General features: G+C 34.7%; 15 protein-coding genes across 16 annotated transcripts; 10 read left to right on the top strand and 5 right to left on the bottom strand.

Annotated features, from left to right (window-relative positions):
* Positions 1–222: 222 nt before the first annotated feature.
* Positions 223–863, top strand: LOC146537233 (chorion class A protein Ld5-like). The gene is made up of 2 exons (XM_085187755.1): positions 223–384; positions 459–863. Exons 1-2 carry the CDS (start codon positions 334–336, stop codon positions 810–812), a joined length of 405 nt encoding a protein of 134 aa, XP_085043881.1. The 5' UTR covers positions 223–333; the 3' UTR covers positions 813–863.
* Positions 864–5,146: 4,283 nt separating this feature from the next.
* Positions 5,147–5,998, bottom strand: LOC146537232 (chorion class B protein Ld34-like). Its single transcript, XM_085187750.1, has 2 exons — positions 5,842–5,998; positions 5,147–5,718 (listed from the first exon to the last, which is right to left on the bottom strand). Exons 1-2 carry the CDS (start codon positions 5,890–5,892, stop codon positions 5,203–5,205), a joined length of 567 nt encoding a protein of 188 aa, XP_085043876.1. The 5' UTR covers positions 5,893–5,998; the 3' UTR covers positions 5,147–5,202.
* A 605-nt stretch (positions 5,999–6,603) lies between these two features.
* On the top strand, positions 6,604–7,422 carry LOC146537231 (chorion class A protein Ld19-like). Its single transcript, XM_085187756.1, has 2 exons — positions 6,604–6,761; positions 7,037–7,422. Exons 1-2 carry the CDS (start codon positions 6,711–6,713, stop codon positions 7,358–7,360), a joined length of 375 nt encoding a protein of 124 aa, XP_085043882.1. The 5' UTR covers positions 6,604–6,710; the 3' UTR covers positions 7,361–7,422.
* A 2,289-nt stretch (positions 7,423–9,711) lies between these two features.
* On the top strand, positions 9,712–10,724 carry LOC146537230 (chorion class CB protein PC404-like). Its single transcript, XM_085187754.1, has 2 exons — positions 9,712–9,850; positions 10,256–10,724. Exons 1-2 carry the CDS (start codon positions 9,803–9,805, stop codon positions 10,667–10,669), a joined length of 462 nt encoding a protein of 153 aa, XP_085043880.1. The 5' UTR covers positions 9,712–9,802; the 3' UTR covers positions 10,670–10,724.
* Positions 10,725–13,032: 2,308 nt separating this feature from the next.
* Positions 13,033–14,126, top strand: LOC146537229 (chorion class B protein Ld10-like). Its single transcript, XM_085187753.1, has 2 exons — positions 13,033–13,169; positions 13,656–14,126. Exons 1-2 carry the CDS (start codon positions 13,122–13,124, stop codon positions 14,067–14,069), a joined length of 462 nt encoding a protein of 153 aa, XP_085043879.1. The 5' UTR covers positions 13,033–13,121; the 3' UTR covers positions 14,070–14,126.
* Positions 14,127–14,397: 271 nt separating this feature from the next.
* On the top strand, positions 14,398–15,575 carry LOC146537228 (chorion class CB protein M5H4-like). The gene is made up of 2 exons (XM_085187748.1): positions 14,398–14,525; positions 14,840–15,575. The coding sequence occupies exons 1-2, from the start codon at positions 14,478–14,480 to the stop codon at positions 15,377–15,379; spliced, it is 588 nt and encodes a 195-aa protein (XP_085043874.1). The 5' UTR covers positions 14,398–14,477; the 3' UTR covers positions 15,380–15,575.
* A 448-nt stretch (positions 15,576–16,023) lies between these two features.
* LOC146537227 (uncharacterized) lies at positions 16,024–16,727 on the bottom strand. The gene is made up of 2 exons (XM_085187751.1): positions 16,601–16,727; positions 16,024–16,523 (listed from the first exon to the last, which is right to left on the bottom strand). The coding sequence occupies exons 1-2, from the start codon at positions 16,679–16,681 to the stop codon at positions 16,101–16,103; spliced, it is 504 nt and encodes a 167-aa protein (XP_085043877.1). The 5' UTR covers positions 16,682–16,727; the 3' UTR covers positions 16,024–16,100.
* Positions 16,728–16,857: 130 nt separating this feature from the next.
* On the top strand, positions 16,858–17,683 carry LOC146537226 (chorion class CB protein PC404-like). The gene is made up of 2 exons (XM_085187749.1): positions 16,858–16,957; positions 17,081–17,683. The coding sequence occupies exons 1-2, from the start codon at positions 16,911–16,913 to the stop codon at positions 17,619–17,621; spliced, it is 588 nt and encodes a 195-aa protein (XP_085043875.1). The 5' UTR covers positions 16,858–16,910; the 3' UTR covers positions 17,622–17,683.
* A 3,456-nt stretch (positions 17,684–21,139) lies between these two features.
* On the top strand, positions 21,140–27,697 carry LOC146537225 (uncharacterized). Its single transcript, XM_085188591.1, has 2 exons — positions 21,140–21,220; positions 27,088–27,697. Exons 1-2 carry the CDS (start codon positions 21,176–21,178, stop codon positions 27,652–27,654), a joined length of 612 nt encoding a protein of 203 aa, XP_085044717.1. The 5' UTR covers positions 21,140–21,175; the 3' UTR covers positions 27,655–27,697.
* Positions 27,698–29,182: 1,485 nt separating this feature from the next.
* On the bottom strand, positions 29,183–30,237 carry LOC146537224 (chorion class CB protein M5H4-like). Its single transcript, XM_085188577.1, has 2 exons — positions 30,081–30,237; positions 29,183–29,791 (listed from the first exon to the last, which is right to left on the bottom strand). The coding sequence occupies exons 1-2, from the start codon at positions 30,123–30,125 to the stop codon at positions 29,291–29,293; spliced, it is 546 nt and encodes a 181-aa protein (XP_085044703.1). The 5' UTR covers positions 30,126–30,237; the 3' UTR covers positions 29,183–29,290.
* A 3,668-nt stretch (positions 30,238–33,905) lies between these two features.
* LOC146537223 (uncharacterized) lies at positions 33,906–34,939 on the top strand. The gene is made up of 2 exons (XM_085188573.1): positions 33,906–34,044; positions 34,282–34,939. The coding sequence occupies exons 1-2, from the start codon at positions 34,000–34,002 to the stop codon at positions 34,876–34,878; spliced, it is 642 nt and encodes a 213-aa protein (XP_085044699.1). The 5' UTR covers positions 33,906–33,999; the 3' UTR covers positions 34,879–34,939.
* Positions 34,940–36,377: 1,438 nt separating this feature from the next.
* On the bottom strand, positions 36,378–38,581 carry LOC146537222 (uncharacterized). Its single transcript, XM_085188585.1, has 2 exons — positions 38,429–38,581; positions 36,378–38,177 (listed from the first exon to the last, which is right to left on the bottom strand). Exons 1-2 carry the CDS (start codon positions 38,474–38,476, stop codon positions 37,935–37,937), a joined length of 291 nt encoding a protein of 96 aa, XP_085044711.1. The 5' UTR covers positions 38,477–38,581; the 3' UTR covers positions 36,378–37,934.
* Positions 38,582–41,543: 2,962 nt separating this feature from the next.
* Positions 41,544–54,380, top strand: Oda (Ornithine decarboxylase antizyme). The gene is given in 8 exon segments (XM_085188571.1): positions 41,544–41,789; positions 50,401–50,502; positions 50,837–50,843; positions 50,845–50,941; positions 51,390–51,508; positions 51,907–52,002; positions 52,402–52,514; positions 53,170–54,380. Coding segments are annotated over 8 exon segments (786 nt in total). The 5' UTR covers positions 41,544–41,688; the 3' UTR covers positions 53,321–54,380.
* Positions 54,381–54,929: 549 nt separating this feature from the next.
* On the bottom strand, positions 54,930–57,879 carry Dhfr (dihydrofolate reductase). Of its 2 annotated transcripts, none has more exons than XM_085188575.1 (4): positions 57,582–57,879; positions 57,092–57,263; positions 56,220–56,330; positions 54,930–55,739 (listed from the first exon to the last, which is right to left on the bottom strand). In XM_085188575.1, the coding sequence occupies exons 1-4, from the start codon at positions 57,665–57,667 to the stop codon at positions 55,551–55,553; spliced, it is 558 nt and encodes a 185-aa protein (XP_085044701.1). In that variant the 5' UTR covers positions 57,668–57,879; the 3' UTR covers positions 54,930–55,550. The 2 variants fall into 2 exon arrangements, with proteins under 2 accessions (XP_085044701.1, XP_085044702.1); XM_085188576.1 differs by having other exon boundaries at positions 57,137–57,263; positions 57,582–57,862.
* A 6,118-nt stretch (positions 57,880–63,997) lies between these two features.
* On the top strand, positions 63,998–135,137 carry Dgk (diacyl glycerol kinase 1). Its single transcript, XM_085188544.1, has 24 exons — positions 63,998–64,209; positions 102,844–102,928; positions 107,672–107,739; positions 121,064–121,137; positions 121,382–121,493; positions 122,170–122,284; positions 122,759–122,923; positions 123,945–124,067; positions 124,303–124,427; positions 125,310–125,386; positions 125,908–126,068; positions 126,460–126,573; positions 126,857–126,948; positions 127,239–127,379; positions 127,858–128,116; positions 128,243–128,329; positions 128,680–128,770; positions 129,119–129,221; positions 129,340–129,426; positions 129,823–129,978; positions 130,072–130,216; positions 130,567–130,635; positions 131,081–131,193; positions 131,612–135,137. The coding sequence occupies exons 2-24, from the start codon at positions 102,847–102,849 to the stop codon at positions 131,702–131,704; spliced, it is 2,652 nt and encodes an 883-aa protein (XP_085044670.1). The 5' UTR covers positions 63,998–64,209; positions 102,844–102,846; the 3' UTR covers positions 131,705–135,137.
* The last annotated feature ends 9,042 nt before the right edge of the window (positions 135,138–144,179 follow it).

Raw genomic sequence — 144,179 nt, 5'->3', positions numbered from 1 at the left:
CATTTTCTCCCGAATTCTGACATTGCATTGAGTGATGGAAATTAACGACGCATTTTGCCTTGTTACGTGCCAACGAGAAAATGAAAATATTAAATGTTTCATTACCCTGAGTGGGAATTGAACCCACAATCGTCGCGTTTATAGTTACATATACATTTTATACTTACTTATGAGAAAATATATAGATTATATACGTGTATTTTTTTTGTTACTATTATTAAAAAAAATAAGAATTTCGTAACCCTAATCTAAATATGGGACAAATGAGTATAAAAGCGTCGCGGTTCATATAACTACATTGTGTACTCGCCTTCGTTGAACACTAACAACAACATGTCTACCTTCGCCTTTTTCTTACTCTGCGTACAAGCGTGCTTAGTTCAGGTAAATATTGTAAATTAATTATTTATTTGTTCTAATATTTTCAACTATTCTATACAATAGATTTTTTTTCACAGAATGTATACAGCCAATGTTGGGCAGGAGCTGCTCCAGCTCTAGCTCCAGCTGCAATGGCTGCACCATTCGGATATGCTGCGGGTTTCGCCGCTCCTGGACCTTTAGCTGCGGGTCCATATGGTCTGGCTGCGCCCGGATACGCTCCTGCACCCCTGGCTGCTGGTGCTTACGGTGGTGCTGGTATCGGTGATGTAGCAGTCGCTGGTGAGCTGCCAGTTGCTGGTATCACCGATATTGCTGGACAGGTCCCTATCCTCGGTGCTGTTGAATTTGGAGGTGTTGTGCCAGCTGCTGGAGCGGTCTCTATCGCTGGTAGCTGCGGATGTGGTGCTAACAGAGCCTACTACTACTAAATTTTAAAACAATCATATTCCAGCTTATATAATAAAGGATTAATACAAATATATTGTAGTTTTATAAGCACAGCATTCTTTATTTTACTTCAATAATAATCTACAGCTGTAAGTTTGAAAAGTTATCTTTAGCCGTATTTGAGAACAAATACACACAAGTTATTATTGTTTATTATCCCATATATGCGGCAATCAATTTTATTTTTATTTAAAAATTTATTGCCGAAATACTCAAAATGTTACGAGCTTTTATTAAAATGTTAAATATAATACACCTATAAGTTTCCACCACCTATAATTTTCGATTTACACGGTTTTCTCAGGAACGTATCTACCGTGTAAATCGAAAATTAAATATTTTCAAGTCAAAACCGCGTAAATCCAAAAGCTTGCAGAAAATGCATAATTTTGCTATTTAACAGTTGTGATTTTTTTTCAATATTTTTAGGTGTACACAGAAATAAAAATAAAATGCATTGACAGGTTAAAATATGTAATATATTACTGAAACACTGTTTTTTTATTTAATTACAATACATTAAACAGAAGAAAAAAAATAAAATCAAAGGTTGGTCTGATTGTCATTCATCACTGTCAGAAATTACTCTCATTCGAAGGTTCGAATTCACTTTCATCACTCGAAGATATTTGTGCCGATTCGATGTTTGAACCAGAAATATTTACATTATGAGAGATGGTAATAAAATCGGTTATTAACAATTGCTTCGAATTTTTTGTAAGATCTTTGTAAACTTCTTCATATTGAGCCAAGCAGCGATTTATGTTTTATTAATGTTATTTATTAGTATATGCACCGACTGAAGCAGCAAGCGAGGACGAGATAAACTCTTTCTACTCAAATGTCCACAAAGCTATTACCCAAGCCTATAAAAATTATTTTATACTAGGGGATTTTAATGCAAAAATAGGTCAACCTAGGAAAGACGAACGTTTGATAATGAAGCCCTACGGCTACGGCAAAAGAAACGACAGAGGCCAGAGGCTTATCGAACTTGTCCTCGAACACAAACTAGCAATCCTAAATACCTTCTTTCCCAAAAAGCCCAACCAAAGATGGACCTGGCGCTCACCAAATGGAGAATACAAAAACGAAATAGACTATATATTATCAACTACACCCAACTTATGCCAAAATATTGAAGTCCTAAACCTAAACTACCCGTCGGATCACAGACCAATCAGAGCAACCATGATCATCACAAAACAAAAAAGAAACGCACAGGATATAAAAACAAGGGAAATTTATCACTGAAAACAGAGTTAGAAATATCTAACTACAAACAAGGCCTTTTGTCCCAGCTACAAGATATAACTATTTGCCAAGGAAAAACATCAGTACAAGAACATTATAACAAACTAACAAATGCTATAACTCAGAGCTTACGCGACGCACAAACGCCCAAAGAAATATCAAAAGGTACCCATAGAGTCTTAACAAAACGTACGCTGGCACTCATCAGAAGTAGACAGGAGCTTCAGCATGTTAAGATAAAAACTCGAGCCCAAAAAAATAAACTATCAGCACTATACAAACTAACAAGTAAGTACATAAAACACGACTATAAAACTTACAGATCGATGACTTACGAAAAACACCTGAAACGAGCGGGAAGCTCAAAAAAGGCTCTTAAAGAATTAAAAACATACAAGCTCTGGATAGACAGCTTAAATCGTAAAGACAGGATAGTAAATAATCGCAAGGACATTATAGAGGTAGCTACAGATTTCTACAAAGCTCTATATAGCGACAAAGACAAAGGGAGCACTGACCACAACTATGCTAACTTTACAAATATTAAAGAGAGCGGAAATATAACACCAATATCGGAAAACGAGGTTTTACAAGAGATAAAAAGATTAAAGTCAGAAAAAAGCACAGGACCCGACAGAATTTCCAATGAAGTCATTAAAGCCGCGAACGCGATACTCATTCCACCCTTAACATATTTATTCAATCAAATCTTAGAAACTGCTGAAATACCATCACAATGGCTAGAATCGGAAATTATTCTTATCTATAAAAAAGGAGACCCGAAAGATATCACTAACTACAGACCAATAAGTTTACTTTCATGTATCTACAAATTGTTCTCTTCCATCATAAACAAAAGAATAAGCGTCACATTAGAATCAAAACAACCAATCGAGCAGGCAGGCTTTCGCAAGAGATTTTCAACCATCGATCATATACACGCACTAGAATTAATAATAGAGAAATACAAGGAAAAGCAAAGAGCACTCTACATCGCGTACGTAGATTATAAAAAAGCTTTCGACACCGTGTCCCACTCCAGTATTTGGATCGCTCTACAAGCTCAAGACGTGGAACCAGAATACATAGAAGTAATAAAAAATATTTACAAAAGAAGCACAGCCAAAATAAAACTAGAAGACACAGGCCCGTCATTTCCAATCAAAAGAGGAGTGAAACAAGGAGACCCGCTGTCCCCAAAAATATTTATATCAATCCTAGAGTCAATAGTTAACAAACTTAACTGGGACAAAATAGGTCTTAACATAAACGGCAAATACTTAAGTCATCTGCGCTTCGCAGATGACATAGTACTACTTTCAGAATCTCACCTACAATTACAAACCATGCTTGATTCACTAAACGCAGCCAGCAAAGAGGTAGGACTGGAGATGAACCTCTCAAAAACAATGGTCATGACAAACAGCACAAATATAAAAATATCAATAGACAATGAAATTCTGAAATACACAAATAAATACATCTACCTTGGGAAACAAATCGGATTCGATAATAAACAAAATGAACAAGAGGTTGAACGAAGAGTGCAAAATACCTGGAATAAGTACTGGTCCTTAAGGGAAATATTTAAAAGTAACATGCCAATAAGTATCAAAACAAAAGTATGGATATCATGCCTCCTACCAAGCCTTACCTACGCTTGTCAAACGTGGAAATATACTACGAAAGTAAAAAACAAAATAACCACTTGCCAACGCGGAATAGAACGAAGCATGCTAAAAATCAAAAAGCTCCAAAAAATTCGCCACACTAAAATTAGACAAATCACCAAAGCTAAAGATGCTTTAAGCTTTGCGAAGAAACTAAAGTGGAAGTGGGCAGGGCACGTAGCGAGGCAAATGGACGAGAGGTGGACCGGCAGGGTAACCAAATGGAAGGGCCCACAGGGCAGGCGCCTCAGAGGCAGACCTTATACGAGATGGGAAGACGAAGTAGTCAAAATCGCTGGCCCCTGCTGGCCGCAAATAGCTCAAGACAGAGAGAAATGGACTTCTTTAGAGGAGGCCTTCACCTTCACCTGAGGAGGGGTTCTTGCATTTAGCATATGTATTTTCTTAATATTAATCCTTATGAAATTGTACAAATATGCAAGAAATAAAAGGCTTTTTATTTTATTTTATTTTATTTTATAATGTTATTTATCTTTTATGTATTTTTTTTGTTGTTTTTTTTGTGTTATGTATGTATGGTTAAATTATAAGGGTTGGTATAGTAGTTTAAATTAATGTAGTAAAGTAAAGAGCACTTCTTGCCTACAAACTCACGAGTTTGGCAAGAGATTTTTTTATATATTAAGATTGTAAAATAAATAAATAAATAAATAATAAATAAATAATAAATAAATAATAAAAATAAATAAATAAATAAATCATAAAAATAAATAAATAAATAAAATAATAATGTCACGGGTGGCCTAATAATAAAAAAAACTTATTTGGAACACCGTGTAAAAGCGAAAACGTGTAAAAAAGTACCGTGTAAATCGGGGGATAGGTGTATTTAGTTAGATTCCTTTTATCTGAAATAGCGACACACCAAATTTTTGTCTCTAACCCTTACAATAATGGAGTTATGGAGGAAACAATCCTTAGCGTTAATGTTTATTTTCTCAGTATCTATTGAAAATATCTTCATGAAATTTAAATTCAAAGTAGTTATCTATAAGGCTGTTGTTATATATATTTTTTAGAATTTTTAAGAAATTTCAAATTTAGAAAAATATGAAGATTATTTTTTGAGAGCGTGTTTATATAACACTTGAATTGACACCTACCAAAATTATATATATTATGCACATATTAGTTAGCTATTTATGCTATAGGTAAGTTACAAAATTGACTAATTATTTTTATTTTTAGTTGTAGTTAAAATGAAAAAGAAGTTTAGTTATTTTACTTTGTATAATTTGCAAACATCTTATATTAATTTACAAATTAATAGAATGGAAATAAGATGCATACTCGTAGGTTTATTTTAAAATGATTTGTCGATTAAACCAATGTCTACAACACAGTATTAGACACTCAAATAATACAAGAAATTGTTGCTTGGAATGTATATTATGATTTTTATGCAAAATAAATTTATACAACGTTTTTAAAAGAGGGCTCCACAACCACAACCAGCACGGGCAGGTCCAGCTAAGGCTCCAAGACCATAGGCGGGAGCAGCAGCGCGGTAACCCAATGCATCAGCGGCGTACGCACCAGCAGCACCAATATCTTCGGTCAACATAGCAACTTCACCGTTGCCACAGCCGTAAGCGATAGCTCCAGCACCAGCAGTGGGTAAAGTACCTCCAAGTGCCACGGTTCCCAAGAAAGGTAGAGCTCCAGATACTGCCAGGGGACCTTCGTAGGCATTTTCGGAAATAAGAGAAACTCCACTTGCGGGAATAGCGGATGCACTAGATGTTGGAAGAGCACCTCCGTTGGAAGCAGCTGCAGCAGCGGGTCCATATCCAGCAGCAAAGGGGCTAGCTAATGGGCCAGCAGCTGCCCAAGGAGCGGCAGCAGCACAAGGGGCAGCAGCCAATGGTGCAGCTGCTGCAAAAGGAGCAGCAGCTAATTGTGCAGCAGCCAGAGTTGAGCCAAGGCACTGTCCAGCGATTTGCTAAATTGACAAAGTTATATCTTTAGTTTTTTTAATTGAAAAGATAATATCGATAAAGAGATCATTTGATTTTTTTTATTGAGTTAATGAAAACTCTTTAAGAAAATTCTCGGCTTAACTTACTTGGATCATGAGCGCCTGAGCGCAAACCATGAGAATAGTCTTTACCATCATGTTTACTTTGAAGTTTACTTCAGAATGCTTCTCTATGTGAATACATTGTTTTTATATTGTTCTTGAAGGCGGACGGTTATCAGGTGCAGAATTTCAAAACAATATTACTTCATCAACCATTATTTCATATACGTGAGGTTTCATAGCGTTGATAATAGGTCATACACTAAAATTAGGAATGTAATTATCTATAATAAATTTAGGTACCTAATCATTAATTATGTTTAAAATATGATGCCAGAAAATGATGAGGAAAAAAGGAATCCAAATTTGATTGGGGCCACTACTATACACCCGTCGCTACACGGTTCTCAGTTAACGCAGTGACACTGAATTCAATGTCTTGCTACCAGAGCGATTAACTAAAAATTATTAATTTCTCGAAGTGGAAATGGAATCCACACCTACAGGTTTATAGTAAAATACTGTATGTTTTTAGTTTTGGGAAACTAAGACATTTCATCTCCATTGAGACACATCCGTTTCTCACTTTCCGCTAAATTTTCGAATCTCGAGGTATTGCATGTTAAATGGCGGCACTTAACGCCGCGCTTTACCTCGTTACCATAGCGAGGATATTCAAATATGAAATATTTCGTGCTTTGCGCCAGGAATGGCCTTACTACAGCACTATAAATACATAAAGATAAAATAATAAATTGACTGATAAATAGCGACTACCTTAATATTTATTTTTAACTTTATAAGCACGTATAATATTGCGAAAGAGTAAACTAAGTAAAGAGACAATATAATATATAAACATTGGAATTCACGTCAAACACATTGTACAATAATAGTTGCAATACAACATCAACATGTCCACTTTTGCTTTCTTAGTACTCTGCGTTCAAGCTTGCTTGATTCAAGTAAGTATTAACTTTATATAGGCAAATTAAGTCTTTCCGCGACTAGATTTCAAAATTGACTATAAAATTTAAAAAAATATCTTAGTTAAAATACTCTTTTACATTAATTTTTAAGCAGAACTTAACGCCGCGAAAAAACAGAAAATAGCTAGGAGAAGAATTAAACCCACAGCCAGCACAGTTTACAATCATATTCTGTAGCGTTACGCCATGATATCTTAATATTTTAACTACCGTTTTTAACAATTATATAAAATGTTTTTGTTTGTTTTCAGAACGTATACAGCCAATGTTGGCGTGGAGCTGCACCAGCCTTAGCTCCGGCTGCACTGGCTGGACCTTTTGCTGCAGGTCCATTAGGACTGACAGCTCCCGGATATGCCCCAGCTCCCATGGCTGCCGGTGCCTATGGTGGTGCTGGCATCGGTGATGTGGCAGTCGCTGGTGAGCTGCCAGTTGCTGGTATCACTGATATCGCTGGACAGGTGCCTATCCTCGGGGCTGTACAATTTGGCGGTGCAGTGCCTGCCGCTGGAGCCGTCTCTATTGCTGGTAGCTGCGGATGCGGATGCGGTGCCAACAGAGCTTACTACTACTAAATAAATATACAACTTGAAAAAAATAAACATCTCAATCTGCCCAAATAAACCTGTGACAATAATATGTTGTGTTATTTACTTCTTAAACATAATATTAATAGTACTTTTTAAAAATAATATTACTGACTTGTATGTGAATAACCTGCTGTACGCAGATGATGCAGTGCTCATTCATTATCAGAATGCGAGTTGCAGGTGTTAGTCACCACTCTGAAAGAAGGGTGTGAAAATAATGGTCTAAGCCTGAATGCGAATAAGACAAAGGTTCTGGTTTTTGAAAGAGAAGACGTAAGGAATAAAGAACCCAATGCAAGATCAGTGTAAGATTTTAAAGACATTTATATTTTCGTTAACAAAAAAGAACAAATATTTTAGAATTGATAATATTTAGGCAAGAGTATAAGTACCCCCCAGAAGGTATGTATAAAGAGCTTGATGGAGTTGAAAGAGATGTGTAGAAACCGTAACGTTTGGCGCTCTGTTCTCTGTTACTTCTCCCCTAGGAAAACAGCGTAAAGCTAAGTTTATATTTTGTTTAATATTACTTCTGTTCCTATTCGTAATAAGCGCTATCTATCGTAGACTATACAAAAATAAGAACTAATCTTACGTCTCAATCACACAGATGTCAGCACTCTATTTGAAGATTAACTTTTTGGCACTGTATGAATTGAATAGGGATTTCGCTGCGTGACCGAACTGAAAAAAATGTGATAGTAAAACCGGAAAAAAAATGCGTGGAATAAAACCGTTAAATGAGACGTGCGCAGGCGCGACAGTCGCATACACAGACGAGTAGTGTATAATACCTTTCCCTTTCTCCCTCTTTCTTTTGGGGTGGAGTGGTAATAGAAAGAGAAGGGATAAGAATTAAAATTATTTTAATTTCTATTTTTCTATTCTATTTCTATGTAATTTTATGTTGTCAAACAAAAATAAAGAGACATATTTTGTTACTTTAGTTGATAATTTGAATTACGATGTTTTTTTATTTTAAGTAATTTATTATTTCCTAAAATACTGAATTTCCTAAATGCTTTCTTGTACTTAAATAAAAACTAATCAGCAAAATTTAAGAGAAAAATCAAGAAAACCTACATAAAATTGAGCACGACTTTTTTTGCAATTTGTGTCGATTCTACATTAGCCGAAGGAACTTCGTTCCTACCTGGTGTCCCACGACACCACATTTTTATTATTTTATCAAATTGATAATACTAAAATAAGTTTATGCGCATTATTACTGTTACCAACGCCACGATAGGTCGTGTCCTCAGAGCTAGGAACTAAAAAAGCTTATTCCCCGAGAGGTACTCGTACCCTCAACCACCGCTTTTTCATCTAGACGCTATGCCGCTGCTCCATGGCAGCCTCAGCGATCATCGCAATTTTATTATTAAAATTTGCTATGAAATATTAAAAGTTATTCATCATAGGCAATGTGTTTACGTAAATTTGTTTTTTTTTTTATTTTTTATGTCATAATGGTCATATGAAGCACAGAAAAAATTACGCTTCTAAGTCAACGCAATAAAAAGATACAAGTATTTATGTTCCGATTTCACTGCATAAAATACTCTGCATAATCATAACTTGTACTTCTCGTGAATCTATAGTTATGAAATTTGGCGCGAAGTGAGAACTTACATTAAAAATAAATAAAAATAAATAAATGGAATGGAGAAATAAAAATAAATAGGTTTTTTATAGAAAACAAAATCAGGTGTACTGCCCAATCTGCAAATATTACTTGTTTCAGCGGCCCGCTCAGGTAAACAAAATGCGACGTTAAGTTTAGTCACTCATTACAAAATTCTCGAAAATTCATGCAAAGTGGCTTGCCTAATACTATGTTCTCCGTTCCAACCCTGGTATGAAAAAGAACCGTGAAACTAGTTTTTATTTCCTCTCTGGTAACAGCGATAGGACAAGCGTTCTGTTTCGCCAATTCATTTGTCTATTTAAATAACAAATTTGTTATTTTGAATATGTATATATTTTTTTCATTTATTGCAATTAATTAAAATTAAATACTTTTTAATAAGCTTACACGCATTACGGGACACCCGCCACGTATCTACTTCCATTTTCTTGAACTTGGTTCGACACGTTGCCGTGCATCTAAATGCATGAATAGTATAACAAACATAAAAAAACATTGATAACCTCCTTTTGTTACAGAAGTCGGTGAAAAATATTAAATTCTTTTGGATAACTTAATTTAGAATTCTCAGAAATAAATAGGCCTACAGGTCATTAAGGAAGGAAATTGTGTTATCAATGACATTTATTGAAATCCATCACGTTTTCTTTCGTAATTCATGAAAAGTACCACTTATTGTCATTGACTGATAAAATATAGAAAATTAAGTATATAAAGTGTTTGTATAGCAATTCATATTATATTCAACTTCAAATTTCGAGTGTTGACAAACACACAAAATGATTAAGGTTCTACTTTTCGTCGCCGCGCAGGCCTTATTCATTCAGGTAATATTTATTAAGTATTTAATAACTCTGTGCTGTAATAAATAGGAGATATAGTAAATAATAAATGAATCAAATAAATCACTTTCTCTCTGTATCCCGCACACAGCAGGCTAGGCAGAGGGAAACCTAGTATTAAAACACTCCGTTCCCCACTTTCCGCCGAATTCTGGAGGCATTGTGTGTTGAGTGGTGGAACTTGACACCGCACTTTGCAGAAGCTATAATAATTTTAATATATTATAAGGAATGAATGTTAAAAACTAACAGGTGTACTTCCTCTCCTCTAGTGTCAAGACACTCTGGTCTGGCTTTCCACCCGCTTCAACTAACGTTATCACATACTCTAGTCTAACATTCAAACTTATATTTTCTCGGATAATTAAATCAATTTTTTGTTACTTTCAGACTATCTCGAGTCTACCAATGGATGCTGCTAGGCGACTAGCAGCTTCACCATTTGGTTTAGCTTACGTTCCTAATGGGTTCTTCCGTACTCCCGCAACCTTGGCCGCGTCTAATGGGAATGGGCTTATTGTTACAAGCGCATCTCCAATAGATCCTTCAGGCGTGTCTATTATATCAGAAAACGTCATGGAGGGAATCGTTGCAGTCGCCGGGGAAGTACCTTTCTTAGGAACCGTAGCCTTGGAAGGAGCTCTACCAACGGCTGGTTCTGGTGCCATTGCATTTGGTTGCGGGGATGGATCGGTTGCAATGGTTGAGGAAGACTATCCGGCTGTTTACGACAGTTATGCCGCACCATTTGGTTATGGTGTCTACGGTTATGACGGTTACCCAACATACGGATTAATGTATTGATAGCTTAATAATAACTTCGATCGATCGACCTATAAATAAAAGTATATTTAATAAGCATTATTTTCTTTTATTTTATACTGAATCTTTTAATTTAGTTTTAGATATCTGACAAAACATTACAGTTTCTTTTTGTTGGAATATTCATACTTGTAACAGTAATGTCAATTTAAAAAAAAAAAGGTTGGCTTAAAAGGTTAATATAACTGTTTATCATTTATCTAGTACCTTCTGATTATTATTACTATTCTTATAAGATCAAATACACTGATTCTCAGTAACATATAAATATAGAGAAAATGCATGCAATAAATATTCATTATTATACAGGTGATGACTGTAAACCCGTCGGTCGATTCCCCGTCGGCCAATGAAATAATTAATTGTTCCCTTGATCTGGTAACAAGGCTACGCGCGGCGTTGGATGCTTCGAGAATTCGGCGGAAAGTATAAAACGCAGTGTCTCACTCTCAACACTGGATTCTTCCCTCTGTCTACCCTACTAAGAGCAGGATATAGTTTCACAAAGAATATTTATTTCAAAATGTTACTGCTTAGAAAAATGATATGTTGGCGCAGAGGAACAGCAGGTATTGGGAGTGCGGTGTTAGTGGGTTCGATTCCCAATTATAAAACAGTTATTTGGAATCCGCACTGGTTTGGAACCAAAATCCGCTTTGTTTAATTTGGGTGAAAAAAGAAGTAAGGGAGTGAGTAAGTTAAATTGTCTTTGCTTAATCTATCATATGCACTTATGCGGCCTGGCTTGCTCCAACAACAAGACAACACGCGTTCCGCGCGTCGGCAGGTGGAAAAGTCAAATAAATACCATTTTGTTGTAAAACTCCAGTAAAATATACAAGCGCGCTCGCGAGTGTATAAAAGTAGGGAAATAATTTTTAAAATACTTAATTTGGAGAAATTTAAAGATAGAGTAGAGTAGCAGGCATCCAGCAAAGCACGAAAGACATGAATGAAAGAAAAGATGAGAAAAGTATGAGGAATGAAAGTACGAGAGGCATACAAGTGAGAACTGGTACTAGAACCATATTATTAATAATGGAGGTTGTTAGTATTTAAAAATTATATTTATGTGTCTATTCATATTTATATGTACTCATATTTTTATATTTCTTTAGGTATGCCTCATTTTATTATGTAACACGGCGCCGACTAAAACCTTTAGTTATTTGTTTATTGTGTAAAAAGTTTGAGAAGACCCGAAGTGTTCAACGTGGTATACATGTTCGCACGAAAATGTAAAAAAAATCTCACATGCTGTAATATTAAATTGATTATTTCTGAAATATATATAAATTCCAAAATGTGCAATTATTTGTTTTTAAGATATATCTTATATGCCCTAAAATTATTGAAATTAATACAAACATAAAATAAAATATAATTAAATTACATTGACACAAATTACAATTGCTGCTTTAAATCCATTGTGGCACATCAGGACAGGGTCTGACTACAAATACGATGATTGTGGATTCAAATCCAATTTAATTTCATTTTCTGAACCATTTTCTATTTAGCTTCCTGATAAGACAAGGACTAGCCAGTGTTATAATTTCAACAATTAACACGCACTATCTATCTATACTAATATAATAAAGCGGAAGAGTTTGTTTGTTTGTTTGAACGCTAAGATCTCTGGATCTACTGGTCCAATTTACTTTGTTTTTGTTTTGTATGAAAGCTGCATTCTTCAGAAGTGCTATAGGCTATATAACATTACATTACACATATATATTAATATATTTTAAAGTACTTTCTAATTTGACATGCAATTTATTCTGCCATCTTAATAACAACCGTCGCGTCGCTACGCAACCGTTACCGCGACATTTTGATATTCAGCCTTATGAAAATAAATATAATAGTCACTTTTAGCATTTTATCTAGATTGAAATTATAATTTACTGTATAACATACTAATAAATAATTAAGGAGATGTCACTGATTCGAAATGACCTAGCCTTCGGGCGGCATAGTATGAGAATGACCGACGCGAAAATATTCTTATAGTTCAAGCAGGCGTAGCCGCGTCCGGGTCCACTAGTCTACTTATAAATATAAATCGATTATTTTAAATAATAATGAGGTTATGTACCAATTATATAAAATAATTCGTGTAATAGCTCCATGTGCAATTTCAGTACCTTTTTTTGAACTTGGTGTCGAAATTTCACCATAAATATAGGTAAAATATTGTATTTTTCAACTTCTAAATTCTTGGTATTTTTAAATAGGCCTACAATTTTTTGAGGAAGAAAATTGTGATATCAACGATGCTATTTAAATCCGTCACGTTTTCTTTTGTAATTCATAAAAATACAATTTTTATTTTTAGTGACCGATAAATATATAAAATTCTGTATATAAAGTGCTTGGGTAGCTATTCATATTATATTCGTCTTTGAATTTCGAGTGTTGACAAACACACAAAATGATTAAGGCTCTACTTGTCGTCGCCGCGCAGGCCTTTTTCATTCAGGTACCTAATGTTTTTTATACTTACTATAATATATTGTAACCTATGTATATTATTATGTTTAAATCTATATTTTTAATCATCTATGCTTTTAAAAATGAAATTAAAAATAAACCGTTGGTAGGTATGAGAACCTAGTTCAAGATCGCTTTTTTGCTTACCGCTGGAGATCAAGACAAAGGTTGAAGAGTGTAGGAATTCATTTCAGCAGTTTGTCTTGTCGTTTATTATCACATTCATCATTTTATTATAAGATAAAAATTTAACATATTATTTTATATTATAGCATATTGCTTAAAGACATTTTTTGTCAAATATCGAAATGCAACACCCCATTTTACCTTTCCAGAGCAGGGAAGAAAATGATATAACATAATATTGCAATCCACTTCAACCATCCATGAAACCATCAGCTGGTGTTATCACATACTCTTGACTAACATTAAAATCCATTCTTGCATAATTAAATCAACTTTTTGCTATTTTCAGACTACCTCAAGTCTACCAATGGATGCTGCTAGTCGACTAGCAGCTTCACCATTTGGTTTAGCTTACGTTCCTAATAGATTCTTCCGTTCTCCCGCAACCTTGGCTGCCTCTAATGGAAATGGGCTTATTGTTACGAGCGCATCTCCAATAGACCCATCGGGCGTGACTCTTTTATCAGAAAACGTCATGGAGGGAATCGTTGCAGTCGCCGGGGAAGTACCTTTCTTAGGAACCGTTGCCTTGGAAGGAGCTCTACCAACAGCTGGTTCCGGTGCTATTGCATTTGGTTGCGGTGATGGATCGGTTGCAATGGTTGAGGAAGATTATCCGGCTGTTTACGACAGTTATGCCGCACCATTTGGTTATGGTGTCTACGGTTATGACGGTTACCCAACATACGGATTAATGTATTGATAGCTTAATAATAACTTCGATCGATCGACTTATAAATAAAAGGATATTTCATAAGCACTATTTTCTTTCATTTTATAATGAACCTTTTAAATTAGTTTCTAGAGATATTTGATTATTTTAATTTTCTGCAAAACGTAACCAAAAAAGTTAGCTTGCTAGTAAATTATGCTAAATGAAAATGTAATGTTCAGATAATTTCTTTTTATAAGTACATAATTTTCTATAAATATTTTGCAACGGTAATACATAACATGAACACGAAAAGTTTCATAAATATTATGTGCTAAAATTACAAAATACTTTAGATAAAAAGTAAGTATCTATTATATGCAAATATTTTTTGCGTATAAAAGAGCCTTTTAAGAAGAACAGTTTCATTGTACTGTTACTTCGATCACCAAGTAAGCCATGTCTACAAGAACTCTTATATTCTGTGTGTTGGCAGTTCTTACAGAGGTAATGTCAGAAAAACTTCACACTTTTTAATGCATGGCATTGTAGGCAAAGGAAATCTAGTGTTGGGACACTTCGTGTTTCACTTGCCGCTATACTTTCGAGACATAGCATGCTGAGCGACGGAAGCCGACTCTTCACTTTGTCCACTAAACCAGGGAAATGAAAATACTATAAAAATATCCTTTCCTCCGAGGGGGCATCATTCATTTTTCATTCATAATTCCCATCTATCGCATTTACACCCTGTGAACTATCTCAATAAGCCATAAAAGTAAATATCATATAATAATAAAATGAATCTTTTAAATTTTCAGGATGCCCTCGGCAAATGGATTGGAAATAAAATAGGTTCTTGCATAGAGGGAATTAATACAAATAAAGGGATTGGGCATGGCAGATTCGGAACAGTTATGCCAGCTAGTTCAGCTTCACCTCCAACCTTACAAACTGCTCCAATTAATTGGACAGGACCTTTGGGCTCAACATATGCCGCTCCCGATTTTAGTATTGTTAATGCGAATAAGTGTGGGTCATTTAATGTGCAAAGTTCATCCCCAATCGCTCCGAGTGGTATATCCATTACATCAGAGAACTTAATTGAAGGTCTCTTATCGGTAGAAGGCAGGCTCCCATTTCTAAGTACAATAGGTCTCGAAGGTGGCCTCCCAACATATGGAGCTGGCGGTGTTGCATATCGGTGTGGTGAAGGTGTAGCAATATTGAATGAAAATTATGATAAAAATGTTATTTTAAGCGTAGAGGCTGATGAGAATAGAAAAGTGACAAGTGTTCAATCAAACGGTTTACCAAGATTAAATAAAGATATACCTGAACGGCGATGTGTTAATGCTTGATATTGTTAGTTAAAATAAACTGTGTATAAGTTAATTTGTTTTAAATATAAACAATTTTAAATTGTTATTACACTCTAACAATATAAAAGTTGAATGGTGTGTTTAATTGATATTTAAGTTTCTTTAATTTCATCATGATGAAATTTCACAGAAAGCAAATAATTATTATTAAATGAAGTGAAATACACAATATTACTTTTATTTACTACTACTTGATATTTTTATTAATTATACATTAAAAAATATATAAAGTATACTGATATTAATTGAATTTGATGCAATCGTATGTATATAGTTTTCAAAATTTGTATATGAATCCAATCTTTTGTTGTCCAATAAATGGGATATTTGAAACTAAGTATGTACTTTAAAAGATATTTTATATTATGTACTTTATATTATGTATTATTAGGAACCTAATATTTCAACAGTTGTTTGACTTTGTTGGTCGATCGGCGCTCGAGTGAAATTGTCAGTTATACATAAGATGTCAATTTTTTCGAACACCGATCTTTATTAAACATGGTCGAAGTTGGTCTAAGTCCTAATTAAATTATTAAAAAAATAATGTCAATGTAGTATTGTAATGAGGCTAAGAAAAGAAATGGGAAACATTATAATGACAAAAAATAATAACAATGGGAAACATTATATAATAAATTATTTATTTATTCTTATATTATAATCCTATGTTAAATAAATAGATACGTAGCTAATTATACTAATTTCCACCAAATCCACAGCCACAGGTTGCAGCTACAGAAATAATGCCACCAGCTGGCACATCTCCTGAAAATCTAACAGAGCCAGTCACTGGGACCTGACCCCCGACATTAGTAGTACCCACCACTGGCATTTCTCCAGCAACCGCCACTTCTCCATTACCCGAGCCTCCGTATGCATTGGAATTTTCTATAGCGACAGGTGCAATAGTTTCACTGGCATATGGGCTAATTCCAACCAAACTTGATGCTAAGTTGGATGATATACCTGCTAAATTAGCTTGACTCGTTTCTATATTGGAAGCGAGACCTGGATTAATTGGCCCATATCCAGCTGTAGGGCTATAAGCTTTATTTATAAAAGAGTTACCATAATTACTCGTGTATCCAGATCCATATGTAGAATATTGGCTGAATGTGTTCTGAAATAAACAATATTAATATTTAATATTCTTACATGACTCAAAATTACATTACTTTACTCTAATATAATACATACTTGTAATAAAAATGCTAATAAAGAAACTACTAATAAAATTTGAGGCATTGTTTCTGTCTTATGAATTATAAGTATTAACATATATAAAATGTCGTCTACTTATAAAGAAGATTGTGATTTTTCTTTTGAAATCGATAAATTTTAGATAGTTCGTGTTATGTAATGAAGCGATAAGTAAGTTCTTTTATCAGAATCTCGATAAGCTCTTCTCGTTAGTGTGTAGTAATAAATATGTATAAAAGATAATTTCAGAATTACTGTTTATCACAATTATTAAATAAACGCATCTTACTTTTTATTTAAATACAAAATGTGGTCCAGATCTATTATTGTCTCCATAACGATTCTAATACAGGTATTTATGATATAATATATAAAAATCACAAAATTAGTCTGTAGCCAACAAATTTCTATTAGTTACTAGGTTCATCATTTTTAAAGTTATATTTTATTATTATCCATTTTATTATAGGTCCATTTCATATCCGGACAATATATTGGCAGACCACTCAACTCTGCTATGGCAACTGCTGAAAGTGCTGCAATTGCAAACAACATGGCATACGGTTCTATAGCAAATAATTACGGTCCAATAGCAGCAAATGGTGGTGCCATGGCATTTTCTCCCACAGCACCAACAGCAGCAGCTAATAACTTGGCTTACGAAACCGCATTGGAATCAAACACTGTGTCTTTTGCTGCACCTGGTGGATTAACTAGTGGAGGAGGTTTTAGAGTAAAAAGTTCATCTCCCATCGCTGCCAGCGGCATAACTGTTCAATCTGATAACCTATTAATAGAGGGGCCGTTGGCTGTCTCTGGACAAATGCCGTTTTCAGGGGTCGTGGCTGTAGATGGACCGTTGCCAGCTATTGGTCAGGGTTCAGTGGCGTATGGTTGTGGTAACGGCAATGTTGGCATAGTGAGTGAAGGTTTAGAGCCAGGCTATAATAATGGACTTGGAGATGGGAGTCTTCCTGCGCTCGGTTATGGCAACGGCGGATTATCGGCCCTTTACTAATTGATATTGTGATGTATATTGTAATTTTTATTTGTAATAAATTATTTTGTAGTTACCTATTGGATGTGTATTTTTTTAAATAATGACTTTTTAGCTTAAAGTTACAGTTTACAGTTAGTTTTAAGTTAAAGGTACATAATTTATTACTATATATAGCCTTATAAGGCTATGGTGTCTCCCTGCTCTGGTGACAAGAAAAATTACGGCGTTGAGTGGCGACAACTCAATAATAAAATACGCAAAGTCCTAAAAATGGGGTAAAATAAAAAAAAATTTGAAAGACGTATTTGAAAAAAAAACTTATTACTGGTACTATCCGCATCCAACAAAATTGGAATCACAAATCGATTCGGTAGACTTGCATTCGTCTTAAGTTAAATTCGTATTTTGACTTTCTGTCATAAGCGTTATTAAAAATTTTAAGCTTTTTTCTAGTTTTAACATTTTGTACTTACACTGACACAATAATACTTAAAAAAATCGGTCAAGTGCAAATTGAACTCGCACACCGAGGGTTCCGTAAGAATTTATAAAATTTGGCAAACTTGAGTTTGCGAGCGTAGGACTTATTTATATTTTATTCTATAAACTCCAATTATTCCTCTCCTTTAGCTTCACAATGTATCTCGCATACTGTACTAGGAACCTTTTTTTAATACACAGGTGAAGTCAACGCCGTCCTGTAAAATAAATAGAATTTTTCATTGTAGATAGATGTATGCAAATAAAGTTGACAAACTTAAGATTGCACATTTTTTTTTATATAAAATATTTATAAATTTTCAATCATTTACTAATCTGAGTAACTTTCGTGTTCTAATATCATTATCATTTAAAGACAATATTCGTATATTGAAAACTAAAGTTTCAGTCAATTCAATAAAAAAATATATTTTAGCATTTTTCTCAATTTTGGTGCGAGTTCCAATACAATGATAAATTTCTCCAATATGAAATTTTCTAAGCAATATTATTTATCAAAAATTTATGCATTTCTTGTATTAGGCTGACGATGATGATGATGCTTCTGAGCTCTACATAAAGGCTATATAAATTCATTATACATATACTATTTTTAATTACTAGTTGTTTCCGCATAAACCATAATAAGCAGAGAGAACAATAGTGTTAAAACACTCCCAAGCTCCGATTTCTGGCCGAATTTAACTTGTTTACGACGCTGTCCAACTGTGCCAAGACGACCTCAAAAAATACTTTTAATATGAAACCAGTTTTGAACGAATATTAAAATCATAACTATTAGCAGATTTTTCCCGAATAGCATATGGAACCTGGAGCCTGGCCACTCTGTCCATCACTTTTCGTCCAAGTTTCGAGACATCGTTTGTTGGTGGTGGTTGGTGGAATGGTATACGTAATAAATATAATAATTTATCCGAAAAGTGGTGATCGAACCCACAAACATCGCTCATATTGGCAGAAGCTGTCCAACGGCCTCATATCATAATCTATCAATCAAAATCAAAAAGCAGCTTAACGCTATATCCCGCACACAGACGGATATGCAGACGGAACTACTAACTAATGTTACGACAGCCCGTTGCCCATTTTCCACCGAGTTCATTTCCACGCCGAGCTTTGCTTCGACACCAGCGAAGAAATTAAAATATAAATTTAAATAAATATATGATTTCCTCGAGTAACGATTGAACCCTCAACCATTTAGTTAACAGTCGCACATTTCTACCCCTGCGCCACGACTAGCCTGAACTGGTGATCGACCACAGATATCGCTCGTATCTTCAGAAGCTGTCCAGCATACAGTAATTCTTCAACTGGCCACGATAGCTGCAATCTAAGATAGACTGACGCCATCCATTGAGACATCACTATCAATTATTACATGTAAGTTACAATCTGTTCTTGAAACGTGCTATATTACAATTTTACTTATCGCCTTATGAGGGCAATAATAAAATACAAATATATTCATTCATTGTTTCTAAGAATTAATGCTGCGAAAGTATATTTTTAATGTACGTATCAGGGTAGGCAAAGGAAACCTGGAAACCTAGTGTTAAGCCACTTAACATGAAATGTTAAAAGAATTTGACGGAAACTGGGGAACAGAGTGTATTAACACTAAATTCCTTCTGCCTACGCTTATGTAAGCGGGATAAAGCGTGAAGCTGATTAATTTTTTAAAATAATTTTTTTCGTTATTTTTTTTAGTCCAAGCTAGCTAGTCTAATTATAAATAGATATAGAATTATATACAAAGCTAATCTATATTAGATTGGTACTCATGTGAAATTGCTGTAGAGGCAAATATTGGTAGAGCTAGCCGCAGACATTCCATTATGCTAACCAAAAGCCGCAACGCCAATATGTTGAAATCCTCACATATGTGAAGGTATATGAAGGTTCTAGCATATTGATCCTATATAAATATGTATGTTTAACTACGTGTATACTGTTTTACGAGTATATAGGCCCTAGTGGCGCAGCGGGACAGCCTGACTGTAATCGTGATGTTATAGGTTCGATTCACATTTGAAGCAATGATTTTGTTTTTATTTTCTTGCTCTGGTAACAGGACAACGGAGGGTTCCACCACTCATCACGCAGTGTCTTGATAATTTTAAAAATCTAAAGATAAATTTAAAAAAGGCCAAAGAAAGAATATTTTTAAATTATCTACTCGCTATATATGTTTTTTCCATTATTTTTATTGACTGTTGAGTTTGTTTGGTTAAGCGCATGAATCTCAGGAACTATTGGCTCGAATTCAATTGAATTTTTGTGTTGGATTTAGCGAGGTAGGCTATAAATTGTATACACTATGTTAATTATTTCGATGTAAACAACAATACTTGTGGTCTGAGTCTTCTTAGGTACATAGAATGAGTCATGTGTAGTATATAACTTTAAGCTTTTTACATTTAAATACAAGGGCGAAGTCGCAGTTTCACGCTATTTCTTAAAAAAATAAATCAGCTTCACGCTGTATCACGCATACAGCAGGGTAAGCTGAGGGAACCTAGGGTAAGACATCCCGTTCCCCACTTTCCGCCGAATTTTTCCAGGCATTAAGTACGTGTTGTGTGGAGGAACTTAATGCTTGGCTTCTGCCTTAGCGCCAGAGCGAAAAAATCAAAATATTCATAAATCATAATTCACTCCCTCGAGTGGGGATCGAACCCACAACTACGAGTATAGTCACATCCTTGTACCTCTGCACCACGACAGCCTCTCGGAAGCTAGTACTTAATAGATGATAATTATTATAATTGTATTACCTTCTTGTTGAAGTCTTGATCTTGAGTAACTCAGTAAGGAAGACGACAGAAAGAATATTAATAAATGCTATTATTATTTCGGAGTTATAATAAACAATTGTGTCAAACATTTTTACAACATTAAACGAAAATTTAAATGATAAGAATTGAAATAGTTTTGTTTATGTAATTATTAATTTCCATACATAATTGTTAAGTAACTAAATAAGTATATAAGGTATTGTTTTAGATATGTTTGTATTCAGTTACGTATAATTACTTCATAGAAAAGCCAAAAAACACCATATTAATAAAATGTATTACAAATCTGTTGCTTTGCTATCAGTGATGTTAATTCAGGTGGGTAGAATAACGTATTTATTTAATTTTGTTTGACACATGACACATTTGTCATTTTCGGACTAAAAGTAATCGCTGACGTTTGTTTTGGTTGACACACGTGTTAGTGAAAATATATCTTTTTTAGTGTTGAAACTCTTTATTTACTTAGTGGAAACATTATATAATAATGTAAATAGATCCATACTAATAAGGTAATTGGTAATAGTGAGTAGTTGTGCTGTTTTATAGTTTAGATTAGTGTTAGTTAATAGTTAGGTTATTTTATTTTAAGATGGACCCTGATCCTCCGCCTGACCCCCCTGATCCTGGGGGGGGTAATGTAAATTCTACAGCTCAAGTGTTTAATAGAAAGAGGCAAGTTGAGGAAACATCCTCAAGCCAGGATATTATTAAAAAAACTATTATAGACCCATCCACCGCCACTCCTTCCATCCAGAATGTATGGACCCACCCTGCCTTATCCGATGCCCCAAAATCCTATATTAGTACTGATAAAGGTCCCTTTATTGTGTATGTGTCAAGGGAATCTCCTGATCCATCTGCAGGGACCTCTATAAGAGCCATTAAATTTGGTCAATTTCTCCATACTAATAAAATCACTGATATAGTTAATGATGGAGTTAAAAATGTGGGTCGCAATAAAATCAGTGTCCAATTTACATCTGCTGATGCAGCAAATAGATTTTTGAATAACCCTGTTCTTAGTCTATGTAAATATGTTTGTGTAATCCCGACATTTAATATTACAAGGATGGGAATTGTAAAAGGAATTCCCGTTGAATGGTCTTTGGAAGAGTTTGTTGGCTCACTGATATTCCCTAGTGCATGCGGAGAAGTTATAAAAGCAAGACGAATGAACCGCAAGAATGTAAGTGAGGGTGTAGTTACATGGGTTCCAACTCAAACTGTTGTAATTACTATACGTGGCCAACAATTGCCTGAAAGAGTGTTCTCCTATAAATCTGTCCTTAATATTGAACTTTATAAATATCCTACAATCCAGTGCCTTAATTGCTGTCGTTTTGGTCATGTTAAGTCACAGTGTAGATCAAAGCCAAGGTGTTATAGGTGTTCCCAGTCTCATACTGGTGATGCATGTGACATCCGGCAGGAAAATTCAACCTGCATCCATTGCACAGCTAAACATTTTGCAACTGATAAAGGGTGCCCTGAGTTTGTAAGACAACAGAACATTAAGATGGTTATGTCGCAAGAGTGTATTTCCTATATGGAAGCATCCTCTCGGTTCCCATCTGTCCAACGTTCCTATGCAGATGTTGCTAAGGAAATGTTCTCACCTCCTGTTTTCACAAACCCCCAACCCCAACAAAGCAGACCTGCTACTTCCTCTAAATCCTATTGTAAAACAGTTTTCCAAGCTCCCCGTCCCCACGCTCCTATGGCAAAGGGATACAATAGACAAGCTCACCAGTCCATTATTAGCAATTGTTCCTCGTCCCTTCCTAATGGTTGTGCACTAAATCAAGGTTCTGACAGTCCAGCAGAATCTACAAAGGATCTGTTAATTGCTTTGACTGACACTCTTGTGAGCATAATCTCAACTGCTGATGAACTTCCTTTACCGTCCTACGTTGCCCAAAACCTACTCAAAATCTTTAAAATCCTCAACAATGGCTCCACTATTCTTCCTGCAGTGGAATAGTAAAAGTATTCGTGCTAAAAAGCATGAACTACTTTCTATTATTTCTCTGCATAATCCTGTCATTATTGCCCTCTCAGAAACATGGCTGGTGCCTGACTCCCGATTCAGGGTGCCAGGTTTCGCCTGTTTAAGGGAGGACAGAAATGACGGGTATGGAGGTAGTGCTATCCTCATCCAGCACTCTTCTCCATATTCCCGTATTCCTCTCCCTTCTCATAGTCAACAGTTGAATGCTGTTGCTGTGAGGACCCTTGGTATTTCCTTCCTTTCTGTTTACATCCCTCATCCTTCCCCTTCCATCTTTCTAGAGCTTAAGTCTATTATCTCTTCGCTTCCCAGCCCTGTGGTGGTCCTGGGTGATTTTAACACCCATCACACTTTGTGGGGGTGTTACTACTGTGATGGATTTTCGCCTTCGTTGCTGGACATGATTGATGATGTGGATCTCTGCATTCTCAATGATGGATCACCGACTCGTAGGGTTAATCCAAATCAGAACCCTAGGTCTGCTATTGATCTTTCCTTATCTTCTCCTTCTCTTGCTTCCCAACTATCATGGTCTGTACTTCCATCTACCCATGGTAGTGATCATTTCCCGATTTTGCTGTCCTTAAATAATAGACTTCCTTCCACTCCTAGTCCTTCCCTTCCCCATAGATTTAATTTAAAAAAGGCCAACTGGAACGAGTACGCCGACTCTGTGGATTGCATGTTGTGCAATCTTTCTGAGTCTGGTAATTATGAGAGTATCTTTGTTTACTATGAAGGGTTTGTCTCTGCTATTATGTCTGCTGCTGACCTACATATCCCCAAATACCGCTCCATTCAGAATTGGATGCATTTCAATCCCTGGTGGGATCAGGAATGCTCTGATTCTGTCCTTCGGCGAACATTTGCCGAGGAGTCATACGCAGCCTGTATGACTATGGAAAATTTTATCGACTACAGACGCAAGGATGCGAAGTTTAGAAATTGCATTTGGAAAAAGAAAAAACGTGGTTGGATAAGTTTGTGTGAATCCCTTAGTCCTCGTTCCTCTCCTTCCCTTGTTTGGACAAATGTTAAGAGATTTCGCCGATCTCTTAACAATGTCAGCAGTCCCAATTCCAATAATCCTTCTGTTTGGCTCAACGATTTTGCAAACAAATTGGCTCCTCCTTTTGTCCCATCCCAAGATTTATTTATATCCACGCCGGTTGAATCTTCGGAGGAAATGGATCTTCCTTTTTCCTTTGAAGAACTTAAAAACGTCTTAACGGATTTAAAGGATACCAGTCCAGGTGAGGATGGTATTTCTTACTCCTTTATTACAAGATTAAATGATAAATCTAAACACCATTTTCTAAACATGATAAATAAAATATTTCAATCAGGCAATATACCCAACTCATGGAAGTCCCAAATTGTTATCCCTATCCTCAAACCTGGAAAATGTCCTTCAGATTTTAATTCCTATAGACCCATTGCCCTGGCATCTACTATATCTAAGATTGTTGAACGGCTTTTGAAAAATCGACTGGAATGGATAGTGGAAAGTAGGAATATCTTAGCGCCCTCTCAGTTTGGCTTTAGAAAGGGGCTAAGTACTATTGATAGTCTCAGTATTCTTACTACAGATATTCGACGAGCCTTTGCCAAAGGAGAGTATTTGGTTGGTGTCTTTTTAGATGTCGCATCTGCATATGATAATGTTCTTCTTCCGGTGCTCAGGCAGAAATTGCGTCAGCTGAGTATTCCGCCGAGGATGTCCCATTACATATGTAATCTGCTGACCGGGAGATCGGTATCTGTAAGACATCCGCTTCTTACTATACCTTCCAGACTTGTCTGGAAAGGTCTTCCTCAAGGTTCAGCTCTTAGTCCGCTGTTGTATAACATATACACACATGACCTTGAATTATCTGTTAATAATTTCTGTAACATCCTTCAGTATGCTGATGACATCGTCCTCTATTACAGCTCAAATTCTATGGAGGACATAACTTTTCGCTTAAATACTGCCTTGCACTATCTTAACCAGTGGCTCTCTGAGCATGGCCTGGCATTGTCGGTAGCTAAATGTCAAGCGGTCGTGTTTACAAAAAAGAGAGTAATTCCAAATTTTCAAATTTTGTGTGATAATATTCCCATTCATCTAACAGAAAACGTCAAATTTTTAGGCATAATACTTGATAAGCGATTGAACGGAGTTGCTCATGCTGAATATCTCAGCAGGAAATGTGAAAAAGGCATTAATGCTTTGAGAGCTGTGTCTGGTGTGTGGTGGGGCGCACACCCTTATACTCAAAAACTGCTGTACAATGCTATAATTCGCAGTCATATTGACTATGGATTATTTGTGTTAGACCCCTTTAATAAATTACCTACTGAAAAATTAAACCGAATACAATATAAATGTCTTCGGATTATCCTAGGTGCGATGAAGTCTACTCCTACCAATGCATTGCAGGTGGAGTGTGTAGATCCTCCACTTCCTATCCGCCGACAATTCCTTTCCGATCGATTTGTGAGTAAAATGTTGCAGCTGTCTTCCCATCCTCTACGGTCTAAGCTATCTAAGCTAGCTGATCTCATTCCTCAAGGCAAACCTTTACCATACCTGCTTGATAGCTTCCTTAGACTTACCTCTCTTCCTAATCCTTTGACTTGTTTTCCTTCTAATCCACTATTCCTTACACCGTATAACGCCCTAGTTCATTCTCCTTGTATCGTCACAAATCTTGGCCTAACCAAGGGAGATCCTGGCACCAACACAAAATTTCAATCCATAGTAAATGAAAATTTTTCAAATCACATCCTCATCTTTACAGATGCATCAAAGCTTTCAAAAGAAAGCTGTGTTGGTGCAGCTTGCTGGATACCAAAATTCAAAATTATATTACAATTTAAATGCCCTCCCGAATCATCTGTGTTCACAGGCGAGGCTGTTGCTTTGTTAGAAGCAGTCCTGTTTACACATTCCCACAATTTTAAACAGACGGTTATTTTTACTGACTCACTAAGCTGCTTAATGGCCTTAAAGGGAAGCCCATTTTATAGTAGATTGAGATCTTCAATTGTTTTAAGGATTCGTAAAGAATTGTACTCTTGTCATCTAAAGGGTTTGGATGTTACTTTGGTGTGGATTCCAGGACATTCTGGAATCAGTGGGAATGAATCTGCAGACTCCTGCGCTAAATCAGCTATTCAGTGTGGCACATTAGACCATTTCTCCAATTCCGCCCAAGATCTGATGTCCCTTGCGGATATTCATCTGCATAAGTCCTGGAATAATTCCTGGAGTGAGTCAAAATCCCATAAAGGTAAGTATTACGCCCTTATTCAACCTGATATTCCTAGGCGACCTTGGTTTTATTCTCAAAGGTTTATTGAACGGAGGATTATTACAACAATCTGTCGCTTACGTCTTGGGCATGCTTCTACTCCTGTACATCTAGCTAAGATCAGGGTCAGGGACCACTCTCTGTGTGAATGTGGCCTGGACGACGGCTTCCCTTCCCACATCCTTTTCTCTTGTCCTAAGTTAACTCGTCCCTTATATGATGTCCTCCCTCATAAAGTCCCTCGTCCTTTAAATGTTCAGTGTTTGTTAATGTTTGTGTTTAGTCCTTTATGTAATTTTTTATGTAAATATATTAAACTTAACAAAATAAAACTTTAAATTAACCCCCATGTAAAATATTATTTATTACTAATCTAATGTGTTGTGTATATATTGTAAATTTGTGTTTGTTTTGTTTTAGGTGAAGGCTGTACTAACACAGGATCTCTTTTTTTTACATGTATTCTATAATTGTGTATATTTATCTTTTTTATTACCGGTCAATTTCCTTCGTGTGTTTTCCATACAACGTGACATTGGCGAAATGAATTGTGCTCAACTGGCACGCTCGAAACGCCATATTTCGATTTTAAAAAAAAAAAAAGTAATGGTCGCGGGGACATTAAAAATTTCGGACGAAACGAACGAAACCTGGGAATCTTGGGTTAAGAGACTCCGTTCCCACTAAGACACTTCCGTTTCACACTTTCCGCGATTTCTTTTCGAGGAAATGAAACCATTAAATATTTAATTTCCTCGAAAAAGGTTAGTTATTTAGAAAATTAAAAAAAAAAAATTCTCGACTTTCATATAAATGGTAAAATACTCAAATAAAACAAAAAAATATTGAATACAAAAATTCTGTTTTTATAATTTTAGATGATCACTGGTCAATGCATCAGAAGTGCATACAATACAGCTCCATACACTAATGAAATGATTGCTGCAAATATCGCTGCTGATGCTGCTGCGGCTCCATACCCAGCTATGGCATATCCTGGAATGGCATACGCGCCAGATATAGCCGCCTATGGTGGAACTGGTCTTAACTATGGCTTAACTTTAGCCGACTTAGCTGCATCTCGTGGAGGCGGTCTTAGAATCAAGAGTTCGTCCAACATTGAACCAAGTGGAGTGACGGTCCAAACTGATAGTATGGCAATTGAAGGTCCCCTTGCTGTTAGTGGGCAGATACCGTTCTTAGGCGTGGTGGCTTTAGAAGGTCCGTTAGCAGCTGGTGGTACCGGAGCAGTAGCTTATGGTTGTGGAAATGGGAACGTTGGTATTGTAAGTGAAGGTGTTGAGTCAATTGCTGCTCCATGCCCAAGTATGGCTTCTGCTTACCCTAATGCCCCTGGATACCCTGGTGCCCCTGGATACCCTGGTGCCCCTGGATACCCTGCTGGATTAGTTCCAAATAACGGTTTCATGGGACCTTTATATTAAGTTTTTATTATTTATTGAAATAAAATTGTTGATTCTTGATAAATTGGCCTATTTCTTGTTTCTTCTTCATTTTGATTGCGAAGCTATAAGTTTAATTAATGTCTTTTGTAACTTCATAGATGAAAAAGTATTGAAATATTAACTAGTGTTGTAATGTTCATCATATCTATATTCATTTTCCTTCAAAGTAGTAGCACTTTTTTTTGTCGCTTAGAGTAAAACAGCTGTGGGGGTAAAAAGAGTAAATTAATATGTGATGACAAGGTTATCTCCATAATTCTTAATAGGTTTCATTTTACGGGGTGCCATATTAAGCAGCCCTCAAAAAATATTTATAAACTTTATTTCTACAGTGCAGTGTATGTATCAATTTTAAATCAAATTTAAAAATTTGCAGGATATTTTTTAATTTCTTTTATTCAGTCAGACGCTTGACAACTGCTCCACTGCAGGTCCCAGAATTGAAAACCACAACCATACCAATAAAATACGAATAAAATTACAATTACAACCTTAAAATTACAAACGAAAAATAATATATCAAAAAATAACACGATGCGTGAGGAACTAAACGTTTTAGTACAGTTACTCTATCTACCCTGCCAAATGCGGGATAGAGCGTGTATCTAAAAAATAACAAGTGAAAAAGTCTTGACACACATGATGAAAGTAACTCTCGAAAGCCATGGCTAAAGAACTGAGCTGAATGTTAAACAATGTACTAAGTAACCCATATCTATAGGACTTGACACCTTTAGAACACAAAGCGTGGCAGGTGAGATGTCTCCTCGCCGACGCTGTACAGAAAATTGTGTCAACGTATTTATTTTTGTTTTAAAAGGCATCTTTGCCGTTTAGACTTAAATTTATTTTGTTAGTCCACACAGATAAAATATGAAGATTATAATTTTAAGATTGCCATATAAAAAAACAAAGAATATAATTCTTAAAGGATCACTCGCGTGTTTATCTGTCCGTCACAGTAATCTTCGAGCTACTAGACTATGTACTAAGTTTATATTTATTTTTTCAAATCCTTTTTTGTGAACCAAAAATAAAGGGGTGAAATTAGACAATATATAGTAATGATATTGGGAAGCTCAAAAAGAGTCCTTTCTTTTTGAGATTTCCAATAAATTTCTCTATTTGTATAAATTAATTAGATATTTTTCAATAAAGTTTAAGTTGAACTTAACATTGTCTGTAATAGAAAAGAGTTTTTAACTATTTTTATTATTTATAAATTATACTATTTATATTATATATTCTTTTTTATTTATAAAGTTGTAACCTTAGAGTCTTTCGAAATTGATATGTCCCTTTTCTCCGTTCGATTTACCATGCTTATCAATTTCTATTATTAGTCAAAAAAAAACTACCAATTCATTCATGGTCAGGTTCTGATCACTAAACGGAGTATGTCAAAAACGAATTTAAAGTAAAATACTCATACTACAATCCAATATTTAAATACTTCGTATAGTTCGTAGGTTGACACAATATAAAACAGCAGAAAATAAGACGGAAATTATTCAAAAAAACAACTTTATTAATCAAATAAAATCAATACAAATTACAATGCATAAAAACAATCAATATTTACTAATTAATATTAATTAATTACAAAATATTTACATTAAAGAATGCGACTTAACCCAGCAAGAGCAGGATAACCGAAAGGTGCAGCCATTGCAGGAGTTGGATTACGCATGGGACAGCCCACAGGGGCAACAGAAGGGTATTCCTCGTTCAGAATACCAACGTTGCCATTTCCACATCCGTACATAACAGCTCCATTGCCAAGTGCCGGCAAAGCGCCCTCCAGAGCAATAGTACCCAAAAATGGCAATTGGCCATTGACAGCCAAAGGACCTTCTATAACCAAATTCTCTGATCTCAGGAATACTCCATTAGGAGACATTGGAGATGAACTGGTCACGGCGAATGTTCCTGTATTAGAAGCGGAGAGTGCGCTTAAAGACAGACCCTGAGCGTCATACGCCATGGCATTCGTAGGTGCATAGTTATATGCCATGTTTGGCATTGGCGCATATAAATTGTAGGCGTCGATTGCAGGGTTTACCCTATTGCCGTATAAACCAGCTGTGAACATGCTAATACTTTGGGCTGTGAGCATCTGTAATGGAATTTTTTTTTTTCATAAAATATTATTTTGATTTCCGCCGTCAACATTTGATTTTTCTTGTCAGAGCGAGAGAATAAAAACAATTTAATACCTCGATACATAATTAATACCTCTACCTGGGTTACATCACTCGGGGAAATGAATTATTTTCATCTTCTCGCTCTGGTACCAAGACAAGACAATGACAAGTCTCAAATGTCTTCTATGTCTCAAAAGCACCCTTTTTTCGAGACATTACGAGACCAAGTGAGAAGCTATAAAAAATAATTTAAAATAATACCTCAACAAAAATGGCGACAAGGACAAGAACAGTTTTGGTAGTCATGTTAATTCTTATAGCTGCGTATAAAAACAACAAAACAAAATAAAATTAATGAATAAAACCTAAATATTTGTCGTTTTATACTAAAAAGGCCTGTTTGTTACATAAATATATGACATAATAGTAATTATGATTAAATTTTTAATAAATATCGATTACGGTGTAAAGAGTTTTGCAAGTGCCTACAGCATGTATGACAACGTTATTGTGTATTATTTATTAATATATCTATACATATAACAAAATTGTAACTGATCACTCTCTGTACGTAGGCGATATATGAGAAAGTAAATTAATGGCGGTATTTATCAATGGTTATATGAGAATTCAAATGTATTCTCAAACTTTGAATACATTTCAGTAATACTAGATATAAATTTTACTTTATAGTAAAAAATATATTTTTTTAATTTTCTTCTTCTCAGTCGTTACGCTCTTGACAGAGCGGTCGTGGCCATCAAGTAGTCACGATTTTGGCTTTTGTTATTCTTGCCGCAGTTTCACGCCATTTCCTTCTGTTGGTCGCCATTCTAGTGCACTCATGCAATTTACCGCCCACAGCTGATTTTACTTGGTCAGTCCATCGCATGGGTGATCTACCTCTTGGTCTGGTACCATTTACTCTGCCTTGCACCACGAGCCGCTCTATGGAGTCGTTTCCTTTTCTGGAGATGTGACCGAAAGTGCCAAGTTCTTGGAGTATGGACACATTGGAACATAGCCATGCGTCGTTTTATTTCCTCCATGCATCCGCCTTTGCTTGTGATTAAAGTCCCAAGGTATATGTAGGACTGGACAACTTCACAATTCGCAATATGAGTCTCTTCCGGCGAATTATTGTTAGCGCGATCCACAATCATCATCTTTGTTTTACTGCGATTGACCTTTAATCCAAACTGAAGGCTGACATATTCCATCTTTTGAAGCAGTTCTTCCATATGCTGAATACTGGAGGCGAATAAGGTTGTGTCGTCGGCGTAACGCAAGTTTGCAATATTGTAGCCACCAACCGCTATACCATCTGTCCAGTTCTCAAGGATGATACGCATTATGAGCTCAGTGTAAGCGTTAAAGAGGAGCGGTGATATTATGCACCCTTGACGGACACCCACGCTTGGATGGAAGTTGCTCGATAGTATGCCGTCCGTTCTCACTGAGGCAGTTCCTCCTTCGTATAACTGTCTAAGAAGGTGTACTAAATGCTTTGGTGTACCCATTTGCAGTAAAGTGTTCCATAAAACTGGCCATTTCACAGAATCGAACGCTTTGGAAAAATCTACAAAGCAGATGTAAACGGGTTTGTTGAATTCCCGCGCTTTCTCTACAACTTGGCGTACGATCAGAATTTGTTCCCTCGTACCTTTACCTTTCACAAATCCAGCTTGCTCTGGCGCAATTTCCCTTGACAAGTAGGACTTCAAACGCTCATTCAGGATATGTAGCAATATTTTGCTTGCGTGTGATCTAAGTGCAATAAGACGGTAATTGCCACATTTTTTTGTAGAACCCTTTTTATGTAAAGGAGTAAGAACTGTGTGAGTCCATTCGGTTGGCCATATCTTATTACAAATTGTATGAAAAATTCGAGTACCATATTCACCTAATGCTTTGATAGTTTCGATAGGTATTCCATCTCTTCCTGCAGCCTTTTTATCCTTGAGATGTTTGATGGCAGCCTTTACTTCAGACAAGAGTATATCCGGCTCTAATTCTCCTTTATGAGGTTCTGTTGGTGAAAAATTGCGCGATTGTAGGTCCTGAAATAGAGATTGACAATAGGTTTTCCATAACTCTGAGATCTTATCGAGTTCAGTAACTATTTTGCCATCATTGTCTTCAATAGCCCAAGATTTAGGGGACAATGATTTGGCGATGAAACGAATCTTGCGATATAAATCTTTGGATTCATATTTTACGGCGTGACTTTCAATTTTATTGCATATGCTATTGAGATAGGTGTTATGATCTCGTCTACACTGCGCTTGAATTTGAGATGATAGTCGATTCAAGTCCTTTACGTCGCAACCTGTGGCTTTCTTCTCGCGCCTTACATCTATTAGTGACAGAGTAACATCTGTCATCCAATGTTGCCTTTTGTGCTTCGTCACTGGTGGATTTGAGTCTTCAACAGCGTATGAGATAAGCTGTTTGGCTTGATCCCAAAGTGTGTTAATGGTTTCTTCGCGATGTTCTGCGGTAGTCCATTTGTCCCAGTTGTTTTCAACAGATTTCAGGAACTTTGGGGTATCTAGAACTTCTAGTCGCTTCTGTGCTTTTTTGATTCTGGCGGCTCTTAACTTTACCCGCAGTTTAGACATCAACAGTTGGTGATCTGATCCACAGTCCGCTCCTGGTAAAGTGTGGGTATTTTGAACAGATGTTCTCCATCGCCTCCGTATGAGAATATAATCAATCTGATTACGGTGCTTTCCATCAGGAGAGGTCCATGTGTATAATCTTCGGTGATGGTGTTGGAAACAACTATTTGCAATCGTGAAGTTATTTTCTGAGGCGAATTGGATTAACCGTTCGCCTCGTTCATTACGTTTTCCTTACCCAAAGTTACCCACACAGTCACTAAGATGGCCAGATTTAGCTCCAATCTTAGCGTTGAAATCACCTAAAATTAAAAGTCATTCTCTATTGGGGATTTTGGCGATGGTAGTCTCAATAGCAGTGTAAAAGTCCTCTATGACCTCGTCACTGGATGTGCTGGTAGGGGCGTAAACTTGGATGAGATTCAGGTTTACAGGAGTTGCTCTGAGTTTTAAAGAAATTATACGGTCACTTACAGGTTCGTAACCAATTACACAGTTGTTTTGGTGTTTGGAAATGAGGAACGCTACTCCATTACGACTGGTGCCCTCATTACCAGAAAAATAAATGACATGGCTGTCAGTAAATATGTGTCCGCTATTCTGCCAGTGTGTTTCGCTCAGACCACAGATATTGATCCCATTTCTGGTAATCTCTCGTTCTAAGATAGTCAATTTTCCGGGATCGAGAAGGCCTCGAACATTCCATGTGCCTATCTTCTGGTTAGTTCGGAGTTTCATAGTTATTCCAGTATCTGAGTTTCCACGAAGGGCCTGGTTTCCCACTGCCTCGTGGCCGTTAACCAATTTATCACCGCACGCCCCGGACGCAGTGCGGCGCCGGTTGCTAAGCGGTTCGTATGGCGATCGTGATCTTCTTAAATGTGCTTCCATTTTAATTTTACCTTATAATATAATTGTAACTGTTTATCAATTCCAAGCTACAAATCGAAATATAATAGTTTTAATAACAGCTATTTTTTAAGTATACTTGCATTTTTTTTATTCTTTATCATTTACTTTTTATCATTTTTAGCCTGGAGTGAGGCGTTCAGACAGACAGTACAGCTAGGTGCTATAAAACATTTATGGAAAACCCTTCGATACAAAAATTAAATAGAAATAAAAAATAAAAACATTTGGGAAAATTTATTTTCTTTGTTTATGTTTTGTCTCAAGCCCAAATGAATAGACTATAGTGTTGAGACACTACAGTTTCCATCTAAATTCAAGACATTCCATTATGTACTTATGTATTTTTTATCCTATTGGAGAGGGGATAAGGGGAATATAATTTAATTCCAACAATATCAAATTCATACATGTCAAACTGGTAACCCCCTTTTATGGATTCGGTTAATTATAATAAACAAATTATAATATCTCTTAGTATGTTGATAGTAATAAAAATAGTAACTGCAATATCCTATGTCGATACAGTTCTTGTACTTTTAAGCAATTACTTGATAATTGATCTTACAAATCATCGATAATATTATATAGAAACTATATATACTAAAAAAAAATAAAAAAGTTATCATTTCGACTCGAATCCGAACAAAATGAAGTTTTTTATAGTACTTTGTCTACAGGCTGTTATTTTCAATGTGAGTTTATTTATTTTTTAAGATATAATTTTATTTTACGAGGATTTGAATAATTTGATAAGTTTCTTAGATACATATTTTTAGAAAACGAATTAAATATAAATGTAGCGGTACTCGAAATCGTAAGTCTATAATAATGCGACTCACTTGACCTTTGTATTATATAAGTTAGATTTTATTTAACCCAAATATAATTATTTTAAAAAATGTAATTTAATAATAACTTTTTACTCACAGAGAGCTTGGACTATGCCAGCACTACAGAATGGTCCATTACCATACAGTGCTGGGCAAAATGCAGCAACAGGACCAGCTGGCACATTAAATCCAGGACTGGCAACCACGTCAAATTCATTAGCCAATCTTAACAACTACCCACCAAGTGCATATACGAATAACCGCATAATGACTAACAATAAACCATCTATTAATACGAACTTCGCAGGTGGCAACGTTTTGGCAAATGAAATTACACCAAATATGTTCCCTAATAAGGGTATAGTAAATGAACAGATATTGAACAATGCTCTACCAGCAACAATCACTAGTGCCAACTTCGTGCCAATCGCAAACATGCCAACTGAGGTGCTTAACAATTTACCAATGACGCCAGTTATATCTGAGATTGTTCCATCTCTACAGTATGGTGATATAACAATGTCTGGAGATTTGCCAATAGGTGGCACTATAAAAGTGTGTGGCTGTTTCCCAGTCTACGGCATGATAAATGTTGATGGTAACGTGCCGTCTACTGGCACGGCAGTAGTAGCAGAGTCGTTTGGCAATCATTTATCGGAGGTGGTATCTCAATATGCCAATCAAGTCATTATGTAATTTGGTGATAATTGTTATGTAAATACTTAGTATTATAAAATAAATTATAAATAATTTTGTATTTAATTTTTATTTTTGACTGTAGTCTCTGAAAAAGGCTTTTACCTATGGAGTTGCAATTGTTTAGTGTTCATTGAGTGTTCGACTGTAAACGACTGTGGCTGTGAGTTCGATTTCTCTTGAGGGAATGATCATCAAAAATAAGTAAGTCTTGACACACTCATTCAATTCCTTCATTTATTTCGAAAATCTCACGTGGAATTGAAAAAATAGCAATAAATTACAAGTGTAATGCGAATCCACCGTAGTTGGCATGCGCTCAACTCTAAAACACTTTTGAAGACACACCTTTAGGGTTTTTTTAAGTTGATATACCCACCTCTTATTTTAATATAATAATAAAACATAATAAATGAATAGACAATAATCATGCTTGATTTTTTCTAAAAAGCATTTTGAAATATAAAAAATATGTAAAAAAATACTTGACTGTAAATTTGACGATACTTATGTATTGAATTTAATTATTATTATTAACTCAGTGAGTTATCATTATTTTGTATAAAGTAAAAAGTTAATAGAAAATTGTATTTTTTCCAATAAATTTACATTTATTTTGACACGAATTCAAATATTTTACTTATGTTATGCAGATTAATTACAAGTAATTATGTGATATTTATAATTAAATATACTTAATAGTAACAATAAATGGAAAGATGCGTCACAAGCCGAATTTTTAGGCCAATAGTGTTTTTCTATCGCTCTTTTCACAGGCACGCTGGCTGGGCTCACTCGGCTCGGAACGTGACAATGAGTCAGGCTTCTTCGTGCATGCAGCCGGCGTTCAGCGATTTATAAGATACTAGCGGACACGCGCAACTTCGCCCGCTTATTTGTACTCTTAGGGGGTGAATTTAAAAAATAAGAATTATTTTTAGAGAGTGCTGTATTTTTGAATCATGTAATTTATTTTCATTATAATATCATTAATGTGTTTTTATTAAATTATCATTAGAATAAAATAGGCAGAAGGTTACTAAATAAGTCTAGTTAACGAGCAATAAAAATTATATATATTTTGCTATTTTAAGATATCATTTTAACACGTTTATATTAACTTTACTCGTATCTATCTAGGTATATATGAATCGTGACCGCTCCAGAATAGTTTGGACATCATTTTACTTAAAGCTAAAAATTAAGGATGAAGAATAAATAAAATACTTTTACAGGACAAGATCAGCTTAAAGTCAAAGTCAAGAACTTTTAGAATTGTTTTATTGAAATTTTATTATTTTGAATTAGAAAAATAATTAAATCTGCAAATAAACACACAATTGTACTCTGTACTTACCTATCTACCCTGCCCAGCTAAGAAAAAAACTTAATAAATTACAATTAATGATTCATTAATTGTAATCTATTATGTTTTTTTTCTATGTTGTGACTGCTTGATAATATTAAATTGGTTCTATTCAACAAATGAAACGTAAAAATAAATGTGCAAGTATTTTCTTTATTGTACAAACACACACATAAAAAATGCTTACAGGAAGTTTTCAGCGGCAGTTATACAATTTCAATATATGAAGATTATACTAAACATTTACAAATAATTAAAACAACACATATGAGACACTAGTTCGTATTATAACTTTGTGTTATCAAACAGCATTTTGAAAACAAAAAAGCTTCAAGAGCTTTTCTAGATTACTACTCATCGCCTGCAACTTTGTTTTTGTAGACTTTAAAACGTAAATCTCATTTATTCCAGTTTCCGTAGAAATTTCGAGAAATCCGCTTCAACTTTTTACTTTATAATTATAAAGCTTGCAGTTTTGTCTGTGCGTTGTCTGTTACTCATTCTGTAACGGAACAGTTTTATATTCATAGACTAAGCGATTTTAAAATTATTTTAGAAATATGGCATGTCATGCAATGATGATGTCTTGTATAAAACGAAATTGTGAAAGATTCACTGAAATATTAATAAAACACCTGAAATAAGGATAGAGATTATGAACAATAGAGGCGAAGAATTCTTTGTGGTATAAAATATTGATATAAATCGTTAACCGCTGACATTTATATCGATCTGTGAAATTATTGAATTTTCTTCGAATCAAACCAATATATTTTACGTAAAATCAATTTAAATATACAATAACATATCTAGTCATCGTGCAAGTATGAAGATGATAAAACGGAGAAAAAAAGAAAATAAGCCACCTTTCACAGTTACTGCTTACAACAAAAAATAGAAAGCTTACTAACTTGGAATGATTAATAATATTTAATTTTGGCGGTCATAGAGTTGTCTTTAAAACGTTAAAACTTTTAAAGACAGTTATTAATTGTTGTCTGTATAAAATATCAAACATCTCATATTTCAATTGTGTTGAGTGTTGTAACAAAAATTTTGGGCAAAAAAAATTAAGGGGTAAGTAAATTTTGGGGTGTCCACAAGTCAAGTGAAGTTATATATTATAACTTTTACGCATTGTTCATTCGAAAAGAAAATAATAAAACATAAAAGAAAATGTAAAATCAAATTTGCACAGCCATCTACAGTCGACGGAGGCCAGGACTCCACGAGTCATCGACCATACTTATATACATATATATTAGACTCTTCTGTTGCTTAGTCGCACAGCACAGCCAAAACTGCTAGATTTAGAAAATTTAAATTTATTATGTAGGTAAGTTAGACCATTGTCTCATTTACCTACATAATATCCAGTTAGTATAAATGTAGCACTTCCTCTACATTAAGAGGAGCACTCTTCCGGTGGCTGATCTTTTTATGGTGAAAGCATTTCGCACCCACCTCGAACGCTGGTTCCAAAGGAGCTTTGAGGTTCTTAAATTTAGATTGCTGCAGGAGCTAACGGGGCACGGTTGCTTTGTGATTGTGAATTTTACATATTCAAGTTCACGAATAGTTCTTAGTAAGAATTTAGATGTAGATATAAACTAAAACAAACATAGTTACAAAATGTGGCAAAATTACATGATATATACTGAAAATACTCAGAAAACACAATTGTCTAGTTCTAAAAGATATAGGAACCGTATGGGTAACCACATCCTCCTACTCCTGCAACCGTAGTAACCGGTGCCACTGGGGCTATAGGGCCAAGTATTGGATAACCTAGTGGCAGTGTTTCCGACAGAAGGCTACTAACGGTGAGAAGTGATAGAGTATCCGCCAGGGAACTCGCGACTGCGTTGGATGCGACTAAAGCTGGAGCTGATGCCATTACAGGAGCCGACCGTATGCACTGAGCATAGGTGGTCTGTAAATAAAAAAAAAGTAGTTATTGATTTGTTTCAAAATAAAAGAAATGAATAATTTTTTTTATGGAAAAAGGACAAGGCAAACGAGCGTTCTGGTCACCTGATGGTAATCACCGTCGCCCACGACCCCGTGAGACACCAGAGAAGCGAGGCTACAGGCGCGTTGCCGGCCTTTAAGGTGCATTAGATAGTATATTTTGTGGTTTCTTAGAATATACTTGTAAAAATCTATAAGAAATACAATAATTACCTGCAAAACTATCGCTCCAATAACGAAAATCAGCAACACGGCTTTCATTTTGAAAGATTCTTTAATTATAGTCGAAATATGTACAAAAAAAGGTTTATATAGCCTACGGTGTCATAACCTTTATCATAGATTTGTAAAATGAATGCACCTAAACACGAATATGTGTGCATTTGAATTTCCAACAGTGATAAAAAATTGGGAAATTTTGTGTTGCAATCCCCGTTATGTATGACGAGAAAAGTAAGTTCGATTTAGTGTTCATTAAAAATAACACACTTAAACAAATCAAATTAGTTAAAAGAATATAACGAAAAGTAATAATTGCTTGTATTTTATAAAAGGTATATCTTCATAGCATCATTAGTATATTAGATGGATATATATTTTTGATATGCTAACTTTTTTGATAAGCTAAAGTATAAAAATTTAAATGTTAGTAGCTGCATGTGTATTTATAATATGAAAAATTGCTTATCTGTGGCTAGTATCAACTTTCGAAATCATAGTACTTAGCTAAACGTGACATTTAATTATTAATTGTAACTCAAAAGAAAATAAACGCTCTATAAGATTAATTAAACTCGAACAGTGCTTAAATTAAATTAATTGATAGAAGTTACTAACGCCGCTAGTAACTACACCGCTATTGCTGTTCCTATAGCGCCTTACTGAAACTACGCCCTTTTTACTGTTACAATTTATATGGACCGAATGAAACTTTTTTCCTTTAATGAAAACAATACATTAATGAATTTAACTTCTTAATAAAGTAACATAAAATAAAATGTATTTATTGTTTTTGCTCTAAAAAACTTAAAACTTGCATAGCTAAGTAATGCTATAGGTATCTGTATACCTGCATTAATGTGTTATGATGTTGGTATTGAAAAATGTAACAATGTTATATTTTTATTTTGTTTTACAAAAAGTAACAAATATAAAAGAAACAAAACATTTGTCGAGTCTGGTGTAAACAGAATGTGACGTCACGGCGCCACGGCTGGCGCATGCGCCAGGGGTTGTTGAATCACAGGGGTTGAAATTGAAACTTTATTTAACACCATTTTTTTTTCACTTTTATTTCTAAACTGTTTCCAATCATTCTGAACTGTTCCTTTAGTCTTCATACAAGCACACATTCATCGAACGCTCACTTACTTCGGACATATTTCTCAACAAACAGACTTCTCCCGATAACTCCATATAGGTCAGGGGAGAGCTGAAGGGAGCAGGCCACGCGGCAGATCCGCCATGCGATGGACCGACCAAGTGAAGACTTCCCTCAATTGCACACTCTACGAGTGCACCGGTCAGGCAGCTAACCACGTAGAATTGCGTTGGACCATGTGGCACACCATCAACCTTTAATACGACGACCTAGTACGTAGAGTCTCTGTATGTAGATTCTACTTCTTCTTGGTCGTTTCGCTAGTACGATGAAAATGAAGAAGAGTCTACATATAAATGCCTAATTTTATTGGGTGCTAGCGGACTCGGGTGGCTTCGCCCGCTTCAGCTTTATGAATATTTTAATTTTAGTTATTAACCAAGTAACACGTGTTTTCAAATTTTTATTTCAAATATTATAAAAATTGGTACCGATTTAACGAAATTTCCACACAAACTTTCCAAAGTTTCGTCAAAGAGGTGGACCTCTATTTCGTATTTTTAGAGTAAAAGTTTTCAAAATCCCTTCTTAGTGGTTTCACAATATGAAAATAAAAATCTGTCCAAATTTCACGTTTCTACTATCAGCGGTTACGACTGTGCGTGTGTCTGTACCTCAGTCAGTGGGAACTTCTCCTTTTATATGTAGGCAACAGAAAACTGTCATGATGCATTCAGTGTGTGAAGTCCCCTGTGAAGAACGCCAGCCAGTTTCAGTAACACACTTTAATGGGCTTTATGAAATATCCTATATATTGATATAGTGACGTTGCATATATGTGAGACGCAAACCGCATTCGCCAAAGATTTTATGACTTAGGTAATGATGTTTTATTGATTACAAATACTAATTTCGTATTTAAAACTATTTAACTTTGAATTTCGTTTTTGAGAATAAAAACATTCAATTTAATCAATTTACAAAACCTACCCCTGTGTACCAATCTCGAATGTTCCCTTGAAACGGAGGGGTGAGGTTTAGTCGCACTTATATTTCGTTATATAGCATTTGACTGCGGTATTAGTCGAGAACACGCTTTCAAGCCTGAATGTCGTTATATACACCATTTTTAAGAAAACCTCAAAATAGTGTAAAGTCAGTTAATGTGCGTAATAGTGGCAAAACCAAAAATAAACGAGTTAATCTAGTGTTAATTCCAGTGCAGTGTAATCCAAAGTGAAGTTATGACGTTATATGCCTTGCCGGCAACCAGTTATATGATACAAGAACAAAGGTTTAAAAAAATCGAGTCAGAACAGAGTAGTATGCCATCTTTAGTTTTTCGGAATCGGTGAGTCACTTTTATGTTTTTTGTCGATATTATATCGATCGATATCAACTGCGGTGTAGCTACGCAACACTATCGATTCGTTGACGTTACCCCGTGACGTAATAGCTACGTGTTGTTTTGACTATCGAATTGACAGATTGCAATTTCACTTTCATTTAGTATCACGTATGTTTATGTTTTTGATTCATGTTTGAATTGTTTGATATATGGTTCGAAGGTTATTGAATGGAAAATTAACAATAGAATGTCCTGAAATTTTAAATGAAATGTAATAAATAATTATGTAAATCTCTTATTTTGTCTTTTTTATTGCTAAATTTAATACACACCTGGATATATATTTTAATCTTTTAAAGCTATATAATACTAATTATTATATTAATACTTAATCACGCGATACAGAATTAAATATTATCGTAAATGATATTAATATATTAGAATACTACGATTATTAAAGAAATTATTTACCGTAGAAAAAACTAAACGCATTGCTTAGAAACATTAACAACATCACGTTTCCGGCCGCCATTACGGAAAAATATGATAATGCGGCTAATTTTAAATGTGCCTCATCACGTTGTCAGCATGTACAAACACGTGTACCTCTATATTGTGTAGTGTATAACCACTGACGTTTGTTTTAGAATTCACTGTATAATCTATATACACTATACATTACCGTACTTTCATTTGTCTCGCTATTGTGAAACACGTCTTTGCTGCGTATTTTCTCGAATTCCTACGGCCAGTCCGTGTTTTTGATTTATTCGTTTTGCAAAGGCTTAAATACGATTTACCAAGATGACCAAGTTAATACAACAGTTAAATTTTAGTAGTAGTAATTACTACGACGTTACTGGTGTCGTAGTTGAACCCCAAACCCCGAAGGCGAAGACCTATCGGTGAGTATATTATAATATACAATGTTATAATTATATAACTTTTATTTTGTTGTTGCATTCAATTTTTACGTATTATTGAATTAATTATTAAAGAGGGCGTCCTTGGTCCAATATAATACGTCATCAATTTGCTGATTAATAGTCAACCTACCTTTATTTCCTTAACAAATATTTACGATAAGATTTCATAGTGAAGAAATTTACAATCTACCAAAGATGAACAAAGAAAAAGTAATTGAATATTATTTTTCTTGCAAAACTTACCTTAGGTATTCATTGTTAGTCATAGATTTAAATATAATTGGGTATGGTCATAAAAGAAAGTAATAAAGTATATTACTGCAAGTTGAAGGTAGAATAGGTATTCTATACTGTTATACTTAGATTTCTGCTTAGATTTCATTTCTTTAAAAACAAATATTCTCTAAAAGAGAACAGATACCAAGCATCATCTTTGAAATTAATCTTTTTACCTTCTTTATTTTGTTTAGTATTTATTTATAGGTATCGGGAAAAAGCATGTAAATATGCAGTGTTTCATTTATTCTTTTGTCTTCTTTTCTTATATATGATACTTTGGTAGTATTTGTTTTCTATATTCTTTATGTATAGTTCATTTAACGATGTAGGTATTTATTGAGTAAAGATATGTAATATAACATTAATTATTATATACTTTTTTTAATTTTCATCTTGTCCCCCAGCAGAAGTTATCAACTTTTGAAACCTGGATACTTAATGATAAGACATGACTGACTAATTTAAGACATGACTGACAGACATGAGACTATTGCATGTTAAGTACAGAGGTGAACTCTTTACTAGAGTGAAGAAATGAAAATATTAAGCATTTCCTTGAGAGGGTCACGCTTTTAGTTGCATCTTATCCTCATACATATAGCAAGTTATATATTTGTTACATATAGTTCACAATGTTTAATATTGCACATATGTAATAACATCTTATGGCTAGTACTAAGATTGAATTACACATATGTACAAAAAAATAATGTACAGCTAACTAACTTCGACAGGCAGGTTTTATAGACATAAATTATTTTTATTTCACTACTCTGAAAGGGAAAACAAAATGTTATTTATTTGGAGAATGGAGTGTCATGGCACTTAATTAATTTTGCTATATATTTAAGTAAAATAGTTATTTATAATTTCATACAAAAATAGTTATATGAATCATTTTTTTAAGTTTATCCTTCTTCATACAGGAGAGAGGAAGATAGAGACAACCTAGTGTAAAGACACAAAATAAGTGTCAAAAGAAATAAACAAAAACACATATTTAAAATTTTTCTGACAACCTGGTGTTTAAAACCATTTGATTCATAATTATTACATCAATAATATAAGTCATTAGAGAATGAAAACACTTTACAAGTCATTTATGGTACGCTGTTTAATATTGTACCTTAACTCCATACATTTAGTGTGTTTTCTGCAATATAACATGTAATGATTAGATTCTTTTTCCTCTATTAGCCTTGAATGAGTGATCTAGAATGTTCCTTTGCATAAAAAGTGATATACATTCACATATTCTAAGTTTCTATGTTCAATCTAAATGTTGTCATATAAAATTAAGTGCGGAGTGGGGTTCCACCACACAACACACACTCTTTAGAAAATAGAGAATGTGTTAACACTAGTTAGTGTTAACACTACGGTTTATCTGTGTACTCTGTTATATGCAAGAGATTAGTAAAAAATGTCATGATATTTCAATTAATATATGCCCTGATTTCATATTGAACCTGCTGTCTTTTCTAGTCACAAATCAAGCTTAGCTTACCACTGTATCCCTCATATAGCAAGATAGGCAGAGGTAACCTAGTGTTAAGACACTGCATATTGAGTGGTAGAGCTCAACACATAACTCTAAACAAACCAACCAAGTAACTAATAATATGATATTCCACTGTTTTTTAAAAAAATATCTGTAAAAGAAGCTTACCATATAAGCATGTATCATGTGTCAGTTTCCTAAGGTATTAAATGAAACCTTGCAATATCATTAATGAAATTTCTATAGAAATCCACACAGTGGTCTTGAAACGGATTATTAGCTTAGAATTTAAATTTTGAATTTATGCATTTATTTCATTATGTAAAGACAATGAATGGACAAAGGTTTTTTTTTACTCATGCTTTGATAAGAGTAAATGCGGCGTTATGTTTCTGCAAATGTTTCGAAATTCAGATTGAAAGTGGAGGATGGAGTGTCTACCCAATAGTTTATATGCGTTAGTGGAAAAAAAACTGACTAGGTGTGGGTTTGATTTCTATTTCAAACATTTCACTTTATTTTAATGCTTGGAAAGCAATGGTTGATGCATTGATGATAAGAGCAATCTTTTAATTTGTTTAATAAGCTAATATAGTTTAGATGCAAAGTTAAAAGAAGCCCATCATGCAATATCTGGGAAGCTGGTGTGAAGATTAAAATATTATGTAACTCAATACATATCACTTAACATTCTTTATTCCATTTCATAGCAATGACTGAACACTTGTGACTTAACTCTTAAGAGATTATGTATTAGATAGAGGGGACCAAGTGTTGGAAATATCTCTTCACTCTCCGTTAAATTTTCTAAACTGTATGTTGATCAGCGAAACTTAAAGCCATAAATATAAATTTTAAAATATTCCTCGAGTGGGAAACAAACCAATAAGTGGCGCGTTTTATAGTCAGACGATTAGGCACAATGGTCTCAAATTTTTAATGTCGGTTAAATACTGTAATATACATTTTTACAAGTTTTAATTATGTGCTATCAAAAATTGCTAGATAAAGTCGACCCACTTTCTGAATTTAGCTGAAATTTTGCATTAATCTATATATATAAAATGACTTGTCCTCACTGACTGAGGTAAGACGCACGCACAGCCGTAACCGCTGATGGGAGAAACGGAATTTGAACAGAAGTTTACTTTTGTAATCTGGACATCCACTAAGAGGGGATTTTGAAAAATTTTAACCCTAAAGGGGTGAAATAGGGTTTGAAAGTTTGTATGGAAAAATCCTTACATCGCCACCGATTTTTATAAAATTTGAAATTTAGATTTAAAAATATTTCATTGAACACGTGTTTTATGGTTTATTATAATTCACTCCTAAGGGTACAAATACGCAAGCGAAGCTGCGTGCGTCCGCTAGTCATTTATATATTAAAACAAAATTAATGGCCGACACAACGTGGCGCATAAAATTTTATTTAATTTTAATGAATCAAAATAAAATCACTTTACCGGTTGCGTTGAATGGCGGAACTCAACGCTGCACTTTGCGTCGTTATCAGAGCAAGGAAATGAAAACATTAAATTTTTAATTTCCTCGCGTGGAAATCGAACCCAAAACCTGGCGCTTACAGTCGCACGCTTGTGACCTTGCGCCCAGATTGACCTCAAAATATTTTATGAAGGCTATGTTCTAAATCACTATGATAAATATTAAAAAAAGAAAAAAATACAAAACAAATAGGAAAGCGCTTCGTTTAGTAAACAACACTATCTGTAGTGTTGTTCTGTTTAAATATTTAATGAGTGTATCGCTATTTATAACTTCGTAGTAAACATCGCGATAAACTGTTATACTTTAAGCCTTATAACTCACGTTAATGTCACTTGTTATGTAAATAAATAGTACAATAAAGTGATTATGATAGTAAATTTGAATTTCACGTGCCTTGTAAATGATGATTTTTTTATAATTAATTTAAAAAAATCATAAGACAGCAAATTTGACATTCCAGACATCTGTATAGATAGAGTTTGTTTTTTGTAAAATTTAGATTTATGTATGGAAATAACTACATAAAATCTAGGGAAGATTACACTAAAAATATGACCAAAGTTTTAGGCGTATTTAACAGTGGTTAGAACTCAAAAACTAACAGATACCGAATGTGAATCTCTTAGGAAAAAAATTGTGCAAAAAACTTAATTTTTTGTACATATATTACGGAAAAATTTCCAAATAGAATATTCTTTATACATTTCTTTTTCTAGGTATATTATATACGAAGGGATACAAAATTTCTTTGGCGTTAGAGCATTACACCGCCTTAAAATGTTTCATTTTATTATATTATTCAAATTAGAAGAAAAAACTGAAAACGTTTCATCAACATCGTCTTTTTTAAAAAGGGTATTTAAAAAAAAGTTTGAAAAGATATGCACAATACGTAAAGATAACTGTTTTATTTTATTTTTAAATATACATACCAATGTGGTTTCTTCTATCTCCGGGTGAATAAAGAATTCGATGACCACGCCTCGATCGCAGATTTAAAAATAAAACGTAAACATTTCGCGCGCCAAACTGCGCACATGATTATTGTTTATTTGGGTTATTTTTTTTTTCATTTTAGCACGATTGTGCTAAAAATTTTGTATTCAGATAAAGGTTCAAATTAACAAATAAATTATTGCGACTGTAAACGCGACGATTGTGGGTTCGATTCCCACTCGAGGAGATGAAATATTTAGTATTTTTGTTTCCCTCGCTCTGGAAACGCGGCAAAGTGCGGCGTCTACTCAAAATGCAATGTTTCTAGAATTGGGTGGAAAGTGAGAAACGGTAGTGTCTTAATGGGAACGGAATTTTAAGACACTAGGTTCCCTCTACCTACTGTGTTATGTGCGTGATACAGCGTATCTATAAGCTAATGAAGGAAAAGTACAGATGCTTTTATAAATACAATTCTTATGAAAGTCCTTAATTTGGCGGTTGGTAAATCAGCGTCGAACTTTTTCTTCATTTGTGTTTTATTTATAAAAATCTTAAGCAAGCTGTAAAATGTTAAGTTTGTTTCATTCAAGAAAGTGAGTCATAATTTTGTAATTGTTGATTAATTACGTATTTTCCTCTTTTTTCATTTTGCAATTTATTGTATCATCGACGTTTTCCCTTTTCTTTTTACGCTGTAACTAATGTGGTATAGATTTTATAGTTATAATGCAAGGATATTCCATCTTTGAGGGTTAAACATAAGTTGTTAGCATTCTTGTACATAAATAGAAGAAATTTCATCAAGGCTTAGAAAATACTTGTTAAATGATGGATTGTCTTGATAATATGTAAATATTATCAAGACAGAAGTATAGGTAAAACGCCTATATATATTTTGATGCAACTTTTTACCTGTAGTTTCGTTTTTGAGTCAACCAACGCCCAATGTTAATAATCAATCCTAATCCATAAATTGCAACCATAGATTGAAATAGACAGAGATGGAGGTAGGCATGCAGGTTAGTGATTGGATAGACATGTCGAACAATACAAGATTGACGTTAACTGGAGATAGGAGATACATTATTAATATTGGGCGTAAGTAACATGGTTGTCAAAAGTATCTCTGACCGCCAGTACAGTGGGTTATATAATAGCCTATACATATTGATAAATGTAGTATCAAAAGAAAAAATATTTTCTCAATTCGAACTAGTAGTTCCTGAGATTAGTGCGTTCAACCAACTTATTTTCAGCTTTTTTATATTTTTATAGAAGTATAGATTTGGAAAGAGATAAATATAATTATTATAAACTCGTCAGCTTTATAATATTAGTTTTACTTAGTGCTAGCAGAAATATTAGTTCGAAAATAGAAAATATATCGACGAAACAATTTAACATCTTAGCAACTACATATACTACGAGTACTTTCTATCTATTACGTCACTTCACTTGAAACAGTGCCATAATGCCTTAGTGTGTATGAAGATAAATGGTTATGTATGGATTTTCTTACAGAACTGAAGTGCTATTTTCGTCGTAAGAATATTTGTATGTGTAAATTTGGCAATGCTTATAACTTATGTTAAAAGGTTTTTTTCTGTGTTACAATTGAGGCATATGCCGTTTTTCTAATTTTAGGCATGGAGTTATGCTAGAACACTTGCAAAAGTACCTAGACATTGAAATAAGCAGTTATTGGTTCTAATTATAAAAACTGTCTCTAGTGTTACGACACTCCGTTACTCTTATGCTGCCCAAATCTTTTTTTGAGGTCAAGATGAGGTCTAAATAAATTGATTTACAAAGTTTAATCAATTGGCAGCTTCCGAATGTTATGGTAATGGAATGTAGATTATACAGTAGTACATTATTTACTGTATTTAAAAGAATGTTTAACTTTCATAAATTAAGTTAAAATGAAAGTCCTTGTAACGGTTTCATACATTAATAAATGGATATTAGACGTTGAGCTTCATTTGCAACATCCGCAATGCAGTAATGGTGTTTGAATTTCAAATCTCGTGAGATACGCCAAAGGCATCCCCTTAGCCTTGTAAATGTTGGGTAGTCTTGGTGGTAACATTTATGATTATGTTAATCTAGTTATGATAATTCTATAGGTTAGGTAGGTAGGTATAGGTTAATCACAATTGAAATTGTAGTCAAATAGTTTTACTAAAGTGATGATTTTACTTCAAGGTGATCATTATTGTTAATTCAAAGTTGTTCCTGGCAACTGCAACAGATAGACATACGAGGGGCATTCAAAAAGTAAGTTTCGCTGGTCTGGCATTTTTAATGAGCAACATGTAGCAGGCTCACACTGAACATAGTTTCAGATTTGGGTTGCACCGATATTGATGACCGAAAATAGTTTTTTTAGCAGTCTATCCTTGACAACGATGTAGGTATCATTAGAAAACGTGTCAAATATTGAATTGCGTGCAGGTATTCGATTTTTTACTGCTAAAGGACTAAATAGAAACGACATCCACAATAAATTAGTGCAAGTTTACGGTGACAACTGTATGAGTGTGCAAATGTGCGACAATGGCGTACGATGAACAGCGAGCATGACGGCCAAAAACAGCCATTACGGACGAAGCTATCGATGCTGTTGAAAAAGTCATTCAAGATGACAGACGATTGACTGTTGATGATATTCTTGAATTGATTCCTTCTGATATTGAGATTTGCCGAACTTCAATCTTTACAATCTTGAAAGATAACCCAGTTTACCGCAAAGTGTGTGCAAAACAGGACACGTCTTTTTTAAGGAAGGTTTGCTTAAACTTCAACGCAGACATAAAAAATGTATCCAAGTCGAAGGCGACTATGTAGAAAAATAGTTTATGTTTCAAATAATAAATAAATATGCGTTTTTTAACCTAAAAATTGTTTTTAACATCATTTTAAAAATAGGGAAACTAACATTTTGAATGCCCCTCGTACTTTTTTTAAGTTTAAATTTAATAAGGTTATAAAACTTAACGAAAAACCCATTTTAATACTTAGATATAGTGACGTGAATTGGCAAAGATTTGTAAACATTACTATCTGGCATGTTTATGATAAGTCATTTTAAAGATTATAATAGTGATAAAAGGAGAGCACCTCCTTTACCTTCAATATTGTGTATTTGAACATTTTTACATAGTGCATCTGTGCTTTGCTTGTTTTTTTTTTATATTCTTCTGTGGAAGTTTATGTTTTTGTGATTATATAATTACTTTAGAGTTTTTTTTACGATAACTATTTTTCTTATACACATAATGCTTCATAGCGTTAAGCTCGCCTATTGTACATTTTTTTTTGTGCAATAAAGAATATAAATAAATAATGCTCATAAATATTAGCATCAAAAAATAAAATATAGTTATATTTATAAAAATAAGTAACATCATAGATACTTAATTTTATAAGTAAAACTATGACGCATAACTCTGCGTGTTTAGACCCTCCGTAATAAAAATATGTTATACATATGTGACACACAGATAAAGAAAAAAAATTATATTTACAGTTATATAGTATATATAGTACAAGCTCTAAAAATTCTCCCCAAAAAAGAAGTAGAGTTCCCTTTTTAATCAAGGCTACATCAATTAATCACTAACAAAGATTACCTTTATTTTTGAAATGAGGACTTTCTGGGATAGTTCAAGATCGAAATATTGAGCTTAATGTTTTGTCTTTTACGTTGTTTGGCTATTTTTAAATTTGGCAAACATCTCAGTTTTGATCCAGATGTGATTATAAACAGTACTGCCTTAGATCCCTTCCTATAAAGACGTACAAAAAGACTAGACAGACTCGCCTACCTATAATATGCTGTATATGGAATACAGCATAGAAATAATTTTTAGGAAACTACCCTCGAAAAATCGGTTGAAAATTCTTTGGTATTGTTAAAAACTTAAAAGTTTTTTCTCGAAGAAACATTCCATATTGTGATATTGTGTGTGTTTTGTAAATAGAAACTGTCTGGGTGCTCCTTTAGTTTTATTCTTGTAAATAGACGTTTACTTTATCCTTCACAATGGTTGTTAAACTAATCATCAGGTAAGGGGTTTGGATTCTTGTCATTGAGTTACTTTGTTTATTGACTTCAACGGTGGAAGTGTTTAAACCTTTTTATTTTGACAAATCATCAGACGCTTATACTTGCCCGGAAGTCAAATTCACTGACTATTCTTTGCCTGCCAAACATTTTATAGCCTATGCTAATAAAATTCGTGCTGCCAAAAGGCATTTTAAAAAAATTAAGAAATTGTTGTACTTTTTAATATGAAGAAGAAAAATAGTATTTTTCGCTAAATTATTATATTAATAATAGTTGCCCTATTTTGTTTTCAGTGGTGATGGCGCGTCCTTGAACGCGGCCGGCAGCAAGCGCACCGCTTTGTCGGCGTCCGACGCCGAGTGTTTCTCGCTGTGCCTGGGCGCCGGGCCTCTGTGGTAAGAAAATCAGATTTAATTACAAGGTTTTTGAGGTCGTCGTGATGCAGTAGCACAGCGTAAAGTAGCGACAGTAAACTCCACCGTTGTGAGTTCGATTCCCTTTCGGAGGAATAAATTATTTAATATTTTCATTTCCTCGCTTGTAACAAGACAAAGCAAAGCGTTGAGTTCTGGCACCCAACACGCAATGTCTCGAAAATTCGGTTTTCTCTGCTTACCCTACTCGTATATGTGGGTTACAGTGTGAAGCGAAAAATACATAACATCTGAAATATTGAAAATAATACGAAACACCATAAAAATATTTTATCTTGGTTTCTATTATAACCAGGTGGTCCTGATGTCCCTGCTCTCGACTCCGCACCGCCCGGAGGGGTGAACAGCGGGGCCTCGAGCCCCGCAACCCCGTCCACCCCTGTACACGACGACAACAGCCGTGAGTGACCTTATCATTTTATTAGAATTATTATACTATACCCAATTTATAGAAAATCTTTATTATTAGAAATGTTTTATGAATTTTTAAAATAACCATTATTATGTTTTGTTTGAGGATATATTGTCACAGCTTAACGCAGTGGTATATATTGTCACAGCTTAATTCCTCGTGCTCGTGGAAATGGTTGTATTCAAAATTTTCATTTCCCAATTTAACACGCAATATCTCGAAAATTAGTTGTTAAGTGAGGAATGTAGTGTACTAGGAAACGAAGCTTTTGCTTTTGTAGAAAGGATTTAAGTTTCATATAGAAACATTTATGAATGGCAGACTGGTTGGTGGGTTCGAATACCGCCCTAGTGTCTTTACACTGGGCTAGGCTGGGAAATTTTTACTGGAAAAAAATAAGGTTTGGTATATTGAAAAGAATTCTTACATTCTCCAGGTGACTTGTTGAGCGCCCTACTATGGGCAAGCGCGAGTTCTCTGAGCACCAGCGCGGAGAGTCTCACCCCCGAGCCTGTGAACACACACCCCACACTCAACCTTGCTGAGAGGCAAACGGTGAGTCACTAGATCATTGGGTTTTTAATCTGGCAGTACTGTTGACAAGTTGTGGCCACCCTGAAGTTAACTGTGAATGGCTACGCAGATTTAATCTTAAATGTTTTTTATACTTTTTGTTGTTTTCTTTCTGTGTGTACAGTGCACAAAAATTCTGAAGTATTAACTTTAGGGCGACCACAACTCCCTAACCCTATCAACCGTTCTATACTTTACTGTTAAGTATTATACCTATTAAAACTATCACCCACGTAATAAAGGATTGCTTATGTGGGTGGGTGTGATATATATATAAAAATTATACAAAAAAAATGTATTGGTCTCTCTCTCCTTGAATACTTCTTATGCTGATGTGTTTAAAAAATATTCTATTTTTTAAATTATTTTTTTAATTCCAGGTCATCAATAAGATCTTGGAACTCAAGGACAAGCAACCGGTTAAGATCGACTTTAAAATCTTCCTTACCGAAAACACTGTTGTGCGTTGGGAGGCCGTAAGTAGATTTATTTATAGTTAAATTAGTGGAGGTAAATATTTTATTGTTAGTTAAAGTTGATTAACATCTTTGAGTGATACATCCATAAATTACGTCAAATTTCAAGGAAAACAGAGGGAATACACGGAAATGAAATTTCAAATTTGGGTAAAATATGTTGTTTTGAATAGTTTGTTTATGGACAGAGCCTATAGGCTATATTACATTCAAATTGTGTCGATTTTTTTTGTTCAATTTAACCTGTCAACACTACCTGATCTCAGAGTTACCTCTCGCACTTAGCCTGCTATTTGTGGGATACAGCATGAAACAAAATAAAGTGTATATATTTTTTTCTATTTACATTGTAGAGTTTGAATAGGGATTAATAATAGAGTTTTATTTTTATTTTTACAGGTAATCAAGGGTAATACAATGTACCTACGCGTCCCCGGCGTACTGCAAGCTGGTAGCAAGGAAAGTTTTATGCTGTTGCTTGACTTTGCCGAAGCGAACCTTGGGTGTGCTAAGTATGTATTTTATAGGAGTATTAGGACTTATTGAAGTATAAATTGTATAAAGCTTTTAGTAGTTGAATTATTTTATTTTGTTTTATAATAATAATAATGATAAAGCCTTTATTCCGCACTTACAAATAATGACAAAATAACACAAATGTGTGACTGTCAACGCGACTGGTTGTGGGTTATACCCCACTAGAGAAAATAAAATATTTATTTAAAGTGATATTTTCATTTCTTCGTTCTGGTGTCGAGGCAAAGCGCGGCGTTGAGTTCCACCACTCAAAATGGAATACCTCCGGAATTCAACGGAAAATGGAGGATGGAGTGTTTTAACACTAGTTTCCCTCTGCTGCCCGGTTGTGTGCAGAATACAGTGTGAAGTGATCTTTATTTAACATATATGTAATTAGTATTTACGATGGTTGCTGATTTGAATCCCACTCGGGGGCATGAAATATTCAATATTTACATTTTTTCGCTAACTAACTTTTCGCTAAAAACCTAATGATCTCGAGGAGGCACAGTGCGGTGCTGAGTTCCACCACTCCAACACGTAATGCCGCAAAAAGTGGGGAACTAAATTCTACCCTGCTATATGCGGAATAGGGTGGAGATAAAAAAAGTTTAAAAAATAATTTAATGATGCGTTTTTCTGTTTCAGTTGCATAATTTGCATATTAAAAACACGCACCGACCGCGCAACACTCTTACGCACCTTCATGTTCATGGGATTCCACATGTTGCCACCTAATTCGCCATTAATGCAAGATATCAACAATCCTGAGTATATATTTCTCAATTACAACATGTAGGCCGCCTTCTTAGTAGATTTTCCCTTTGACACATGTCATTTGACATTGACAGTATTAAAAGCTACCATTTTCTTCTCAGTATTTAGTAGTTTTTGGTAGGTTTTTGATTTTACAGTATTCTTTTCGATAATTGTGTCATTCATTCATAATTAATAAAAAACTTGGTAATATTAAATAAAACTACCATTTTTCAGCTCGGGGTTTATACAAAAGTTAGAAGTAGATTTTTTGAAACTTATTTAGGCGCCGACAAGTTAGCGTTTTAGTATATTAATTATAATTATATGTAGTGTATACTTTAATTTTGTTTTTTCTGTAGGTTATTATTATTATTCGAATAAAAATTGTAGCTACGATTTTTTTAAATAATTTCTGATAGTGTAGATGATTTTTTTTCTTTTTATTATTATGGCTGTTTGTCGTCGTGTTAATCCTCCGGACGTAGAAAAAAAATACAAAAATTAAAAAAAAATAATAAAGATATTAAAAAATAACAAAAAAATGTTTGTATTATAAATTTTCCCCTTTTAAATAGTTTTTGTGCACTGACAAAATAACATCGTAAAAAATGTAATTTTTACCGCCGTGTGCATTTTACCCTTAATTCACTTTACTACGGCTGATTTCACATGAAAAAAATAAAAGAATAGTATTTAATCGTGTGAAAGAAGCCTAATCTAACACTAATTATTAGTATGTAAGAGGTTTTGCGTTTTTCAATTTCTTTATTATTATCTTATATCTATTAATATTAACTTAAATTTCATATATTTTAAGTAAAACAAAACTTGACAAAAAAATAACTAAAATGTCATCCTAGTTTTTTAAAACAATTGACGCAAAGGAATTTAAATGAACAGTATTTTTCAATTTACATAAAATATATGAAATTATATATAATGATATAATATTATAATAATTATCTATATTATAAGCAGTTATTCTTCCACAGAGTATCGCTTCATTTTACGCGCCCCTAGTATTTGTTAGTATTTACTTTGGGCGTCAATAGTTTAGTTTTTAAGGTAATTATTGGACGAATAAAATAATTATTATCTTATATTGTTTGTTTCATTTATATACATAATGTTAATAACCCTTAGATAGACTAATATACTGTTCCTAGCATAATGAGGCGGTCGTGTGGCAGTGGCACAAAGTACGACGGTAAAGACAGGGAGTGCAATTGCCACTCGTGGGGGGGGGGGAATGTTAATATTGAAATCATTTACTTTTGTTCGTTACGAATAGGGGCACAACGCATAAATGTTGTGGGTTTGATCCCTACTAGAGCAAATGAATTATTAATATATATTTATTTCGTTCTGGCAGCAAGGCAAAAGGCGCGGCGTTGAGTTCCGATCAATCAAATACTGAATGATCAATGCCTTGAAAAATTCGGCGGTATGTATGGAACGGAGTGTATTAACACTAGGTTCTAGGTTTCATCTGTATGCTGTGTGCGGGATACAGTGTGAAGTTGATTTATTTATTTTATTTTCACCAGTTAATAATAAACTTCGATGTGTTTTATTCATTCGGTCTCTAATTAGTACATAATTTAACAATTTCATTCATAAATAAAAAAGGGGTCAGAAAAATTAAAAGGTTTTGGTTTTTACATTGTTTTATTAAAAAAAACAATTAGCTTAAGTATATAAAAACTTACTTTTATGCATAACATTTTAAATGAGGAGAATTACATTGTAATATCATTATTTGGTATTAAATTGAGTAATGTTAAAAGCATTAGCATATAATAAACGCTAATTAAACATTAAATGTATTAAAAAAAGGGGTTAATCCATATAGGCACAGTGGAACTGTGTCCGACTGTTAACGCGATGGTCGTAAATGCAATCCCTACTTGATGAATTACACATTAAATACGTATTTTAAGTATTTTAATTTTTTCACAGAATTAAGATGTAGCTCGGCGTTCGGTTGCGCTACTGAATATTAAAAATACGTAGAAAGTAGATTGGATTGTCTTAAGAAACAATCTTATGAAACAACATCAATTTTATTAAACTAACAGCTATTTGAATATCACAAAGGTTTTATAAATACATATATTATGAGTTTAAAAGTATTGACAAATATTGGTATTTAATATATTTTTTCTTGGCATAGGAGAAAAGGAAGAAGCCCCTTGTAAGAAAAAAAGGCATGGTTGACCACAAAAAATCTTACATAATAAAAAGATGAAACCTAACCATTTTTTTTTATATTACAAACGTTTATAAACTCTAAAAAAATAACTAATGTTCCCTTCTACCTGCCGCTCTTCGGGTATTTCATCCTCATCTACTAAGTGGAACTGCTGTTTGTCTATTTGTGGAAAGAAAGTGTCACAGTCAAAGGATTTTTGGATTTCTGTTAAATATATCTTGCCACAGTTTGGATGTTGCATTGCCGCCTGGAAATTATAAAACAAAACTTTGTAGTATATTTTTTTGTATAACATAAAAATAATATAATATAAACTTTTATAGATATCATAAATATTTAAAGTGTAACAAATTTCAAATGGCGCCTCTAAGTTACTCTGTCCTAATTATGTTAGCATATTCTTGGACTCAGTTTGATGTGAATGTATGACTTAGTGATAAGAGCATAAAGTTTATTAGATTTGAACCCACAACCACTAAATATATGACAGCATGTAGCTTATTGTTAAAATTTCAGTCAATTCTAGTATTTATAATAAAATTCTCAATCTGTCTCTAAAAGCTATATAACAAACAATAAATTGATTATTTTTTAAGATAGTCAAGCAACAGAGAAATGTTTTTGTGAAAAAAAATTATAAATATGTACCATTTGGCACTCCACTCTCTCTAACTACCCTGCTAGAGATAAAGTGTGAAGTTAAATTAAGTTAATTATAAATACATACTTTATATATTGATGATCCGCCTATAACCCAAGTTGATTCAATATCTTGTTGTCCTTCTATGTATCTTATAGCTTCGTCAATTCCTGGAACAACTATCACACCATCTGGCACCTGGAAATATAAAAATATGAAGTGTGAAGTTAAGTTAGTTAAATATATCATTTCTTCAGTAGGGAATGAACCCACCACTTCTGTCCCTGCTCTACGACTGGCCACTTTTATTGAAGTTTTAACATTCACCAAATTTATAATTCTATAATAAATAATAGAAATTTAAAATTAACTGATATTTACCACTGAATGCATATCAAGGTTAAAAAAATATGTATTGAGGTCTCCTACTCCTCAAACAAAATAACAGTATTAGACTAGAAATATACTATATATGTTACATATTTAATAATATATAAGTTACATAATAGGTTATCAATATTAGATAATATAATTACGGCATTAATATAGCCACTTGTAAGATTTGTTAGAAAATAAAAAAGGAGAAAGACAGTCTAGTTCACTCTATGATAATCTATTCAACATTTATGACTGTTCTATTAAAATTATAAAAAAATATTCTGCATACGTCTTTCACCTCATCCACTGTTATCAACCTCTTCATACACGCTCTCCAAGGCTCTCCTCATGCTTTTTACATGACATTCATTCAGTATCTTTGATACAGTGTTTTTGAAGGTCAACCGAGGTTACCCCTACCTTTCTTACTGCAATTTTACTTCATTAACATTAATAGTAAATATATAATATTATTTAAATTAAATAGTTTATATAGAGCTGTTATAGCATAGAATTTTTAAATTTTTCATTCTGGTAACAAGAATGCTATATTCCAAATACAGCAAAACTAAAAAATATACCTTATCTTTAACACTATCTACATTGTGAGTCAAAACAACATTCACTCTATTTGACAGAGGACGGTATTTATCTGGTATGCAGTCCCAGGTTCGCCTTCCCATTATAACTGCATTTGTTTTTGATGTATCTGCCACTTTTGTTGTCATTGTAGTAAAATAAGCCATTTCTTTCCTGAAAAAAGTGTTTCAGATGTAAGTTATAATATCAACAGTACATATTATAAAACTGAAGAATTGGTTTGGTTGAACATGCTAATCTTAATAACTACTGGTTTGAATAAAAAAATCCTTTTTGAATATTCCTTATATTGCGGAAGGCTATAAGCTATATCACAACACATTAGTGCAAAATAAACATAAAAGTGATTAAGGTTTTCTTATAAGACAACTTTACTCTTAGTTTTGAAAATATAATACAATTTTCTTTTTTAAATTATTTTTTTAAAATAAATGCTAGTTATGAATGTTTTAACTATAATTTATATCATACTTAAGCCTCCAAGGAAGCGAGCCATTAGATCCGATGCCCATGTTTTCACAAGCAGCAGCGATTAAATTTAATTTAACCTTAGACATTTTAAAAATACAATTAATATAAATTAGAAGTACGAAATTGAAAATAAAAAAAAAACGTATCTGTAACAATTAGAAAAAAGGAGAGAAATAACAATAATAAACTATTTAAAGCTTTTACATATAAAATTATTCGAGATATCGAGAGCACAGAACACATTTACTCATTTTTTTTGATCGAGAGGCGAGACAACTAAGAAAATTTGAAATGTGACCAGTTGCAAGAACTTGTTTTGACATTGACAATCAATGTCAAGTTTAAGATACGTTTAGAAATTAACAAATAAATAAAGATAAATTTTATTTTAATAAATTATAATATTTATTTAGTATTTTTATACTTTGTTATAATTTTATAACAATTTAATTTTATAATTATTAAGAAATTCTTAAGGAATAAAACAAAGCTTCATGTGGTTCTTCAAGCATTTATGTGGTTTAATTTTTATTTTTATCTATATATTTTATTTCATGTATATTTTGAGAAAATCTGGAAATAAATTATTATCTCTTTCAGTAAATATAGAGACGATTAAGGGCAAAATAGAAGGAGTAATAATCATAGCAATATCAATAATAATGAACCAGCGACTTGTTTTACTAGCAATAGTCTTGAAAGTTTGATAATGTAATACATAAATAATTTTAATAAAAGTTTTAAAATAAGAATATATTTAAGCCACAAAATTATTCGACTGCCAAATGCAGAATAATGATAATATATATAGTAACTTTAAAAAAAAAAAACATACAAAAATACGAACGAAATTCTTATATGCTTATTGACATTTTTAGTGTTCAGATCCCTCTACGTTCAATTTTTTATACGTTTTCTAAAGAAGTATTCTTACACGCTTTAAGTATTCTTATATGATTACAATTAATTTATGTCGTTAACATTTACTTTTAATTTTTATACGTTTTCAAAAAAGTATATTTTTTCCCTAAATACTAATAATAATACTTTTTAAATATTTAAAATAGATAATAGTTACATGAAAAAACCCTGTCACTATTATAATTCAGACATTGTACTAAAGACATTAATTCCAAAAGTAATAACGACTTGTTAACTGAACCGACTGTTAATTATCCAGTTCTTCATGAATAGGCTAGAAAATTGTAATTGCTATTTTTCTTTCTATTACTTATTACTTAAACAGTATTTATAATGTTCGTTTGTTGTGTTTTTTGGTTTGTAAAGAATAAATGTATGAAATTTTTAAAGTATCGAGATTTAAGCCCGCGTCCCTTAAAAACTGCCCAAGTGCGTCTAAAAAAGTAAAGAAAGAGAAATGCGCCTCTAAAAGCTATGGGTAAATACCTACAACTCGGCATAACATTTCTAAATTAATCCTGTTTCGTTTATTACGTGCAAACATAAAAAAATATTTTTATGAAACTTTGACTTTTGAGAAAGCTTTAATTGATTAGACTTGCTTGACTGTTGCGCAGAGGGTAGGAACTTACTACAAAAAAAATACTCAATTTAAATATTTTCATTTCGAAAATATTGACGCCTTCGGAACGACGCGCCGCCTATTGGTTCGACCCCCACTTGGAAGAATAACTTATTTTCTTTTTCTCGATATTGTCTCGCAAGAAAGCACGGCGTTGAATGGCTTACCATTCAACACGCATGTCTTGAAAATTAGACGGTGCGAGGGAAACGGAGTGTCTTAACACTGAGTTCCTTCTGCCTACCCTGCTATATGCGGGATACAGCGTGAAGCTAAAAAAAATATTCAGCCTCTAATATATTGAAACCGTGACCAGCGACCTTATAGTCAGTAATTAAAAGATACAAATAATTAAAACATTTAAGCAAATGAAAGTAATTCTAAGCTTAAGTCTAAATAAAATAAAGAACAATTCCAAGTTAACCCCCTAAGCTATGTCCAAGATTCAGTAACATTGAATTATACAGCGCTTTCTCGGATCCTCTTAATCGTTTAGCGTTGAAGTTTTAAATTTTATTAGGAACTTCTCTTTTATCTTTTTGTGTGGTTAGTTGAAATATATCTGGTTTTTGAATTGAAATATACTTATTATTTATTTATTTTTTTATTTATCCTTTATTGCACACATTGTTAAACCATATAAATAAATAATAAATATATATACGAGACCGGTCGTGGCGCAGGGGCCCAAAAACTGGTGACTGTAAACGCAAATCATGTTCAACTAAACTAACTTTTAGATATTTTTTCTCCGCCTGGTGCATTTTTATTTCGTCTCTACTACTTGGACAATGTAAGCATAATAAAGAGAATTTTCTATTTATTATTTCCTCTCTTTGTTGGATATATCTAATCTATGACATTTTGATTGTAACTGACACGTGTTCCGTATCACTTTTGCCTTTTTAAAGTTATTGTGAGAGACGATTGGTATATTTTTAATATTATTAGTTATTGTTTTATTAATGAAAATCTTTCCATTAGTCTCACACGTACTTATAGAGTATAAGAAATTGATATTACAAAACATAGTTTTTTTCTCTAGTGAAACTATTTTCAATATGCTGAGAGTCTACGTACTAAATATAAAATACGCAACTTCGCATGCTTTTAAGAGATTACAACAATTTCCCATAAATACGTTACACTTTCATGTAGAGATGGCCGAATTGATAAAAAAATCGGTTAATTTTGTGGGCAGTTTTTAATATTTTTGAGATATATTTTCTATTCATTTCATTTGTCTAATTAAAATTGAAAATATAGACTCTATTTGAGCACAGGAAATATATACAGGAAATACACACAGGCCACATATAAATTTGATGAAAGAAAAAATTATTCCAATATTTTTTTATATTTTTTTTTGGCTTCACGCTTTATCCTGCACATAGAAGGGAACCTGGGAACCTAGTGCTTAGACGCTCTGTACCCATTGAGACACTTCTTCACTCAACTCAACGCTGCGCTTTGCATCGTAATAAGAGCGATTTGTAATCGAACCTACAAACTGTCGCATTTAGTCGCACTTTTGTGCCCCTGTGCCACCTTCGTGCATGTATAAAAACTAGGTAGGTATGACGGAAAATTGAATAAAATTATGAAAATTTTGCGGGATACAGCGTGAGGCTGATTTAATTTATTTATGAAAATTGTGAGGTAACACGAAGGTATCTAATGTAATATTTGCATATGGATGCGCCTTTCGCTTGGATGCTTAGATATTGGAATATTGGAACTTTAAATATATGACTGTCACGGCATAATCGAAATATGGCTGCTAAAGATTTTCTATGTAGCATGATGAAAACGCATGGCTTAGTGGTCAGAGCGCTTCAAGAGGCGCGGGTTCTAATTCCGAGATATAGGAAAAATGTATAAATGAAGATTAAGAAATTAAAAAATATTTTTAATTAGTAGATCTCATCGAACTAAATGCGATATAAGGTCCCCCAAACACTCCATGTGTCAATTTTGCATTTAACTAGTAGTGACGTACCACTAGATTACATCATACGATTTTTCTGGAGCGTTAAATTAAAAAATAAAATAAAGTAACACTGTGTAAACAAAACCAAATGAAACTATTGTGTAATCAAAGCAAACACTATTAATAGACAACACTAGTCAGGTGTTAACGAATGAAAGTCGAAACTATCGAGTGATATAATTCGATTGTGAACTCGATGATGTCCCAACTCTATTTTCATACATTTTATATGAAGGGTGGGGGAAATATAAAATTTTTATTAAGCCAGCCACCGCCTATAAAACCTGCACAATGCCTCTCGTAAACTCTTAATGATGTACATATCGCCAAACGTCATTAACCCACAAACAATCACCATATGGTTGTAACCGATTGAATAATGCGATTTAGAATGTAAATAACATAGGAACATAATTTAACGCAATTGATAGGTATCTGACAATACATTATTATGATGAAATAAAAAAAATTGACGCCATCGTGGTTTGTGGCGCAACGGCGCAGCGTCCGACTGTTAATACTACGATTGTGGGTTCGATTCCCACTCAGAGTTCTCTCTTTCTCGTTCCTTGTTCTAGTAAAAAGATACACAGTGAGTTTGTAAGAAAAATTCGGCTGAATAACGGAGAAGGGTGTCCCTTACCTACACTGCTACATACGGAATACAGCAGAAAGTATCACATTGGTTGGTATTTAGTTTTAGTAATTTTGTGTTTCATATTTATCAAATGTTATTACTTAATACTGTTAGTAATTAGGTACCTAGAGTTCTACAAATAGCGGCTGGCTAGCGGTGTCATATTTACCTATACAATAGGGGAAAAGTGCGATACACGCCTCACTAAAAATTCTATTTACAAAAATATAAAACTGACATTGTGTAAATACGCTTTTTCGACACACAATCAGTCGTGCAGGGATTTTTTTATCACTCCTATATATGAACGAAAGGCTAAAATCCGCAAAATCTACATATGAAAAGTTAAAAAATGCAAATAATAATTCTACATAAGGGATTAAGAAACATGAATAGAAATTATTATATAAAACGAAAAGGATATTTCATAAACATTTTTATAAAGTATATAACCTATCTTCTAAATACTAAACGACATAAGCTACAATCGTGGACACAAATTCATACTAAGGATTATCTTCATACGAATATGAATAAATAAGATAAACTTTTCTTATTTGGTTAAACAGAATAGATAATAAGTTCTAGTATTATATTCAATAAAATATTTCAATTAGATTTATCATAGCGTGGTTAGAGAAGCAGGGGAGACCTCGGTTGACCTTCGAGAACACAGTATCGATGATGCTGGAGGAAGATCACGTAAAAAGCACGAAGATTCCCCAGACAGTGGACTCCATTCTCTCGGGCTAATCCTCTATTAATAAAGAGTAGAGTTACCACAAAGCTTCAGGGGCGAGCAACCACTAAAATGTATTCTTAAACATAATCCGTTCATTTACAATTACGACATTGTTTTAATTTATTTTTATCGCCGTCTTGATAAAATGCCGCCCTAACGCTACTTTAATAAAATTTTAAAACTCGTTGCGGGACCAGCGCTAAGTAAAGCCAAGGCAAGTCGAGTTATTTACTGCCACAGTTTGTACTGGTTGATACTTGAGAGACGAACAAATTATATTCATTTGCTTTGTAACTAGAGGGTAGAAAATAAAAAAAATATTTTACCTAGAAAAATAGGGCTATGGCGTCGGTGGTCAGAAAAGGATGAAAATTCACTTGCACCAAAGAGAAGACGATCAATATGATCGTCAAATCTAAAATCTCTTTGTAACTTTACAACAATATAGCCTATGTGCTATATTGCTGCAAAGTTTCATCTAAATCCTTTTAGTAGTTTTTCTCAAATTCACACGTTTGTAATATGAGTAGGATAGGATATTACGTTATTATATATTTTATTCAATATTTAATTTTGACAATAATATATTGTTTTATTTTTCTTACCTTCACGCAGCATCCTGCATTTGGCCGGGTAAGCAGAGGGATTTTAGGAACCCAAAATGTACTCGAGCAAAAATGTTTGAACAAATTTTCATTTACTTTAAATAATTTTCATATCATCCCGGTAAATGGCACTGCTTAGCGACTGTTATCAATTTTAGTAAAAACACATATTTTTCCTGTTTGGGCTTGTGAAATCTGAATTCTTCCTTTTAGATATAAATTGATAAAAAAATATTTGTGAAGCTATAAATAAAAACTTAAGATATATTTTTTCGATCAAACTCGGCGTTGAGTTTCACCTTTCTATGGGCAATGTCTAGAAATTGGGCGGTGAGTGGGGAAGATAGTGTGTTAACACTAGTCCCATCTGCGTACCATGCTAAATGCGGGATACAGCGTGAAGCTGAAAAAAATTGGTCGATAGTATATTAAGAGAGTCCCTAGCGGATTTATAATAACTGGTATGTCACTGGCATATTTGACAGTATTGTTTCCCGCCAAATTCTCTCTTCAAAAACTAAAACTAAACAAAAAGATCAATTTGTATTCTGCCGCAATACATTGAAGTTAGATAACATTTTTACAATATTTTTATAATAAAAAAAAATTAATAATAGAAAAAATATATGTAATTTTCTATTTAAGATTTAGCAGTTATAATAATAAATCGAATTAAAGTTTATTTTGAAAAAAACATAGTGTTCCATTCTACGCGTAGTGAGTGAGTAATTCGATATTTTTGTCAGACGTTTTTTGGTTTGTAAGTGGCCAGGATAATGAACTGAGTGAGATGGTAGAACGAAACGTGTACGATTGAAAAGGACAGCTATATGTACTTTCTCTTATAGATCTGCTGTATACAGCTCTCTTCAGTTTCATTTTACAGTACTAGTTCATCCGCTGTTCTGAGCGGTCGTCGATTTTTCCCGGATATTTCACAAATTTTCCGTAAATCCATGTGTTTTTGCTCTCGAGCTTGTGATGTTTGCCTTTAAAAATTTTGGCACGAAAAAAATGAATTGGCTGTCATAATATGTCTTAATTAAATGTATAAACTTATTTCGTGTTGTTGTGATTAAAGTGAATATGTGCGTCTGTCTGTAAAAAGTTGGTAAGTAATATTTTATTATTATTTATTGATATTTATTTAAATTTTTGAGGCCGTCGTAGCGTAGCGCCACTTGTTCAGAATGTAAATCCGATAGTTGTGAGTTCGGTTATAACATGGGGGAATGAATAATTTTTCATTTCCCGATCTGGTAAACAGATAAAGTGCGGCGTTAAGTTCCGCCACTTCACAAGCCATGACTTGAAAATTGGGCGGTGCCGGGGGAACGGAGTGTCTCAACACTATTTTCCCACTGCGTATCTGCATATTTATAGGAGATAAATAAAAAAATATATTATTTTAATGGCGATCTGATAGCGCACCGAGTGTTATTATTTCACTCGAAGGCTACGATAAGGCAAAAGTAAACATATGCTGTTTTACGAAAAACGTATGAACGCTTTTATTTTACAGTTTCTAAATTTATCTTTTTTCTGCTGTCAGTATGAACAATTTTGTTTATTTGCATGTGATTTAGTATATGTTGCTTGATATTGTTATTATATGTGTATATATTATTATATTTAATTTGTGATTTGTTTTTTAGGCCAAGTTGATGAAATTAGTAAAGTAATTAATTATACATAGCCTCAAGCTGTATCCGGAATAATTAAGTAGGCAAAGGGAACCCAGGGTTAAGAAGCTTCGATCCCCTCGTTTCGTCAAATTTGGGAGACATGGTGTGTTGAGCGGCGGAATTCAACGCCGTGATTTGTCTAGGCGAAGTAAAGCGCGGCAGAAAATTGGGAACGGAGTGTCCTAACACTAGCTTCTCTAGCCCTATCCTGCTTTGTGGCGGATATAGCGTGAAGCTGAAAACATATGTTTATTATGTTTAATAATATATGTTTTGTTTTTTCTATGGATTATATGAAGTTATAAAACTAATTACTGTAATGTAGGTTACGTACATATATCATATTATTTACTTACACTAAGATGACTAGTATTATTAGTTTAATTTTGTAGATAATAAAGTATGTTCTTTAATAGATAGATAAATCTGAGGCTGTCATCGCGCAGTGGCACAACTTCTGACTTTCAGTCACGACGTTTGTGAGTTCGATTCCCAATCGAGGGAATGATTGAATTGTATTAATTTCTTTGCGGATGCGGGATAAAGCGTGAGATTTAAAAATATAGTTTTTTAGTCTTGCGATTATAACCAAATCATTACCAATCATCGTTCTAGCACTGACACTAGAGCGAAGAAATGAAAATATAAATTTTAAATAAATATTTAATTTCCCTGAGTGGGGATCGAACCCACAACCAGTCGCGTTTACGGTCACACATTGGTGCCCCTGCGCTACGACTGGCATCTGGCCACATGCAGAAGCTCAAGAGTAGAAATACATATAATAAAAAAACCGGACAAGCGCGGGCTCGCCCACCAAGGGTTCCGTACCAAAATTGAAGGTCTCGTGCTTTTTGTGAAATTAAAGCTTAGCTTAGCCAGTGCCCTTTTCCTCTGATACCTCACTTAAACTAGCGACTTTAATAACAAATTTGTCCCCCTTTTAAGGAATTCACCATAAATGTACAATTCTAGGTCAACAGGAAGCACCGTTTTAATTTTGATACCCTTAATAGTGTCGGAATACGCGTTTTTTGCTATATAAATAGTTAATAATTTTTCAGGATATCATGGGACCGTAGATATGAGCATATGATTTGAATTTCAATTCAATATCCAAGCGTTCCTTAGATAAAGGCTCTTGACAGACAGACAGACATACAGACGGACGGACAACAAATTCATATTATACGTGTTACATTTTTCCTTAAAATGTACGGAACCCTTAAAACTAATAGATATGAGCAAAGAGGTAAGGAATTTTTATTGATTCTCTTGCATCGTTTCGTATCGTAGTGATATCGGGTTCAAATGCAGCTCAAAGTACTTTGACATACGAGATATTCGTTGTGATAAAGAAGTTGAGGCCATCGTGGATTAATGTAACAGGATCTCGAGACATCAAGACATTACATATTGAGTGACGAAATTGAACACGTGCTTTAATCTTGTTATCAAATTCAAATTCAAAATATTCTTTATTCAAATAAACTTATTATAAGCACTTTTGAATCGTCGAATGAACATATAAACAAAAAGCTACCACCTGTTCGGATGGCAGTTCTGCGGAAGACAGTTCTGCTGCTATCAGAGCGAAGAAGAGAAAATGAACCCGCTAGTGAAAACCGAACCGACAACCTTCGCGTTCACAGTCAGTCTGTACCACGACGGTCTCTTCTAAAACGTTAGGGAATATGGACCTAGGTGAAGACGTATTTAAGATTGGCAAACATATGGTGTGCGTCTAATAATTTCTTTCTGATGTTGAAACGAACGCTCACTGACGATAACCAGCACTGTACGCTCGTTCTAATTCTAATTAACATTCTGAATGCTATTCCAATATATATATATAGAAGGTTCCATTCCGACCGCGGTACCGCCAGGACGTCTCAATGTCCGCTTGGCATCGCTTTCGCAATCACCAAAACCAAAAAAACCCAAAAACCAAAAACCAATCCACGCACGCGCGCACTCTCGGCCACGCCATCCTGCAACACCAAGAAGACGAAGAGGACCAATCGGCGTCGTTTTGTTCGGCGAGCGGCGATCTCCGTTGTTTTGTGTAGTGCAGTGTAGTGTGTTAGTGTCCATAGGATTTCACCTGGATTCCATACCCACGTGAGTACTTTTACACAGTGTTAGCTTAAGCTAGGTACTCACCCCGGCCCCACCAGGCCGAGACATTAGGTCAAAGTAGGCACACACCCCTCGCCACGGCGGGGGGTCAATTGTCCCCAAAATGATCCGAGTAGATGCGGTTAACCTGCTAAACTACGTCGCGCAACATTTCCCCGACGCCTTAGAAGGCCTAAAAACGTACGTCGATAATGAGGCGATCGCTCAATCGCCCGAGTTAATAGAGCAGATGGAGGACGAACCTGAGGAGGCCGACGCCGGCTCGGATGAGGACGAGGCTTCCGCAAATGACGCGGAGTCCGAGTCTGAGTCTGAGGCCGCGGAGGCTTCCTCGTCGTCTTCATCATCCTCTGAGGCCTCAGCCGACGAGGAAGAAACTCCCGGTGTGGAGGATAATGACGGTTTCGAGACCGTCAAATCAAAATCGGCCAAACGGAAGGCCCGTAGATCGCTAGGTTCTCCGCCAACAACCCCAGCCAAACGCGCCGCGCGCGCAGAAAAAACCCCCTCCCCGCGGTCCTCACCCCCGCGTAGGTCTAGGGACGACGCGCAGGTAGTTAGAAAGGGTGCACAGGTAGACAAGACTGACAATACATCAAAGACAAAGACAAGCAATGATAATAATAGCTCGATCCCCGCGTCCAACTCTGGCGACGGTTCGGTACCGCTACCGGCCGGCGTTCGTAGGGACAGGTTACCTCCCCCGATAATAGTTCAGGAAAAGAAAGCGTGGGACAATTTACAACTATGGATGTTGTCCGCTAAAGTGCAGTTCAATTCTGCCAGATCCACAGCGCAGGGAGTTAGGATTCAGGTGTTAACACCTAAAGACCACAGGGTCCTTACGACCCACCTTAGGAATTCAAAGATAGGGTTCCATTCATACGCTCTGGAGGACGAGCGTCAATTACGTGTAGTCCTCAAGGGTATCCCATCCGAATTAGAGACAGAGTCAGTTTTCAGGGACTTAAAATCCCAAAATCTTCCAGTTAGGGCAGTCCACCGTATGTACAATCAGTACACTAAAAAAAGCTACGACATGGTCCTAGCTGTCCTAGACCGCAGCCCAGAGGGCAAACAAATCTTTAACATTAAATCCGTCTGCTCACTCACGGGCATTACTATCGATAAGCCATGGTCTCGTGGCATTCCAGGGCAGTGTCACCGCTGCCAGCTCTATGGGCATTCCGCCAAAAACTGTCACGCAAAACCCAGGTGCGTGAAGTGCTTAGAAAGTCACGCTACTGCTGACTGTCCGCGCAAGGTCCCAGACCCGGCCGTACCTCCCAGCTGTGTCCTGTGTGAGACCCAAGGGCACCCCGCAAATTACCGCGGATGCCCTAAGGCCCCACGCAGGTCCGGCGGAAAGGGCGGCAGGACGCATAAGGCTTCGATGCCTTCCCGTCCAGCGCAAAACCCGTCCGGCCCTCAGCCACTACTCCAACCAGCCCCTCTTCCTTCCACCAATGCGTGGAAAAAACCTCTACCAGAGACCCAAGCCGCCAAGGCCTCCAATCCCAAACCCAAGCCCTCCAGGGCCACTTCCTCTGCCCGACAGCCCCGTGGGGAGGTAACAGAACAGGATAGGATCGAAGACGCGATCGACATTGCGACCAGCTTTCTAGATATACTAGATAAAGACGAATTATTGGCCTTCGCGAAAGGCTTAGTAGACTCAAACGGCGATCCTAAAAGTCGACTTCAAGTAATTAAGCTCAACAGAAAGCTTATAGCCAAACTACTACTTGTCAATGCTCAAACTTCCAATGGCGGTCAATAATAATTTTAGAATCAACCCGCCCGATTTAAGACTCGCGCGAGTCAAGCCGCGTTCTCTCAACATAGGTTATTTTAACGCTAACGGTCTCAATACGCAAATGGGGCTAGTCCGCGATTTTGTTACAAACCGACAACTCGACTTATTTCTAGTTCAGGAAACGTTCCTTAGAAATTGCAATAGGGATCCCAAGATAGCCAATTACCGCACTATTCGTAACGACAGAGACGGCGCCAAAGGCGGCACCGTCATATTTTACAAAAAGACGCTTCACGTCATACCGCTCGATCCGCCGCCGACGCTCACTAACATCGAAGTTTCGGTCTGTAAGGTTCACATGACTGGACATCCACCCACTATTATAGCTTCCGCCTATCTCTCTCCATCAAAGAGTTTACTTAGAAGCGACCTACAGACACTACTAGACATGGGGGACTCGGTTATCATAGCCGGGGACCTTAACTGTAAAAGTACCAGGTGGAATTGCAACTCCACAAATAGAGGAGGAATCGAACTCGAAAATATCTATGACCTGACCACCTCTCGCTTTGAGATAATAGCCCCCCTCACTCCCACTAGATTTGGGCCCCGGGGCCGACCTTCAATTCTCGACATAGCCATCCTGCAGGGCGTCTCTCTCAGGCTGCGCTCTATCGAGGTAATACCAGAGTTAGACTCAGACCATAGACCTGTAATAGTTAAATTAGGACCCGATTGTCCTCCAGTTCTTCCTAAAACCACCATCACCGACTGGTCTAAGTTCGCGGAGCGCCTAGGCAATCCCGACACGGAACCGACAGACGACATACCTGACAGATTCGACTCGGTGGAAGTAGTCGAGGCGGAAATCAACCAACTTACTGACAGACTGGGTAGCACTCTCGACGAGTGCTCTAGGGAAATTCCAAGTAATCCAGAAGGACATTTTAAGATCCCGCGAGATCTCAGAAAGCTTATGAGACGTAAAAACATCGCCAATAGGGCGCACGATTCATTTCCGTCGCCAGCAAACCGCGCTAAACTCTGGAGGCTCCAAAGACAGGTTCGAGCCCGGTTCGAGGACCTCAGAGACGAATCTTGGGATCATAGGTTATCAGAGCTTACGCCATCGCACGTAGCGTTCTGGCAATTAACTAAATCATTCAAAAACGACACCGTAGTCGAATTACCGCCGTTAATCCGTCCGGACGGAACACTAGCCTCAGACGATCTCGAAAAGGCCGAATGCCTAGCGGATAACCTAGAAAGTCAATGCTCCCCCTCGGAAAAACCGTGTGATCCAATTCACGTCGCCGCGGTGGACACACAGGTCGAAACGTGGGCACCGTTGCCACCAGCGGGCGAACCTATAAGACCGACCTCTGTCGAAGAGGTACAAGACATTATAAAGCGCCTTAAGCCAAAGAAAGCCCCAGGATCCGATCGCATCTCGAATAAGATCCTTAAAATTCTTCCTATTCACATTCTAACGCTTCTCGTTGCCATTTTCAACACTCTTTTAAAAGAGTGCTCATTCCCAGACCAATGGAAAGAGGCAATAGTCATAGGTATTCACAAGCCTAAGAAACCTCGCACATCCCCGTCCAGTTATCGCCCCATAAGCCTTCTCAGTTCAATGGGCAAAATATACGAACGTATCCTCCTCACTCGTCTCCAAGCCGCAGTCGTGGCCAATGACATAATCCCCCCCGAACAATTCGGCTTCAGAGCCAAACACTCCAGCATACACCAGGTACACCGCCTCACGGAATTCCTGTTATCCCGAGCCAAACAAATGCCATCAGCGGCAATCTTCTTAGACATTGCAAAAGCGTTTGATAAAGTCTGGCACAATGGCTTGATTTACAAGTTACAAAAGACTAACGTACCTGACAGACTCGTGCACATCATTCGAGACTACTTATCAAACCGCTCATTTAGATACAGGGTAGAAGGCACCCTTTCCTCCAGTAGGCCAGTTAGAGCTGGAGTCCCCCAGGGCTCCATACTATCCCCGCTTCTGTACAATCTGTACACTCACGACATCCCCAAAACCCCAGGTACAAACCTAGCCCTTTTCGCAGACGACACCGCCGTCTATACGTCCGGCCGTGTATCAGCCTGCATAGCTAAAAGACTCCAAATGTCCATGGACCGCATAGGTCAGTGGCTATTTCAATGGCGCATAGAGGTCAATCCCGATAAAAGTAACATCATTTACTTCCCCCTCCGTAGGACAGACTACCTGCCACATGTCCGCCTTTTAGGCAAAATAATTCCCGAGGCCAAACAGGCCAAATACTTAGGTGTCATTCTCGACAGTCAACTGTCCTTTAAAGCCCACATTACTTATGTTCGCCGCAAAGCGGCCTATGTCCTAAGTTGTTTGTATCCACTCATTTGTGCTAAAAGCAAACTCTCTCTTAGAAATAAAATCCGACTCTATAAAGCATGCGTCAGACCCATTTTCGCCTACGCCTGTGTTGTGTTCGCACAGACAGACCTTAGCCGTTTACAAGTAATTCAAAACCGTTTCTTGCGTAATACTACCGGTGCCCCGTGGTACATGCGTAATACCGATCTCCATAGAGACGTCAAATTAGATTCAGTAAAAGAGCACTGTCGCAAGCTCTCCAGTAGTTATTTCACTAAAGCCGAATCGCATCCGAATCCGCTGGTGGTAAACTCGTGTAATTACGCCAAACGACGCCCGTGGGATCGCCGTCGACCCCGGGATATCTTAACCGATGATGCTGACCCCATCACTAAAGCGAACGACCCCAAATTTGTAGGTAGGGCCACACACAATCGCACACATACACGCTACGCACACCGTCCCCGCCGGTGGAGACGAGGTCCCAGCTTTACTGTGGCCCAATCGCGCCTCGGCGCGAGAGGAGCCCGCACTCATTAATCCAATAGGGCATCAAGAGCCCTCCCCAGTAGGCTTTGGTCGAACCGATCGAAGCAAAGCCCCCCACTACGAACGGTGTTCGCAAGTCGCGGTCCGAGTCTCAAAGGAGACGCCCTTGCGCCACTGTGTTCTCTTTTGTTGGTACCTTCCACGGTAGCCATGCCAAGGTCAGAGCTCGTCTAGCTCGGCCTCCCCAAGTCCGGTGACGCTGTAGAGGCCGATATGGCCAACAGCATACTGCTCAATCGAAAAACGAAAACGTATTCCAATATACGGTTACAATTCAATTATATGAACAAACAACAAACAATTATTGCAAGGATAGTGTGTTTTTAGAGTATTTTTTAATATAGATAGTTAGGGCAGAGTCGCCAGAGGGAATTTTGTTCTTTTTTTGTAAAAAAGACAGTTAAAGAATGTTTAATTACATCGTCTTTTAATTATATAACCCCTTGGAAACCGTCCAACATTTCCAAGAGGCCCGGGTTCGAGACTCTTTACATTTTAATTTTTATACGTTTTCTAAAAAAGTAGTTTAATTGTATAGATTTGTTAAATGTGGTTTAATTAAAGTTTAAAATTATTAAAAAATCTTCAGTTGGATTGCTCCATAAGTAGCTTCACCCTTGGATATCTCCAACATCCATTTGTACAATCCTAACTCATGCCAAGAAACAAAAAAAATAAGTTGCAGGAGACGCAATCAATGTTTGTATATAGTCTTTCCGCATACATGGAAATATGATTTGCTTGTATGTAATTGTATTTTGATTATTGACAGTATCCAATGCAGGGCCGTGATTGTATCCAAATACAGGTGTTATAACAGTATCACTTTAATTGCACTTCCCACTCAATATAAACTGCATTGTAGGGGATGAAAATGTACAATGGGGATGTGTGTTTGGTTGGTAGAACTCTCTAATCTCAGAAACCACTGAATTTGAATTGAATACACTAGATATCCCTCCGTGCTATACGGGAAAAAACGTGAAGCAAGTTGCAATAAGATGGCGTGCAAACCTTTTGACTTTATGCTAATTTTGTGTAAAGTCCATACTTAATTAAAATAAGATAAAGTTCATAAAATTATGAAGTCTTTATGGGTTCGTAATTTGGGGTGTCGTGGGCAGAATTGGGCGCGTCTTAGTGCGTGCTATGAATTGTTAATGAGTTACTTGTAATTTTAGCTATTCTGATAGTCTTCGAGGGTAAGAGAGAAAGATCGTACTAGAAAATTTGCATGTGTTTTCTTTTCTTTTTAGCTTCCTGTAGCCCGCATATTAGCATATATTCTTTAGAATCTACTTTCTAAATACACCTTTCGCTATCTGCCCAAGTTTTCACGCATACGTAAATGAGTTCCCCCGAGTGCGGGTTGAACCTACAACCATCGCGTTTGCACTCAGATGCTATCTCTCACAGAGGCATAAATCAATCACTTTTGAAGCTAAAAGTGTTATTTACAAACGAGGCTTCTCCAGGAATACCCATTTGAAAAATTGCAAATACGTCATTGTTGCACCATAATCTAAATATTGATAAGGATAGTTGATTAATAGTGGTTGTTATTTAATATACTTCTTACATCATTTATTAGCCTTGAACAGATCTCTCGTATCAGTTTATTTGTTTACATTAGCTCTAAATGTTTTTACTTCTTACTAGGAATTTATGGTCGCGTTTTTTTTCTACCGTATTCTATGTTGTGGATTTTTTTTTCAAATTAATAAAATAAAGAAAATAACTAGTCCATCCAGTCGTGGCGCCTGGTCACCAGCGTGTGACCGTACACGCGACAACTTGTGGATTCGATTCCCACTCGAGGAAATTAAATATTTCATATTTTCATTTTATTCTTTGCTCTTGTGTCAGTGGCGTAGCTAGGGTATTTGCCCGGTGCGGCTTAGGAGATTTGAAGCCCTTTAAAATGGTCTAAGGTCTAAAAAAAACAAAGAAAAACAAAGTAATCGTCGACTTTGATGCCCCTTTTCCTTTTGATGCCCGGTGCGGCTTAGGGGACTTGATGCCCTTTAAAATGGTCTAAAGTCTAAAAAAAACAAAGAAAAACAAAGTAATCGTCGACTTTGATGCCCCTTTTCCTTTTGATGCCCGGTGCGACGGCACCGCTCGCACCCCCCTAGCTACGCCACTGTCTTGTGTGTTGAGGTAAAACGCGATGTAGTCGAGTTGCGCCAAAAATTCGGCGGAAAGTGGGGAACAGAGTATTAATAGGAAACGAAGAGGCTTAACTCTATACAACTGCCTACCCTGCTAAGTGCGGGATACAGCGTGAATTTAAATGTTCTTTTTATCTAGGTAAAAGTAGCTTCACGATTTTTCCCGCTTGTGTAGTGTAGATAGAAGGAACCTAATGTTAAGACACCGTTTCCCTAGCGCCACCCAATTTTCAAAACATTGAGTGTTGAATGACGGCGCCCTTTTTATATCAGCGAAACGAAATGAAAAAAATGTCACTTCTCCCAATGGGAATCGAACTCAAAACCATTAAGCTGTAAACGTTTACAGCTACACGTTGTGTCACTGCGTTACGACTGTGTTAAAACTAAATGAAATTAACACAAAAAATTTAATTATGCAGTTCACTACATTTATAAGCATTTCGGCGTCCATACAGAAGTGGCTGAACTAACTCCGTACTTCGGTTAACCAAAACCACAAAATCTAGTACCTAATAGTCTAATGAAATTCAAACCTATAATCATAACCGTTCCTACATTACATACATTTTTCAGCTACTATTACTCAACTACTGATAAGACTTTTTGTTTTTGTTTTTTGAGATAAGGGACACCAGTTTTACCAGAGGCTTCGCCTGCGTGATCAGCTGGAAATAGCTAAGGGTTCTGACAAAAATTAACGAACATTGGGATATATTGAAAAAAATAACATAGCCTATATCTTTCCTCGAAAAATATACTGTCCAATTATTATGTTTTTTAAGTTTTCATTTCCACGAGTGGAAATCGAACCCATAACTTTTGTTGTAATAGTCACTGTAACAATTATAGTGACTAATTCAAAACTTGTGCCCCAACGCCATGTTAATATATTCCACGCTTTGTAGCTACAAGTATATTATAGAAGTTAAAGTTCGACAATTGTTTTAATTGATTCCAGGATAATGAAACAAACTTCGGCCTAACAATGAAAAGACTAACTTTAACTGTTTCCAGTTGAATACCACACGTTTTACATTCAAAACTTGACAATGTGTGGGTTGGTTTGTGTGGTTGAAGTTTAATTAATGGATAGATGGTATAGAATGCGAGTTTACTGTAAAAAAACATAAAATATTTTTTTGACGTGATAACAATATTCAGAAATACATACAGTGAGAAATACATTCAAGTCAGTCAGTGGAGTCGTCGTCGCCTTGCATCTTTTTTTTTCACGCTTATCCCACGGAACTTGAAAACCTAGTGTTAAAACACTCTGTTCCTCGTTAAGACGATTCCGCGCCAACTCCTGGGGCTTTGCTTGTTGAGTGGCGGAACACAACGCCGTACTTTACCTCGGTACCAGAGCAAGGATATGAAATTATTAAATATATCATTCTCCGAGTGGGAAGCGAATGTAACAACCATAGCGTTTTACAGTCGCACGCTTAAGCCCTTGCGCCACGAAGGCGTTCTTTTATCTTGTTGTATATAAGTTTTTCTTCTATTTTTTTATATAAATCCAATCAGATAAGTAAGATTGCACACAATACTAAAGGGATCAATGGATTTGGAAACGAAGCGCTCTGTGAAATCAACTGAACGTGTTTTATAGTATGGGAATGCTTTCAAAGTTTACGACCCCCAGCCCTTAGCACTCCTGTGGTTCATGTTACGATTTAACCTATTCGTATATTATAGACTAGCGACCCACATGCGGCTTCGCCCGCTCAAACTTATTGTTATATTATAGCCAAATTATACAAAATTTTTATTTAGGTTAAGTTTACTTAAGTTTCATCTATATTCATTCAGTAGTTTTTGGGTTAAAGTGGAACAAAAATTCATCCTCACAAACTTTTACGTCTATAATATCTACTTATTAGAAATAAATAATTAATATTTAAAATTAGTAGGAAGTAGGATGTGTTCACAAAAAAAAAAAAGTTTATTTGAATAAAGAATATTTTGAATTTGAATTTGAATTTGAATTTGAGGCCGTCGTTAGAGCTGCACAGCCAGAAGGCTGTTAGCACGACGGTTGTGGGTTTGAATCTTACTCGTTAGGATGATCGTTTTCGTTTGTAACAAGACCAGGCGCGCTGTTGACTTCCGTTTTCGTTTCACTTGATACGCTATGTCTCGAAAAATTGGGCGGTGAGCGGGAATCTGGATGCTTTAGCACTATGTTCCATCTTCCTATCCTGCTATTTGATACAGCGTGAAGCATTAAAAAAAACATTAATGGTGACAAGTCAACCCTTCTTCTTCTGTTATTGATAAATGAAATAATACAGAACGATTTTACTAAAAACAATTATAATTTGTTGAACCATTTCAAAATTCCCATTTCTCACGAATTGATAGCATTCGTTCATTTTCATGAATACTGTGACCCAGATAAGAAAAACATAATTATTTAAACTACCTTATCTTTATTTAGGATCATAATTAGATATAATACAAAAAAATATTATTTAAAATTTAATTATATTATTTTAATTATTATTTTATAATTTTAATTATATTATTCAAAATTTTACACTTTGACCTATATAAATCCAGTTAGAATAATGAAGACCTGATATATATGTCTATTATATTTTAAAACTGAAGTTGAATTTTTACGTACGAATATAATATCTATGAACAGGAAAGAGAGAGAGAGAGCGAGAACGCATTGGGGGTCGTGTCGTGGCGCAAGGATTCGATTCCCACCCCAAGTAGTGAAATATTTAATATCTTCATTTTCTTGCTCTGGGTTGGATCACTAGGGGAACCTAGTATAGGGGAACCCTGTCGTAGGTCAGGGGGAACCGTATCCTGCTATATGCAGGATAAAGTATTAAGCTAAAAATAATGTAATATCTTGCAAGGTTGTTATTAATATAGGGGTTCTCCATTAGTATGCATTAATTGAGTCACCGCCTGCTACGTACATTTACTATTACGGTTAATCCCTTCGTGACTGGAATAGAGAGCTATATTACTACAGTAAGATGGATTTGATATGGTGAACCTATTACGTGACTAAACGAGCTGAATAACACTTGTTTTTGTTAGGGTCAAACTATTTTTTTTTCACAAAACGCGGCGTTTAGTTCCGCCACTTAACTTGAAGTGGGGAACGAAGTGTTTAAATACTACTTTTCACCCTTACCTACCCTGCTATATACGAGATCAGCGTGAAGCTTAAAAATACATTTAACTAACGTTTTCTTTTCAATATCTTTATAAGTTCAACGAAACGGAAAAGCTCTTCCGCCTTCTCAGAGTAAACCTTTGATGTTGCTAACTGGAGTTAATTCTACAAAAGGAAATAATAACTGTCCTAATGCAGTGACGCGTATTTTCATATTAATTACAAATATTTTTTTAAATAAGAATTAACATTAAAGAAAGAAAAATATATTTTTTAGAACTATGGAACTTGGGAATTAGTTTATTAGCTACAACCTCATGCAGTCATGCCCGTAGCATTACCCCGTAATATTCGGAAAAGCGACGAAAAGTTGAGAATAGTGTTGTCTTTACCCAAGGTTCTCAAGGATTTGTCATTACCCAGGGTTCGGATCGGAGAAGTCCTCTAGGAGCTCTCGTCAGCCATCCAGATGAAACCCGCCGCCTGCGACACAAACTTTCACGACCGAGGGTCGGTAAACATCAATTTTATGATTCAATTAATTAGGTCAACGGGAAGTACAACTTATAAAGGTTGACAAAATTAAGTCTGCGTTTGCACTCATTTTGTATGAAATGAACTAGGAATACCTATAAGTTTGTAATTATTTCTGTTCTCGAGGTACTGTAGACCTAGATATTTAATATTAATTTCAGCTCGATACTTCCACGTGATATTTTTTTACCTTTACTGCTTCTTCTTCTTCGTGTCAATGATTGGAGAATTCATATCATATTTTGCCAGTATTTAGCCACGTCGACTGCGGCGTCTGTTGCCTCCATCAGATCGTCATGTGAGCAGGTGAATGGACATTTCGGGCAGGAGAGTAAGTGTGCCATCGTTTGTGGGTCGGCGCCACAGTCACAGGGTGACTTATCACTCAGTTCGTACCCCCATCTCACGAGAAGCCCCCATCTCATTGCTTCGGCCAACCTGGCTCCGTAAGCGATTAAGTGACTTCCATGTAGGCCACTGCAAGTTGTAACCTGCGGGTAGGCACTCTTTGGGGGGGACAAAGCCTGAAGGTGGTGGGTAGATTGTCTGCCATAACCGTACCCTAGCGCGACTCGGAATGCAATCCAGAGCTTTGGTAGCTTGAATAAAACTGTGGCGACTTTTCAAGCGGGCACGAGGTGCGGTGTAGCCATAGAGTGGGTGCCGAGGGTCTTTTTCCTGACGCATTTTTTCGACAGAACATGCTACCTCACGTCGAACCTTGGGAGGCGCTATTCCGGCCAGAGGGTAGACCTTATTTAGTGGTGTGGGCTTAAGGCAACCAGTAATTATTCGACAAGTCTCATTTAATGCTATGTCCACCTCCTTAGCATGAGCGGAACGGTGCCAAACTGGACACGCATATTCACCTGCAGAGAAAGATAGAGCGAGGCCTGTTGTACGAAGTACGTGCGGAGATGCCCCCCAATGTGTTCTCGTTAGCCGACGGAGCAGATTATTTCTTGCACATACTTTTTGTTTGGTATACAGGCAGTGAGCTTTAAATGTTAGAGACCTGTCCAGTATGACTCCCAGGTATCGTGGTTGTGGACAGTGTTGAATATGAGCACCTCGCCAAGATATTTGAAGAGGCCTGTTTGCTTCACGGTTCCTCAGGTGGAACGCACACGACTGAGTTTTAGACGGGTTGGGTTTAAGGGCGTTATCGTCATAGTAAGAGTAGAGTGCGCTTAGGGCTGTCTTCAGCAAACTTTCCACCTCCTCAAAACATGACGCCTGAGCAGCCAAAGCAAGGTCATCGGCATAGAGGAATTGACGGGTGTTTGGAGTTTTTGGTTGATCATTGGTATAAATGGAAAACAAGGCCGGGGCTAAGACACTCCCCTGTGGGAGGCCATTCTGACTGCGCCACCTGCTTTTGTTACGATTAAGGTGAACCTGGAATCTTCTGTTGTTTAAGATATCTCTTAGTATGCGGACGAAGCCTTGATCGTTAGTTATGTTGTGAACTTTAACTAGGAGTCTACGAATGTTGACGGTATCATATGCAGCTGTTAAATCAACAAAGACAACGCCAGTTATTCTCCTGCTTTCAAATCCGTCCTCAATAGCCTGTACAAGATTCAAAGTTTGCCTAGTGCAGGACTTGCCAGGACGAAAACCAGCTTGCTCTGGGATTAGGTGTTTCTCAAGTAAAGGCGTCAGGCGGTTTAAAAGCATCCTCTCAAAAAGTTTGAATGTATGGCTTAATAGCGATATGGGGCGGAAACTTTTCGGATCATCTGGGCTTTTACCTGGTTTTAACAGAGCTATGATTTTGGCCCGCCTCCAGACCTTTGGGATTGTGTAGAGTTTAAGGCATGAGTTAAACATTGCTAATAGCCATGAGATAGCTACGGGACCCAAGTGTTTAATTTGTTCCGTAGTAAGGTCGTCCAAACCAGCCGCTTTTCCATTTTTTAAGGATTTAATGCATGCTACTATTTCGGCTAGTACAAAGGGTTTGCTGATGGCATCGGTATTGTCAGTCGGTGTGATAAGCGGCTTTGGTTCCCTGGGCAGGCGGTGGGGTGGCTTTCCATTTAAAAGAAGCTGATGGGCAACTTGATTGGCAGTTACTTGACCAGAGTTTGTAGCATTTGGGGGGTCGCCAGTTAGCTTTTTAATGGTGTTCCATGCCTTCTTGCTGTTATGAGTCATGTCAACGGAAGATACAAGCTGAACCCAGCTGTTTTTTCGGCTTTCAGCAATTGTCCGCATAAGTTCCTCTCCAGCCAGAATGGTGTCCTCAGAAAAAGGGTCTTTGGTGTAGAGCGATTCATAAGTAGAAAGCAGCTTAGCAGACTGATCCTCAAGGCCTGGGATGTACAGGCACCGACAGCCGCGAGGTATGTGCTTACGAGCTGATTCCCAGATGATATCCACAAATAAATCGTAGTTCTGCGGGGTTGGTTCTACATCTATCAGCTTAGACTCCACGTACTCAGAAAAGGCCCGCCATTTGGCTTTCCTAAAATTAAACCGTCTTCTAAAGGGAACCACAACAGGAGTTATCGCTGCTTGAATTTGGCAGGAAATAGGTCTATGTTGCGTGTGTGGGATGGGCTCATGAACTCTCTTTTTACATAAGGAACTGATGTTTTGACTTGTAAATATAAGATCTGGATTATATCCCCGGTGCCAAGTTCGACTATTAAATGATGCTGGGAGTTTAGAGTCATGTAGTAGGGTGAAGTTTTTAGCTTCAGCCCAGGCTTCAACCGCCTCACCATCTTTGTTAGTAGAGGAATAGCCCCAGGACGAGCTATGGCTATTAAAATCTCCAATAATAATGTGAGCTGGGTGATCAGTAATTTTTATGTCGATTGGGCCAAAGGGAATGTTTGGGGGTTTATAGATTGATGTGATACTACAGTTTCGGAAATCAGCGGTAATAACTTCTATATCATTTTGGGTGGCTACGGATATAGCATCGATAATTGCAGCTGGGTTAGCAAACATAGCGCTTCCATATTTTTCGTGTGGGATCTCGGCTATAATTATCATGCCTGAGATATAGGGTCTGGAATGGTTTGCATCTCTATGTGTCTCCTGGACGCACAAAATGTCGCAAGCGGTATTTTTACACAGAGTCGCGAGTAATTCGGATTTTATGGAAGAAAAACCTTCGATGTTAATAGATATTACCGTGAGAGCTGCTCGGTAAGGGTTAAGGTTAGAATCGTCACAATCGGCGTGGTCACTTATTTGGCCCTGAGAAGGGCAGTTACTGGCTTTTTGAGCATTCCAATTCATTGTGGGGACAGGATCAGTCAGCCTAGGCCCTGCGTTACCGGACCTAGCTGCTTCCAGGGTGCGCCACGTGGAGGCTCCTATCGTGCACCCTACCTTTACTGCTGTATCACGCACATAGCGGTAGACAGAGGGAACCTGGGAACCAAGTGTTAAGACATTTCGTACCCATTAAGATATTTCCGTTCCCCACTTTCTGCTGATTTCTGGAGCCATACGGAAAGAAACATATAAACATACGACGTGACGCGACAATAAAACGAAATCCTATAGAAATCAAGCTACCGTTTTTATATTTTGATCTACGAAACTTTAAAAAGAATCGAACCCACACCCACCTATTCCCTAACAATCGCTGATCACAAACAAAATATCCTCAGAAATTATTTTCATAGCTCTGTCTGTCTGTATATCAAATATACTTTATAGTCGTTTTATTGGCAACGAGATTGGCCCCCGCTAGTAATTAAACAGCCGTAACGTTTACGATCGAGATACTGATAACATGTAAATCAAATAGTTCAATTAGTTTTATGTATTATTTAACTATCGCTTTGAGATTATTATTGGGGCATTATTTTTTAGGAAAAATTCTTTAATGTCATCTCTATTATTGAGCAGAAACTTGTATAAAATTGTTGGCTTCCCGCTATATCCCGCTTACAGAAGGTTAGGTTCCGAGACATTGTGTGATGAGTGGCGAAATTTAACTCCGCTTTTTGTCTTTCTTACCAGAGCGAAGAAAAGTAAATAATTCATATCTGTTTTCCTCATGTTGTACAATATACTCAGAGGAATTGTAAACACGATTATCGTGTTTTCACGTGAAAAAATGAATTTAGTCCCATTTTCCTACTCTGACAAGAGGCGGTGAATTCCGCCACTCAACACACAAGAAGCATGGATTTCATAGATTTTTTTTGTACTTTCTACTTAGCTTATTAATTAACAGTATTGACAATCCACTGTTAATAGATTAATTAATTAAAGGCCAATCGCAGTGAAGGGGAACAAGCGTGCGAATGTAAACACGAGAGGTTGTGGATTCGATTCCCACTCGATAAGATGAAATATTTAATCTTTTCTTTTCTTCGCTTCGGTAACGAGGCATAGCCAGAATTCGACGTAGAGTGAAGAACGGAAGTGTCATAATGGAAAAGAAGCAACTAAGACTAGGATACCAGGTTACCTCTGCCTACTCTGCTGTGTGGGATACAGCGTCAAGTTACCAGTCAAGCTACCAATTAATTAGTTAATTTGGTCAGATATACCTATACCTATTTAAGTGCAAGATTATTGTTCGAACAGTATTCTTACTGTATACAAACAAAAAGGACAGTAAATAAAGTATTTTCAGTAAATATAAGAGAAATAACAAATAATTCTTTATTATTATAAAGCCACTGTATCACAACTTACTCGTATTGTGTTTATAAATAGTACTAGCTACAGGCTTATTATCCTTAATTCCTTTTGTAGGAGGTATTGTTTTTTCCTTATAACAAGGAAAGAAAAATACAATTAAATTAAATGTAAAATTTATATTTATGGACTATGGAATAAAATATAGATTCACATAGTACCTATTTCTCCACTTTAAAAAACACTTTTTTATAACCAAATATCTTTATTTAATTGTGATTAAGAATAAAAATTCTTCTGGTAGGTTAATCGCAACCCATAGTTATATATATTAAACCACAGAGGCGAAGCTGTGGGGAAAATCAAGTCCAGACAAGCACGAGACAAATATCTAACTAATATTATAAATGTCACTTTGTCAGAATGGATGTTTGTTTCAGTTTGACGCAATAACTACTAAATGGATTTAGATGAAACTTTCTAGTAGGTAATATAGCTTATACACTATTTATTAATATTTTAATTTCTCCCTTCTGACACCAAGGCAACACCCCAGCGTTGAGTTCTGCCATTCAACATGCAATGCTTCGAAAAATTTTGTCTACTCTACAGCGTGAAGCAGATTTAATTTTAATTTTGATTTAAACTTAAGCGGGCGAATCTCTAGTGATTGAAAAGAGCGAAAATTCCGAGCAAAAGACCCATCACGTACGAGCCAGCTGTTTTATTTTTATCGTATCCACACCTACATCTCCAATGTTTACTAACAGTATATACTCGTAGGTAGGTGGGCATAATTTAAAAGCAACATTTTCCTCTGTCGCGATAAATTACTGAAGCAAATGAGGGACTGAATGTATAAAATAATATATTTTATTTTCTGTTTTTGTTGTTATTCGTACTGTTTTATTCAATTGAGCGGAGATTAACGCCAGTCGTTGTTTCGTTCACCTTAGCTATGGTTAGAGGATGGTTATTAAGTTACTTTTTTTTATAGGTTCCCGTTGAATCCCGCATTCTTTATGGCACATTCTCTTGGTAGCAAATATAGAAATGAAATTAAATAAATACGTTTTTAGTTTTATTATAGGTGGATATTTTCATTTTTTCCGTCTGGTAGACAAAATGACTGCTTTGGGTGCAAAGCGAAGCAACCTCTGTTTTAACCCAAGATTTTTTACTGCCTACTCTGCTATGACAAAGCTTGTAGGTAAATACGAAATATGTAGGCTGTCATCTTCTTTATCTTGTCCTAAGTTTAATTAAGACTTAAATGTCTTGAAAACCTAGTGTTGAAGAAGACACTCTGTTTCCCACTTTCTGTCAAGTCTTCGAGACAAAAAAAATATTGCTTATACTTTTAAAAAAGAAGCTTTTTAGTTTCCACGAAATGTTTTATAAACACATACCTACCTTCACTTGTCTTGCAAAATATTCAATTACAAGAATTCATAGCTTAAGATAGCGCATTCCTGATTGTTCGTCCGGTTATAACAGTGGGAGCATTTGATTATGAACGCAATGGTTGTGGATTCGATATCGTCTCGAAGCAACGAATTATTCTAAGCTAAATAAAATCTCAAAAAAGTATCTCGAAAATCGCAGCGGAAAGTCGAGAACGGAGTGTATTAGCACTTGGTTCCCTCTGCGTTCTATATTAAGTTCTATTGAGTACGTCATTATAACAATATATGTAATGGGAACTAAACTTACTGTTTCTGCGTTTTGTATAACAAACACATTGACTATACACGTATTTTAATTCTTATATACATTTCCTTAAAAAACCGTACAATTTGAAATATGAAAATATGGAAATAGCACGCTAATTGACAGGTGTCAATTTTTAACTGAATTGACAGATTAAAAATAAACATGAGATTTTTATCGATGCCACGTTGTATGGAGAATACACAAAGGAGATAGATACGATGAAAAAACATTTTTTATCAAAAAAAAACCGAGTTCAAACAAAAAAGTAAAAGGTAAATATATATAGGACATTTAATTGTCCACGCAAATATATTTTTTATATAGTTTTAACATTCATAAATAATATAGGTCTCTATAAATGAAAACGGCATCTTAAGATCGATCTCAGAATTGAGAGCTATGGGCATTAAAACGTATTTTGTAAGAAATACATACGTTATTTTAATTGATTATCATAAAATATTATAAAGTGCTAGATTCTACAAGAATCGCAGAATCGTCTGATAGACTTGGCTGCGGACCAAATATAAGGTTTGGTTATTCACAGGCGTTATTGATATTTATTACTCAATGCATAATTTAACTGGCTATTGTTTGTAGCTTTATTTGCAATAAAATATTTTATGCATGTTCATTGTACACTTGTATTAGAACTTGCAGATGTTGGAAGATCTGGTTACGAGGAGTTCGTTGAAATCAATATATGAATAAGTGATGCTCATCGCGTAGTTTAATTCTGCCTGCCTCGTCTAATGTTGGAAATGTATAAATTTGAAAGATTACAAGACTCAGGATACAGCCGAAAATTCGGTTTCATTTTTTTTATTAGAGGTTAAGGATTCAATTTCCACCCAGGATAATTAACTGTTTTAATTTTTTCGTTCTGTTAAAATACTAAATGGGACGTTTAGTTTTATACATCCTCGAAAATGGCGCGGAAAGTAGAAACGAAAGTAAGAACGGAATATCTTAACATTAGATTTCCGGGGGTGTCACAGAGGTGTCATGCAAGAAAAAGAAATAAATATAATTAATTCCTCCACGTGATATATCCCACAACTATTGCATTTTCTCATAAATAATATGTTATTATCCATAGACATTGCTGACGCAACTGAACGCCGCCTTTTATCATGATTACGCTATTACCGGCACCTGTATCCAAAGTTATGAAAACTTCGTAGTTTCTTACGAGCTTTGAACAAACATTAGTGTAATCTAGTTTGGTTAGCAATTTTGTTAGGAATACAGCTAAGTTTATATATAATATTTTTTTGCTTCCTAGGAAGCTAGTGTCTTTGCACTAGGTTCCTAGGTTCCTTTTCTTTTAAACACTCCGTTACCATTAAGACACATCTGTTCCCCACTTTTTCCCGAATTCTGGAGACATAACGTGTTCAGTGGCGGAACACAACGCTGCAATTTGCTCCTATTTGAAATCAACACAACACGGTTACTGTAAAAACCACTATAAACGACGACATCGATTTTAATTTTATTTTAACTCTAATTTAATTGGAAAATATTGGTTATTTAAATTTGCATAGGTCAAGTTATTTGTAGAATAACATTACGTCATCAAAATAAAAGTTATTAAACTTTAAATCAAATTAACGTTATTAAAGAAACCCCAACAAATTCTGTTGGTCGCTAAAAAAGTCTCAGATCGTGGACATTTTGAGATATATTACTTTCTGCGAAGACAAGGGTGCGTTGACTCTACTTCTCATCTAAACTCTTCCGTGATTGACAGAATACGCAGAGACAAAACTACTGAAGTCAACATTAAATGTGGCATACTAGTATTGGGAGGTTAGGGTGTAGAGCATTCATAGTCGCAAGCTTGTGCCCCAGCGCCACTAGAGGATTTCTCAAAATTCCCATGAGAACGGAAAACGCCGGGATTTTCCGTTTTACGTATTTATGTTGCGTGCGACGACTAGTTTATAGCATATACATAAAATAACATAATATATATTGGTTAAAATTTGCGAAAATTATAATCTATTTCCCATGTTGTTTCTGATAATAACGTGTTAATAGATTCACGGTTCTATCAAGATGGACGGGTACGGTTGATGGAGTTGGCCGTCGACCAAACATATCATTGTGACGGTTTACACCAACCTTAGAAATTATGGGTTGCTAATAAATGTTGGTATATATTTATTATATACTAGTGGACCCGAACGCGGCTACGCCCGCTTGATCTATACGAATATTTATTAAATATATTTATGAAATTATTTTCAGTTTTCAATAGAGAGATGCGTTAAGCAAGCTCATTTTGAGTGACGTTTTCTAACAATAAACATTGTGGCCCTAATTGCGTAAAATACAGACAGACAGAGTTACTTTCGAATTTATAATATAGGTATGGATTGTGTGAATAAATAGAAATAAAATTATACCTACAAATATTGTAAATGTGTAGTTTGTGGGGATGGGATGTTCATAGTAGGTATATAATAAACCGTAAATTATAACCAGATTAAGACGTTAGTATGCAATTTATTACATGAAATCTAATAAAAATTTCGCTATGAAGTCCCGTATGGAGGACATTTGGCGGATAACCAGATATTTGCGTGATTAATAAATTGGTAGTTACTGACCGGCAAACATTAAAATATAAGGAAAATATACAATCTTATTTTTTTTGTTTTACTACCTCATATGGGAGACAGAGAAAACCAAATTAAAGTTGTCTTTTTAACCGACTTCTGTCAGTTCAGCCACTCAACTCGCAATCTTTTGATAATTGGGCAGAAAGTGAGGGACGAAGCGTCGTAATATTAGGTTCTCTCTACTCACCCTGATATGCAGAAAAAGACGTGAAGATGTTTTTTTTAATTATAAACATAAACAACAAAAACAACAAACAACAAATAACAAATGGACTAAATACTAAAGGACTAATAAAGCTATTGCCGTCTGACCATGCGGACTAAGTCGCAGGTGAATTAAATATGTTTTCATTACTAAATATAACAAAATTTTGGAATAATTCATCATTTTAAAATTAAATTAACCCTTAACAAGAAAAATGAATTTTCGCTTTTACCCATGAATTTTCTATGTAAAATGAGATTATGTTTTGTGCCGCTTTCGCTTTTAAGTCTCGTGATGGATGAACCGTCTATTATGCTCTAATCGGGTTTAGTACAGTTCGTTTGATACAAAAGATGCTACCAGCCTCCCTAAATTTCATCTCTGACTTTGGCTAAATGATTACCTGGATTATGTTAAAATTACATTTTGTTGCGTTCAGTAGTTCAAAATTAAAAGCGAAAACTTTATTGGATCACTTCGTGGTTCATCTGTCTTCATATGTGTTTGTCTGTCAATGCATTTTTATTGTTTCTTAGGAACTCGTTAATAATTCATCTTCCTTAAGAACTCGTAAAGGTATCAAACTGAACTTCAAACGAAGTGTCTTAACACTAAATTCCCTCTGCCTACCCTGCTGTGTTAATTTTCACTAGTTCTAATTTCTAACATTAATCAGTTCTAATACAAATCTTCCATCTTGAAACTACTCGCACTATAACTGGCTTACAATAATAAACTATAACTGCATAGATATTCTAAATATAAGTTTACGATACCGTAGATGTAACTACAACATGTTAAGTAATCCGTAGCTGGCGTTTGTTAAATACATAAATACACATATCTATGTGGAGAGATTAGACTGTCAGTCTGTGCTGGAGTATTTGGTATCTGGGTATGAAGCCAAGCTTAATAGTATAAAGCTCATTGATCTGTTTGGTTGAACGCTATTATCTCAGGAACTAGTAGTTCCTGATTGAAATTTAAAATATATATTTGTATTGTCTCTCAATCGAGTAATTATAAAACACTAGCGGCCCACTCGCGGTTTCACCCGCGTGAACTATGTTATTATTAATTTCTGTCTCCATGACTACGTCCTAGACGTCTATGCAAAATTTGAGACTCCTAGCATTTGTAGTAACGAAGTTTCATACAAACTTTCGACCCCAAAAACAACCCCTTAGAAGTCGAATATTGCAAATTCCCATCTTAGCGAGCACCTACGTCCTATAAGTAACTCCTATGCAAAATTTGAGGTCCCAAGCACATGTAGTTTCTGAGATTTCGTGATGAGTGAGTGACCTTTCGATTTTATATATATAGATAAATAACTTAATAGTTTCTTTGAAGTAACTCATTTGAAATTCTAATGTGTTGCCCGCTACCGCCGTTGCCGCCGTTGTTGATTCGATTCCCATTCGGGTGAATGAATTAATTCCCATGAGCCACTCCACGGGAATTGAACCTGCACCTTTTTGAATCTGTCCAAGTGCTCTGACCACTGAGCTATAAGTTCTTAAACGTACACCGTACAGTTAGTGGTTATTAAGTTCAATTTTTTATATGTTTTATAAAAAAAGTGATCTATATTATTCTTGAAATGTATTATTAACGAGCCAGTAAACAGTTTTAATGCTTATTTGACGTGAATTGTATTTTGTTTCTGAAATACCACTATTTATTAGAACTTCAAAGGCGCGCTCTGTGCATGAATTATAATCATCATAATTTTCAATATGTTTATTTGAACTGCAAACCTTCTTATTTTTTCTTTTTATTTTATTACGTAAAAAATATTTATTGTTACAAGTTATCGTTGGTGCTCTCGTGGCCAAGGGACAGGACAGATGTTAGATTTCAAAATGCTTTAAACATTTTTAAGGAGTTCCTAGTTTGCTTTTAAAACTGTCGGCTTCTTAGAAAAATATTTCTAAGAAAAACAATTTCCTACCGCTACGCGACTTTGACATTATTGGAAGACTATTTCTGGGAAAGTAAGTAAAATAATATATTATATCGAAAAGTTTTCTAGCTTTATAACAGAGGATGTGCTACCGTGGTCAGATGGAAATATCAAAGATTTGGGAATCGTATATATTTATTCTTAGCGACTGAGGTAACTCCTGTAGCTAGTACAGTGGGTTACATTGAAATGATAAAACTAATGTAAATTAGCCTACAGACTTCCTCAATAAATACACTATACAGGACAAAATTCATATTTCAATTCTGGTAACGAGGTAACGCACGATGTTAAGTTCTGCCACTCAACACGCAATACTACAAGAATTCCGTGGAAATTAGGAACGGAAGTGTCTTAATGGGAACGGCGTAGTTACACTAGGTTTACACTGCTAAGTGTCCCGCACTAGAGCGTGAAACTAAAAAATAGATATTTTCGTTAGGGAATGTAAACTGAGCCAGTCTCTATAGCTATATAATATATTGAAGTAACGAATCCAACGAACAAACAAATATAATTAATTAAACACCAATATATTAGGTCACGGGCCACGTCGAACCCAAATCAAAGGAAAACTCTAAATAAAAGTTCTTTACTTAGAAATAAATTTTGAGATTGCGAAGATTGATGAACAACAGTTGGTTTTACAGGTTTAAGCTTCAAGCGCCATAGCAGAAAGAGAGAACCGCACGAATTCGAGACATTGTGTGTTGATTGGCGGAACTTAACGCCGTGATTCATCCTACCAAAACGGTAATAATTCATTCCCTCGAACGGGAATTGAACCCCACAATCATTACCTCTGCTATGCGGGATACAGCGTGAAGCTAAAGAATTCTGTTCACCACGATTCTTCAGCCTCAATCTGTTTTAATTTTAGCACGTATGTAACTTTATACGTAATACGGTTATGAGTTTCAGTAATAATTAAGTAAGGTCAGAGTATAAATTGTGTGTAATACATTTAAAATATTATTTTTTATTTAACTTGCTATTAATTGTGAATTATGAATAGGTATTAGTTTTAGAATTATTTTTTGATCAAGCCGTCTCACAGTCTAATTTTTTTTTTTTAAAATATAAAGTATTTTTATTGACAACATTCACTATACATTTTAAGGGCTACTAGCTCCTAAGTAAGAATAAACTGTGTTTTAGAAGCTGTGTTTTATAAATTTGACTTTTGTGGGTTCGACTGCTTCTCGGGAAATAATTTAAGTGCGACAAGACATGAGCTATGCAATCATATCGAGCTCCGCTGCTTAACGCACAATGGCTCGAAGACGAAAGGTGAGGGTTGGAGTGTCTCAAAACGAGGTTCCCACTGAGTACAATGTTATATTATTGAATATATTTATTAATTTAATAAATAACAGCTATAAATTCTAGCTGGCAGACAGGAGGAACCTTGGGAAAATGGGTCCATTTGCATTTTCCGCTTGCATTGTATAAAAAAACAACACAGTAAGAAAGAAAATTAATGTAAGCCAAATAGGTTTTATCAAGTAGAGTATAGAAAATGCATCAAATAATTTCATATCGAACGAAGTCTGAATAAAATAGTTTCAGGCTTTCAGACAAATTGAATATCTGTATAAAATTTCTTAGTAAACCCATTCAAAGGGATCACTTATATTGAAATAAATGAAGTAGTATTTATATCAATACTGAGAAAATAAATAGTTTTTATACAATCTAGCTTATGATAACCAGTGTTTCGCTCGCGGCTTTGCCTGTTTTTATTTTACTAATATAATATATCTCCGAATGAGACAGACAGACTCCACTACGACTATGGCTGTTGATAAAGATGAAAAAATTTTTTTTTGCTATCCCTACACAAGATCAACGAACGCCAGCTATATTTACCTGACGTATGGATAATGTATTGTAACGAATCGTATTGAGGAGTTCCGTCTGTTTGTTTTACGAGTACAAAAATATAATTTTAAATTCGGTCTCTATGAAATGAATTTTTTTTGCGTAATTTGTGACTTACATTTATTTTTCGTTTCCTCAATGACGCATCATTGCGCTTTATATCTGAAGAATTTTGATCTTGAACTAACCTTGTAATGGAATGTCACATTCTTTTAATTATATGTATTTGATTTGATGTTTTTTTGATATAAAAAAGTTCTATAGTAGAACTATTCAGCATAGGATTATAAACCCGTTGGTCGTGAGTTCGATTCCCATTTGGGGGAATTATTTATATTTATTGCTGTACTCTATGTTCGGATACAGAGTGTAGCAAAGCGAGTGTGGTAATGTGGCAAAGCTCAGCGTTAAGTTCCGCCACTCAACAAGCAATGTCTGAAAGTGTAAAAAGAGTGTCTTAACACTAGGTTGAGTAGGTTCCCTCTGCTTACCCTGCTATGTGCGGGATAAAGCGTCAATCTAATAAAAAAACGAATTTCATCGAGTGATAATCGAACCCACTACCGCTTAAACGCAAACACCGTGCCGCGGACGACAGCTCCAAAAAATAATACTTACAGCAAAATAGATAATTAGGGCATTGAAATAGGTCATCTAACATTGTGCGGGGAACTCTAGGGGTGGGGGGGAGCGCTACCGGAATGATGTCCTTAGCCCACATTCGAGTGGCCGGTTTAATTTATAGGTAACAGCTGCTTAAAAATATATGGAGGTATTTTGTCTATTTGAAGGTATTTTTTAGAATTCGTATGTATGTATTTGTATGTTTGTGGCATCGTAGCTCCCGAATAGATAAACCGATTTTGATTTAGTTTTTTTTACTTATTAATACATGGGAGTGTGAAATTTTATGAGATTTTCGTTTTGATATCCACTTAGGTAAGTAATTTTCATTTCCTTGCTGTGGTATCAAGACCGAAGGTGGCGTGGACTCCTGTCATTTATCACGCAATATCTCGAAAATAGGGCGGTGCGTGAGGACTGGAGTGTATTATCACTAAATCTATTTTTTATGGTTTGTTCCTACCTCAAAAATAAACGATCCGTCTGTCTTCCTATCAGTGTGCTGTTCAATTACGCAATCAACGCCTTTAGTCGCATTTTAAATGTAAGTCGCTTTTACATAGAAAAAAGTCATTTGTACAAATAAAGAAAAACATCCAAAATTAAATTAAATAAATAGGTAAAAAGAAAAAAACTATTACAACCTTACGCCTGCAAACTAAGGATTGTCAACTTTCACATATACAAATACATGACACAGATTTTTTTTTATATTTTTCTCATAACAGTCACGACTTGGTCTATCACCTATTTTCGTTTTATCGTTGACTCCTGGGACATCCTGTATATTTTTTTAATATATAAAATAGCAATATCAACAAGTAGTACACAATCGAAACATTACTACAGAAAGTCTTAATATTTTACAACACTCGCTTCATATCATAAACACGGGCGCTCGTAAATCTCGAATACTTCACAGTTACGATCGTCTAAATTAAAACACTGATGGACTATACAACTTTTAACATATATCTTAATCTTAATGTACATTTCCTTTTTGATTTTGATAACGTTATTAGTGTTTTGAGGCCGTCGAGGCTTAAGCGCTACCGTGCGATTGTAAACGCAACGGTTGCGGGTTCGATTCTCACTCGAAGAAATGATTTTTTTTAATATTTTCATTGCTTCATTTCGGGGCAAAAGCACGGCGTTAAGTTCCATCATTTAACACGCAATGGCTCCAGAATTCGGCGGAAAGTTGCGAGCGGAGTATATTAACATTAGGCTCCCTCTGCCTACTCTGCTACAAGCGGAATACAGCGTAAAGCTGCACATTAAAATACCAATAATTACCAACATCGATCCCACAGGCCTCGTTAAATGTTTACTTTTCAAACTCGACGGTCTAATTTGCATTCGATTTCTGGTAAACATATCCATGGTATTTGAATTAACAATGTTTGATAATTTGGATATACCTATAAACCAATATTCCCGCAAATTTAAACCACCAAGACTAAGTTATACTTGCGGCTTTGTCTGCATGCTCGATTAGACAAAACTAAGAGTTATATATGGCATATTATAAGTACATTCTAAGTGCTGGAGACAACACTGGCCACAGGTGGTGGGTTACATTAAAGTCATTAACTTGCCTTCGTCGATTAATCCTACTAATATAATATATGTGAAAGTTTGTGGGGAAGGATGTTTGTTCCACCTTCACGGAGAAACTACTGAACGGATTTTGATAAAACTTTACAGTAATATAGCCTTGATATCAGAATAACACATGAGCGACAATTAACGTCAAAATTTTGTATAATTTGGGTATTACATGATAATATATAAACTATACAACACAAATGCCAGTTATCTATACTAATATAATAAAGCGGAAGAGTTTGTTTGTTTGTTTGTTTGTTTGTTTGTTTGAACGCTAAGATCTCTGGATCTACTGGTCCGATTTTCATTGTTTTTGTTTTATATGAAAACTGCATTCTTCAGAAGTGCTATAGGCTATATAACATTACATTACACATATAAACTAATATATTTTAAAGTACTTTCTAATTTGACATGCAATTTATTCTGCCATGTTAATAACAACCGTCGCGTCGCTACGCAACCGTTACCGCGACATTTTGATATTCATCCTTATGAAAATAAATATAATAGTCACTATTAACATTTTATCTAGATTGAAATTATAGTTTACTGTATAACATTCTAATAAATAATTAAGGAGATGTCACTGATTCCAAATGACCTAGCCTACGGGCGGCACAGTATGACCGACGCGAACGGGCAGATGACGTTGACGGTTTTATAAATTTTCATACATTTTCAAACTATTGTAAATGTTTATATAATTATTTGCTGTTTATAATTAATTTAAGCTACACTTTGGTTCTCTTCTTATTTTATTTGATATTGCCCGCTAAAATTATCCTGCTTAATAGAGAGAAATGTTTAGTTATTTCGTAGAGTCGATATCTATGTACGCACACAAGGAAAACTTTAGGTACTTTTTCTAAAATTAAGAATATCTATCCTTTAGTTACTTTTAATCCTTTTGTTGGTTAATTTTAATAACTCAGATATTTTTTTCTAATAATGTGTATCTACTTATTATTCTTTTTGATTATTAAACTTATATTTTCTTACTAATTCTATTGAAAATTGAAAATAATTTAATGAATATATTTAATAAATATTCTTATAGTTGAAGCAGGCGTAGCCGCGTCCGGGTCCACTAGTTTCTGATATAAGCGGTTTTAATCATTAGATTTATCATGTTGGTTTGTATAAAAAATTACGTATACTTAACAGAATAGAAACGTAAAGATTTGAGTGGTGCACTCAAGACCGCGAGTAATCTTGGCAAATAGTTAAAAATATTGTAAATATTTTCAACCGAATGAAGTTCATTAAAAAAGTAATAATTACATGCAAGTAAAGACACGAACAAAAGCAAGTATGACACATTAATACTGTGGCAAATCAAAATAACCTCAGCAATTTTCCGTTGCAATAATATAAGTCGTACTCGTAACAAGTATTGGGGGAGCTCTTATCACCAATTGAAACTTTATCCACCAAGTTTTCTAACAAATTGCTCTTCTAAAGTAAATATTATGTTTTACTCTGCAACAATGAAATAAAAATATTTTTATTGTTGTAGATTTTTTTTGTTGAACTAATAAAAAGGGAGCTGTAAAAGTGACGGTCGTGGATTGGATTCCCTTTTGGGGTAATGAAATATTATGATTTCCTCGAGGACATGTCCCGATAATTGGACTTAAAATGGGTATCAGAGTGTCCTAACACTATTTACTCTACCTACCCTGCTGTAAGTGGAATACCGAGTGATGATAAAAAAAAAAGTATTCTGTTCATTTTATATTTAAGTATACCGATTCTGTTAAATGTACTTACCAATTACTAAAATATATTCAGAAAAGTGTGAAAGGATTTTTTTTTTACTTACCCCGCATATTTACCGCTCCAAAAATCTGCCGCCCTAGCCCTCTACTGTATTGTATACAGACTTGTGAAAATAAAATGAAACAGGGAAACTGAAACAATGAAATAAAATAAAATAATGAAACTTTTACTATAATATGGTAAACCTAGGTAGCTTAAAAATTTACAACTTATGCTATCTACCAAAAAACCGGTTAAGTGCGAGTCGGACTCGCCTACCGAGGCTTCCATACCAATTTCACATTGAAAGAAAATATTCGTATTGAAAAAAATGAACCATCTGTCAAATGCAATTTCCCTATAATAACGGCAATTATAAGTTTTGCGTCACCGAAGTACTTCGAAACCTATTATAACTTTTGAGATTTCATTCCATCTGCGTGAATGATTCTAATTATGCACTTGGTACGTATTTGTTATTATGTTTTTACATAAAATGAATTCGATTCCCATTCAGGGGAATGAAATTATTAATATTCTAATTTCTCTTGTTACGAGGAAAAGCTCCGTTGAATTCTGTCACTCAACACGCAATCCCTCGAAAATTCAGTGGAAAGTGACGATCGGAAGTATTTCAAGTAGGTTCCCAAGTTTCCTGTGCTTAACCTGCCATGTGCAGGATAAAGATACAGGTCAAGTTTATATTTAAAAACCACACCATAAAATAATACGATAACAAAAATATATCCCCAGTTGTCTGTTAATAATGGAGGCTCACTTGTGCTTTCCCGGACTTATCTAAGCAATCTCTTTATGGACGCCGATATGAAATTCCTTCGGCGTTGGTCTAAACAATATGGGGCACAGATGAAAAATATTTGTGGATAATTTATATTGTCTATTGATGCTTTCATTTCATTCGTAAATATGGCTGCCTCGCCACGTTTTTGTGGAAAATATTAATTTTTTTGTAAATGCCTCGGCTTATGTATTGAATGTTTTTAATAGATAGATTTTTATATAATATGTATTTGTATATACTATTGAGTTTATAGTGGTGCAGTGGGAGAACGTCTGACTGTGCGGTAATTATTTGTTCCATTCCGTCCGGAGTATGTAAATTTGTATTATTTTTCTCCTCTTGTAGGAACGAAAGCTAGAAAGTGATTTTTTATACTGAACGGGATTAAGAGATTAGAAAAATGGGAAAAAACAGGTTTCGATTTTCCCTTAAAATCATGTTTTTTTTTCGATATTTGATACGTGCATGGCTGCACGCTGTATCTCGCATGTAGCAAAATGGGTAGAGAGAATTAGGGAATCTAGCATAGATACTCTATTTACTGTTAAGACTTCACTTCCCCACTTTCCGCTGAATTCTTGAGGAACTCAACGCTGCGATTTGCCTCGTTGCTAGAGTGAAGGAATGAAAATATTAATCACGCTCGTGCCTCTGACGTGACGCCTCAAATGTTGCCCGATTTATGGTTCCGGAAGAATTTCGAACAGAGTAATCCCACAAAACAAGACGATTAGTCACGATCTCACCTTCAGGTAAATGGAATGAAATGAAAACTCTCTCATTTTCAACTTCAAAACAACTAAAAACCATATTATATTTCTTTACACCACACGTTGAAAGCTTACCATCACGGATGTCGACAGTGACTCGAAGAGATTCATCACAGCTATTAGAGGTCATCTGTCTTCCTGAAACGAGAGTGCACGTTCCATTGATAGTGGTGCCCCAATTCTACCTTTTTAGTAAATCGATTTTATTTGTATTTGGATTTAAGTTAGTATGATGAGACTGTCGTGTCGTGGAGATTTTCGTTTTCTCGCTTCGTTAAACTTACAAAGCGTGACGTTTAATTTTCCAGTTTATACAATTAGCCAGTCTCGAAAAATGGGTGGTGCTTCGGGTACAGAGTGTTTCAACACTAGGTAAAAGGTTTTCTTTGCCTACACTATAAGGCGAAAAAAAACGTAGTAAAGGAAATTTTCGAAAAAAATATATTAGCATTGTCTTACCGATGACAAATAAAACATCATAATATGAATTTGATGCCCTTACTAGGAAAACCAAAGTAGTGAGGAGAATTCCGTCGTTCAATTTTGCCACACGACACAAGGCAGTGCTTGAGGAACGGAGTGTCTCAACACTAAGTTCTCTTTGTCTATCCTCCTATACGCGAGATAAAGCGTAAATATTTACTATAATAAATTGATATTTATCTTACATTCAATAATGAAATTAGTATCTAGAAAGCTACTATCGGCTTCTTTGAGGTAGATCAGAAATTTAGCCAAGAAATCTTATTTCTAACGTAATAAAGTCCAATTTTGTGTAAAACCACTCCGTTTAAAATAAACCTGAGTTATCGGTTATTTGATATTAACTTATATCTGAAGATCAATGGCTTCAAATAAGATCCTATTATACCTCAACGTGATTTATTACAAATATAGTTTACGAGAAAACAGCTTACATTCCCATTATCTTTGTAACTATATACAAATAATACTAAATTATATTGTGAGGCTGTACTGGCTCAGAAGATATCGTCTGGATTAATGCCATTTTCAGATAGAAGAGAATGATCATTTTTTCAACCATTTTTCGCCGAATTCTGAAGGCATTGTGTGTTGAATGGCGGATTTCAATCTCGCGCTTTGCCTTGACAGCAGAGCGAAGAAATAAAAATATTAAATATTTACTTTCCTCGAATGGGAATCGAACCACAAACTGTCACGTTTACAGTCACGCTCCACGACTGGACTCAACGACATTTCTGACCTTCTTGTCCACATCCTGCAACGTATTGCAGTTAAGACTAATAAAAACAGACGTAGCCGAGCGCGACACTAGTCTGTAGGCAACTATTATTTATATTTATAGTTTATTTAATATGAGTCATTTATATATTTCAATATTGTAATTTATTTATTTATCACTTATCATACATACATTTCATAGAATAAGTCGTATTTAGTATGTTTAGTGAGTAGACTTTTATTATCCACCGTCAACACTACAAGTCTATTACAAAAGTCTTACTGTCTTCAAAGCAATTAACATTCAAATTATTTGACTACTACTTAGTAAATTTCTCCAACATAAATAAGCCATTTTCCTTTTTTTCGCACAAAAGAATTTACTTGAAATTAAGTAATTTCAACGGGAAAAATTTGCTTTGGGAGCATTACTTTCTGAAAGCAAGTTAATGTGTCCACAGAAGTGACTACTTGTTGATATTATAAAAAGCTTTTTAGAGGTGACACTTAGAAGTCTAATTTAATTCTGTCTATTCAAATATATTTTTTTTATTTTGTATTGTCAAAAGTTCTCATCTTACAATGCGGTCGAAGAAATTGAACCAGCATTTTTTACTTTACACTGTATCCCACATATAAGTTAGTAGTGTTAAGGCACTTTGTTTCCCAGTTATCGTCTCTTCGTCGAGAATTCTAACTTAGTATACTTGACAGAGCATGAAAATAAATAGTTTCCGCGAGTAACATATGCAATAATGAGTTGAGAAATGACAATAATTTATTCTTCTAAGTGGGAATCGAACTCACATCCGTCGCGTCAACCATATCCTGTGACGCATTTAGGTGAACAGCTTAATTCTAATTAAAAATCGTCAGTCGTCTTGGAGTTTTAAAATTAAAAAAAATCTACAACGGTGTGAGTAACGTCGTCGGGAACTTCAAAAGCTTTTTCATTAAGGGTGTATTAACTAATTAGTATTGCCTCATCGGTGGCAAAATTAAACTTAGTCAGTGAGGTCACTCTGAAACTATAGCTATATCGTTTATAAATGTAGTACGTAAAATGAACATAGACATATAATATCTAGAATTATTTTATTTACTAATCTTAATTACTTTCATTGTTAAGACTATATCTACATTTAAAAAACTAAACTAAGCCAATTCAATAAAAAACTTATTTTTACCAATTTTGTCGAATATTTTTATTTATGAACCAATTTAAATAAAACAAATACTAAATATAAAGGAAAGTTTGCCAAACTACAATAGTGACCACTGAATTCAAATCGGTTAAATCGTTTCTGGGTTTAGCTTGCACAAACGTACAGACAAATCAGAAAAAAACATTATTTTGAGTTCTATTACTCATGTATCTTCCTATGGTTGTCTGATCAGGATCAACAATTAATTAATTACAATTTTATTATATGCTGTGTTGCTCCCGTAGTGAAAGAGAAATAATTAAGAGTTGTGTATTTAACCGCAAATTACTACCTCGTTAATTTAACTATCCAAAACAAAAAAAACATAATTCCTAATAGTTTTACTAATAGTTCCCGAGATTAGGGTGTTTCGCCAAACAATATCTCGCTTGATCGCTTATTCGAAGCTGCGAGCGAAACACTAATATGGATAAACACTGGTGTAGATACTAGTGTTTCGAAAGCTGGTTAAGTGTGAGTCGGGGACACCCACTGAGGGTTCTTGTGAGTCATATTTAAATCCCAACAGTCTTTAATATTAATGAGCAATTGTGTATTTATCGTTTTTTTAAATTACCATACATATTACATTTACATTTAATTGTATGTATATTTAATTTCTCCATGCTTATAAATGACTAACTTTACAAGTCGTCTACGGTTTCGTCAAAGTGGTCAAAGCAGGACGTGTCATGACACATGACACACTGACAGTCGATACAAAAACGATCGACATAATTTATATATATCCTATATATAGCCTTTCTCAAACGAAATGAACTATTTATTTTTCAATTGGAACCAGTAGGTACTTCCAGAGATTAACTCGTTCAAACCAACTCTTTAGCTTTATAGTATACGTATTTTTTAAGGTACCATTTGTACGTTCTAAATCTAAGACCTATTTAACATTAAGATAGAATCATATCCATATTTTAATTATATGAGCTTCACGCGCACATAGTAGGGTAGGCAGAGGGAACCCAGGGAACCTAGTGTTAAGACACTCCATTCTTATTAAGACACGATCCCACTTTCCGTCGAATTCTAGAGGCATCGCGTGATGAGTATCAGAACCCAACGTCACGCTTTGTCTCGTTATATTCAATTTATTTGAGTGGGACTCGAACCCACAAACCGCGTTTACAGGCGCACGACTGCGCTACGACTGGCCTAAATACTTAACTGTAAGTGCTTGTTAAATATAATCCTCTATGTCATTACAAGCAAGGTAAAGCGATTTATTAGTGAGTGGAAGTAGTGTGCTCGAGCAGGAAGTGGATATGATGGCTATGAGCTTTAAAGCTATCTAGTTTCATCTACGACTTCTTGTTAGCTTAAGAACTACTTGGAACCAGTTATTTCTCTATAACCCGCTTAGTCAATTCCATTTTAAGCTAAAAATATATTTTTTGCTTTAAAGCCAATTAAATTAATTCGCCAGACTGAATCAGTATTTAAATTATAGCGGAATTTACAAAATTAAATATTTTATTCGAAATCGCTGATTAAAATATAAATATCCTTCTCCGTCTATTTTGCTTTTTATTAGAATTTATATTTTCCTTTCTTTGTTCTGGTGTTAAGGCAAAGAGCGGCGTTGAGTTCCGCCACTCAACTTCAAGCCTCCATAATTCGGTGGTAAATGGGGAACGGAGTGTCTTAACACTAGTTTCCCTCTGCCTACCCTGCTGTGTGCGGGGGATACAGAGTGCAGCTGATTCTTTTTTGGCTATTCCGCTGTAAAGGAAAAGGAAACAATGAATAATTCTTATTATCCTACTCTGGTACAGGCAAAGTATGGAGTTGAGTTTCCCCACTCAACACGAAATGTGTTGAATTTAAGCGGGAAGTATCTTGAACTAAAGTTTTTTGTGGATTAAAGTTTCGCGATGTATCTCAATTTAGTCAGAGGGAAACTAATTTTAATGGAAATCGCAGAAGAATTATGTATGACACACCTAATGTTAAGACAGTGTCCTGTCTGCCCAATTTCCAAATAAGTCCGTTTTGAGTGGCAGAGAGGGGAAATGAAAATTAACATAGCTCGAGTGGGAATCGAACCTGCAACCGTTGGTTGGTCCGTGTAATGGTGTAACTAATTGAAAAGTAAAGTCGCTGTTTGAGTTAGTCATAAATACAATAGCTTCTCGTACGGGATATTAAAGGATTTACAGTACAGTACAGTACATTACAGTTTTTTTTAAAAAAGTCGTTACTCTTAACTTTATTACGTGGACAAAAGAAAGTTCCACTGTTTCCCGTTCTCGTAGGAATTTCGAAAAGTTATCCCTTTATGCTATAGTACTTAAGGACCCAACGCTATATTTCAGCGGCGTTCTACGCCGCGTAGTTTCGGATATGACTCACATGACAACAGTCACTCGAAACTTAATAGATTTTTGTTTGTTTTGAATGAACTATTTCAGATATTATCTATCTAATTTAAAAAATCAGAAATGCCATTTGAATTCAAAATTTAAATTTTACCGTCTAAGGGCATTACTTTAGTTCTGATCGATTATATAAAAGGAGTATTATTTTCGTTTTACTATTGGTACACCTGTTGGTCTCACATAAATTTCACTTCGCAGAAACGTTCCAAATATTGTCAGGCGAATGATATATAAACGAATTAGTTCCATAAATCTCAAATACGCGTACAATTTCGTATATTGGAATATTTTACCTTTATGATTTATCCCTAATACGCAGGTTAGGCAGTGAGAACGTAGTGTTTCCCGAGACATTGCGTGTTGAGTCATAGAACTCAACTCTGCCCTTTGTCTTGTTACCAGAGTGAAGATTTGAAAATAATCGATTTCACCCAGTGGGAACCTGTGCCTCCTCAATTCCTCATACATTTTTGGTAAGGTTATAATTGTAATAGCCACACTAAGAACCGCCAATTAGCGTTTATCCGACATTGAATGGATAGAAATTGAAATTACTGTCAGACGCCGACATGAATTACCTCCCTAATTCTCTGAATGTAGTTGTTAGTATGGAAATAAAACTAAAATATGTACAATTTTATGCACTAGCCGTTGCTCGTAACTTTGGCCTTTAACAATTAAAATGATTTTTTTTGCGGAACACATACTGTGAAATCATATATTAGTAGGTCCCCGACTAGGGAGTATACTCCCTAGTGTAGAAGAGGGTAGGAGAGTCCTTACTAGAGGCGAGAAGATCTGCCTACCCAAGTCCAGTACTTGAGAGGCCAATTGTGGCGCAGGGGCACAAGCGTGTGCCTGTAACCTGACAGATTGTGGGTTCGATTTCCACTCGAGGAAATAAAAAATTGAATACTTTCATTTTTCCCGTTTCATACCTTCCTACCTTGTTACATACGGGATAAAGCGTGAAGCTGAAAAAAAGTCCAGTAACAAAAGAGTATTTTTTACAAATTTACCTTGCTCAGGAACAAAAGCTGTGACCCTCACTGAAACAACATATTTAATCACTCCGCTACCCCATACAAGTGTTACAATTGATGATTCATATTATTCTCACATAGTGCTAGTATTGAAAAGATACAAAAAGCGTTTATTCCTCAGTCACGTGTTACGTCAACGTCAGAACATGATACCGCCATCCATCAAACGCATTGTATATATATGTATATGTAGAGAAAGAAAGACTTAAACCATATTACTTGGTCTCTATAATGTCTATATATTTTAGATTCCATAGTGGTATAGTATTTAACTGTATACACGGTGGATGTGGGTTCTATTCCGATTCAGAAGAATGATATTAAGACAGAATTGGATGTTGGGTTGCGTCGCATAAGATATTGGGCAGCAATATTATCATTTTTTCTCTTCAGCAATAAAATAAAATTTTAAGATTTTTTTTTATTTATGTAATTAAATTCTGATATACAAGGCCTTGTTTTAACATTGTTTGTTAATTAATATCTTAGTGAGAAGAGTCGAATTTATTTAATACCGGCTATCAGAGATCCGTACAGTATTTTAAGATAATTGTTTTCTTTTACGTCAAAATTATTCTTTTCTGGTATGAACGGGTTTTAAGTTTTCAACTTTGTAAGGTATTGTTCTGTTCAGAAATATTAAGAGAACAAAAGTACATGGAATTAATATCAATAGAATATCTGGCAGGATAGCTGCCAATCTATGAATTTATACAATCCCAATGATTCACGGGAGTCACAATTTTTTTATCAGCTTAGACAAAACCTAATCTTAAGACAATCCTCACCTTCTGTGCAATTTTTTAAGAAATTCCATGTATTGTTACCAGACACAAAAGAATCAATTTCCTCTAGTGGAAGTCGAATCCACAACCGTCGTTATAACAGTCAGATACCACCCCACTGCGCCATGACGTTCTCATTTATAACTTTGGTACTTTATAACTTCTGTATAATAAAACAAGTTTTCACTCCAGGCCATGCCGAACACAGCGGGCAGCGGGTTCCAATGGGACAAGCTTTCGCCCGCTGAATTTCAACAGCTCCAGGAGTTGACATCCTGTAAGTATTTCTTTACATTGGCATATTTTAGAAATAATATCTAAATATTAAAATGTACTGAGCTATATAGTAGTTTGATTGTCTCTATAGGTATGTCAAAGCTATATTAATATGGTTTTTTTTAGCTTCACGCTGTTTCCCGCGTATAGTTACCCGTATAACGTTGAACTTAATGCCACGCATTGTATTCTTACCTGCGCAGGAATTGAACCCACACAATCAGACGCTGTGCACTATGACTGCCAAAAATATAATACATTCTGGAAAATTCCATGAACTACCAAAATAGAGCCAGCCATTCGCTATGAAACTTTTAACCTTAAAGAAAAATCTATACTTTTCGACTGAAAATTTTATCATATCTACATTTTTATGATGATGTTTTGTCGGTCGTGCTAGGATAATAACCAGACTACGGTTATCAGTGATGGTGAAGTACAGGAATATATTCAAGTACCTACAGTAAAAAAACTTGCTAAGCTTGAAAACGGTTAGCACCTAACTATACTCGTAGCTCTTATTTTATTTTAAACTAATGTTATCAAGGTAAGAGTTAAAGTGTTAGCTAAAGTGTTTGTTTGGTTGCATGCGCTTATCTCAAGAACTACTGGTTTTAATTGAAAAAAAAATATTTTTCTTGTCCACTTATTGAGGAAGGCTTAATAAATAAATAAATAATTACACCACTCACCACAATTACACACACACAGTGGTTAAATGGAAATAGCTAAGAGTGACTTTGAGTGTGTCACTCTTAGCCACACTCAAAGATTCCATTCCATTTGACCACTTTCCTTCGAATTGAGGCAATGAGTCTTGAGTCGGCCTCAGTATGCTTGGTTGATTTTATTAAATAATTTGTATTGATATAAAAAAAACAAAATTATAAATATATAAAAAAATATATAAATATACAAATATTTTTTCTTTTATTCAAGAAACTTATAAAAATCTGTTAAGTACACGACGCTTATATTTAAGAAAAAAATATTAATTTAAAAAGTCCCAGCCATACATTTTAGTGTCCAAGTAATCAGTGGAACTGCGCGCGGCGTTCTGTATTTTATTACTCAAGTTATAGAAGTTTGCGAAAAATTTTATGACCCTCACCATTTTATTCGCTCGTTATATTTTAATCAAAGCTATTCTTTCAATTGTTGTTTGACTTTTGTTGGAATGTGTCTAACGCTAGCTATAAACCCAGCTTTATGCATATAGCAAGGTGGACAGAGGGAACCTAGTGTTTAAAAACTGTTGCTAAAACATCGCCAAATTTTTGAGACATTGAGACATTAAGTGGTGGTATACGCCGCGCCTTGTTGTTCTGAGAGCGAAGAAATGGAAATATTAAATTAAATAATTAATTCGGGATGGGAGTTGAACCAACTCCGGATTAATTATTGCCCATTGTTATTAACCCCTTTGTTTTAATTTCACACATTTACCGAATTTAGAAGGGTAGGTGGTGAAAACCTTGTGTGAAGGCACTCCATTATTCTCCATGTCAATTTACGAACATTGAAACAAAAATGAGATGCAAGAGAGGTAGAAGTAGACTTCAATTGACCAAAACAGCAAGAGTTTTTGACAATAGAGGAGATGTGAAAAAATATGCAGATATCGTAGTGTTTGTTACTCTGTTCCCTCTTTCTATCCAAGAATCACTATTGATGTATAGGTATATAACCCTATTCTATTCTATCCATAGACCCAAAATTATTACCCACGTTTTATGAATTTCGAACAAACACTCGAAAAAATGTGCTAATTAAAAAAAATTAATAAACTCCCGCCAGAAACCAATTTACATAGACTGAAGTATGTTCTATATTTAAAACTCTAGAGCGATATTTGAAAACGTTTTGCTAAATTATGTAGGTCTCTCGCGGATCCCAATTATGATATGAGCTACCCTTTAAATAAATTATTCCTCGGAGGGTTGCGTCATGCAATAGGCAATATTGGTAAAATAACTCACCCCTGGTACAGCAGCACAGAGTCTGACTGTAAACACGACGGCTTTGGGTTCGATTCCCACTAGGGTGAATTCAATATTTTTATTTCCTCGCTCTAGGAACAAGGCACAGCACGACATCGTGTTCTGCCATTTAACATTAAATGTATTAAATATTGGGCGAAAAATTGGGGAACGCAATTTCTTAACACTAGGTTCCCTATGGGAAACAACGAGAATATAAAGAAAATAACAATTGGAACTGGACTGGACTGGTGAACTGGCCTACTGAACCTGAAAGTTTTAGCTTCAAAAGTCAATGGAATTTTACCATTTTTATTATACCCTCAAAATATATTAACCAAACCCTCATCCTAATTCTACTCAGGAGTAATATACTATTAGTACTAATATCTAAAATTAAATTAGTACAAAATTGATCAATCCATTAATCCTGTCTGCGCGAACCCTAGACATAATGGTATAGCTTTGACCCACTCTAATAAATTATCTGCCGTCCTTAGGGTATTGTGTGACGGGTAACGTGGAAAAGTTGGACGTCATTGTTTTAGACTTTATAATTAGAACTCCCATTGAGTATTTTAGTTAAATATGTCAAGAGTTGGCTCGTTTTTCGGTAGTAGTTAGTTATATTCCCTTGTAGGGCTTCACGCTTTATCTCTAGCAGGGTAGCCAGAGAGGACGGAACGCCAAAGGCTACAATCTCTGCATATCTCTTTCGCCTCATCTACTCATATATATTATATATGCCTACCGTGGGGTCCTCTTCAAGCTGGTTAAGTCAATTGACGCTTCTTTCTGCTTCTCTTACCAGGTTTTATAAATCTTTTTTCTTTTCCCTACGGGCACAAATTATTATTTCATATTAAATTAGGAGATAAGTTAAATAGGATCCACAAATAATACAAATCAATATTATGCATTGAATTCAATGCTGTGCACACAGTACTTCCATATATGCATAATACAGGTCTAATAGCTCTCATATTGCTATCACAATTACAATTACTGCCAATATCACAATGCTCCAATTCAAAGGATAATTGTTTCAGTGAAATGATCGTACATTTATGAGGCTTTATGATAAAGGCCGTTATGTTGCAGCGGCACAGCATCTGACTGTAAACGCAGTTGTGGGTTCGATTCCCACTCAGGGGAATGAATTGTTTTCATTTTCTCGCTCTAGTGACATGACAGAGCGACGCGCTGAGGTCTGCCACTCAATACGCAATGTCTCGGGAATAGGGCGGTGCGTGGAGAACCAAATGGCATTTGTGAACAAAAATTAAATAGCATGGTGAGACTAAAAACTAAAATAGGACCTCTAAAATATAAATCTATCTGTACAGAGGTATTTATATAAAAACTTTTCCGTTCGGTTAGGAAGTGTAATGTGTTTAGTAGGGAGCTCGAAATTCGTACGAGATAGGGGAAAAACTAAAAAAAAAACTGGATTTTTTATTTTATTTCTCAAAATAAGTAAAAGTTGCGATGATAAATAAAATTGCTTTAGTGTAACGTTTAAAAGGGAAAGAAAGAAAGATAGATAGTGAAGAGATATGATCATTGCGGGAGATATATGGGATTTGATAAAATCCGTAATTAAGATGTCACAGTGCAGTAGAAGTGTATAAATGAGTATGAAAAAGAATACTGAGGTTGTCGTAGCTAAACAGCGTCTGATTGTAAATGTGACAGTTGTGGGCTCGATTTCCACTCGAGGGAATTTATAATTTTCATTTTCTCGCTCTGATAATACTCGCTCACATAATGTTCCTAAAATTTTACATAATACAAATTACAAATGAAAAATATATTTAATCACAAGGTTTCCTCAGCCTACTGTAGGCTCTAAGGGTAAGACAACTGGAGGTGATAGATTGTTTACTCATTTATTTTAATGTATGGTCACGCATACCATCGCATACGATCAACAAAATGAAAAAATGGCAAAGGGCCTACCTGTCCCTTTTCGCCGAATTTTAGTGGCACTGCGTGATGAGTGGGAATCGAACCCACAACCGCGTTTACAGTCACATGCTTCCACGGCTGGCCTCTATAAAAAGTATTGGTGTCGAAAGCCACAAATTCAAACTAGTTTACCGATTATATGCAACTTTATACTCGCCTGTCAAAGGTTGCCCTAATAAATTACATTCCGCCCCAAAGGGATATTGCTTATGACACTTCACAGGAACAGGACATGGAACTAAATAATTAATTGATGTATAGGTATGTATATTATATATAGGTACTGGCTGACTATGATAGGGGGCTTTGTGAATATGAATAATTTCCCTTTTGTAAAGTTAAGAGAAGAGTAATGAACTAATATTCTAGCACTGTTTTCTCAGCTGTATCCCGTATTTATCAGGGTAGGCAATTGGAACACAATGTTAAGACATTCCGCCCTCCAGGCTCCCCCCAATTATTGAGATATTGTGTTATGTGGATTATAGTAAAGGGCTAAGCTGCTAAGACTGGGGGTGAAATTGTTATACGTTTTCTAAAAAAAATGTATTTTTCTCTCCAAAATGTGATAATAATATCTAAAATATACATAAATATATTTTAGGGTCTTCTTCGTTAAAACATATGTGTTGTCTCGATTTACTTGCTTTTTTTTTCTTAATTAGGCTCTAGTTATTACCATGTAATTTTTAATTTCTTCGCTCTGAAAATAAGATTTTTATTATTATACCTATAGACCTATATTGTTTCATTTATATGTATTTTTTATTTAATGTAAAATTTATATTTTATTGCAGATTCGAGTAGGAAACTACAAGATGTTCTTAAAGAGTTCTGCGAAGTTAAAAAGCAAAGTTCAGATGGGGTGAGTACTGTATGTTTTTTGTAGCCTAAGCCGCTGTTGCACATAGCAAAGAAGGCAGAGGGAACTGAGGAATCTATTCTTAAGACACTCCGTTCCCATTAAGACACTTCCGTTCCTCACTGCCCGTCGAGTTTTTTAAAACATTGCATGTTGAGTAGCAGAACTCAATATCGTGCTTTGTCTATCAGAGTGGGAAAATGAAAATTATTTAAATTAGTCGTTCCGTCAAGTTGTGGATCACTTTTTATATTTTTTGCTAGAATGATATGAAATTTTCAATATTTGAAGAAAAATGTTGCCCACTAATATTATAATATCAAAGAAGTTAATTTAAAAAAAAATGTTGATTGTCTCCTTTGAAGTAGCTACTGGACGCCGGCTGAACGCTCTAGGTAGTTAATCAATTAAGGTTCTTATCGCGCTGCAGGTAAATTCTTATACGCTTGTATAAGAATTTACTTGTTTATTACCTTTTTTCTTTGTAATATCCCACACAGTGTGGTAGCCAAAGGGAACCTGGTGTTACGGCAATTCGTGATTCGCTTCATCCAAAATTTCAAGAGATTACGTGTTGAGTAGCGAAACTCATTTACTACCAGAGCGGAGAAATGAAAATAATGCATTTCCTCGAGAGGAAATTGAACCCATGACCGTCGGGCCTGGCGTGCTCTGTAGTAGATAGTTACAAACACTAACATTTTCGAAGTATCTAATAAATAACTTTATTTAACCCTTACTTATTCATGAACAAAATTCATTTCCAACTTAGATTAGCAAAAACAAATATCAAAACTAATTTCTACCTGCTCTAAAACTAAAATGGGAAAAGTTACCTACTAGCCAACTAGTGACATGACATTGAAAAAAAAAGTTATTTTATATGACTGTTATTGCATGTATTGGTACGAATGATTTATTTTATTGGTAGGTAGTTTTTATTGTATACTAGCTATAACTTGCGGGTTTATCTCCAATGGGAATAATTAAGAATTATAAGCGCCACGTGATATATGGCGACGGCATAATTTGCATTTCCTCACTCCGGTAACGAGGTAAAGTGTGGCGATGAGTTTCACCACTCAAGACGCAATGCCTCGTACCTTCATGCTCAAGAACAGAGTGTATTAACGCTAAGTCCACAGATTCCCTCTACCCTGCTACATGCGGGATACAGAATGAAGGAAAAAAAATTACAAATGTAGCTTAATATTAGCGTAAAATAAGAAATTGTTTTAAATTTGGCAAAATAAAACCAATTTTCATAGAATCGATCATCATCTACAAAACTGTTTTTTTTTAATTTGAAACTATAGTTCCTGAGCTTAGGACTTTTAGTGAAACAAACTCTTCAGTTTCATACCACATTGTAAATACAAACTTCTATTAAAATTCAAGGTGTTAAGGGAGGGAAAAGGATGGGCAAAGTTACCCGGATTCAACATTTCTGAAATTCCATTCGACTTTCAGCTATTTTGCATTGTATTGGTTCCTTTCTGCTTTGGGTTGGCATATATTGGATACTTTATACTACATGCTTATAATTTTTTTATAAGGCGCAGTTGAAATTATTTTTAGACAAGATAGTAGAGGGTTTGATACTCTGAGTTGAATAAGACATTGTTTATGAGACCTAGCCTCGTTATCAAAGCGAGGAAAGAAAAATAGTAAATATTTTTTTAGCATGAGTGGCATTTATTTAATTAAGCTATTGATTTTTAATTAAACGGAGAGAATAAAGATATAATTGATCCAAATCTAAGATATATTACCACAAAGTTAATAGTTCAGCTAGTACTATCTATATTCCTCTTGCAAAAGCCCGCCGTCTCTATGAATAAAACACGTACCCTGGTATCATTTACATAATCGTTTCGGAACAGCTTCTGAATGTTCGTGAATTTTGAATGCCAGTGTGGAATGTCAATATGTTGTCACCGTAGGTCCCTTTGTTTGACCTAAGACCTTTTAATGTTCGGGTTTTTGTTAGGAAAGATTTTATTTTTAGCTTTTACTTTTATATGCTGAACTTTTTTTAAAGTTTGACTGTAAATGAGGAAGTTGTTGATTCGTCACTTTGTCAAGATAAAACGTGATGTTGAGTTCTGACACTCATTATGAAGTGAAGTAAGTTCCTAAAATGAAATGAAAAGTGGAGAACGAAGTGCCTTAACACTAAATCTCTGCCTAACGTGTTATATGCTGGATAAAGCAGGAAGCCGAAAGAAAGGAAAAAAGAGAGACATTTTATTAATTTCTTGCAACTGCAATTGCAATGCACTTTCCACTGAACTATACCTATTTATTTTTTCGCTCTGGTAACAAGATAAATCGTGGCGTTGAGTTACGCCACTCAACACGCAATGTATGGTCAGAGAGTGTGGAATAGAATGCCGTAACATTAACCTGTTATATTCAGAATACAGTGCAAAGGTTAAAAAAATAGTAACAATTTCCATCAAGATACACCAAGTAGATATTTTTTCCTACAAACATCTTAAAAAGAGCAAACTTGACGGAGACGCGACGCAAACAAAACTCGAAACCCTTGTTTACTTGGGCTTAGTACTTATATAATACATCATTTAATAACTATTTTCATAATATATAAGTCACTAGCTCTTACCCGCGGGTTCGTCCTTGTTTTGAATGGAAAGTGGAAATAGCTTGAGGCGGCGTGTCGCAGGGCTACAACTGCAAATGCCATGGAACGTTGGTTGTGGGTTCAATTCACACTCGGGGAAATGCAATATTTAATATTTACATTTCCTCGCTCTGATAACGACGCGGCGTTGGGTTCCGCCATTCCACACTCTATAACCCAAAAAATGGACAGTGTATATGTATATCTACACAGAGTTTTCTGTAACTACTCTGCTAAATGCAGGATGGAAACAAAAGGGCAAGTTAAATACGTTTTGCATTGCAAAGTTGTGAATACCACGCACTGCATATGTTATGAACAGGCGTGACGTACGAGCAACAAAGGATGTCCAGTCTTTTGTCACGTTATCTGCATAAAAGGAATACTTTTAATACTTTTCTACGTTACTCTATAATCGGGAATTGTGATAGGATTTGGGGACGAAGTAAAGTTATTATATAAATGTATTGAAATAGTGTAAATCTAGGAAATTTCTAGTAAATTATAAGTTATATTTAAACGCCATTATGCCAACTTTGAATAAGCTTCATATATTTTTAGTGTTATTTTTGTATAGCTTCACGCTGTATTCTGCATATAGCAAAAGGAGTTTGTGTTATAAAAATGAAGCAAAAACTCATTGTATTTGTTAAATTCTATTGGAGTAAACAAACACAGTTGCCTTTATAAGTCATAGCTAAGAACCGTCTCTATCTTGTCAGCTTTTTAACAAAAGAACTGCATTACAATGAGTCTATTCGTTTAGGAGCTACAGTGCCACAGACATACATACTAATACACCGACGTTACGTGTAGCGTTGTGGATTAAATAAAAGATTTTTCCTGTAAAAATATTTATGGGCAAACATAGTTTGTTATTTGTTTCCATCACATTATGAAGTAAGGCTCGGAATTAGGCCTCTCAATTGTATAAACATTTTCCTATCAAACAGAATTATCTCTATTGCGTCATAGATTATATAATTATACAATGTCAATTATAGTACTATAAAAGTTAATACTGTAGCGTTTTTTTTTTATATTTTCTAAAATAGCATATACGAGGCCATTGAGGCGCAGTGTAACAGGGTATGGCAAAAAATGCGATGGTTGGGGGTTTGACTCCTATTGGAATTGGAATTGGTGGTTTTTTATTTCCCCGTTTTAAAAGACAATGCAGTATTTTTCTTTGTTTTTCTTTCGAGATACAAAATCCTAAATAAACGATTAATTTTAGAGCAAGGAAAGTAGTTCCTATTTTCCTCGAGTGAAAATCGAACCCTCAACCGTCGCGTCTATAGTCAGGTTACGACGTACACGGTTAACAATAAAAAAATCCAGAAACCATCGCGTTATTCTAAAGGGATTTAACCTTAATGCTATAAATATTTATTTGGATCAGTTTGCCAGTAAAAGTTCATATTATAAATAGCTTTCCTACCCATAGGTTAGCTTATCTCTGACGTCATAAAGCACACAGCCACGTTCCGTGACGTCATCGTTGATGATGGGAGATTTTGATCCCTATTGATGAATGGATGATTGAGAGGATGTAGAAGGGGCTTATGTGAATTCTTAGTTTCTTTACCAAATCATCTTCTTCAATGGTTTATGCCGTTGAGGGGCGAAACTTAAGGCCGGGTTTTGTCTTGTTACCAGAGCTAGGAAACGAATAATATCTCGAAATTTGGGCGGAAAGTGGGTAACGTCTTTTGGAATCTATTTTAACACTAGGTTCTTCCTGCCTACCTTGCTATTCGGGGTAAGGCTTGAAGCTAAAAAAAAGCAATTGGCATACGTCACTTCTAACCTAGTTTTTACTCTATTATAACCTAGATAAAATCAAAATATGAGTTTGAACTCTATTACCTTATATTAAAATTCAATATTCGGCAATATTATTACTAAAATAAATTTCGTTCAAATATAGACTTTATTAACGAGAAATAAAATTGAATACGTATTTTGACAGCATTTGATAAAATCAATAGGAAGTGATGACGTCATGCCTGAATGTACATGACGTCACGATATCGCAATGTGAAAGGGCAATGGGTGTAATAATGTAGATATATTTAAAGATTTTTGTCCAGCTTCACGCAGCGGGGACCTAGTGGGAAAATATTTCGTTCCTCACTTTCCACAATTTTTTTGACGTTAGTGGCGGAATTCTACACTTTATTTTAATTCATTTCCCCGAATGAGTATCGAACCTTCAACCATCGCGTTTATTAACGGTCTGCCACTGTGCCAACAAGATGTTTTGACTAATAACCCGGTATTATTATATCTGAGCGTGAAGCTATAAAAATACAGTCAAATGCATAACATCCTTTTATTAAAGTCGGTTAAAAAAAAACTACGCCTAACTCCATTTAAGTAACCCTATACATTAGTTGTAACGCATAAAATTTCATTAGAGATCGAATGAAAGAGAACTCGTACATTCTTATAGAGCGGAGATACTTCCAAATAGTTTTATATCCACATTAAGTGGCGACGGGAATTGAACCCCGACCCCCGACCCCTCTTACTATTGAAGTTTATGGGGGCGCTGTTTTCGACAGTTCCCATGAGATTTGGGTGACCATGAACTTCGCAAATCTAAGACGATATTGAAAGTCAAATAATTTTATTCAAAATAAGAAGGTACATACTTAACTTTTTAAAAGTCAAATATTTTACGACCGGTTTCCTAAAGACAAGACCTGAGAAGAATAGGCGTAAGAAACTCAGCGGGACTTTGTTAAAATCAATTATTTTTAACCGACTTTCATTTAATAATACCTTCAATAATACTTTCGTAATAGACCGCCGCGAACTTTTCATTCTCAAGGCTTGTTATCTTTATAGAAAAATGTTAATTAAGAGCCTTATCATACACTTTTTTGAACCCCCGATGCTATAAGTTTGACGCGTCTACATATTTGTGTATCTGTATTAGGCATCGTAGCGTCCAAACGGATGAACCGATTTTGATGTAGTTCTTTTATCTACTACATCAAAATTGGTTCATTCGTGTTCAACGAATTTAAGTCTTAAGTTTTACGACTCGTATAATAATACTATTAATATCAATTGGTCTCAGAATAGGAAACAGAATATGTGCGGGTTGATGACAGAGGACGAGGTGAAAGAGCTAGGAATGACAAAGCGTGTTGCGAAAATAATCAAAATATAAATTAAATATTGTGTATGAAATGGTCACCATACAAGGAAAATTGGCGTAAATCCGCCAACGAGTGCCGTCACAGCGGCGCGGCCGACGACGGTTAGGTCGTTACGCCTTGCCGTATACGTATACGATGTCACGGGACAATGTTATAGTAACTATCCTACATGTATATTTGCTAGATTATTTATTTAATTTTCCTATTTTAGTTTAAAAATTGTATCCCATATATAACAGGGTGGGCTGAGGGAACCTAGTGTTAAGAAACTTATTCCAAGCACCGTCCAATATTAGTCTTGTTACCAGATCGAGGAACTAAAACTAATTCATTCTTGCGAGTGGTGGACGACGATACATGGTTATGATTATATTTTAAATTATTTCTATTTTCCCGCTCTGGGAGACAAAGGGTGGCAGGGTTGAGATCCGCCACTCAGCACGCAATATCTGAAAAAGTAGGGAAAAATATCATTAAAATCAAGAAATAAAAAATAATTTCTTCTTTATTTGCATGACAGCTTCTTACTCTCTCTTCTCAGCTTAAACGTAGTATAAATATTATTTTCTACGAAATTGAAATAATTTTGTATCGAGAAAATGTTTTATCAATTGAAAATGTCCTGTCAAAGTGAAAGCTTTGTGAACAGGAACCATTACCATTGCGTTTGCTTCTTTGAGCGCACTAACCAGAAACTTGGAGGTCTAATTGCCATTTTAACACCTTTCGATTCCGCTTAAAATCTTCTCATTATTAAATACTAGCGACCCACGCCCGTCTTCACCCGAGCAATATATATATGATATATATTTTTTTATTTATAACCCGATTTATATAAAAAAAACACTAAATGTTCACAGAAAACAATCGTTTTTTCTTTCGCTTTACGCTGTATCCTTAGCGGGGTAGCCAGAACGAAAGTAGCGCCCAACGCTATAGCATCTAGTATAGAAGTAATCTGAACCCCAATTAAATGCGATGACGCAAGCTCATAACTCACTGCCTTGTGACAGGAAACTTGCTGGGATACAAGGACTATCTTTTATGTTTACTTTTATTTATTTTTATCTTTTAATCAACATTTAAGAAAGTTTTATTATTCGGTTTAATTACTTCTATTTCTGTTAGGTTATATTTATTTAAAGGTAGCTTGAAATAATAAATACATTATTTTAGGCTTTATCATAATAAATATTGTAGACGGTTAGGCAGTTATTGTGTTAGGCAGAATTCGGCGGAAAGTGGGAAAAGGCAGATACTTAATGGGAAAGGAACATTAGGTTCCGAGGTTCCTACTGCCTATCCCGTTATGTGTGAAGCTTAAAAAAAATTATAAGATGAAGATATAAAATGCCACGCCTCGGTAATTCAACCACTGGACCCTAATAAGAAAGAATGTAACATACATAAAGATTGAACATGAATACAGCCTTTGATGTTTCCTATTCCAATTATTTTTTGTATTTTATTTTTCGTCCCTGTAAAAAAAAATAACTTCGATAAACTTTGTTGCGAATTTTAATTTGTACGTGTCGTGTTTCGTTGTATTGAAACAGATGGAATAAAAACCAGACCCAAAATAAATAATATTGGAACGTTACATTTGTATGAAACGTAGTGTATTTGTTTTGTAAAATATATATGTATATTTGTCATATATTATTTGAGGCCAGTCATGGCGTAGGGGGGTTATAGAGAGAGAGAGAGATATATTTTAATTTTTTCAGTCGGGTAATGAGGTAAAGCGTGGCATTTATTTACGCCATCCAACACGCAATGTTTTCGGAAATCGGCCGAAAGCGCGCAGGAAATATTTTAAAGGGAACGGATTATTTACACAACGTTCGCAGGTTCCCTTTGTCTACTCTGTTAAATGTAGGATTCTGCGTAAAGGTAAACAAAAAAAGAAAAAAAATGTTATTAATAGTAATTAAACGTAGCGGAGCTATTAACGAAACCGTCTTAGTGCTCTGACCAGTCAGCGACACGTTCTTATCATAATTCTATATACACACAACTCTTAGAGGTTTCCATTTAAACAAGCAGAACATTTAAAGAAGCAGAAGCGAAGCCGCGTGTAAAATGTAGTTCTCTATAAAATTTACACTTTAGTATACTAATATATCAATCAGCACCATCCATCTACTACAACGAAGACCGATTTCATTAGGTGTCTGAACAAACATTAAATCTGTCTGGAGGTGGAGAGGTGGAGCCAGTCTTTGTTTATGCAAAATGGCTTTTGATTAAAGACGAAACCAATATTATGAGTTTGTGGGCGGAATTGCAAATAAGCGAGGAACTGCATCGTGTTACATTAGAGCTATGAACTGTGGCACGTCTGTCAACTAAATTATAGTACATCTTTAACCTGCGGTTTCGCTCGCGTGGTCGATTGGGAGTCATGGGAGGCAAGTTTGTTAGTTACACTTTCACGCCAAAATTACTCAATCGTCTACGTCATTAGTTTCTGAGATTAGTGCGTCCAACCAAACAAACTCTTAATTATTTACTATAGATCCTGTGATATTTTATTTACATACTCGTATTACATATATGCGGCAAAGAAAATTTTGAAAATAAGTTACATCCCAATTCTGAGGATAGTACCTACACTATTTCACATAAGAGAAAGTAAGTGAATTACATAAAAATCAGCTACGATTTTTCTCGTATAACAGGGTAGCTTTAGGGAACCTAGTGTTAAGACACTCAATGCCCCACTTCCCTCCGAAGTTTCGAGACACTACTTCGGTGTTGACAGAACTCAACGCAGCATTTCGTATACCAGATGGGGTACAAAAATAAAATAATTCCAAATTTTAATTAAAAAAAGACCTTTAAAAATAACAAAGTTCGAAACCTTTCGCTAATTGAAAAACAAGACTGAACGAATCAAATATTCATATGAGAACTGAAGCAGCTACCCTCGATACTGCGCACGCGTAATATAAAATAATAATCCTCTAGGTCATGCAAATATCACTGGGTCACTATTTTGCTTGGAAATTCGAGCCTTATCTACTAAATAAATAGAGTATATACTTTCTATGTAGCTAGCGTGGATGGTAAATAGGACTTTAAATGACAGGAATAGGGTTGAAATTTAAATGGTTTTTATACTGCAATTTGTAGTTCAACTGCATAGCCTATTATTAAGTAATTTAGGACTTTTGTTTTAGTTATCGATTTTTATAAGGTTTTGTATTTATAAAGGCGTATAGGATGGACTTAAAGGAATATTCAATGTCGATACAACCATCGAGTTTACGATATATAATTTGAATAGCTCCATTAACTTTTTTTTAGCTTCACACACACATACCTTCTCGTAACAAAACTCCTTTTATAATCTCCTTTTTTACTTAAATACCAGAGCGAACAAATGAAAATATTTAATTTTCCTTACTTAAAACCGAACTTCAGATGGTATTTTTGTAAAAAATACGTTACGGAGCGGAAAAAACGAATGGACAATTTTGTCGATTCCATTTTAATCTTACTTAGAACCTTAGCAATGACGTCACGGCCCATAGACATCTCGAAGCCATAAATTTCTATGTTCCCGTTATCCCCATTTATAGACGTGGGAACAGGAAAAAGTTATTACTTATAAGATTTTTTTATTTTTTTTATGAGTTATACTAATAGGTATTTTTTTCTTTAACTGAGTTAAAATAACAAAAATAGAAAATTCCCCATTGCATTGTAACCGAGTGGTGCGGAGTCTGATTTTAAACACAGTTGTTTTGGGTTCCATATCCACTTGAGGAAATGATTAAATTTAAATATTTTGTTATTTTCACGCTATGACCAGGGCGGGAAAATGAAAAAAAAAATTATGCTACTTACCATAGATTTTTTTTGCCAGTCGTGGCGAATGGATACAAGCTTTTGACTGTAAATGCGGCAGGTTGTGAGTTCGATTCCTGCTCGAGGAAATGAAATATTTGCTATTTTCACTTCCTCGGTTTGGGGCAGAGGCAAAAAGCACAGCATTGATTTCCACCACTCAACACGTAATACCTTTGAAATTCGGCGGTAAGTGCCAGAACGGGGCATTTTAACATTAGATTTCCTCTGCCTACCCTGCTATCCGGGTACAGCCTGAAATATATATTTTTTTTTGTAAATATATTGTAGTTATTTAACATAATACAACTTTCTATTAATCTCTTTATAATTATTTAAAGAACGCAACTTACGTGAGTTTCGTCTAATTTTGGAGCTTTACAGCCTTTTCACGGTAAATCCAAATGTCCATTTGTACAATGAGTATTTAGAAATACAAAACGTTTAAGTAAATAACTTAATTAATAATTGGTAGCTTTGGAACTATGTGTCAGTTATATCTAAGGCTTTTTTATTTTAAAATAAAAAATCTTTAATTTAGTAAAAAAAATACTTTCAAGTTTAACAATTCTTTTTGTAATCAACTTCTATATTTTAAAATCTTTTTGTATACAGATTTTTTAAATTGTACAACCTTAATATTTTGTTACTTATATTTTTTAGGTACCACCAGTAGCACCAGGACACCCTGAGGTGGTCATGGCTTACCTGTTACCTTAATTCCATGACCACAAACATCCTAAGTAATTGATAGCCAAAACTTGAGTGTCTCTTATTCTATCATTTAGAGTGTGAAACACAAGAAACATTTTACCTTAAAAGGGCATCTCTATAAATAGTTTCCGCGAAGACATTCAGCTTAATGAGAACAGATGGGCTAACGTGTCTTTATTAGGGTCTAAGGACCTATTCACATGTAGTGTTAAATGCTGATTTAGACTAACAATGTTTGTAAAAATGGTTTCTTTAGGCCGTCGTGGTGTAACGACACAGTGTCTAATTGTAAATAGCCCAAGATCCCAGAGCCGCCAGACCTACGTCATTTTAGCAAAGCTCAAATTTTGAGGACTATTAGTCTAATATGTAGTTAAGACAATATGCCTTCTCACTAACTTGAAAGTCTCCATGCATTTTTTTTAGCTGTTTGCACCTAGCAGCGTCAGCAGATCGGACCTAGAAACCTAGTGTTAAGATACCACGTTACCAATAAGACACTTCCATTGCCCACTTTCCTACGAATTCCGGAGGCATTACGTGTTATGTGGCGGTATAACTGTTGTTCTCGAAATAAAAAAAAAAATATAAATATATATATTTCAAGTACAAAACTTTAAAATAATGTGAAAAGTCATTCATTTTTATAAATACTTCCAAAGTTATAAAAGTTTAGGAGCGAGTTAGTAATTACTCAATTTGATTAATGATTCTGTTAAATAGGTACTTTTTATTTCATTGAAAAGTTTTATGGCAAGACTAAAATATTAAAAAATATTTTCTAATGTGGTTTTAATCATAAAAAAATCCATAATAACTATATTTTTTATATACTAACAATGGTGCCTGCAGACTGCAGTATGTAGTGTTTTGTATCTTTATTTAGCTTCAAACTATTATCCACAATTAGTAGGGAAGGTAGATGGAACCTAGCTTTAAAACTCCGTTCCCCAAACACCACCCAATTTTTGAGACATTGTGACGTGGAGGAGTGGATGTTAACACTTTGAGGAAATGTAAAAAATTAAATGGGAATCGAACCCACAATTATCATATATTTATTTTACATACGTGATATAAACACATATATGTATAATAAATCCACAATATTTAAGCGATGCAGAATAAATAAAAGATATAAAAATAAACATCCCGTCGAAACGGGCAGACGCCCTGAATATTTCTATTCGCTTTAAAAGCCGGTTGCCCAGCAACCGTTGCTAGGCGACACGCCATCTTTGATTCCAAGATTATTGCTCTGTTGACGCCGCCGTCTGAAAAATATACCTTTTAGGTTCTATAATATTATACTTTATTAAAAATATGTTATAAAAAATGTATTCATTAATTTACTTATAAAATATAATAAGTATTATAATTTTTACATCTTAGTGTTTGCAATCGTACGATAATTGGAGATTTTTTTGTAGGAATTTTCACAATTAAAAATTATGTTTTAATTTGCTGGTTTAGGACACACAAATTCGGTGTTAACTCTCTTCGCTCTTCGCTTTTCAAACAACGATTCTAATAATTAGTTAAGATGTAAGTGAAAAAAATAAATAAAATTAACTTTTAATTTGATATATCCTCTTGGATACTAGATATTAGATATCCTATAAAAATAATTGTAACAGAACAACAAATCCGACTTTGTAAAAGACAATAAAACCAATAACTTTTTTCTTTTTTATTTTGTCAAAAGTAATAAGTACAGAACAACTAAGTACATCATTGATATATGTTTAAAAATACTTATTTTTTTATACGCTACATTAAACAGATATACATACATAGACTCATAAACACATTACCCTCCTTTACGTTGAGCAATGATGTAAAAAGGACCAGTAAACATAAAAGTTTCATGTAAATCTTTTTTATATTTTTTGCTTGAAAATGAAAGAAACAATAGATGTTTTTTCATCTTTTCACATTTATAATATTAGTAGGACTTAAATCTTTATTTATAGTTCATTCATTTCTTTATATTGAATTCTTAGATAAAATTTCTTCCCAAAAATCGAAATACTTTAAGCTGAGGAGATCAAACGTACCCTGTCCTTTGAAGATATAGAAATAGATAACCTGAGGTCTTCATCTCTTTGACTGGGGCTTTTCAATGTCATTGTATAGACATCTAAAGAACTAAAAGGTTTAAATTTTATATACACTGTTAAGTAGTTAAAGATGTAAATCACTTATATATATAAAAATGTAAACAACTAAATGTGTTGCGAAGGGGGGTAAATGAAAATAATTTTATCAATCCCCTAACTGGTATTGAACCCACTACTTTATTAAGGTACATATATGAAGCTACACTACACAGCTATTACAATAATCCCGTGTTAAACAAAAGAAGTAGGCGCGTATATAACTTGTAGGAAGGATCTAGTATTACATAGTGATGTTTTATATCCTAACGGATACTAGTACCCGGCTTTATTTGCGTGGTATATAAAACGTAAAATCCCATTTTATACTACCTACCTACTACCCAAAGAGATTTCTTAGTGTTCATTCACACTACTGTGTAGAAGTTAAATTTTTATTAGGCCTGCTAGCTTTTACAGTGACACCGTGTACGAAGGAAAGAGGGTACTCTATCCTTAGAAAATTGCAAGCACTACGTGGCTGTTAGTCATCGACGTCAATCGGGCTGGACACCTTTCTGTAGAGAAACTCTGTACCCACTAAGAAACTCTATTTCCGTTAAGACATTCCTTTCCTCCACTTTCCGCCGAATGCTGTAGGCATTGCGTTTTGAGTGGCAGAACTCAATTTAGTCCACGATTAGTCACGTTACCAGAGCGAGGCAATGAAAATATTAAATATTTCATTTCCTCGAATGGGAATCGAACCCGCAACCCTCTCCTCTGTTATCCAATTTTTCACCTCGGCTTTCGGCCTCTGTTATCTAATTTTTATGTTTCATCCATTTCAGGATATCGACTATGAGGGTTTCCGGTGGTTTCTGGACACTTTCCTCGAAGTTACCACTCCGGATGAGCTTTCTAGGTATGTACTCATACTTATTCAGACTTAATTGGAGAACACGAGTACAGTAGCATTACAGCAGCAGCAGAACGAGGAATTAAGAAAATAATATTTCATTCTACTTGATGGGAATTGGATCCACAACCGACGCGTTTACAGTGGCATGCTTGTGCTCCTGCGCCATGACTGCCTCAATTCTTAATATTAAATATTCAGACCTTCAATCTATGTACCCTAATTTCTATTTCTATTTTTTCTTCCACAGGCATTTATTTCTCTCCTTTGTACGGAGAGACAAGAGGCCCGCTCTGCGTGAGATGGCGGCGGCCAGTTCCACCACAGCCTGTGCCGCTGTAACCGCCCATGCTGATCATCAAGTAAGGTTCAGTCAAAAAATTCATATATACATGTATTAATACATTAAATGTCATTATTAAAATTTATAAATTTTAGGTTAACTTGGCTTTTGCTAAATTTGTTTGGCTAATAATGACTTTAGCCTAATCTCCTGACATTAAATGTTTTGAAGCCATCGGCTGTTGACGGCGCAGCGTCACAGCATCTGACAGACAGCGCGATGGTTGAGAGTTTGTTTCACAATCAGGGGATTGAGTTTATTTATATTTTTATTTCCTCGCGCTGTTAACGTACCAAACTTAAATACCATCCACACCACCTGGATACGTGGCACTCCACTTCTGTGCGGTTTCGTAGAAATTTCCTTCCACGCGCAACCAAACTGTGGAATGGCCTACCCGCGGCAGTGTTTCCAGGTCGGTACGATATGGGTACCTTCAAAAAGCGCGTCTATCTCCACCTCAAAGGCCGGCAACGCACCTGTAGCTCCTCCGGTGCTGCACGGGGTCGTGGGCGGCGGTGATCATCATCAGGTGACCCGAACGCTCATTTGCCTTGTCCTTTTTCCATAAAAAAAAAACGTGGTAAAAGTCTCAAAAATCGGACGTAAAGTGGGGAGAGAAGTATCTTAACACTTATGTTCCTTCTGTTTAAAGCTGTGCCGTGAAACTACGTAACAAAACAAATATTTTTCAGGGCAAACTTAGCTTAGCTTCAAAGATACATGGACTGGCTGAGCGGCTGCAGCAATTGGGCAAGAGCTCTGGTGACTCTGTTGATGGTAGTGACAAAGGATCAAGAAGTAGAACTGGTACTTATATTTATATTTTAACAAAGAGATAGAGATAAAAAAATCTTACTTAATTGTTACCCGACTTTAAAAGAAAGAGATTATCACATTATAGGGACTTAATATAAATTATTGAGATGCATTCATTATTATTTAAATTAGACACAAGTATTTCAACTTACAAGTTTACATTAAACGTATTATTGTTTTGTTTTCAGCTGACAGGTATTTTAATTTATTTTTAAGAAATCTGAAAAAACGCACAAACGCCTGTTTATTTTAACTTAGGTCATACTTAGCTGTATAAATTGAAATATTGAATTTTTTAAATATATCATTTTTAGACTAACTTAGTTATGTTTAATTTTAAGATGTATAGTCTTAGACCTTTTTTTGCACGATGCGTGGAGATTGGAGTGTCTTACCACTAGGTTGCGTTATGAGTCTTTGAGGATCCCGAAGTGATTTGTGTCTACACTAATTATAATATTACAGGTAGTGTCCACCCGATGTTCTCCGTCACCACTCACCCGTCATATTCATCTCACGAACTATGCCTCGGTCGTTTGGAAACCAGCCCGAGCCACAGTCAGATGTCACGCAACTCCAGTAGAAAAAGCAGTAATTCATTACGAGTCAATCAGAGTACGAAAATTGAAGGTAATTTTAAATATAATTATGATTATACTAACGGACGCGCGCAGCTTCGCTTGCGTATTTAAGGGTGAATTCTAATAACCCATGAAACATGTGTTCAATGAAATATTTTTAAGAGTCTAAATTTCAAATTTTATAAAAATCGGTGGCGTTTTAAAGATTTTTCCATACAAACTTTCAACCCCTTATTTGCACCCTTAGGGGGTGAATTCTAGAAAACCATGAAAAATATGGTCAAATAAATATTTTTAAGAGTCTAAATATCAAATTTTATAAAAATCGGTGGCGATTTAAGAATTTTCCCATACAAACTTTCAACCCCTTATTTGCACCCTTAGGGGGTGAATTCTAGAAAACCATGAAATATGCGTTTAATTACATACGTTTAAGAGTCTGAATTTCAAATTTTATAAAAATTGGTGACGATTTAAAAAAAACCTATACAAACTTTCAGCCCCTTATTTGCACCCTTAAGGGGAGAATTCTAGAAAATGATGAAACATATGTTCAATTAAATACTTTTAAAAATCTAAATTTCAAATTTTATAAAAATCGGTGCTGATTTAATTTTTTTTCCGTACAAACTTTGAACCCCTATTTTACCCCTTTAGGGTTAAAATTTTCCAAAATACCTTCTTAGTGGATGTCCAGATTACGAAAGTAAACTTTTGTCCAAATTTCACGTTTCTACGCACAGCGGTTACGGCTGTGCGTGCGTCTTACCTCAGTCAGTGAGGACAAGTCCTTTTATATATATAGATTACTAAATACATTTTTATTTCGGCTTCGCCAGTTGGGTCAAATGAAAATAATTCAAAGTTGTTTATGACATAACTAAGAAATGGCATATTTATGGCACTTTTTAAGCGGTTAAAGTAAGATTCTGTGCAAACATTCTATGTGTGGTTTCATAGAAACAACAGTGGGTTTCAGCTCCTGCGGTCAGTAGTATAGCGTCTATATTTCCTCCATAAATGGACTTTACACGTACGTAATATACTGTAAAAATTATATTTATTTTTAGATTTTAAGCATTTAATGCGGCGTTCATCTACGTTAGAGGTCCATACAGCACGGGTTTCTCTAAAGGACATCGTATGCTACCTGTCTTTATTGGAAGCTGGCAGACCGGAAGATAAGTTAGAATGTATGTAACTTTTTTTTATTAAAAAATAGTTATTGTATTTACATCTCTTTCAAAATGTTAAGAAATATTTTTTAGTGCACTGGTAATATTTCCTAAATTAATAATGGAATCCATCAAATTCAATCAGGCACATACAAGCTACGTTACAAAATGGCATCATACGTTCAACTATTTTCTTCTAAAATTAAAAATGTCCTTCTAAATTTCTCAAGAAATTACATATTTTCGTTAATAGTTATGTTTCGCCTCTACGACACGGACGGCAACGGTGTTTTGGACACCAACGAGATGGACTGCATCGTCAATCAAATGATGACTGTGGCGGAGTACCTCGGGTGGGAGACGTCGGAGCTACGACCGGTTAGTATGTAAATAGTATGTTTTATAGCTTTTGAGTGGAAATAACTACTGTATGATATACATTCTAAGTGTCTAAAGTAAATCTTTTTTCTTCTGTTAACTTTCCTCTATAAATGGAAGATTTGATACAAAAATATTTTTTTCATGCTTTTTACAAAATTTCAATTTGAAGTAGAAATTCCTAAGATTAGCGCGGTCAACCAAACAAATTCTTCAGATTTATAATATTAGTATAGATCAACATTTGATTGTATTGATATTGGAATACACACTGAATTAAGCTCCATTATGTTATTCATTGTACAAACTTTTATTTGCTACTTCTAAAGAAATGAAATTTTAGCTAGTTATAAAATAGATGAAGATAATATTATAATGTTATGAATACACCGTTCAGCTCAACCCCGCTTAAATATAAATATGTATGTGAATATTCATGAATAGTAAAAGTACTAGAGTATATTTTGTATTATGAGAAATACGTATGAGCATAAGATATTAAAAATTCATATTTTTTTTTCCAAGAGAACTCTCACAGGAACTACACACAATTTTCTTTATAAAATAAATGTTTTTCTGTTAATATTTTTAATATAATTTAATATTGATATATTATTTCAGTATTGTGTATACAATTATCGTAGCACTGTGGGACAATGTAAGACACGACGGCAGTAGGTTCCATTCCCACTTAAGGGAATGCATTATTCTAATTTCGCTCGTTCTGGTAATAAGACAGAGTGCGACGTTGAATTTCGCCAATCCGGACGCTATGTCTTGATCATTGGGCGGTGCGTGGGGAATGAAATGTCTCATAACTGGGTACCCTTTGCCTATCCTGATATGCGTGAAGCTTTAAAAAATCTTATGTATCTGTTACAGATTTTACAAGACATGATGGTGGAAATAGATTATGACGCTGATGGTACAGTGTCTCTTGATGAATGGAAGAGAGGAGGGTATGTATACGTTGTTCGCGATAAATAAATATACTTATTTATATTATAGATGCAATAACCATATGAAACTGATACTTTAAAAAATATTGATATTAGCAAATAATATGCGATAAATCGTTCAGAAGAGGTCTCAATTAACATATTTGAATTAATTTAGTAGATATTTCTACTTTTTTTAAAAATTTAATTTAATTAGCCTACTAGCCACAAGGCTTCACCTTTATAATCAAATAAAATAAATTGTGTGTGACACATGACACATTTGTCATGTGTCACACACAACTCTACTCATTCTACTATTGTCCAAGGTACTAGGTCCAGTTTACATTGCAACCATTAACGTGATCTAATATAGCCTATAGCGCTGCTCGATAATTTAATCAATTATTCGTTTAAACCTAATGTCATCTTGGGCACAAGACTTTTCTGGGATGGACACGGACCACTCCACTCTTCCCCCATTCTCTACGTTCATGAAAATAAATAATCTGAAACCTGAAGTTTTAACTTTTAATTTACAGCATGACAACAATTCCTCTCCTGGTGTTATTGGGACTAGACACAAATGTTAAAGAAGATGGCGAACACGCGTGGCGTTTAAAGCACTTTAATAGACCTGCGTATTGCAATCTCTGTTTGAACATGCTCGTCGGTTTGGGGAAGAAGGGACTTTGTTGTATATGTAAGTGATTTGTTTTTTTTTTATTATTTAGCTTCTCGCTGTATCGCACACAGCAGGATAGGCAGAGGGAACCTAGTGTTAAGACACTCCGTTCCCCACTTTCTGCCGAATTCTGGCATTGCGTGTTGAGTAGCAGAACTCAACGCCGCGCTTTGCCTCGACACCAGAGCAAAGAAATGGAAATATAAACGTAAATAAATATTTCACTTCCGCGAGTGGGGATCGAACCCATAACCGTCGCTTCTGTGTAACTAAGCTAAGCTTAAAATCAAAAAAAATGTAAAGTTAGTGTCCAAAAAACTTTAAATTAGATAAAAAGGAGCGAAGAACGTTTTTAATTATTATTAATAATAGTATATACTTTAGTTATATTAATATTAATATTCCCCAGTTTGTAAGTTCACGGTGCATGAACGTTGCGTGCAGCGTGCCCCGGCGTCTTGTATCGCGACGTATTCTAAATCACGGAGAGCCCCCGCCACTTTGGCTCATCATTGGGTGGAGGGTAAGTTCTTTTTGTATAGTTAGTTAAAATAACTATAGTCTACTTAAATATAGTCAAATATACTTATTATTAATTTACTTAAGTATACCTAAGCCGCCTTCCGCCACTCAATGTAAAATGGATAAAAAGTTAATTTATTGTGTAATTTCAACAAAATATCAAAACAATGTTAAAACTGTTATATCTGTAAACACTTGTATAAATATATTTTTTTACATATAAAAATATAAACTTTTATAATTAAAATTATAATTTTTAGAAAATCTATAATTATTTATTTTAGGAAACTGTCACGGTAAGTGTGCGAGATGTCGGAAGAAGATCAAAGGTTATAATGGAATCACCGGCCTGCACTGTCGATGGTGTCATATCACTGTAAGTAACAACGTAATTAATTAATTATATTTATTTTTCCTAATTTGGTAATGTTTAGCGATTATTTAATAATATAGAAATATAATAAGTGTATATAATTGTTACAATTATTATCTAATTTGAAGAAAAACATAAAGGTTGACCATAAAGTAATAATAAATTTGCTTCAAAAATTTATCAGGAGCCTTTTAAGTTTTAAATCTTCCTACAACATTTAAATAAAGCTGTACACTTCTTAAATTAAAAAAAATATTTCTACTAACCCATAACACCAAATTTCCTTTGTCTAGCTTCACAACCGCTGCGTAGGAAGCGCAGGGGGAGCCTGTTCCTTAGGTCGTCACGCGAAACACATACTGCCGCCGACCGCCATCCGCCCGCTAGTCCTGGACAGGCAGAGGTCGCTGCCGCACCGACACTGTAGTGAAGCTGTAAGTGTTGATTGACTAATTTCTTTTTGCGTCACGCTGCATTCCGCATATATCGTGGTAGGCAGAGGGAACCTAATGTTAAAACGCTTGTTTAAGAGACATTGGGTGTTGAGAAGTGGATCTTGATACTGAGCTTTGTGGTCCTACTAGGTGGAAAATGAAGATAATTTATTGCCCCGAGTGAGAATTGAGCCCAAAACCATCGCGCTTACACTCACACCCTGTCCATTGCGCCAAGATGGTGGTCATAATATTTTATAATATTTTTTTATTTAGTACCAATAAATTGGTACTAAACCTACAATTATTTATATTTCGGTCGACGAATAGTAGGAGAAGGATTAGGGTTTCTGAACTTTTGCGCATTGTTGTATTGTATTGTATTATTATTATTATATAGTTATCTTCGACATGGCTAGGACTCGTCGACAGCACTGTAACACTTAATTATTATAGTCTTTACACATTTCTTTTACAGCAAACACTCCCAGTATCTCTCTCCCTACCCATCTCAATAGCAGCTACAACAGAAGAGAAAAGAGAAGAAAGAAAGGAAAAAGAACATCGGGCTCCACCTATTTCCTTTCAAATTACTCCACCAGAAGGAACCTGCCCTTTGCTGGTGTTTATAAATCCTAAATCTGGTGGAAGACAGGGCTCCAGGGTTTTAAGGAAGCTCCAGTATATTTTGAACCCTCGCCAAGTTCATGATATAGCGAAAGGAGGACCTATGCAAGGTTGGTTGTTTACTAATAATAAAACTTATTTCTACAACAATTCGAATATATTTCTTTACATATTTTATTCGCGTATATTATTTATTATTGAAGTTTGAATATTATTTAAAAAATAATAATTTCCAGGTCTACAGATGTTTAAAGATGTGAGAAACTATCGAGTGATATGTTGCGGAGGAGATGGCACAGTCGGATGGGTTTTAGAGACCATGGGTGAGTGTAGAATAAAAAAAATTGCTGAAAAAATACTCATTTTATTTAATTATTTCATATACTTTATGCTCTTATATTGGTATATTATATTTGTCACAGTGCCAATATAGTTGAGAGCGATGGTTATATATTCAAATCCATAGATTTCATAAATAAATCGCAGTGTCGTGTTTTGTTTCGTAAAACAATAGAATAAATATTCTGACAGATGTCAAAAAATATATGTAAAATTTAAACATTTTATTTTCACAAAATAAAAAATATTAAATTTAAAACTGATAAATTTTAACTCTGATTTATAAAATTTTGGTCTTTTTTTTATTTTAACTTTATTTTATTTACATTTATAGATAAAATCCAAATGGAAACTCAACCAGCTGTAGGCGTTATTCCACTTGGCACGGGTAATGATTTAGCCAGATGCCTACGATGGGGTGGCGGGTAAGAATCTTATGACAGCAACTTTCAACTACAAACACAACGGTTATTTCCTAGTTCTGATAAAAAACGCGGCGTTGAGACCCGCTACACAACAAACAGTGATGGAATAGGATGTTTCAATACTAGGTTCCTTCTACCTTCCGTGCTATATGCGGGATAGGTACAGCGTCAAACTAAAAAACGTTAAACTATTCTTTTGCCTTTTCACAAGAGTCCCAGGTTCCCTCTATGTTAAGAGTAAGAGGCTGCCCTCTTATATGTGGGATAAGGATGAAATGAAAAAAAAACAATACTTACATTTGCTGCTAATAATAAGCACTTTTCAATGTAACATTTTGTTTATTCAAGGTACGAAGGAGAATCTATTCATAAGATATTAGACAAGATTGCTCGAGCGAGTACAGTGATGATGGACAGATGGCAGATACACGTTGAAAACTCAACAGATGAGGTAAAATATTATCGGTGGAAGTTATGGGTTCAATTCCTTCTGCCTACCCTACGGGATTACCTTATGTGCGGGATACAGCGTGAAGCTTGTTTATATAAATTGATTCTTTTTATTTCAGTGCGAACACGTACAGATGCCGGACTCAGCGCCGCACCCGACGACCGTCCCCTACAATATCATCAATAATTATTTCTCTATAGGCGTTGTAAGTAAGAATTAATATACTTTTTAGTTAACTATAATCTGTAATATATTCGTTTATTTCGAAACTAAAATAAAAAAATGAGAATGTCTTCCATACATGTAAATGACACTTCTAAAACATTTAGAATGAAAAGAAATTTAAAATGATAACTACTTCTGAAGTGGTAGAACTTAATATTTCCAGACTCAACGTCGCTTTTTATGTTTCTGGAACAGTAAAGTGATATTGCTTTCCTTCTAATGGAAATTGAACCGATAACCATGAGGGTTACAGTTAGACACAGTACCACAGCGCCGCGATGATGCCAACAATTTGAAGTCTCATTTGAATCCCACTCGAGGGACTCTAAAAAAATTGTTTATTTAATCATAATAAAGTTTTCTTATATATTTCCAGGACGCAGCAATATGCGTGAAATTCCACACAGAAAGGGAACGCAATCCCGACAAATTCAGTTCACGAATGAAAAATAAACTGTGGTACTTCGAATTCGCTACGTCCGAACAATTTGCTGCTAGTTGCAAGAATTTGCATGAAAATATTGATATAGAGGTAAGTCTCTCTATGAATGCAGTTGATTCCTTTTTATTTGCAATTTTTATAGTTAACTTTTTGTTTTTTAATAAGTAATTTTCATTTTTCCAGTGTGATGGGTCATCGTTAGAGCTAAATAAAGGTCCGGCGTTACAAGGAGTGGCGTTACTAAACATACCATATGCTCATGGTGGTTCTAATTTGTGGGGGGCGAGTGGGGCACATCGGCGGGGAAGGTTTCCTAATGCACAACAAGGTAGATTTTTTTTATGTGCAGGGTAGGCAGAGTAAACGCTGGGTTAAGAGACTCCATTCTTTATTTTCTCCCCCAATTCCATATATTACATCATCAGTGGCGGAACTTTTCCGCTCAGTTTTCTCGAGCGGAAAAAAATATAATTTAATTACCATCAAAACCCAAGACCACCAATCTGCTTTTTTATAGCACTAAGAACAGTGCTTCCTCTTACACAACATATTTTATTTTACGCTGATATATTAAAATCAGTTATACAAAATCTATTTTTGTAATACTTAACCCTCAGAGAACTTAAACCTCAGAAAAATATTTTTCCTTAATGAAACGTCATAATTTCCTTATTACAGATATTGGAGACAAACTCATAGAAGTTATAGGATTGGAGAACTGCTTGCATATGGGGCAAGTTAGAACTGGTAAATAGATATATATATTTTTTATTATTTTTTAATCTTTTCTTAGTTTCGTTTCTGCATATAGCAGGGTGGGCAGAAGGGCAAGTATCATAAATTCTCGTGGTATTGTGAGTTGAGCAGTTGAACTCAACGTCGCGTCTTGCTTTATTACCAAAGTGAGGAAATAAAAATAAGAAATATTTAATTCCCCCGAGTAGGAATTGAATCCAACTGTCCGTTTACAGGTCACGCCACGTTGGCCTCATTAGATTAGATATCGATGTATTTATTTCTAATTTGCTCCTACTTGGATAAAAATACAAAGCTTTATACTAAGCCTAGACTAAAAAATAAAAATTACAAACTATACGCTATCTGAAACAGTTTATTCCAGATAACGTATATCTTAAAATTTTTCGGTAAATGTAATGTTATTTAAAATATATACTTTTAAATAATAAAACAGGTCTTCGAGCGTCAGGTAGGAGATTAGCACAATGCAGTTCAATAACCATAACTACGAAGCGCACTTTCCCGATGCAAATCGACGGCGAACCATGGATGCAACCACCTAGTAAAGTAAGATTTAGTTAGCTTTACCCTTTTTCCGGATAGGAGGATGAGTAGAGAGATTGTAGTGTCAAAAGTCAAAATATTCAGTTCCCCTCGTTCTTGTTCTGCTATTATTCGAGAAACTCTACGCCACGCTATGTTATCAGAATAAAAAAAAAATCCATATTTATTTTTACTATTTATTATTATTAAAATCATTTAGAGCTGAGAACTGAACTTTTAACAAATACGTGAAATATATTTACTTTTTAGGAGAAAGGCCAAAAACAGTTTTTCATGTTGAAATAACTTTAAATAGCTTAGTACACATATATTATTTTTTCAATAGCAAATATAAATCATATTTAACAATTATATTAATCTTGTTGTTTATAATTATTAAATATATAAAAAACTCTAGGTATTTTTTTTGTACTTTTTCTAGATAACAATAACACACAAGAACCAAGTGCCAATGCTGATGGGTCCAGCGCCGGAAAAGGGGAGGAGCTTCTTCAAGCTCTTCACACATTGTTAGATTGTTCATTCCATACAATTACATACATATTTATTAAACATACAAATGACAGGTGAACGGTTTTTTTGTGTACATATATTTATTTATTTGGTATGAAAATATTGGTTTATATTTCAATTTAAAAAAACGAGGAAACAAAAAATACCCAATGAATTTGTGTGTCAAATAAATATTTTATTATTTTTATAATTGTTAAACTTAGCTTATTTTATTTATTTTATGTTTTGTTTCTGTTTTAAAGATTATCTGTGGGTACGTAAATGAAAAATATAAAATTTATTTGTCTAAATGTTAATTAATGCTGTATATGTAATGGCATATAGATACACAAACATGTATTTAAATGTGTATGTATTAATTTATTGTATTTTATTTGACTTATTATTTCTAGATAATTTGTTAGTTCTAGATATTTTTTGTTATATACAGAACTTAAAAATATACTACAACGTAAAAGACTACAACCTACTAAATAAGCTTTTTAAAGTCAATATTTTGTGCTTATGTCCTAGTGAAGCTTAACATCGTACCAATAATGATACGTCCATTTTCGCGAAATTTATTATTATTATAGTAAAATACATGTAATCAGGATTTTCTAGATTTTGCATAAAAATAGATCGTATACATTATATAGATAATAGATAAGCGCACATTTTTTTATTTAAATGTTGCTTAAATTTAATTATCAATGCGGCCCTGTCTCCCCACTCGCTGATAAGTTCTTGTTAATTCCCTATTAACACTAGACTAGGTCGTCGTGGCACTGTGGGACCGATATTAAATGTAAACGTCACTGTTACAGCTTCGATTCTCACTCGATAAAAATGTTATATTTAATTTATTCTTATTTGCCCATTCTGATAGATAGAAGCTGTAAAATATATTCTGACACCTATTTTATAAATGAACAATAACTTATCAGTTAGTTAGGAAATCAAATTTAAGTATTGCATTTTAATATAGGCATTTAAAAAAGACTTCAGCTGTTTTTTGATGTATTTTTTATCTATATTTAATAATATTTTTTTATTGCTTGATAATAGTATTATTTGGCGTTTTTAGTACATATTTATACAGAAATGCAATTTTTTTTATTATATTTAAAACCTAGATTAAACTTAATGTTGTAGAGTATTATAAATATATTTCAAGTTAGTCTAATTTTATGGTTAATGCCAAAATTAACTCATAAGTTATTTTTAGGAAATATCCTAATTGTAATTGTTATACCGTACATAAGTACTTCTTTTTTTTTATTTTTTATATATTTTGCACTATTTTCGTGGATACGATTAAGTTTACGTCTTTTTTTTATTAGCTTCAAGTAAAATTATTTATGCTATTGTTATGATTAACAAATACATATATATAAATACTGCACGTCATATATAGTTTGATATGATAAATTTTAATCTACACTAAGGAATGCAGATATAAAAAAATATTTTACACAAATAATTTTTTTCCAGTGTACAATTTTCCTAAAAAATCGAGGTATATTACGAATTTAAATGTAAACAGATAGTACTAAATTACTAAAAAAATAGATCTATATATCTATCTATATGTGCCAATTGAAAAAAGTCTAAATTGTCTATGGTATGAATTTTTTTTTAACGTCATAATTTTTACCATCAACTTTACTTATGTAAGTATATTATTATGACAAAGATCAAAATATAAAATGTCATTATTCTCATTTTATTAAAGTTTTGACACTTCATTTACTAATAACTCATATCTCATTTACGGGTTTATTATATTTTATAATTGTATAATATTTAGAATAAATTGTTAGATTTAAAAGAAATAGCTTCATTATGTATATTAAAATAGGATGTATAGGACATTTACGTTAGTCTCAATCATCCTTTATTAATAATTATTATTTAATTGAAAATATTTTCATATTGTAAATTTGAGAAATACATTTTTTTACTTTTACTTTATCGTTTATTTTTTTGTGAAGTGAAGTGAAGCTATTTTTATGAATGTTTTCTTATACAAGATGAATTTTGAACTATGGGAATCTTAAACTAAAAGAAGAGCATTCTAAATGGAGAAAAATCGTGATTGAGGGGGGGAAACTGGATAGAATGTATTAGATTTTTTCTCCACTCACTGACTCACAAAATTCTTCGAGTTATGGAATATTCTAGTGTGTACATAATTTAATAGATATATTAATTTATGATGTCATTAAAATAATGTTAAAAAAAATAATAAGTAAAATATCTTGAATTAAAACGTTAATTTTGTTATTTGTTTTGTTAATATCTGTAACTTTAAGTAAGTGTTAATCGTTTAAATATACTGTTATTTATTAAAGTCTTACAATGTCAATCTGTTAATACAAATTGCAAAATTTAATTGACAAATTTACTTACTATGAAAATAAAATCTTATTTTCATAATTAAGATGTTATATTAAGAAAAGGTATATCTTATTTTCACAATTAAGATTCTTTTTACTGATATTGTGTATAAAAGCTACTTCTAAAAGCTATAGTTTCTATACAGAATTTATTCTACGACATTCTAAGTATGTATACCTACATATTAAATTACCATAAACAAAAAAGAAAACTAAATGAAAATAACAGAATAATGATCATAATTATAAGGCATATAGGAAATTGTTATTTATGAATGTGAATATTTATTACATTAACACAATAAATTAATTATTAATGTATATCTGTTGTATGTCTGAATGTTTTTAGATAATCTGTGGTCGTCAGATATATTTTTCGTTATTTTAAAAGTACTGCTCTTTTTAGAGATTATTGTTAAAAAAATACAGTCCTTGAGTAAAACAAGTTTTATATTAAAGTATTTACTATGCTACATATATTTAAAATAAGATAAGTAATTAAAGTCATCAAGATAAGATTTTTAATTAAAAATCATACCTCAAAACAATGCAGCAAGAATAAAATCCAAATAAATCTTCTCCACCTAAATGACGACAACCTGTTCTGGTGTTACACTGGGTCGGTGGTGGCAGTGATAACTTCGCATCGGGTGACTTTTATTTTATTTTCTAATTCAAGAAATATTTTTATATTGCAACAATTTAAAGTAAAAAAAGAAAAGAAGAAGAGTAAGTATTGTTTGTTTGTTCCCCAGCAGAACTGCCTTCCAAGCCAAGTTTTATGTTCATTCGAGGGTTCAAAATTTCCTGTAAATTTTGTTCTATTAAAATAAAAATACATATTTTTATTTGAACTCCTGACGACCTCTTATATAAGTAATTTGTAACATTTAAATGAATGTATTTGTTCTAATATAAGAATTTAGCGTCGCGAAAAACAATTATAAATCTGTGCAAGCTTTAATAGTGTTAAGAGATATTTATTGTAATTATATTACATTATTGATTGAATATGAATATTATTGTAACGATTATTATATGTGCAATAGAAAAATTGTATTGAGTTTTATTTTAATTACCCGACTGCCGGAGGCTCATGATTTGTTTTGTTTTACAGTGTGGCTATGAGACCAGTCGTGGAATAGGGGCACAAAGTGTGACGGTAAACGCGACAGGTTGCAGGTTCGATTTCCACCCCTGGAAACGAACACCAGAGCGAAAAAATTTAAATATTTTATATTTTCATTTCTTCGCCTCCACAAATCCAGGAATCAGCGGAAAATGGGGAACGGAATGTAATAACACTAGGTTCCCCTTGCCTACCTTGCTGTGTGCGGAATACAGAGTGACGATAAAATAAATGTCGGGATCGAACCCACAGCCGTGTGTGCTGTGCCGCTGCACCACGACGCCCTCACCCACATTTTGAAGACACTCAAGGCTCAAGTCAATTTTTGGATATAAGTTTTGCAGTGCTAACTATAATAAGCTGCGTTTTAATAGGACATAATAGTGACATATTATTTTTCCTTTTTTTAATTAATTAAAACTGCATTAAATACACAAATGTGTAAATAATATTATACTAAATCACGTAAGTAACTGGAGGCTAGACCCCCCCCCCTAAATACGAGTATATCTCTAGATATAGATACGCCTACAAATGGGCAATTTGATGAAAATACAGTAATTATTGTGATTAATCAATATTAATTAACGATACTATAAGCGTTGCACTTCCCTCGCGCAACGTTAGGCTTTCGTAACTGGACAATTAGTGTTGAAAGAAATATGCCTACAATTAAAATCGAATGTGATAATTACTACATTCTGTCTTGGTAGACTTGGCATGGTACATCGACGGTAGTGAGTTCGGTTCCCACACGGATATTTTTTTTTTTTTTTTTTCTATATTAATAGACAAACCGTGGCGTTAAGCTCCTCTCAACATACAGTATCTCAAAAATTACACGGTGCGTTGAAAACGGAGTGTCTCAACACTAAAATCTCTCTGTCTATTCTACAATATTCGAGATACAGCATTAAACTTTTTATTTTTTTTTATTCTAGACAAATATATTCTATGACTAAACGAGTCACTAAGCTGTCTTACTATAAAATAGATATCTAAGATCCAAAAATATATAATTTACCACTGAGCCACTAGGTTTTTATATGCACTTGAATTGACGTTTTGTATTGTAATTAGCATACAATAATCATTGTTGCGTCAATATTTAAGTATTAGATGACAGGTATCATTTTTCACTAGCGTTTGCCCGCGACTTTTGGAGGTTACTAGTATATTATTAATGGTGGAACAAACCACGACGTTCTATTGAACAAACGATGTATCAGATTCGGACGGAATGTGGAGAATTAAGATTGAAATTTAATACAAAACTGTTCTAACTTCTAGTCAAATTTTATATTTGTAGGTCCATGGGAAATACCCTATTGATTTTGATTATGAGGCGAACAACTATGTTGATGCGTATGTTATGATGGCGTTGACTTAAAAGTTTCATTTTTTTTATGTTCTCAGGGACTAGAATAGTCAGTACAGTATAGTCTAGACTAGAATATTTGATATTAATTTCAGCTTGTTACCTCCGAGTAATCTCGAGATAAATGTTCTTGACAGACCGACAGATGGACGACAAAGTAATCCTATGAGGGTTCCATTTTTTCGTTTTGGGGTACGGAACCTTAAAAATAATCAAAAGATTTAGTTTTAAATAAAAAGAAAGAAAACATTTTTATAATATCTAAAAGGAGAAGTATCAACACAAACAGTCAAACTACAATTTTATTATAATTATATGTAAATAATTAGCAATTATTTTGATTGTTACAACGCGACCTTTTGGAGTAGAAATGCGATGGGCGGGTACGATTAGTACTGAGGTCGTTCGACATTCTTGCTTACGGCTTGACGACTGATGTTAATTTAAGAAAATGTAAAAAAAAAAAAAAGTTTGAACATAAAGAAGAAAAATTTGAATTTTCGTCTATCGTCATCTAAACAAAATGTTTGATGCAATTTAAAGGAATGCTTTAAAAATGAAATTGTTATTAAAAAGATAGTGATCTTTGCATTTATATTTATCATAATGTAATGCTTTAAATTAAAACATCTCAATATGGTAAATAGTAATATAGCACGGAAATGGTTTTAATTTCTCATGTCATTTCTAGAAGATGTAATTTACAAATATATGTATTTAGTAAAAAGTAATTAATTTAAGGTTTAGTTCGTTTATTATTTAACGTATTGCTTTCTTGGAATTTTTTTTTTAAAGGGCCGGCATAGGAAGCCTCGGCCCATATTTATAAGTAGCTCCTAACTCTGAGATCGATCTCAAAGGTCAGGCCAGTTTACAAATATGGGACCTAGTGTCTAACACTCCGTCCCCCACGTTCCACCCAATTTTCGAGACAATGAGTGCCGTAACTCAACGCAGGACTTTTTCTTGTTCTCAGACCGAGAAATTAAAAAAGGCAATCCCCACAGTGTCCATCGAACCCACATCAGTCGCGTTAACATTTGGATGCTGTTCCGGCGGCTCCATAACGTAGTTTAAAATACTATTTAAGTAGGTACTTTAAATAGGATATTTAAAAGAGATCGGCCACTTTTTTTTAAGAAAAGTAGAAAGACAAATCTCAGCGCTAAATGCGGGAACCCAGAGTATTTTAACAATAAATTCTCTCACCCGACCCTATTATACGCGGGATACGACGAGAAACTAAAAAAAGCACTTAATTATTTAAAATATTTATTTAGTACACTAACCCTTAATTAATATAAGAAGCATTACAGGTACCCAACAAATAGCTTTCTTCCTTTTGGGTGTCGCTTGGATCGCATCCTTGACATTATATGTATATCGTAAGTAAGTATGTATGTGGAGTACAGCAACCGGTTACATTGTACCGTGGACTGTACTATGCAATACGTGGTCAAAAATATATTAATATTGAAATAACTTTTTTTATTTTTTTTTAATTAGCAAGGTAGCAAGGTAGGCAGAGGGAACCTAATGTTAAGACATTCTGTTTCCCACTTTTTGCTGAATTTTCTAAGCATTACATGTTTAGTTAAGAAATGAAAATATTAGTAAATAATAATTTATTTCCTCGTGCAATTGCACTTGCGGAAGCGGTTGCAGGTACGGTGGGTTACGTCACTTTTTCAAGGATTAATCTTACTACCTACGATGTAACCCACTGTACATACGCTATTTTGATATTCTATACGCGTATTTTTAATCTAGTTTTAACGTGTCGTCTCATGTGCGTGATCAAATAGAAATAATGAAGTCATTTGTATTGTTCCTCTATAATGATGAGATTTCTCAATTCAAACCAAGAGTTCCTGAGTTTAGCTCGTTAAAACAAACAAACTCTTTAGCTTGACAATATTAAATACATATTTACTTTATATTACATAAACTCTTCCAACAATTAATTACACCTCGTCGGCACCTACAAAAATACGCCACTTTATAGGCCGAGAGCTCGATGTTAATGTAAATTTATTGTCATATTATAGACCAGGGGCTGGTTGCAGTTATCATAATGAAATCTGAATCAATTCATTTAAGTGATTTTAAAACAACATTGTCGGAATAACGTCTAATTTATGAGTTAGGACGAGGAAAACTGCATAATATACACATACATAATATTTGCATTAATTAATTAAGATAAATGTATTAATTGAGTGTGTATAACATATGAGGTTATGAGTTATTTTAAGATTTACAGTACTAAAGGACATTTTTTCAGTTTCACTTTATATCCCACATATGGAGGTGGACAGAGGGAACCTTGAATTAAGATACTCCCATAGCCGCTATCCGCCAAGTTTTCGGGATATGACTAGGCGAGTGACAGAACTAAACGCCTCGTGTTATTATCAAACAAAACTATTTCATCCAGTAAAGCACATACCAAAGTCTCCGATAAGGAATTATTTAAAAAAAAAGTATATACAAGAAAAGATAAATGAATATATTGTATTGTTTTTAACATACATAAGAAAGCGAGCTACATACCAACATGTAGTTAAAAATACTTGTTAATTAAACATGTAAAGATAAATACCTACGATAGTGAAAAAAAGATCTAAAACACCTTAAATGTCATCCGTTCAACCCAGGAAATGTACTGAGTACATTCAGAATGGACATAAAAACTAACTAATATGTCTCGTCGTAAGTTTTGTTTTTTTTTTGAGGAATATATTCGTACTTACTTGTATAGAATACTATTCAAAGTAATGGCCGCCAGCAATTTCAATTTAAATTTAAATTCGAGAGAATAAATTATTTTTATTTCCTCTAAAAGACAAAGACGGTGATGAATTCTGCCACTCAACACGCAATATTTAGAATATTGGAAGGACATTGGAGATTAGATTGTGTAGAATCTCTCTACCTACCCTACTATATACGGAAAATTTAAATTACCTTTTCCCCTATCCTTTTTTCCGTTCAGTAACGTCAGTTATATTATATACAGGATGTCACTCAACAGTTGAACGGTTCCGGATGAAAACTTCGATACCTAAATATGTATTTAAACCATGGAATGCTTAGTGATTTTTTAAATTGTTTTCAGCTATACTTAATTTGGCAGTAAAGATTAAAGAAAGGTTTAGTCCGATCTTTAGTTTCAGTCCAAATTCGAAACACTGCGTTGCAATTGGCGGAACTGAACACCGCGTTTAGTTCTACCAGAGCCGAAAAATGAAACTAATTAATTTCCCCTGGCTGAACATGAATCTACTATCACGTTTAAAGACAGAGGTGGCTCTACTGCAATACGATGGCATTAAAGTATTATAATTTTTATTCCATAATAATTTTTTTATAGATTCGGTGACATTTACTCATATAAAGTAAAGTGATAGCGAATTATTTAAATAAATACATATCAGACCTCAGTACATCGCAAAAAGTGCTCTTAAAGATCTAGAGTTACACATGAGAAGTGCGAAAATAAATTGATATGACAATATTGTGAATGATGATTGATGTATGTGTGACAATGAAAAATTTAATGTTGAGAGTGAAATTAAAAATATATCTTTATTTTAAATTTAAAAATTATATTAAATCAAGACAGTTTCACGTTGTATCCCGCAAACGGCGGGGTAGGCAGAGGGAACCTAGTGCTAGGACACTCCGTTTCCAACTGTTACACACTTACCGCCTGAGTTCTACATATAGCGAGTGAATGGTGAAATTAAACGCCGAGCTTTTGTCTCTTCATAGCAGACAAACTCTATTAAAAATATTTATTTATAAATAGCTATTTATATCTTTAGCTTTAACATAAAATATAGCATTAAGTTAGGACACTCTTTTCATCTATTAAGTTATACAACTGCTTATAGTGAGGAACGGAGTGTCTTAACACTATTTGTTTTCCCTGCCTATCCTGCTGTATGCGAGATACAGAGTGAAGCTGAAAAAAAATACACAAGTAAATTGAGTACCTTAAGTTATTTTAATAGAGCACATTTGATGCTTAACTAAACTACCACATCTATTTCATTATATATTTTTGTATCTCTGTTCGCACGTCAGAAGCTTCGCGTAGGCTCCTTCCGCGTTCTTACAGCGGGCGTGTTGTGAAGGGCTTCGTCTTAATAAGCTTAATTAAGATTTAAAATTTATTTTTTTTAAACTTCACACTGTATTCAGAGGAAACATAGTGTTACGATATTCCGTTCTCCACACGTAAATTATAGGTTTCGTATTGCTTACACCAAGTGAGTTAGTTATGGGGCTTTCAACTACTGTTAACGTGACGCTACGCGATTTGATGTTTTTATTTAGTCGATCTAATAATGACGCAAAACGTGGCGTTGAACTCCGCCACTGAACACGCAATGCAACCAGAATTCGACGAAAGTCGGGACCGAAAGTGTAGTAAATTAATGGGAACGATTTGTCTTACTAGGTTCCCAGGTTCCCTTTGCCTATCCTACTATGTGTGGGTTTCATGAAGCTAGAAAAAAAGTTTAGAGGCAAAAAATTTGGTGTCTCACAATTATTGATAATTATTTGATTGATTGAAAACAATACATTCATGGTAAATATAATAATTGATCAGAAGCTAGTGAAACTACCACTCGTATGACGTAAACAACAGGAATTTAAATACCAATTAAATGTAAATCCTTGTTAAACTACATACAAAAGGAAACAAAACAAAATAAAACAAACATACATTTTACGAATTCTGAGAGAACAGGTTGATCGATTTTAATAATGTCCATAAACTAGATTGTAGTTTACAATCGAAGAACTTTATTTAATGACCATCTGAGTTGACTTTCAGGGGCATTGAACTATTTATTAATATTAAGAAAAGTGTAAAAAAAGCGAATCCTGCAAATACCTGGAAACACAGAGGGAACCTAGTGTTAAGACACTCCATTCCTCATGCGACAGAGGTTACTAGGTTGCATCTGCCTACTCTCCTATATAAGGAATACAACATGAAGCTAATGAGTTTTTTACTAAGAAATATATGACATTTTCGCTTCTCGCTATATTCCGCACATGGCAGGGACAGCAGAGAGCTCCTGGGAACATAATGTTAAAACACTACGATCTCATTAAGACCGCTCAATTTTTAAGACATTACATGTTGAATGGCGGTTCGATTCGTTCGGTTCGTTACAAAAGCGAAGAAATTAAAAACTTCCATTTCCATGCTGTCGCCGCGACGGCCTCGAGTAAACCAAAGCATTATCGATATATGTACTTATATTAGGAGCTTAGCTGGTTCCTTTTACTGGTATAACCAACAGTTATGGACGGAAAAAACATAAAATTGTTATCAAGACATAAAAATTCCATAACACCTTATGCATTGAACGCGTGTGATTGAAAAATCACTACAAATTACACTGACATTTATATTTATGTATGTTATAGCAACGCCCACGTGGCGCGCTGGGTGCGTTAATATAGTGATAACTGAGACATAAAATTGATAATTTCCTATATTTTTATTGGGAAGGTACTAACAATTATTGAGGAAACAGTCAGTTATTACTTAGAGGCCGTCGTTGGGGCACATATGGGCGATCCACTCGCGCGGCGTGCAGTTCCTCCACTCAATACGCACAGCTTCAAGAATTCAGCGTCTTAACATTAGGTTCCCAGATTCCCTCGGCCTACCCTGCTATGAGCAGGATACAGCGTGAAGCACAAAAATATATAAGTTATTACTGATGCTATGGGTTATGAAAGACGGAGACTTTAAGAGGTTAAATGTACAAGGCAGAAGCAATTCATAGTAACTGTATATATATTTTTTATATTCTCTCATTGACGCCTGTTTATCTATACAAGTTTCAGCTTTCACAACTACCCTTAACAATAACCCTGTTATTTATAATTCAACCATTACAGTAATGAAATGGGATCTCTTTGAAATGGTGTACTCAGTGCTGCGCTTTTCTTCTTACCAGAGCAAGGAAATAAAAAATAATTCTCTTGAATAGGAATCGAACCTACAACCATCTACTAAAATATATATAACGCCACAAAATTCACATAGTTTTATAAAGTTATCCAAGTTATTTATGTTATGCTGAAATATTCATATCTGTTCTAACGTGAGTCAGTTATATGATATCAATTATTCAATAGTTGCATTAGCATGCGACAATTTGCATACATATGCAGTAAATGGTTTAATGCTATGTAGGTTAAGGTTATTTTTAGATTTTAGTGATTTACCCACCGTTACTAGGACACTCCGTTCCCCACTTTTCGCTCACGCAGGTTAGTTCAGCGATATGTAGATAACTCTGCGGTGTTAAGTTCCGCCTCTCAGTATGTAATGTTAATGTGATGATTGTGGGCACGATTTCCACTTGGAAGATTTGGTATGTGTAAATTATTTTCTCTCGCTGGTACATAAGACAAACCTCGGCAGTGGTTTCACTGACTACTCAAAAAGCAATTGGATAAATTTTAAGGAGAAAGTAGAGAACGCGGAATCTTAACACTAAGACCCATATTTTAATCCGCTCTCTCAACCCTGACTTCAATCTTAAGATACTGTTTTTATATGTACATAGATCTCAAGATCGATCTCAGATTTGAGAGAGACTTATAAATATGATTCTTATTTTTTTCTGCTGCAAGTTTTAATTACAACCGGTAGTAAATGAAAGTAAGTTTAAGTTTGCTAGCGGAAACTAATAATATTAAAAATATTACGTCGTAGAGATAGATCATCGTGGTTGTAAAAGCGACGGCTATAGATTTAATTCTAATTCGGGGGAATGAATTATTTTCATATCTTCGCTCTGGTAGCAAAACATAACACCGCGTTGAATTCCGCCACATAACACGCGATTTCTCAAAACTTGGGAGAAACAAAGTGTCTCAACTCTATGTTCTTCTATCTATCCTGCTACATGCGAAATACAGGGTGAAGCTACAAAAAAATCTCAATAAATTAACATTTAAAAAAGAACAGAAGTATCACGGATGTTTTTAATATATTAATTGATATACACATTCCAAGTTTCAATGCTCAATTAATAGGTTTATGCAATTCATAATGTAGATTGTAATTACACGTAATGAGTTACTTACTATTCATAATTCAAAGACAACAAAAACTATAGATGAAGGAGGTACGAGTGTGTTCGCGTCTATATATTATAGTAATTCGATTATTTTTAACTGTTAGGCTGCATCTTAGATTGCCAGATAAAAAAAAGGAAGCAAAAGATAACTTAGTCTTGGGCCAGAAGATACGTCCGATATAAGGTATACGAGTTTTCTGTTTTTACCTTTTAAGGTACGAAACCTTAAAAGTAAAAATAATATATATTATAACAATACTAAGTATATAAGAATATATAGATAATAAAAAAATGCCGCCAACTTAATAAAGATTAAGTTAATGATAAGAAAAATAAGTGACTATAATGTAGAGATATAGTAACTTACTTTATTTAAATTAGTATAAGCTTACATGCAAAAGTAATTTAGCAAATAACATCGAGAGAAAAATAAAATTTGCTATAAAAATAAATATGGTTACTAAATCATTATA

This window comes from Heliconius melpomene, chromosome 7 (assembly GCF_056956725.1).
Source record: "Heliconius melpomene rosina isolate 202511_hmr_F chromosome 7, ASM5695672v1, whole genome shotgun sequence".
Lineage (NCBI taxonomy): Eukaryota > Metazoa > Arthropoda > Insecta > Lepidoptera > Nymphalidae > Heliconius > Heliconius melpomene.
Note: the sequence above shows the minus strand (reverse complement) of the source record. Positions and strands in the feature narration are given on the sequence as shown.

Bases quoted from the DNA above. Each gene is read 5' to 3' on its own strand.
- LOC146537233 (XM_085187755.1), top strand. From the start codon at position 334: ATGTCTACCTTCGCCTTTTTCTTACTCTGCGTACAAGCGTGCTTAGTT. The intron at 385-458 runs GTAAATATTGTA...TTTTTTTCACAG, and splicing joins TACAAGCGTGCTTAGTTCAG to AATGTATACAGCCAATGTTG.
- LOC146537232 (XM_085187750.1), bottom strand. From the start codon at position 5,892: ATGATGGTAAAGACTATTCTCATGGTTTGCGCTCAGGCGCTCATGATC. The intron at 5,719-5,841 runs GTAAGTTAAGCC...TTGTCAATTTAG, and splicing joins CTCAGGCGCTCATGATCCAA to CAAATCGCTGGACAGTGCCT.
- LOC146537231 (XM_085187756.1), top strand. From the start codon at position 6,711: ATGTCCACTTTTGCTTTCTTAGTACTCTGCGTTCAAGCTTGCTTGATT. The intron at 6,762-7,036 runs GTAAGTATTAAC...GTTTGTTTTCAG, and splicing joins TTCAAGCTTGCTTGATTCAA to AACGTATACAGCCAATGTTG.
- LOC146537230 (XM_085187754.1), top strand. From the start codon at position 9,803: ATGATTAAGGTTCTACTTTTCGTCGCCGCGCAGGCCTTATTCATTCAG. The intron at 9,851-10,255 runs GTAATATTTATT...TGTTACTTTCAG, and splicing joins CGCAGGCCTTATTCATTCAG to ACTATCTCGAGTCTACCAAT.
- LOC146537229 (XM_085187753.1), top strand. From the start codon at position 13,122: ATGATTAAGGCTCTACTTGTCGTCGCCGCGCAGGCCTTTTTCATTCAG. The intron at 13,170-13,655 runs GTACCTAATGTT...TGCTATTTTCAG, and splicing joins CGCAGGCCTTTTTCATTCAG to ACTACCTCAAGTCTACCAAT.
- LOC146537228 (XM_085187748.1), top strand. From the start codon at position 14,478: ATGTCTACAAGAACTCTTATATTCTGTGTGTTGGCAGTTCTTACAGAG. The intron at 14,526-14,839 runs GTAATGTCAGAA...TTAAATTTTCAG, and splicing joins TGTTGGCAGTTCTTACAGAG to GATGCCCTCGGCAAATGGAT.
- LOC146537227 (XM_085187751.1), bottom strand. From the start codon at position 16,681: ATGTTAATACTTATAATTCATAAGACAGAAACAATGCCTCAAATTTTA. The intron at 16,524-16,600 runs GTATGTATTATA...TGTTTATTTCAG, and splicing joins TATTAGCATTTTTATTACAA to AACACATTCAGCCAATATTC.
- LOC146537226 (XM_085187749.1), top strand. From the start codon at position 16,911: ATGTGGTCCAGATCTATTATTGTCTCCATAACGATTCTAATACAGGT. The intron at 16,958-17,080 runs ATTTATGATATA...ATAGGTCCATTT, and splicing joins ATAACGATTCTAATACAGGT to CATATCCGGACAATATATTG.
- LOC146537225 (XM_085188591.1), top strand. From the start codon at position 21,176: ATGTATTACAAATCTGTTGCTTTGCTATCAGTGATGTTAATTCAG. The intron at 21,221-27,087 runs GTGGGTAGAATA...TTATAATTTTAG, and splicing joins TATCAGTGATGTTAATTCAG to ATGATCACTGGTCAATGCAT.
- LOC146537224 (XM_085188577.1), bottom strand. From the start codon at position 30,125: ATGACTACCAAAACTGTTCTTGTCCTTGTCGCCATTTTTGTTGAG. The intron at 29,792-30,080 runs GTATTATTTTAA...ATTCCATTACAG, and splicing joins TTGTCGCCATTTTTGTTGAG to ATGCTCACAGCCCAAAGTAT.
- LOC146537223 (XM_085188573.1), top strand. From the start codon at position 34,000: ATGAAGTTTTTTATAGTACTTTGTCTACAGGCTGTTATTTTCAAT. The intron at 34,045-34,281 runs GTGAGTTTATTT...TTTTACTCACAG, and splicing joins TACAGGCTGTTATTTTCAAT to AGAGCTTGGACTATGCCAGC.
- LOC146537222 (XM_085188585.1), bottom strand. From the start codon at position 38,476: ATGAAAGCCGTGTTGCTGATTTTCGTTATTGGAGCGATAGTTTTGCAG. The intron at 38,178-38,428 runs GTAATTATTGTA...TTTTATTTACAG, and splicing joins TTGGAGCGATAGTTTTGCAG to ACCACCTATGCTCAGTGCAT.
- Dhfr (XM_085188575.1), bottom strand. From the start codon at position 57,667: ATGTCTAAGGTTAAATTAAATTTAATCGCTGCTGCTTGTGAAAACATG. The intron at 56,331-57,091 runs GTATATTTTTTA...TTATATTTCCAG, and splicing joins TAGATAGTGTTAAAGATAAG to GTGCCAGATGGTGTGATAGT. The intron at 55,740-56,219 runs GTATGTATTTAT...TATAATTTCCAG, and splicing joins GCGGATCATCAATATATAAA to GCGGCAATGCAACATCCAAA.
- Dgk (XM_085188544.1), top strand. From the start codon at position 102,847: ATGCCGAACACAGCGGGCAGCGGGTTCCAATGGGACAAGCTTTCGCCC. The intron at 122,924-123,944 runs GTAATTTTAAAT...ATTTATTTTTAG, and splicing joins TCAGAGTACGAAAATTGAAG to ATTTTAAGCATTTAATGCGG. The intron at 128,330-128,679 runs GTGAGTGTAGAA...TTACATTTATAG, and splicing joins ATGGGTTTTAGAGACCATGG to ATAAAATCCAAATGGAAACT.